Raw genomic sequence first — 128,200 nt, 5'->3', positions numbered from 1 at the left:
CAACATCAACTTCGTCAGCGGCCCAACTAATTATCGCTGTGCCAGCTGTAAATAATTCAGCAGCACTGACCGTTTGCAACAACAATAATGCACGTAAAGAAGAATCAAAACAAAAGCAGAAGTCGATTTCGACTGTGCAGACTGGCATGGATCGCTACATCCAAATCAAGAGAAAGCTCAGCCCTCAAAACAATAAGGCAGGTAATCAACCCAAAATCAATCGAACCAACAACGGCAATGAAAACTCTGCAGTAAATAATTCAAACCGATATGCTATCTTGGCTGATTCTGCGACCGAACAACCCAACGAAAAAACGGTAGGGGAGCCAAAAAAGACCAGGCCTCCACCAATTTTCATACGAGAACAAAGTACAAATGCACTTGTAAATAAACTCGTTGCTTTGATTGGTGACAGCAAGTTCCACATTATCCCACTTAAAAAAGGAAATATTCATGAAATAAAACTACAGATCCAAACAGAAGCAGACCACCGTATAGTGACTAAATACCTAAATGATGCTGGTAAAAACTACTACACATACCAATTAAAAAGTTGCAAAGGGCTACAGGTAGTACTTAAGGGCATTGAAGCAACAGTGACACCAGCTGAGATAATTGAGGCTCTGAAGGCCAAAAACTTTTCTGCAAAGACAGCTATTAATATTTTAAACAAAGACAAAGTTCCGCAGCCACTATTCAAAATAGAACTCGAACCAGAGCTCCAGGCACTAAAGAAAAACGAAGTGCACCCAATATACAATTTACAGTACTTGCTACATCGGAGGATCACCGTGGAGGAGCCGCACAAACGTATCAATCCAGTTCAATGTACTAATTGCCAAGAATACGGCCACACCAAGGCATACTGCACCCTTAAGTCCGTATGTGTTGTCTGTAGCGAACCTCATACTACCGCAAACTGCCCCAAAAACAAGGACGATAAGTCTGTGAAGAAATGCAGTAACTGCGGGGAAAAACATACTGCAAACTACAGAGGCTGTGTGGTGTACAAAGAATTGAAGAGCCGCCTAAACAAACGTATTGCCACAGCACATACATACAACAAAGTCAATTTCTACTCTCCGCAACCGATTTTTCAACCACCCCTAACTGTCCCAAGCACTACTCCAACAATTTCTTTCGCTAGCGCCCTAAAATCCGGACTAGAAGTGCCCGCCCCACCGACAAGAACTGCTCATTCCGAACATACACCGACAAACATCCAACAAACACAACAAAGTGGCATCGAAGCTATGATGCTATCCCTACAGCAAAGCATGAAAGACTTCATGACGTTCATGCAAAATACTTTGCAAGAGCTCATGAAAAACCAAAATATCCTGATTCAACTTCTTGTATCTTCAAAATCCCCATAATGGCTTCCCTACGGATATCTCTGTGGAACGCAAATGGCGTTTCACGGCATACACAAGAGCTCACACAGTTCATTTACGAAAAAAACATCGACGTAATGCTACTATCAGAAACGCACCTCACAAATAAAAACAATTTTCATATACCAGGATACTTGTTCTATGGTACAAATCATCCAGATGGTAAAGCTCATGGAGGCACTGGAATACTCATCAGAAATCGCATAAAACACCACCACTTAAACAATTTTGACAAAAACTACTTACAATCTACGTCCATAGCCTTACAACTCAACAATGGTTCAACGACTCTAGCCGCAGTCTACTGCCCACCGCGCTTTCCAATCTCTGAGGATCAATTCATGGAATTCTTTAACACACTAGGTGACAGGTTCATCGCAGCGGGTGACTATAACGCCAAGCACACCCATTGGGGATCTCGACTTGTGTCGCCAAAGGGTAAGCAATTGTACAATGCGCTTACGAAGCCAGAAAACAAGCTAGACTATGTATCCCCGGGTAAGCCTACATACTGGCCAGCAGACCCAAGAAAAATCCCAGACCTGATCGATTTTGCAATTACTAAACATGTCCCCCGCAACATGGTCACCGCCGAAGCACTAGCAGATTTATCATCAGATCACTCACCTGTTTTTCTAAATATGCTAACTCGCCCCCACATCGTCGACCCACCGTATAGACTCACAAATTTTAGAACAAACTGGCCAAGGTATCAAAAGTATGTCTGTTCACACATAGAACTAACGACGGCATTATCTACAAAGGAGGATATAGACAAGTCAACGGAAACTCTTGAAAACATTTTAGTTTCGGCTGCAAAGGCTTCAACCCCGCCAGTGACGTATGCAAAACCAAACTACATCAAAACTAATCGCGAAATCGAGCGGCTGGTATTAGATAAACGACGCCTACGAAGGGATTGGCAGTCTAATAGATCACCAATTACTAAGCACATGCTTAAGATAGCCACACGCAGGCTTACCAATGCTCTCAAACAAGAGGAAAAAAACAGCCAACGTTCATATATCGAGCAACTCTCTCCCACCAGCACTAAGTACCCTCTTTGGAGAGCTCACAGAAACCTAAAGACTCCAATAGCGCCAATTATGCCACTCCGAAGTCCCTCTGGCACCTGGTTTCGAAGTGATGAAGAAAGAGCCAGTGCTTTCGCTGACCATTTACAAAATGTATTCCGACCAAATCCCTCTACCAACACATTTATTCTCCCTCCATTAATAGCAGCCAATCTAGATCCTCAAGAACCCTTTGAATTCCGACCATGTGAACTAGCAAAGGTTATCAAAGAGCAACTGAACCCAAGAAAATCGCCTGGCTACGACCTAATAACTCCAAGAATGCTCATTGAACTCCCAAAGTGTGCTATTCTTCACATCTGCCTGTTGTTCAACGCAATCGCCAAGCTTGGATACTTCCCTCAAAAATGGAAAAAGTCGACCATAGTAATGATTCCAAAGCCAGGAAAAGATAAAACGCAGCCATCATCATATAGACCGATAAGCTTACTAACATGTCTTTCAAAGCTGTTTGAAAAAATGCTACTCCTTCGGATTAGCCCTCATCTTAGAATAAACAACACACTTCCAACACATCAATTTGGCTTTAGAGAAAAACATGGAACCATCGAACAGGTCAACCGAATCACGTCAGAAATTCGTACTGCTTTTGAACATCGAGAATACTGCACAGCCATTTTTCTAGACGTCGCGCAGGCATTTGACAGAGTGTGGCTCGATGGACTTTTGTTTAAAATAATCAAGCTGTTGCCCCAAAACACACATAAGATACTGAAGTCATACCTATATAACAGAGTGTTTGCAATAAGATGCGATACAAGCACTTCACGCGATTGCGCAATCGAAGCTGGAGTGCCGCAAGGCAGTGTACTGGGTCCAATCTTATACACCCTGTATACGGCGGATTTCCCCATAGACTACAATCTAACAACCTCCACGTTCGCTGATGATACCGCGATACTCAGTCGCTCGAAATGCCCAATAAAAGCCACGGCACTCCTATCCCGACACTTAACATCTGTAGAACGATGGCTTGCCGACTGGAGAATTTCAATAAATGTTCAAAAATGCAAGCAGGTTACCTTTACCTTAAACAAACAAACATGCCCACCACTGGTCTTGAATAACATATGCATTCCACAAGCCGACGAGGTAACATATCTGGGAGTTCATCTGGACAGGCGGCTCACTTGGCGCAAACATATAGAAGCCAAATCGAAACATCTTAAACTTAAAGCAAGGAACCTCCACTGGCTCATAAATGCTCGCTCTCCACTTAGTCTGGAGTTCAAAGCTCTTCTATACAACTCCGTCTTAAAACCTATCTGGACTTATGGCTCCGAGCTGTGGGGCAACGCATCCAGAAGTAACATAGACATTATTCAGCGAGCACAGTCAAGAATTCTGAGAATTATCACTGGAGCGCCGTGGTACCTTCGAAACGAAAACATACACAGAGACCTAAAAATCAAATTAGTAATCGAAGTAATAGCTGAGAAAAAAACGAAGTATAACGAAAAGCTGACCACCCATACAAATCCCCTCGCAAGAAAACTAATCCGAGTATGCAGTCAAAGCCGGCTGCACCGCAACGACCTCCCAGCCCAGCAATAAACTTATTAGGGCATTAATGAAAAAAAAAAAAAAACTATCACTAAGCGAAAGTTAATTAAGTTAGATTAAGATTTGAACACTTATTGTTAGTCTCTTAACACAAAGGGAAGATTCAATAAATAATAAAAAAAAAAAAAAAAAAAAAAAAAAATAGGCGGTTTTCCAGAGTTGCGAACTCATCGTTAAATGACACTCAAACGCAAAAGGCACAAAAACTAATCGCTGAACGGGGCCCAAATCCTTAGTTATTGCCTTAAATACAAGCGAAAAAATCGTGTTGCGAAACCAAGTGCAATGACTGTCCTCAATATGCACGCCAAAATGATAATATTGATTTTGTTTTTCTACAACGGTTCCTACAACTGGAGTAAAAAGCTGTAAGAGGCTCCTGGCATCCACGCATTTCCTGCGGCAGGCGGCGTTTGATTTCATGTGTGTGCCGTCCTGCGAATGATAATACTCCCAATTATAATAAGGTAATGAGCTCCTCGCTCCTGGCTCCTCCGACTCCCCCTATTGATTTTGCCAAACGTGGCCAAACGCCTGCGGTAACCAGGCAACTCGGACCGAAAAGCAACACCAACGGGGGGCAGACAACAAAGAAATTGTCAATAAAAGTGCGCAAGAGCAGGGCATCCCCAACGCGACAGTGGCGTCCCGGAATATTGGGCCCACTAGTAATAATTTCAAATTTAAAATAATAATGCCAATCGAATGATTTCTTTTGTAAAGAAAGAAGGTTAAAAGAAACTTGCCTGTTAAAAGATATATAATTCTATATATTTGTAAAAAAAAAAGTACAAAAGCCTAGTGCTCTTTTCTAGAATTAATGTTTATGCATTTAATATAAATATTTATTGCAGTAGTAGAAGTAGTAGTTTCTTTCGACTAGCTTTATATTAACATTAATCAACTTGTACGCATAAGTAATATTTGAGTCAGGACATTCGGGTATACACATTTGAACGCCCTGGAGTGTCGGCCCGCATTGCACTGTGTTCTTGTTCCTCCTTCCAGGACTTCCAGCCTCTGTTCCGTGTGGAATGTGCACAGCCTTCCAGCGCCTGCGCCCTGTCATCCTGTTGTTTTGATAGTAAAAAGGACATGGCACTGCAGTTGTTTACAAACACGGACGAAAGACACGCGACACGTGGCGCAGGGAAGTTTCTGGAAGGCATATCGGGTCATGGATGTTGCTGCTTGATGGTGGGAGTGAGAAACAACGAATCTCGAGCGGATCCCATGTTACCCCCTTTCCAAAGGCCGGCCGGCTGGGCCGACTGGGCCGACGTGGCGGATGAGCAATGTCTACCAACGGTGACGTCATAGTGGGCCAGCGACATTGAACTAGTTTCATCAGCACACACCGCTCACATTTCTCCAGTGACGTCAATGGAGAAAGCGACACGGACTAAGCCAATAAGGCTTAAGTCAGCTCGACCTCCGAACTTTGTCTTCCGATTCAATAAAACAACTCAACTCTTCCAATAACATTTTGCGACCAATTGTTATTGGCCTGCCTCGTAAATCGTCTGCCGCAACAGCCATGAGCTTCATTTGCGTGTCGAATTCATTAGCTAATTAATAATTATGAATTCGTTTAATAGTTTATTTGAAGCTTGCCCTCTGAATCGATGTCGCACTACATATTTGCAACCATGTTTCCTTCTTTGGCTTTCAAAATAAGATTACTGGTCCAAATGAATTGGTATGGAACATAGATAAGTGTGGGGGTCTGTGGTAATAATTTTAATTTTATGATTACTCTCCCTGATAAGGAATCATATTTCGAGTGGCATTAAAGCACTCAAAATAGCTGAATAATCAGCAAATTCCCTTTCAAAGTGCGCAGTCTTTACAACTCTCAAGAATTGAGTTTTCTTTTTAGTCAAAAACAAAAAAAAACCTTCTCGCATTGCAATTGCAGTTTTTCTAGTTTCATTATCTTTAGATATTTGAATAACCTTGGGCTGGTGCAATACACTAAATTCAAATTGCACCATCAAAAAATGTTTGTCTACAACTCGGCAAACACGGAGAGAATTTCATTACGACGCAGTTATACAGATCTCGACTATATGGCCGCTATATAAAACGCGACCCACCCAAGGGGGCGGTACGGTGGGTGCGGGGGGCGTGGCAGTCGGCCTGGTTGGCACAAGCCGTAAACAAAAACAAATGAATAGCGCCCCACAGCTTTGGCATTGTTCCGTATGGCGGTGGGGCCTCGAGAAAAATGGGATCACAAGAGCAGCTGCCAAAGGCGCCCTAGGCCTACGATTTTGATTACAGTGTAGGGTCGAATTAATGAGCTTCTGTTCGGACAAAGAAGCAATGAAGTTGCATATAAGACTTAGGATGTATAACTATAACAAATCACCATCTAAGTAATTATGAAAACATTTCAGCAGTATTCTTTTCACCTGTCATTATCTAGTCTTATGTTTATGTTATGTTGAAAGTCCACTGTAATTAAATCTTTTGTTATCGCAAATAAGCTGTTTACATCGTGCAGCCAGGCAAATCCCATTGGTTGCCAATTAGTCTGTGACAGTCGGAAAAGCCTGAGCCCGCGCGTCAGCATTTATAATATTAAGTATACGTAAAGCGGGGCCCTTTTTCCGCCCACTTTGGCGCGCGGCGACCTTGGCTGCTTGCAACCAGTTGGCATTTCGAGTGGCGCCTAAGCTCTTGCCCATCCGATTTAGGGGAAGTTTGTAGCTTAGCAGAATGCCAGAGTATCTGAAAAGTGCATCCAGTCGTGTGATAACAAACACAAACTCCGGGGACAAATTTTCCACTCTGTGGGTCATAAAATTCAAGGTTCACCCACTCTGCTCGCACTAGGCACAAAAATAGTTCATAAACAACAGTTGACTCAGTGCGATAAGCTTAGTAACTAAAATCAAAGTAAGCAAATCAACTGATTGCATGACTGACTGGCTATCATCATGGGTGTTTATTATTATCATGAGCTCACAAGACCGAATTTATTTGCTAATTATACACCGCAAAGTACAATATATACATATGTTTATATTATATTCTGACAACTTTCTCTCTTTTTGTTGCAGTGTTCCCGTCCCAAACAATAACATCCGATTTGTTTACCTACGAAGCGTTGGAGCAAAACAAAAATCGCGTTCAAGTTTGGCTCCCCTTATCGTTTTAATTTTTTTTGTGTGGAATTTTTCAAGCTTTTTTGCGTCATAAATTGAAATATTTTCGAGTTCACGCTTCGCGCAGTCGACGTCGGCAGAGCGGCGAGAAAGGCAGAGATCGTTTATATAGCGGCATACTCGCAGCCGATTTTCATCAGTCGCAACGCGTCTCTCGTTCTCAGCGGAGCTCAGGCGGAAAAAACAAGGGGAAATCGTTAAACGGCAAATTCGAAAATTCGAAAATAGCGCAGTGCAAGTGCAAGTGCATCTAGTAACTAGTAGAGGCCAGTGACGAACGAAATCCACTTCGATGTCGATTAATTCGCCAATATCGTTGAAAAACTCGGACCTGCATTGAACAGGCAAAAGCGACACCAGTACTAAACAAAACCAAACTAAACGCACAAATTGTTTAAATAACCATAAAAAACAAAGACAAAGCCACGGCAAAATTCGCAGACAACAACGAGTTGTTTGCTTTTAGTTCGCATTCTCCTTATTTTATTTTCCTTCCGTTCGATTTGATTTTCCACGCACGCGCGTCGCGGGAAACGCCAAATTGAAAACATCAACAGTTGAAAGCCAACTGTTGCATTCTACCAACCGAATCGAATCCAATTCAAGCCAGACTTTCCAGTGGTAACACACAGGCCGTCGAGCATTGAGAGTTTCGTGTGGAAAAAAAGCGAACTAAAGCCGAGATCTTACCTGGAAAACAACGATTTCGTTAATAGGGCTTAGGCCATTGTATGGGTAAGTAATCAAATGCATCCCTATTATATTATTACGACTATTATATATTACAAATATATCATTGGGCAAATACAACAAAAAGTGGGAAATCGAATATCGCTAATCATAGACAGGTATTTTAGTGGGAAAACATTTGAGCAGACGAAAAACGATATCGCCAGACTGGGAACAAAGAAGATTACTCAGTACTAAGAATTTATAAGAAGAAAATCACCTCATCTTACACTCGAAAAAATCGTTTAATACATGACGAAAATGTCGTAAAAAGCAATAATAATAATAATAGCTGGACTTAAGACTCGTACGCTTTTCTTCGAGCGTAGACAGTAGCATAAATTCCTAAGAAGAAAATCAACTCATCTTGCATCACGTTGCACAAAATAGTCTAGAAAACAAAAATCCATTATGACTTGAATTAAGTTCGCTTTTCTTCGAGTGTAGACAACGAAATAAACAGCAACACATTGTTGTGCTGGGGGAAAATAAACTTCATAGCCCACTCTCACATCCGGTGATTCACGTGCAATTAGCAACAATTGCGCGTGCCTGCGCTTGAATACGCAAATGCGGCTATTTTGAATGTGCCACATATGCGGATCCAGAGCTGCCTGCTCCACATTGAGTCACATTACAAACAAAGCGAATTCGCAACGCAGAATGTCTAATCAAAAACAAGCACACAAACGCGCAGATAGCGCATGGCTCTGGATTTTTCAGCATGTCACATGCTGGGTGGTGACCTGACCTCCACTCCATGCTGCTCCATGTCCATGCCATACTAAGGCATCTGGCGGCACGTGGACACTTGGAGGGGGAAAAACAATTGTGCCTTTGTACTTGTACTTGTGCTGTGTTTTATTGCCTGCAACTAACGAAAGTTAGCAATCAGCACTTGGAACCCATTTAGAAGTGCCCGCCCACTTCCTGCCTCCCGTTGATAACAAGTACTTACGTAGTACGTGTATATGGACATTGTATTGTCGTATGGCAATTGTTTATTGCCCGATGGCCGGAGCGACTGTACGTAGATCACGGACTTCATGACAACACACTGCTCGAAAAACTGGGTACTAGACAGTAACAGATGGTTACGAGATGTTTTTTTATTTTGCGTACCTAGGGGTAATTACAAATGACTTGACTTTGATAAGGGCACAACTACCTGCTGCGATGTAAGCTAATTGCTGGAGGGATTTCCTAATCAGTGAAAAGGGATCACCACGGGTGCAGGTCAAGGGTCCGTAATCTAGCGCTCAAGATTGAAAAGCAGATGGAGTAGAGGGAATTTATATAATTTATAATTACCTACCTTATCTTGGTGTAAAAAGAAGAAACGCTAAAAAACAAACACCTGTCGTCCTTTTTTCTTCTTAAACCACACTTGTTTATAGTTTAATCAATGTGCCTAGATGTCTTTTAGTAGGTTAGTTCTTACAAATTCATCTTCTAATCAACTTTCTTGACCTTCTTTCTCCCACAAATGGTATACAGATCAGTCTAAACCAACGACGAAATTTGGAGACGAGCCGGACCTCCTGTTCAAGCGAGCGCAGGGCCGGATTAGTCTGATCAGTGCTGGAGCTGGAGCCGCCCAGGCTGGCCAAGCTGCCCAACAACCATCACTGCATTCAAGCCAACAACAGTTCGCCAACATTCAACTAGACGCCACGCTCAATGACTGCGAAAGTGGCTATGTGCCCACCGTGGGCCGCTGGGGCTCCGAATGGCCGAGTTGACTCGCCGTTGCCGCCAGTCACCGACGGGGGGATGGGGGAGTGGCCTCTCCGGATGAGGATGAGGAGGCCACTGCCGCCGCCGCTGCCCACGATCCGTTGCTCCCGGCGGATCAGCAGCTGGCGGATGCGGTGGTGCGCGGAATGGGATTGGGATTGACTACGACGCGATCTGATTTATCCGAAAGTGAGCACCCAACTGCACATGGCACTGGCGCCATCCGTCGCACACCCTCCACCTCCAGCGAGGAGGAGGAGGAGGACCTCGAGGACCACGAGCTGGTGCCTTCGCCCGATCTGACATCGGTGGATAGATCGGAGCGTTACTCCGACATCAGGCAGCTGCTGGCCAGACAGCAGCCCGTCGCAGCCGCGCTGGAGGGCATCTCCGGCGCCCAATGGATAGTGGGCGACGGCTACGACCTGGAGGCCTTCAACCAGGTGAACGGAGTGTGGCCCCTGGGTCATCCGCTGCCGCTGCCCGACTGGTCGAGCTCGGAGTCCGCTGGCAAGGGCACCCTGATCTTCGACAACGTCTGGCAGTATGAGGAGCTGAACGGAATAGTGGAGACCACGCTGCAGCGAATGCTGGAGGAGACGCACTACAATACGGTCAACCTCTTCGTCGACTTCTATCGCAGCTTCAAGCGCACCCGTCGCTCCGATCTGCGCAGCTTCTTCCAGTTCTACGATGTACCCATCAACAGACGCCATCACATGTGCGTCTCGCTGGCGTTCGAGATCATGGCCAGGATGGTGCAGATGTTCCCGGTGCTGGCCAACTACCTGTACGTTGTGTCCTGCGAGGAGCAAGTGATGGACTGCAACGACTACGTTCAGCTGGACGAGGAGTGCGGCCTGAATTCGGTGGACGCGGGTGTGGAGAAGGAGCACGTCATGGTGGCCATGCGCATTGCCATCGGCGAGCGACGGGGTGTGATGATCCTTGACCCAGGTTACCATGTCAGCCGGGCGGTGACTGTTATGCAGGATCAGAGCTATCCGCACACTGGTAAGTTGTAATCTTCACTTAGCCCATTGTAATATAAACTGATGGTTGCAACTTGTTTCTAGGCTGGTTCACCCAATCCAAGGAGCCGCATCTGCAGCGTGATTATTGCTATGCCTACAGTCAGCAGAAAGGCAAATTCGTGGAGTGGAAGGAGCGCGAGATCCGTGGCGAGGATACCAGCTACAAGACATCGCTGATCTACGTGGCCCAGGAGTACATCACGGCCATCGACGTGACCGTGCGCCGCAATCTGGTGTACAACTTCCGATCGCTGCTCTCCCGCGACGCCAAGGGTCAGGTCTATGCGGGCATCTACTTCCCGCTGGTGGCCAACGGCCAGGAGGCCTACCTCACCATCTTCTACGACGGACCCAATGAGCAGCGAGTGCGGACGAAGCTGATGTTCAGCGCGTTTAAAGTGGGCAAGGGAAAGGTAAGGATCACTGATAGCTAAGCTAATGGAGAATCTTGCTAACCCAGTAATTATCACCCTTCAGCTGCCGGACTATGTGGGTCAACATCTTAGCAGGCTGGCTCCGCAATTGAAGATGCCTCTGCCGGAACTGACCGAACTGTGCAAATCCCTGGCCGAGGTGGTCACCGACCAGAGCTTCATCAGCCAGGTGCTGGCCATAAACGATGACATCGGCAACATGTCCGTGGAGAATTGACAGTTAAAGGAGCCTAAGGATGTCGCTGCTACGGAAACGGAAACGAAGATGGAGGAACAGGCGATAAAAGACACTGACAACGCAGCTGCAACTTAGAGTTCCGAACCGTTGACCCTACTTTGAATACTTTGTCCTTTCCACAGTAATATTCTTTTTAGTAGCATATAGGCACCTCTTACACCAGCACACACGATTCAAGTATATATTCAATTTAGTCTAGTATATATTTCAAAATATGTATTCACCTATAAACACGACAACACGCTCTATATGGTAATCCCAACTGAATTATTTAATCGAAAGCGAAACGATATTTTATTCAAAATATTTAAAAGAAATGCGCAAAGTCTAGACTTCAATGTTTCGCTTAGGTTCTCTTAATTTCAAACTAAGTATATACTTATGCGCAACTATATAATGGCAAAATTAGTTATAACTGGTATCAAGGCAAAACATAAATTGTAATTGTTGTACGAACATATTTCCGTTTAAACACTTAAATGCACTGTACTATTTCGGTTCAATAAATAAATCAGCTAGCAAAAGTAAGAAGGTATTTTGTTGGGAGGTTGTTTTTCACAATGTACATTTTATTTGACATAACAAGATAAAAGGTGTATTACCGCCTTAAATTTAAATTTCGATTTCTTATGGCAGTGATATCGATTAGTTTGGTAACAGTACCTTAACATAGAATAGCCATGTTACTGTTAATAAGCTTAGCTCAACATTTAGGTATTTTTTGCACACGCAAACTCTGTTTCTTTGTAAGACGTAATAAAAACATTTGTTTAAAGACCTCTAGTTTCTTATGATTAACAAATCAATGAAATCAAATTGAAGTGAAATGCATACTGACGGCAAACATCGATGACTACAGCAACAATCGATATTTGAAAACAGAGGAAGTGCAGCCCTGGTGCCATCGAAGTATATCCACCTTGGATTTTCGCTCGTCTGCAGTTATTTCAATTAAATTGTTTCAAATCAGCGTTTTTGTGAGTGCACACAAAGGTAACAACACGCCGCCCACCCCGCTCAACCATTGCATAACCAAGTAATTGTACAAAATCAGCTGTTTTTCTGCGCGATCAGCCGGCAAGTGGGTAAAATTCACCTGTTGACCAGCGGCAATAAGCCAAAACAAAACAACAACAATGGTGGATCAAGTTCTTGGCGGAAAGGCGCGCAATTAAAACCTAACGTTCAGTTCGCTTTTGAATTTCTCGCCGAGCGGTTGTGGCGAAAATAAGGGCCCGCTGGAAAAACCGGTTTTCAAACACCAGCGATTGATCTTCTTCGAAAACGTGATAGAAAACAAAAAGACGAGGAAGCGCAGCCGCAGCCTTTAATTGAAAAAGGGTGTCAATATTAGCATAGAAATCGAGGCACAGGTGCATTTTCGCCTGCGACAGCCAAATTGAAGGTAAAATTGAAAAGCCCTCTGCAAGGGCAACAACAATAGAAAAAGAAAGTTAACCATATGCAGCCAAATTAAAAACGACCGCGGCTACAGCGGCAGCAACAGTAAAACTGCTAAGCTTTTGCGTTTTGTTGACGGAAGTCGAAACTCTTGACAGCACGTTCGTGGTGTCATGCGTACACACAAAAAAAATCGAATTACTTTCGGTGAAAAATTAAAAATTCATGTAAATCCTATTACAAACCTGTAGTGAAGTTCTTATCTTAAAAGTTCTTATTATAAACGGTATATAGAATTTCAAACTTTCTATATACAACATACACATTTGAAGACTATAATCATAAGCAAATAAGTTGCTTAACTTTCTTAAAATGAAGAACCACTCTATGCAATACAATTCGTAAATAATATTAATATTTTACGCCAATGCCAAAGAGTTTTTCTCAGTGTACTATGCTAGGTCGTCCGTACAGATATTCCCCCGCTGCCCCCGCAAGAAGAGCCCGAAGAAACCGACCCTAGTTGTTGCTGTTTAGCGCCTCAGTCATTTTCAGATCTGGCCCCAAATTCACTATTTTGGCCCCGTTCATTGGCTTTGGCTCGAAGCTCGGTTCTTCAACTTTCATTCCGCCGCTGTTTGGGTTTTTAATTTGCATTTTACGAGCACACCTTAGCCAGTTCTCTCGCTGTCTCCCAATAAACGCGCCCAACTATCTTCTGTCTAATTAATTTAATTGTTCCCCGCTCGGTTAAAATTAAAGTTTCGAGTGCAACGCTCAAAGTGCAGGTGGCAAATATGCACTGCAAATAACGGTGGTCAAACAATCGCATTAGCTTTATAAACCCGGCTAACCAACGCTCGAAATTGCTGGGCAAACAAGAAAAAACTGAGGGAAAAGAGGCAACAACTCAAGCTATTCGACGGCCAATGGGGTCAAGTCGATTTCGGAACACGCTCACTGATAAAAATCATTAAAAAGTTTTTTAATTATTTGTCTTCTATCCCCAAAAATGGGGTTTCCTGGTGAAAATTCGGAGATTTTGAACATAATTCTAGTTACTCTGTCGAATTAGAATTAGTGCGTTAAAACAGAATATTTTTAAAGGCCTTTTTAATTGATAGCAAAGATCATTTTACAAAAAGATTTCGAGCATTTTAATTAAACCACATTTAAGTGATTAGTTGATCCTATAATTGTGTTGTTACTCTCTATTGTTAGACCAACTTGATAATATAAAGGCATGATAATTGTGGAAGCGTGACTATTCACAGCTGAATCGTGACACGAATCAATCTCTGGCAGGTATATATGGCCAGCACACCTAGAATTCCCAACGAATATGGCCAACAGATGTACCCGCTGGCACTCGGGTCGTGAAATCTTGCTGACTCAGTTGAAGAGTTTCGCAAAGTGCACTCGAGGCGAATTTACCCGCCAATATTGATAATGTTGCCGGCTAATGGCTAATTTCTGTGACGAACCAGAATCGGTTTTCGTTATCAGCCGGCGTACTTTGCCCGATTTCTTATCAATACCCGTATTCCCTTTGCAGAGTTCCGGAGAGACGGCGATCCGATCCGATAAGAGCGTATAATGTTGGGAACTTTGCTGTGGATTTTCTTCGTCGGCCTGCTGCTGTGCGCGTTCCTCTTTTCGAAGACCACCAAGGAGTTCCCGAAGTCCTGGTTCGAGTGGAAGACTGAGTTTCGGTATCAGTACCTGGGAATCGTCGGGCTCGTCCACGATGCCCAGTATAAAGCACGGGATCGAGTGGGTAAGTCAATTTGCCAGCCGATGCTTATCCCACGATCGCTAATTGTTGCCATTATCCATTAAGCACTTTATAAACAACCGGACCGCATTGCTGTCATCACCGGAGGCAATCGCGGCATCGGACTGCGGATCGTGGAGAAGCTGCTGGCCTGCGACATGACTGTCGTCATGGGTGAGTTGACCAATCCCCGCCCAACAACTTGTTTCAGCCCTATTCCTATCCAAAAGTCGCCGATCTGCTTATGAATTCCACAAACATTTAACCGTGCTGCAAGTGCACGTGCTCGGCAAGCTAAAATCGATCGTCAAATCACCGATCGTCGAAATGCAGATCCATTCCCACCCTTGTCAATGCGATCCAGAAATCATGACCCATTCGCCTGATTTCATTATCTAACCAAGTCGCGTAGAAGTCTCGATTTTCGGGAAAGAGAAGCGATAAGAGTTCATTGACTGGTCAGAGAAAATAATTCTAAATGTTAATGCAAAGTTTATTAGTTATCAACAAATATTTTGTATTTTCACGTTTACATTTTTGAAAGCAAGATTTTTAGTGAATTTAAAAGCCGCTTTTCCAAATTCTTACTTACCAATTCACTACATATTTTAGGCTTCTAAAATAATTCATTTATTGAGAAATCATTTTTTTAAATGTATTTAATTTAATTGTTAGTGCTACTTAAAATATACATTTTAATCTGTTAAATGATTATGTTCAACTGTTATTTTATACATTGAACATATGTAAAATGTAGAATGTAAAAACAGAACTAGAAGTACGCTATACAGACGCTAGGTGTCGCCTATATGGCATCTATTTGTGTAAAATAATTGTGTAAAATAGTGTAGATCAGAGAAAACATTCATTTAAAAAGGTATTTTATTTAATAATTAAGTTCTGCATTCTCATCAATGTTTGTCAGTGGCTCACTTTTATTTATGTATTTATTACAGGCGTTCGTGATCCCAAAAGTGCCGAAACCGCAGTTGCATCGATAGTGGACCTAAAAGCTACCAAGGGTAAGCTCATCTGCGAGCAACTGGATGTTGGGGATCTGAAATCCGTAAAGGCCTTTGCCCAGCTCATCAAGGAGCGGTATTCAAAAGTGGATTTGTTGCTGAACAATGCTGGCATCATGTTTGCGCCCTTCAAACTAACCGCCGATGGCTACGAGTCTCACTTTGCCATCAACTTCCTGGGTCACTTTCTGCTCACCCACCTGCTCCTGCCTCAATTGAGGGCGGCAGGCAAGGAGGGAAGGAACTCCAGGATCGTGAACGTCAGCTCCTGCGTAAATCTCATTGGACGCATCAACTATAAGGACATCAACGGAACGTACGTTTGAATAATTTTATCATAGTTCCTTATTAACTATGTTTTACTCTTTTCAGGAAACACTATTACCCGGGAACCGCCTACAGTCAGTCCAAGCTTGCTCAAATCTTGTTCACCCGTCATCTGCAGACACTGCTCGATGCGGAAAAGTCGCACGTGCAGGTCAACGTAGTGCATCCGGGCATTGTGGACACGGATCTGTTCGAGCACTCGGCCACCACATCGGTGCCCATCTTTAAGAAGCTATTCTTCAAGACTCCGGAACGGGGATCCCGCACGGTGGTCTTCGCGGCCATTGATCCCTCCATCGAGGGCCAGGGTGGCACTTACCTCTCCAACGGCGGAAAGGGGCCTTTCCATCCGGATGCCAAGAAGCCGGCCAAGTGCGAGCAGCTTTTCCAGTTCTCCTGCGACCTGCTGAAGATTCAGCAGTACGGAAATGGCGAATACTAAATGAACCCCACACGCAGCCTATCTCACATTCCTCCCACTGGTGCAACGTACTTTTCTAGATACCGTCAGCTTTTTTTGTAAATCGATTGCTTTTGTATAAAAACACTTTTATATAGAACTGCAGCTGGTGTTCTCTGTTCAGGATCTGCTGATGCTAATCTGGTCAAATTGCTGTGCTAGGTTTTAATTAACTTGTCTGCGCTTGATTGCCATCGCGGGGCTAGGGAATGCAATTAAAAGAGCTGCAAGAAACATTTTTGAAAATGCACTCAGCTGTTGGCGGCGGCAGCTTGAAAGGTGACAACAACAACCGCAACAACAGCAGCAGCAACAACCACGTCAAATCTGCTGTATGTCAAATTTTCGAAAAAGCAAACAATTTAATTTTGTGCGCCTCCTCAAACAATGAGCGATTAACATTCAACATTTTGGAGGAATTTTAATCGACTTCAGTTAAGGGGACAGGAGTATGGGGGATCCAGGAGAGCGGGACGGAGACGGAGGAACTCAGGTAGGTGGGCAGGTAGGTAGGTGTATCATCTTGAAAAACAACTGCGAAGTAACTACAACTCGGCTGTCACTTAAGCGAACTGAACGCTTAAAAGCGAACGACATGATGGCTGCAAAAACAAAAAAAAAACAATCTCATATTTAATGCATATCCAAAAAGAGACTCCATCGCTATATGAAGAGATAGACCCGGCGATAACTCAATGTGTGAAGCTGCCGATGCGGTGGGCGCTGTCATCAATCAAAGCCCCAGTGGACGAAGACGGCCCAGATTCCCAGGCTGTCTTCGATGCGGATTGGATTGGATGAACTCACCTTCTGCGGCTTCTTTCATCGGTTGCATGCCTCGCGAGTATTAGCCGCTTGATTGGATTTTGGGAGTAAGGATAAGCAAATCGCAGATATATGAAAGTTCCTTAATTCAAGACCAACGATCTCTTTTGGAACATTAGATGTTATCTAATTAAAATTATAATTAAATTTTGAATTATTTTCACAGATTATTTTATTTTAATCAGACTTTTTTTTAATTTATTTGCCATACTCTTTGACTTTATTCCACTTACTCGAGCACCCATTGACCATTTCTGGTTGGCTGGTCAATGGTGGCGAGTATGGCCAGCCATTCTGGCATTCCCCTTTCAACAAGATTCTTGGCTGGGTCCGGCTTCAGATTTAGTTTTCAATTCAATTTCGGTGGCATCTCCGGCTACGGCTGCCACAATCCAATTAACCTTTTGACATTTCTCGACAGGCAGACTGCGCCAAGACCAAGACTTCTTAGCCACTTGGCAATGGCTAATGACCACGCGTAAATCAAATAAACCTGGCCACAGTTGCCGGTTTATGCGGATGCAACCGATCTCGCTGTCCGCAGTGCACCGGCGGTAATTAAAACACTCAACGTGCCTCACCTGACAAGCTCAAACGATCCGCCGGCAGCTGCTGCACCGAAAGAATTTATTTGGTTGATCATAAATCCAATGCCTAGCTTGTGGGGATAATTTGGCTAATTGATTTTTGTAAAAGATTAATATAAATCAGTATAGTTATGTTTATTATTATTCCTAAGTATTGAACATTATTCTGATCATGGGTCAATTAAAAAGTGAATTCATGTATTAACAATTAATTTTTTTTGTAAAGTGCCAGCTTAATAAACTCATCGGATCGCCTGGCACCAATGGGCATTTGGACTGCGGATTGTGGATGTTGTATTCCTCATCTTGGTTATGGCTGGCTTTTGACACCTGGTCGAGGAAGTTTTCGGAAGGGGATGCTACTGATGCTGCTGTTACTGATGTTGCAGCTCCTACGCCCACGGCAGCAATTTGGTCGACTCTTGCCACATCGTTTAGTTGCCACACGCTTCTAAAACGGCTAACGGAGCATAACAATGCATGCCCCCACCGCAGGTGTTTTCCGGGGGAATCGGAGGAGTGGGAGTGGGTGGGTGGCGGTGGGCTGCCCACACGCGCTGATGTTGCTGCTGGCGGCGAGAAAAACGTGAGCACATGCGTCGATGGCGTGGGCGCCATAAATCACCTCATGATTAATGTACTGACACTTGGCCGCAGCCAGAAGAAGCCTCCGAGTTCGTAGTTGGGAATTTAATTGGAGCAGCAAATTGTTGCTAAGAATTCGCCGCCAGTTGAGTGCAACCAAATTGCTGTTGCTGCTGCTGCTGCTGCTGCTTCTTTTGTTCAGCAAGCACATTTAAATAAAAACCACATTAAGTGGGAGAGCGACTTAGGGTTGGTCAAGCAGATGACCAGTGCGATATTAGGAAACTCTTCGCACAATTAATGGCTAGAGATCCATGGCATCCATCTGAAGATCCGCTGGGGAATGTTACCGCGTCCGAGAACTCCAGCTGTGCATACGAATGTGGCTTACTAGGATGATGGATATGACTGAGATAATTATATGAGCGCACTCAACGTGGCCCAAAGTGATTGAAAAGTGAATAATAAAGATCTGGCCAAAGCACTGTTTAACTTTACGATCTTTAATTGCTTTCAAGATACTCGGTGTTTTTATGGTCTTTGCATCTGATAATGGCAAAGAGATCCTAAACGAAAGGGCTATATAAGGTATTTTGCAAGTTTCGTTTTATAGTAAAAATCTATAAATGTGGCATTAATAAACCGTTTTTAGAATGTATCTTCCTTAAACATATGTAAAATAAATAGGAACATCATCGGAAAGCTTGTTAAGACACAAAGATAAAACATAGGATTATGTTATGGATTATTATAAATATAATAGCCTATAATATAATATGGTAGCCGTCCACGGGTCGTATACGTAATGGGAAAACAAAGCATGGTGTAACTATAGTAGAAGTAAATTCCTTCATTTAAATTATTATTATGCTGTAAATAGATACAGCATAACAATAATAGACAATAGTTACAGCAAATAGTTACAGCCCAATAATTCATATATATAGTAATGGACGTTTATAGATATCAGCCTTCTTGTATTGTCAAGCACTTACCACTGCTTTGTTTTCCCGTCACGTATACGCCCCGTGGCCGGCTACCATATTATTTTCGCTTATTTCGCTAGATTATTATGCATAATTACTTTGAGAGGCGATCAATCAATTCGACCCTTGCCAATTTGCATATTGACACCTTCTCCCGCCCCTCGTCGCATTTAAAATGGTACAAACTTTTCGAATTATTTTTGGAAGCACTTGAATAATTTGGCCTGCCAAAAAAGGCGGCTTGTGAGAAAGAAACTTTAAGTACATACGGATATTCGCATTATTTTCGATGCCCTTTGGCGCCACTTTGATGTGGTTTATGCCCGATAATGATGGTGGCGTTGCTAACCCATTTAACGCTCCATTATTATGGCATTGTATGGGCCATAAAGGCCAAAGACTCTCAGCAGCAAAGAAATTTGCCATCGAACCCATTGAGTTACTGGGCTCAAGTGCAATTAATCCTAAGTACTTACACCGTTTGTGGTATATCCGACTTTAGGATGTGGAGGCAGGCATCCGTTTCCTTGGCGGAAAATGTGAGTTTGTGGAGCGATGACACATTGACAGGAATTAAGGAGCCACTGCTAACTCACTGACTGACTTACCAGCCTGGCATCAATTACCCTTACCCATTGTTGTGATGTTTGCCTATTGCATAAACAAAAGAGCCGGAAAAAAAATGTGTGTGTTAGCATTGAATGACAGGCGGCTCTCCAACGACCTTGTCCACGTTAAAAAACTGTATCAAGTAGCAGCAGGAAATTGGGTGACGACGACGCTCCATTCGTCGCTGCATTTCGTAGATAAAAGTGAATGTTTATGATACTTCACATGTCGAACTCTTGTGGCAACACAGCCACAGAAATTTCCAACAGCCAACAACAAAGAAGACACATCAGCGCGAGTGGATTTCGGATTGGAATTGAATTGGATTGGTTTTCGGTTTCGTCTCTTTTTTTTGGGATTTTGGTTTGGGTTTTTGGGGTGGGATGGGGTCTGGTTGCTGTTTGGGGCCGCGATTACGCAGCTTCGAAAATACCCGTACTCGAGTATTGAGAGCAAAATGCGAGTTAGAAAGTGAGCAAAGACCCTTTTCAGCGGCTCCCACCAGCCGCAATCGTTCGAACTTATTTGAATACTTTAATTAAGTAAGCTGGCACTTATGCAACGCTCACCTAATTGAATCCACTGTTGTAATTGTTATCTTGTTATTGTTTCTGCGAAGAAAAGCAATTCGATCAAGCTGGCTTGCAGAATAATTAAGCAAGTGTAAAAAATACTCTTTCAATATAATATCATATAAGCTATGATTAGAATTTTCTAAAAACTCTTAAAGGGTTTAAAAATGTGCTAAAAGCAGATGCTTTGACGATTTCCCAATTCGTTCCTCTTGTTCAGGTGGTTTGATTTTGCAGCATCATGGCCACAATTATGCGATGTGCCAATGGTGGGCCAGCCTGCTCCGCCGGATGACTCCTGGTGCAGCAACAGGCGGCAATTGGACCGCCTAATCCGAGCCATTGTTGCCGCCGTGGGTGCCAATTAAACTGCTATTTAGTGCCCAGTATTAGGAGGCCGCTCGGTTCCGCTCTAAACTTATTTATGCTCATTGATTTCTTGTCAGCCTTTTATTGCCAAGCAAGGAGATCTGCTGCGGCAGGTGGGGGGATTGGCATGGGTATTGGATATGAGGCTGGAGAGCTCAGCCAAGTCGAATGGGTTGTGAAAGAACCGACTGACTAACCGGCAAATAAAAGATTTTTCGCAATAGCCCCAAAAACCATTACGAAAATTCTGCCAACTGCAAGTCGAAGACTCGAAAGATTTTTCATTTAGCAAAAATCATATGTCAAACACTCAACAAAAATAGACGCTGCCATGTGCCTGGTGGCATTCAGCACATTCACCTGCCTCAAAACTGAGCCAAGATTGCTTCCTAAGCTTCCTTCTGGCTGTCGGCCCAGCTCAGACTCAAAACTCTGGCTGAGACTCGGGGCTTCATAATTAATCTGCTTTGGCGTCTCATTTTTGTGATTTTTTCTCGATTTTTTTACTATTTTTGTTTTGCGTGTTGCAGCAATGTGAAGTGGAGAGTCCCCGACTTTTGATTACTAGTCGAAGATGAAGCCCGAAATTGCATTGGCGCTAGCTTTAATAGATAGATAGATAGATAGATAGGTAGATACATAGATAGATGGGTGCTTTCAAGTCAGTCTATGATTTTGGGTTTTTGTCTTTAATCTTCAGTATTTCTGGTGGCATGCCACTTGAGCAGAAGCGGCGACCCAGACAACAGCCGTCAGCAATTCGGTTTACATTTGGCATTCTTACAATATACTCGTACTCATTGTCTGTTTGTCTGGGTCGCTCGAAGGTGGAGGGGGAGGGGGGAGCGGCTCCTAGCTCAGAGGCCTTAGATCCATAGAACAATTTCAGTCGAGAACCCATTGTAATCTATCTCATTTGCGGGCACAAACTGACTGATTGACTGACTCAACGCCAAACACTGATCGCTATTTGTTCAACTGCCATTTTCACACAGAAGCCAACAAGTTTAGGGTTTCAACGTCAAGGCGACAAGGTCGAAAGAATGATTGAATGTCTCTTAGCGCTCTTCGAGTGCCTGCTAAAGACCAAAAAAAAGGGGAGCATTTTGCAGTCTGACCTTCACATTTTGTATCTCGAACTTGCCTTGGAAGTTCCCAACTGCCAATAGCCAGAGGTGCCACATAACACTTATCTAACCCATTAAATTTGTAGCTATTACATTTCAAACCGACAATATCTCGTTGAAATTTTATAAGAATTGCCATCATTGAAATTGGCGTTGACAGCATTGGCATTATTGAAAGCAGTTTAATTACCCAGAAGTCATTTTGAGTCTTAAACGAACTTAAAATATAAAATACAAGCGCTATAAAAATCATTTACTAATCACTTCGATACAAATATTTATAATGCCACAACTATAAATGTCCACTTTATATTATTGTTATATTTCCGAGATAATTTCGTGTTTTCACTCTTGGCTTGGTAGGTTTCCCAGTCGCCAGGCGTACTGAGATCCACTGAAAAAACATGCAATGTGCAATAAATAATGTGCCAGCCAATACGTGCATATCTAATTAGCCCAGCGAACTTCACATTCTAAAAATTCGAAATCTGTAGCAGCGACAGCGGCGGTCTCAGCAATAAAGAAGCGATTTGGAGGCCCATAAAAAAGCGACCCATGTTGCGATGGTGGGGCCCACAACAACCCACAAGGTGGAAGGGGGCTGGACTGGCAACTTGCAACTTGCAACTGCAGCAGCTTGCTGCGGTGCCGCATCACGTTGTTGCGACTGGCAGAGCCATCAAATTGTAACAATTTTTCACCTGTCGTCTGGGGCTGTGCATGATTATTATTACATCAGTAGAAAATCATAAATTCCGAAATTCGTGAGCCGAGCTGCAGCAGATGCCTTGCAAAACATCTAGTTCGTCCGTCCGTGGATCATCCTCGTCACCCACACTCAAAGGCACAGATATATCATATGTACATTTACGTAGGTATGGCACGGAATCAAGGAAGCGAATTTGCGGCTGCTGCAACAATGCGTTTGATTTATGCCACAAAATGTGGCATCATTTTGTCAGAGTTTATTGAATTCGATGGCGAATCAATTGCACAGATAAGCACTCAAGAGGAAACCTATGCTTGCCCATTGCAAGTGGAATTGAAAACCCAAGTGCCTCGTATCTAGTATCTTTTTGGCTGCCAGCGCTTCGTTTTCATTTAAGCCTGAATCCCTCAAGGTTGACGGCTCTTATCGCTGATTTTCTGCCACCTTTTGCAATTTGCCAACGCAATAATGTCCGAAAATTAGGACCACAACTAATCGCGGCCTAGAGAGTCCGTCGGATGCCTTTCGTCTTTTGGGGCCAAGCAATTAATTTTCGGCAAGACAATTGCTCCAATGATGAGGGTTGAACTCCAAAGGCGCTCAATTCGACTTCAAATTGATTCGAAATTGCTTTTTGCTCTACAAGAAGCAAGTGCAAAGCGAGTTGCAGTGTTTATGGGATCGGAAATATCATGATCATGAAATATCATATTTTTAAGCAAACTGAATGTAATATAAGTACCAATTGGGCTTTTGATTTTTCCAAAAAAAAGTATATTTGGTCATTGAAATGACATTCCTACCACCTGTGTAAACCGCTCTTCATATTACGAATAACAAACCTCGCGGCATTCGCTCGGTTTTTCTGAGGCAAAGCACTTATTACGGGGCAACTTATTATTATTAATTGTTAGGGGTTAGATTGTTCAGCATTCTGCGAGGCGACATGCAAAAGAAGAAAGGATGTGCCTTGACATTTGGCTGCGAGCAGATGAAGATCGACAACCGAGAAGCGTTCGGATAATGGTGATAATGATCGATCGACTCCCCCACTCAGAGACGGATCTCCGCTTTCGGCGAATTGCATTCGTGATAATGACAGCCTCGTCATTCATTCATTCACATGCCAATTGAGAGTCGTCTGTGGCTGTGGCCAGCAGTTCCAGTTCCAATCCAAATGACAGGAATTATGAGCCGAGTTGGAGGCTCCCACAATTTCCCAGCACCCAGTTGCTCGTATAATGGCCATAACGAGACGTGTTCTGCGCTGGTAAAAGTCTGAATTCAGGTGGGCCAGCTGCTACTTGGTGGGGAGCTGACCCGACCTGGACTACCGACCCACTGAGCCATCACCATCTTGCACAATCATCTGCTGAAATCGAAAGTGTTTTTCGAAACTACATAACATTACTATGGTATTCGGCCCTAAGACTTTGTCGGCTTCGCCTGCTTGTAGCTTTGAAAAATTCCACAACTTAAGATGCTCTTTATTAAAGTTTTCGGTGTCTTGTAGTTGGGCTTGTTATTGTTTTCGCTGTTGGTTTTTAATTGTTTAATAGCCAACAGCCACAGTGGGGCAAAAGCAATAATTAATTTTCTATACTGCATATACTAGCCAATCCTATTGCTTTCGATGGCTTACACCACTGTGCTACCCAAACATAGGGTTCAATTGAGATGAATTACACCCGAGATCAAATTTGCCGGCTCGTTTCAGCGTGTCAGAGTTTCAATGTCAATGCTGCGAGCTAAGGATGAGGCCGCCGAGGTTCAGTGTCATGGATAGATGTAGATACTCCGATGTAGATGGTGTAGAGATACACCTAGTTGGCCCAACCTTATCTTCGCGGATCTCACAGAGTTCGCTGGGAAGGCGGAAGTTGGATCAAAGTGCTTATCGATATGGCAACGTGCGAGAGTAGTAAGCATGTTTGCCCATTGTCTATTAAAAGGTGTGCTGATTCAGTTTCGGAATACGAATCCGTGAGCACATGCTCATCATCGAGGTGCTGATGTGCTGATGTGGATGTGGGTAGGCCCGCAGAAAGTGCCAATCAAATGGCCCGCGCCCCCACCCCCGACGAACAGCAAACAGAAACAGGTTGACCCCCACGCAAGAGGATGTAGTCGGAGCTCAAGTTCTTACAAGTGGCGTCGAGTTGATCCACACGTAGCTCCACACTTGGCCAGCGGATTAGCCGCGAACTCCGGCACATTATCGCTGTGCAATCTGCGGCATTCCATGGCCAGAGACAATGGACCATTCATCCGATGACCTGTGGGGCAAACCACAAACGTGGCACGCATTAATCGAGGGTTCTTCAATTGATTTCGGCCATCTAATATGGCTCAGACCAAATCCGGAATTGTGTAACAATGACTAAAGTGCACTGCACACCAGTCCCAAACAAAAGGCAAATTTTTCGGTAGCTGCAACACCATCATCATTGTTGCCTTGACTGGCAGTGGGAACCATCTTTATGACCGCTGGGGCCGTAAATAAATCACAGGACCCATGCTCCCATCGCCCACAAAATGCAATGTTTAGTCACAAGCTTTTATTTGCTTTGGTTACGTGTGCACATGAAAATATATAAAAAACCGACATAAGTCCATGATTTTCATTTGCAAAATGTATTGAGTATAATTATTAATGAATTCAGTGTTCCATTCTTAGGAAGACACTAATTTCATTGGCTCATAATGTTTAAAAGTTATCCAGGTAAATATGTTCTTTGTCTAAATTTAACGTATTTAACTTTTTGAGAACATCGATGTTTTTCTGAGTGTATTGGCCGACATCAATCATTATGCCCCTGCCTGCGCCCGAATTTTGCCGCATATGAATGCCCGTGCCACAGCTCGCAGGCCAGCTCCTTCTGCCCCACCGTTCTGTTTCAAGTTTAATTGCTTCGCATACGTTTTAATTATGCCGTGTAGTAGTGAGATCCACATGCCCAGAGCTGCGAGAGTTGGGCTCCACTGAATGGTGCTGCACTAGCAGCAACTAATTTGGCAATTTGGCCAACTGCACAAGGCGGCCTGTGTGTGAGTGCAATTACTTTATGGAGTATGGAGTGCACTGTGAATGCGTCTTTTATGACAGCCATTGAGTTGCAGAGCGATCGAGATCGCGGGTCCATCGCTCAAATGCCATAGGTGAGTGGAGCCACGGAGGATGAGCGCCAACGATTCCCAGGTGCGACCTTCGCGTGCCTTCGTCTCTTGACGGAATGTTATCAATATCTGCCGGCATGATTTTGGAAGTTGTTAATTAAGACGTTAAACGAAAATAGGTGTTTAAACGACAATATTATAGATTTATTTCATGGCCTTTTTAAGACATTTGCTCCCTCAATTTGTTAAATAAAAAAGGTTACTTTTAGCTCAACATTATAAGCTTTCTTTATAAATAGATTCTCGGAAGAATCAGTTGTTGAAACCCCTAATTTCCTTATAGTCATCCCTATCATAATTCATCCACACCCAGCTTACTCACATCCACTTCAGTTCACTTTAGAGCGGTTCCAAAATGTCAAAGTTTGGCAATTTTGTGTGTGAGTCAATCGACTTTTACTCCGGATTCTGGCAAAAGGCAGCGACCTTCGCGTCGGGCGAAAAATGCAGTCGGTGTGCGAAGAACTCGGTGCCACGGAGATCTCGAATCCAAAATCGCTCTCGAAATATCATCATCTAGAGTGGCACGGCGTATTCAAAGTGAGGCGCAATTTACATCAAAAGACGCCTTAATTGATTCTGTGCGTCTTGGGGGGCATTGCATCAGAAATTATCGTAGTTTAATTTAAATTACACGTTGGCGGCGCTCCACTCGTCAGCATTCTAGGTTACAAAGCAAACATGGATCGGATCTGCAGATACAGATACGGATACATATGTATTTCAAGGTCCGCCCCTCTCGAAGCTCTAGAGCAGCAGGCATCAGAAATTACAAATCGTCATTGTCTTCGACTTGGCGCATCATCACCTGGCTGGGTGCCATTAGCTTCCCTCTCCATCTCCATATCCACATACAACTCCAAGTCTAGATGGCCTCTCTGTCTGGCACGTTCAATGTAAATTAGCCGATGCAGGAAATTAAATGATTTTTTAATGTGCTGGAAAAATGATTACAAACGTAAAAAAACAAGCAGAAGACTGAAGCTGAAAACTGAAAACCGAAAACAGATTTCAAGTCGTTCATGGAGTGCTATTGAATATGAATTTCAGTTTTGGTTTCCGAGACTAGGAATGCGGCATACGAAGGTTTATTTAATTGTTTTGCTTACATTTCAAGATTCATATTAGCCATTATGAAGTCAAGTATTACCTGCTCTGCTATAATTTCTGTTTGTTTATTTGAATTTTTCGCATTCGCATATTTGCACACATAACTCCAAATGATCTTGGTAATTACAAAAGCTTGGCAGTATATTCTCTAATTTATTTTTATTGTGGTCTGTGGCAAGGTCGAGTATTACTTGCAGAAAATCAAAAAAAAAAAAAAAAAAAAATACGCAGCGAGGAAGCAATTCCATCCCACCCCATCCCTGCAATCCCTCAATACCTCATTAATTTCCAGCTCATTTGGGGCGTGGCTTCGCACGGCCTTTAATTTACAACTCATAAACTTGGCATTATCGAATGTGAAAGTCAGCTCGTGCCAAATCGCAAAATAAGCAGGGTCCGTTATAACAAAATGTTAAAAATTTAAATTTGCTACGCATTCGACCAATGAGCCAAAAGACAATTGACCAAAGAAATATTTGCAGATCGTGATGGATGCTACGCCCACTGTTTAAATCAACATGGAATATGGCAATAAAAATATTGAGTTACTTTTCCCTGTTGTCAAGTATTGTGTTCGAGTATTTTTTAAGAGTTCAAGTTTCCTTTGTGTTATGCAATCGACTTTTTAATGGGATAAATAAGTATCCAAGACTATTGAGCAAACACATTTCAATACAACTAGCAGGAAATGGATAAATGGGAAAAACAAAACATGTTATTTCTTTAATATATATGTTTATTTTAAAACTTTTTTTTTTCTAAAAATAATTTCTTTAAAAAGTAAATATATCAAATACTTTATAGCTCATTTAAATTGATGCATGTTTTACCCATAAATGAATGTTCCCATTGTGGAGATCTTTAGGTAATTTTGTTTAGCATAACAACTACAATTAGTTACTAATGCTCAGATTAATAACAATCAACATTTTCGACACCACAGCGTATCTTTCCCAACAGGAAGATAACGTATCTAAAAACGCTTTTTCCCTCGCTGTGCTCACATCTCAATTGCAGCTTATCCGACTTGAATCCATGTCAACGCCAATCCAAACGGACACATTTGTGAAGTCGGGGGCATAATCCAGCTCATTAGTTGTGCCGAAAAACAAAACCGAGCCAAACCCAGCGAAAACTCCCACGCACTAAGGGGAAACAATTTGCAGCAGCATTGCCTGCAGCAAGTTCGTTGCCTGAGTCTTTTGTTTCTGCTTCGCCTTTCGAGGCGGCCGCCGCTGAAGCTGCCGCGCGACTGAAGCCGAAGCCTCCGATGCGAGATGAAGATGCGTGGAGCAGCTGCCTCCGCTCACTTGGCTTTTGGACGCTACCGTCGACGTCGCTGCCCGCTGCCTGCTGCATGACTAATTCCATTACAAATAAGTGTTTCTGCTATTACACGAGCGGCAACAAATGTTTATGGCCTGCAGCCGCAGGAGCGCGGTACTCCCTCGTCTCATTTGTTTGGATGTTTGGCACTCATCTTCGCTCATTTGCCGAGCCCGACCGCAGATACGAAGTCAGCGTCGTCAAAATGTTTGGCGCTTTAATTTCCAAAGTAACTAGTTTACTATAACAAATCCACCTCAAGCGTTTCCCCTCTTTTCTCGGCAGCACCACCGAGAGCGATTTGCTCTTCCTCCGCTCCGTGTGCTTTGCATTATTTTGTAATGTTTTTCAAGTGCTCGTTCGTTCGGCACTGTGGCACTCATTTTTTTCTCGACTAACCGAAAATTGAAATAACGAACTAAGCTGAACAAAAAACACACACATTTTGGCGCGCAATTTTTTGAAGCCGACGTCGACGCCGCCGCGTTAGCTGCTGCTCATTTCAAATATAAATACTGGCCTACGAAATTGTTTCAGTATCACAATCAAGTCAACCATCTTCACAAGAAGAACACAGCCAACAGAGCAAAGTTAACAAAAACCGTTTCGTGTGTGCCAAAATCCCAAACAAGTGACAACACAATATGAAGGTATATAGCCGAATAGAACTTTCGAGTCAAGTGCCAAGTGGTGTGCTGTGTGAAAATGAAGTCCTCACAAAAGGATACGGGCAGCCAAAACGAAGGATGTCAAAGTCAAAATATATAGGTTTAAAATACAATGCCTCTTATGGCATTCGGGAAACGATAGGACTAAAGGATATAAAACTTGAATAGATATAAAGATCATCTTTTATTAGATACAGTTTCATCTTTTTATTAAATATTCGAAGGATATTGGAGTTTGCTCTAGCTAAAATACCAACCACTTTGGGTTACAAAATCTTAGAAGATCAATAAACATCACTATATTTGCAAAGGTGTTAAAACATGTTCGAATTTTGTATTCATATTTCTGTATCCAATCAATAGCCCTCATTTAAAATCGTTTTTGGCACTAGATCGATCAATCAATTAAACAGCTCATCAAACTAATGAAGCTTTCATTGTCTCACATGGCACTTAATCAGCTAATCGGAAGGAGAAGACATGAAATATTAATATTCGAGCCATATTAAAAGTCAAGTTCAGCTGGGTGATTAATCAAGCGGAGATCCGCATAATAAATTTCATAAGCTGCCATCATCATCACGGTTAAGATTACCATCAATTTGTTTAGGATAGCTACTGTTTTTTATGGTAGGTTGCGGAATTAGAACACCGATATCATCCGCCTGGGAAACAATTGCAACCAGCGATCCCAGTTCATTTCTAGGGTGTGGGTAACAAACAGAAGCAACAACAGCTGCCGCTGCTTGGGGTCATTTTGCAATGAATAAATTAGAGAAACTTTAAGTGGCGGAAGAAGAACTACTGGACATGCCCAAGTAAGGCAGTCTGGAGATGGCCAGGCGGCGATAAAAAAAATACAGACAAAAGCGCAGCCAAAAAGCATAGCATTTTAACGCCAATGAAGCATGAAAGTCATTGACGGCCCTGTGCCTAAACATTCGGCCAGAAGATCTTTTGCACAAGATTCGGAAATAAGTTGTGCAAGAGTGAGCCGAAGAGGTTCTCCCACAGGTTGTCCGCGCCACACGGCGAATACTTAAGATTCAGACGCATTGCGCAAGATCACGAGATCAGCCCTTCACTTGCAGCCCAGCTGAATCCAATCCAATCCGATGGGAGCTTCATCTGGGACCCAATTACCGCAGATTTGCATATGCCCCAGCTAAATGCTGTAAAGATGGGAGAGACAAAGCCGATTCTGGGCCTGCTCGCAGGCAATCAAATCCAAACAAAAGATTGTCAAGCGGGTTACAGCCTGAGCAGTTATTGTTATGAGAGTTTAATGAGCTGGAAGCCAGCCGGGGGAACAGTGCCCATTTATTCGTGAAGTACGCGACAGTTGCTTATGATCAGATGTGGGATGGGCTATCGATTTCTCCCACTGGCGACACTGTCGCATCTTTTTGGTTCTCAGCGGCAGTTCGGTAGGCCGTGTGGTGGATCTTAAAGCCAAAAAGCCTGGGAAAACATAGTTACATTAGTTATACAATTTTAGTAAGTAATAGAAGACACAGAAGACAGAATATCTAACCTGGGCACAAACTTCTGCTTTCCCCGCTTGGGCCTAGCATCCGGTTTCTCCATGAACAGCATATGAGGGAATCCAGTGCCAAAGAAGGCTCCATCCAGATTCGAGTGTCTCGATGCCTTGGGAATGTACACATCATTGCACTTCGGGCAATAGATGGCGACCATATCCTCGCCGGGATTATCGCTCAAGCCAATGGGCAGCACCGGCTGCTGATGGCAAAATACTCGTGGACACGTCCCGAATTCGCCCTTATTGTACTTCTCCAACATCAGTTCGATGCCCCGGTTGGTTAGGATAAAGCGAGCGTGGATCAAGCCATACAGTTTCTCTGCACTAGCCTCCAGTTCTGGTTCAGCGGGGTCTTCCGAGCCTGAACCCGGATTGAGATCCAGGATCACCTCCAAGGCACATTTGTAGTTCTTCACGTTCGAGTCAAGAAAGTTTAGGTTGAACTTGTCCTGGATGTATTCCTCATCCACTTCGCAAAAGAACTCGTTGCCACGCTGCTTGCAAAACCAATGAATCCAGGAAGACTCGTCCGAATCAGTCATAGTTGCTTCACTTTCGTTTTAATTTATTCAGTGAAAACCTCGCGAGCTTAACAATGGGACTTATTTAATTTCGAATGGCAGCTGTCAGGGACGGAGTGTTCGATAAAAGGTTGCCAACTCAAAACGAAAACTGTAATCTAAATGCAGCCCTGAATTTTCATTCCCAGGCTTTTACATCCATTGCCCTGCTCGTGTGCCTGGCTGCCTGGACCCATGCGGAACCACCAGTTCCCCAGAACCAATACCTGCCACCGAACCAGTCGCCCCAGGCGCCGTCCAACAACTACCTGCCGCCCACGCAGGGCTACCAGTCGCCGTCGAACAACTACTTGCCACCCCAGCGGACTGGCGGCAATGGAGGAGCGCCCAGCAACAGCTATGGCGCCCCCATCGCTCCTCCTCAGGGTCAATACGGTGCTCCAGCGCTAACTGGTGCCATCTTCAAGGGCGGAAACGGAAACGGCGGCTATGGCGGCGGCAATGGCAACGGCAACGGCTACGGACAACGGGATGAGGAGCAGTACGGACCGGCCAAGTACGAGTTCAAGTACGACGTACAGGACTACGAGTCGGGCAATGACTTCGGACACATGGAGTCCCGCGATGGCGATCTTGCCGTGGGCCGCTACTACGTCCTGCTGCCCGATGGTCGCAAACAGATTGTTGAGTACGAGGCCGACCAGAATGGATACCGCCCAACCATTCGGTACGAGCAGGTCGGCAATGGCAACGGAAACGGCAATGGCAATGGTCGCAACGGTGGCGGTTATGATAGCAACGCGCAGCAGGGCAAGTTCAACGGCTACTAAGATGGGGTAGTGAGGATACCCGATTTAGGTCGACCCCGCAACTATACTCGTCTACTTCATGGGATCGCTGGCCGAGTATTAAACGCACATCCAGCCAGTGGGCCAGCGATCGCAGTCAGTCTATCCATATATCCCTATCCCCATCTCTGTGTATCCCCTTAGTGGGACGCCCGCCATTTTGCCATAGACAGGCGCGTTCCTTTCCGTTTCCGTTTCACTGCTGTTCGTTATCCTGTTTTCCGTCTCTACGCCTGGAACTCCTTGCCGTTTTGTTTTGTTTAAGCGCCTTCATTTTGTGTTAGTCTACGCACACACACCAACACACCACTCACCCACAACATGACCATTACGCATTCATACATACATGCATAAGGATTGTATTTAGTTTTTAAACGAAAATGGAAATTCGAAAGTGAAACGAACTTATGAGATTTTTGTGTATATTTAATAATTATTAAATGAATAAAGAAGCATTTTTGTATAAAACAAAGTCAAAAAGAAAAACCAAACCGTCTTTATAATTTACAACTCAAATTATTCTGAGAATAGAATACATTTTTAAATACCAATATCCAAAATGCCTACTTCAGGACCCTCTCCAGTTGTCCCTGGCTGTTGTATCGATACACTGGATCCTTGAGTTGCCCCACAGTGGAGTAAGTCAACTGAGCCGTAAAATCCTCTGCATTCTCGTTTTGCTGGGAGCTGAAAGTAACTCTCTGCAGCCTATTGTCCTGCGAAATGACGAAGTAACGTCCCTCTCTGATTTTGGGCTGCTGATTGTCTACGACATCTTTTGCAGTAACTGGCTCCTCATCGTCGGGATAAATGATTTTAAATTTCGGATCTGGAGGACCGTACTGATTAGACGGTCGGGAGGGTGGAAAAATATCTTCCTCGGGTATATCCAGTTGTTTTGGAGGCAAATAATTTGGCTTGGGCTTTTCCACTGGATCGAACTGGTCGACTCGTGCCTTTGTGATTTCTACTTCTTGACCTGGTCGGATAGGAGGCACATACTCGTTGGGTAAGTTGAATGGAATCTGCGGATGCCACCCAGCTGGTGCATAAGGTGCTATACGTCCATCAGTAAAATCCACTTCAGTTCGTACAATGGCCACAAATGGCAGCAGTAGAAGCAACTTTAGGAATGCCAAAAAGATTTACGTATAAATGTTTATTTAATAACTCCACATCATACCTTTGTCACCATTTTGATGAACGTTTCGATTGAAACTGCGGTGCAATATTTGGGATTTGCTCATTTTTATATTGAACAATTGGAACCATTGAAATATTTATCATGCCGGACACGCACCTTGTTCGTCTGACACCAATTGGACTGCATCTGTTCCATCTTCGGACTACATAGTCACGTATCCAGCCGACAAAAATAAAAAAGAATCAAATGCACACAACCTTGACAACGGATGAGCGAATAATTGGCAAAGGCTCAACTTGGGTTTCGATCACAGACGTTGGTTAATAGTCGCTAGCTTGTAGATGCACATAAAAAGTGAAAGGGAAAGTGTAATAAGTAGCATTGATTTGCAAAAGAATCTAGAGAAAACCCAACTAAGAAAATATTTCAATGCAATTATTATTTATTAAAGCGCGTATGCATTTCAAGAATATTGAGTAAATGCAACTTATAAAATGCTCAGTTAATTTGAAATTTTCGAAAATACGTTATTTCTAGGGTAACCACATTCTAACTTTAAAGTTATATGCAGCCACACTGCTGAGTCGCATTTTTGTATCTTCCGCATGCTGCCCTATAATTTACGACATACGGTCACACTGCGCATGTGGAATTTTAAGAAAATCTGCAAAACATTGACAAAATTATTCAATTTAATAGCTTAATCGGAGGAATACGAGTGTATTTATGCTAATTAGTTGTTGTCCCCGAGCCAGAGGGCAATGTTCACTTGCTTACTATGCCTAACACCGAGGAATCAGCGAGATTTATGTGACGAAATTCCGTAAACAAATCAGCGTGCAGCTCGAGAAGAACCTGGTAATATAGAATTCCTGAAGAGGAAACCACTGATGCTAACATATCATTGTCTTGCAGATATGCGGTAAATTCAAAAGTATGCTCCAGTGGCCACGCAGCCCGCCGGAACCACCAAAACCATGTGGCCCAACAGCCACCTAAACGCTGTGCTGCTCATTCTGGCAGTGCTGGCGTGCCCAACTAGCAGCCAACATGTTCCTCTGGCCATGGCCAACTCAACTAGCAACCAAGTGCCTACGGATCCTGGCTTCATGCCGCTGCAGCAATCGCCGGGAAGCGTCTTTTTCGTGCACCACAACCAGCAGAATGCCATGCAGCTGCGACACAGCATGGAGGGCAAGCTGCGGAACATTCGCAATACGGAGCTGAGGGTGGCCAAGATACAGGTGGGCTATCTATACTGAACAAACTTTTAAACTCGGTTTTAATACCCTTAATGGTTTCAGGAAATCTTTGACTCCATGCACTTCAGCAGCGCCAAAGGAGCGTCAAACACTCGTCAAGCTCCGAACAACGATAGCAGTCTGGTCAATCCCCAGTTGCAGCGGGATTTGCAGTTGTTCAGCGAGCGTCTGAGCAAAAAAATCCAGAAAGCCACTTACGTGGTGTTGGAACTGCGCGAACTGCTTCGCTACAACCTCACCAAGGTCTGGCAGTACAGCTACGACGACGAGGATGAGGAGTCGGAGAGCGAAATGGATCTAGAGATGGAGCTGGAAGATCTGCATGCCAGGAACACGGCCTCACCAACCGATGAGCATGTCCAACTCTACTTAAACACCCAAATAGAGAGCTGCCAGCCTGACTACGAAACGGACTTGGAGTACGGCTCCTCGTCGACCCAATCGATTCACTACAACAGGCAGCAGATCCAAATCCTAAACTATCTCAAGTCGGATGATGCACGCGCTACCTTCCTGAACGAGAATAATGCCCGTTCCTTGGCTGTCAATGGCTACATATCGAATCAACTAGTACTACTCAAGCGCAGGCTCAGTCGAAGCGATGCGGAAAACTCGAATAGCAAGCCAATTAGCGGCAATCACTTTAAACACATATATTTCCTGTCCAATTCGGATGGAGCTTCTGCTAGCCTTCACTTTCGTCAGCTCTACGTGTCAGCTATTAAGCAGAAATTTGTGCTCTTCCTCATCGACGTGGGATCAGCTCTAAGCGCGGAGTTATTCGACCTCTCAAAAAGCTTTGGTAAATTATTGATTCTTATTGAAAGGCAAACAAAATAATTTGGGTTTATTTTCAGTACACGAAATGCTTCAGCTGCTGGAAGACACGGATAAAGTTTCACTGGTGACAGTTGCGAGTGAAGCGAACTTCATGTCCCTAGAAGCCTTTCCCGCCGAGGCTGGCCACGGCATCTACAGTGCGACTCGTGCGCACAAGGAGGAAATTATTAGCTTCATTAACAACTTGAGCCGGGCACAAGCTTTTACAAACCACTCCTTGGGATTTGAGTACTCCTTTGAGCTACTCCATCGACTGCAACAGTCGGGTATGATAAATACGGCAGAGCAACCAGTGGAATTCGTTTACATTACTCGCGGTCTGCTGACCAACTTGTCTGATGCAATGGCAGTACTGCGAGTAGTGGCCGATGGTCAAAGACGACTCAGGGCTCCAGTGATCATTAACACATGCGCGGTCGTGCTCGACGAGAAGCGGATAATGTACGAAAAGCAATTCCTTAACGATGTGGCCAGTCAGAACTACACCAAGTACGAGATTGATGTTGCAAGTTGGTGGCCCAGTGGACAGGAAGCGACTGAGTTGGTTGGACGGTTCTATGTGCTAAGCAAAATGCACGCGGAGACATCGTTACCCCAAACGAGTTCACGGATATTTGGACCGCTCTTTCAAGAGCGATATTTGAGTGATACGCTGGAAGTTCACCCGCCAGTTGTGGACGCAGACAGCGGAGGTGAGTTAAATAACGATTAATCTTGATTTCCCAATCATTATTTTGCCTTCTTGCAGATGTTCTTGTCTCCATCACGCATGCCGTTCCTCCCTACGGTCTTGTAGGAGTAAACTTGTACCTGTCGGATCTGCTTGAGGATCTACTTAACTACCCCAGTACTACAACCAGTGCCAAGCAGGGCTTAGGTTATGCCTTTCTGCTCGATCGCTCGACGGGAAACACGCTAGCTCATCCGGCTTTTCCGCGACCGCTCATTCAGCGCGAGACCTCGTATCCCGTAAACATCGCTTACCTGGAAAATGCCACGGATTTTTCCAGCCATATACGGGATCGCCTTCTGCGCGAGGAGAGCGGTAATGTCACCACGGATGTCTATGTGGGCAGACAGCGGCTCCAGCGTACCTACTACTGGCAATCCGTGTTGGGATTTTATGTACTATGCCTGGTAAGCAATGGAGGCGACCCACTGCGCAATGTTTCCTCCACGCAACGATATAACCTGAAGGACACCGTGTCCAACTACGAGCCCGGCTACTATGGTGAGAGCATGGACCTGCTCTACCATCGCCTGGATTTAAACCAAGGCGGCAGTGCGCCGCCCAAAACCTGTCGCTACTTCAGACAAGTAGCTACAATGGGTGAGTTTTAGAGATGCGCCAATAGGTCTAAATGTTACAACATCATTTTATTTAAAATTCTTCCAGATGCTCCAACCCTGTTCCTGAGTGCTGCAGCATTCGAGTCTCCGTTCGGATTCCTTCACAACAATAGGCCTCGCACCCAGCTGAGGCATGTGGAGTCTATAATGGCCTATCTTCGCGACTCAAGTGGCCTGCTGGCCAATATGGGGCTGCGTCCCAGTATTCGTCACGAAGTGGGTGTCCTGTACCAGGCAATGCAGCAGTTGAGACGACGGCACCAGGACGCAAGGGGATCACTGCGCAGCCATGTCATTCGACGGTACATCGCCAGTGTGAGCGGAGTGCTGCAATTATACCCAGGCTGCTTGCTCAGCAGCAGCTATGATCCAACGCGGAGACCATGGTTCCGACAGGCAATAGCGCAGCCTGGAAAGATTGTTAGCACAACTCCGTATCTGGATGCCGGAGGAGCTGGATACATAATCACCATTGCGCACACTATCTTCGAAGGCAAGGCACATGCGCTGCACTCTGCCCAGCAGGACAGACCAGTAGCAGTGGTAGCCCTGGACGTTCCTTATGCCTTCTACTATCGCCTGATCCTGGAGGGCACACCGATCTGCCAGCTGCCGCACATAAAGTGTCTGCTGTTCGAGCACGAGGGATATTTGTTGGCCCACCCCAGCATGTTGCAGCCCGCCACACTCACGAAAAACCAGCGACGTCCACATGAGCACCTCACACACAAGGAATCGTATTTGGCCAACGATATGCTGAACCACGGCCAGTTGGTACGGAAACTCGGCTGTGCCAGCTACCAAAACCGCACGTTGCAGCGCTACTACGCCTTCAACACATCTCTGTCCAGCATCCTGGGCAACGTAGTGCACGGCGAGAGGACCAAGTACGCGATTGCCCTGATCCGCGGCAGCAATCTATTCGCAGCCGTACTAAACTCCAGCTGCGATGGCGGCGCCTTTTGCCCGTGCAGCACAATCGACAGAGAGTGTCTCAACTGCAAGCGGATGGACCAAACGGACTGTGAGTGTCCCTGCGAGTGTCCAATGGTGGGAGACAGCAGTTCGCCATCGTCCCTCATGTACTTTGCCAACTACACGCGACAATTTCCGTACTGTCCACCGCCAAGTGAACATTTCATTGCACTTCCGCCGACCACGCAGCTACTGAGTGCTCTACCCAATTGTCCCGGCTCTGCTGGCATATGCGAAACGTACTCCACCCAACGGGAATGCCTCGGAGTGATGGGCTGCGAATGGTGCCAGTTGGATGTGGACGGCAATAGTTTTTCGACCGCCTTCTGCTCGTCCCAGGCGAGCTGCTTCAACGGAGTGCTTGCCTCGCTGACACCCTACGGTGAGCTGGACGAGATGGAACTGCTGGCCGCACACAATCCGCAGAGAGAGCAGCACGCTTACTCTGCATTTGGTCCGCTGGGAGGAGCCATTGTGGTGCTTGTCATGGTGATTGGCTTTGCCATCTACTGCTACAGGCACAATCTGGATGCGCAGACGCAGGAGCACTTCTATGTGGATTCCGTGCAGGAAGAGAATTACGGCTTGCCGCTGTCCAGGTTCAACTTTGACGATTGCAAAGCGCATGACGAGCCGCCTCTTGGTGGCGGCTATGACCACGCATCTGCACAGCGGCAGCTGATGCACGCGGCGGATATTTCGCCCTACCACGTTTCCAGCGGCAGTAGCTATCGCCGGCCGCCCAACGGTGAGTCGGATCACGGATACAGCACAATGACGCCGCACGAGGACAGTTCCGACCAGCAGTGCTTCACGCTGGCGGAACCTTTGCTGCTGCACGACAAGCGGCACAGCAAATCGGACACCATGTCCATATCCACATCCATATCGAGTCCCACGAATCGCCAGCAGTCCTCCTCGCAGCCCAACACGCATCCCTACTTGAGCAATCAGCCGACCTCAAAGACGGAGCGCTACAAGCAGGTGCAGGCCACGCCCTCGCCATGTCGCGGTCCGCCAGCAGGTGGTGTCTACGGGCAGACGACGTTGCCCCTCGAGGGGGATGAGACCCGGCCGCACTACATCCTGGCACCAGTGACGGTGCACCGGCACATGGAAACTGCCGAATCGTAGTCCACAATAGCGTTGTTAAGTTTTAGAGCGTAAGATGTCCGCTTGTTTGCCAATTTAGTTATGTAAGTTTCCGAAATGGGCAGTTCAACTGCCGCCAGTCCAGAATGCTGGGCCCGCATTCCAAACCCGCAATTTGTGAGCTCGCGGTGGCCTCCATTGTTGGCCCATCTGTATCTATTAGAGCCCCCGAAGACGAGACGAACACCAACTATTAAGTGATGACATTGTTTCTGCCATTTTTGATCGATGTATTGTATTTGTATTGTATTGTATTTTACTGTAATTTATTGCGAAAAGTATTACTATATTATGTGCAGCTATATACTTCCGATATTTTTAGCATTTATTTGATAAGCACCAACAACAGAAATGTACTTACTTGCCTGATTGTAAGATACCATGTCGTATACCGTTTTTTGTAATAGCCCCTAAGACCACAGAGTTACTAACTACTGATTTTAGTAATACACATCTATAATAGCATTGTACGTTTCAAATAAAATGTTTAAATTTTGCAAAAAACCCATAAGATCTTAACCTTGATCCAGAGCGATCGGATGAATCGATTGGTCTGCCAATTGCTCGTCCTCCGATCAGCTGGCCGTACGTTAATGAAATTATTTTTACACCTATACGTTTTATAAGCAAACCAGACGCTGCTCAATGGGCTTTTTTTGCTGTGGTGGCCAAGAATTGCCAATTTATAAATAACAATCTCTGTTCGGGGGTTGTCAGGTGGCTTATAGGGCACAACTATTCAGAGCTAAGCTATGAATCTTTCCTGTAAGTTTTTACCCGATACCCAACCGTTTCATAACCCTTATTAACCGATGTCATAACGCTGAGTGAGCAAACATATTCAATATCTTGCAAAAGAAAGTCTCTTTATACCGTTTGGCTATGAATTTGTGGTGTAAGTTCTTACCCGATACGCAACCGTTTCGAAACCGTTATCAACCGGTTGGCTTTGCACTTGGCTGACAACCCTGAACAGAAGCTGCTAGCTCTCACTATTCCATTGCAGCCACTGCATTTGGTTTTCTGGTCTGGCGCACGACGAACGTTGTTTTGGGTCCCCACATTTCAGCCCAACAACGACTCTATACTTCAACTATATCTCAACCCTATCTGCACTTCACCTCCTTCGATACCCCGCACTTTGAAGTGAGTGTTTAAGTTTGCTCGGTGTTTTGAAAACCGTTCTGTTTTCGAACATTTTCGAAATATATGCAAAGTGATACAATACGTACTCAGGGGAGAACATTACGCAATGCATAAAAAGTGTTTGGCGAATGAGAAAAAACAATAGTTATGTAAAAAAGAATGCAACTATACATTCTCTATTTGAAAATAACATAATGAAAAAGAAAGTTTATGAAAATTATGGTGTTTTGCCGAAGTGGTTTGGATTGAATATATTATTGCCAATACTCATAATTTACTATTGCTAATTAATACTTAAATGATTATGATACTAGAAAAACAGTTTTTAAATAATTGTATAATCTTTCAGGATTAAAGAACAACTTCTATGAACTAAAAAATTTTTGGCAAAAGAAAGTACAAAATATTAATTTATAGATTTAAAAACAATTAAAATAGATCAAGTATTTTGTGTAGGCGGTACTACTTGGAATTTAATTTGTTACATCATGACCTTAACCTTAAACCTTTCGAAACCCTTGATCTCCATTTTCAAAGGCACTTTTCTAAGGCATCATGTTTAAGTCCCTGTTCGATGCCGCGCAGAACTCAACGTTCAAGTCGCCATTCACCAGCGTCAACTGCCAGTCAGCCACGCCCACTTCCGCCCCCACATCCTCCGCGGTGGTGACCCCCACCCTGAGGGATGTTGCTCCACGCCAGCTGACTCCAAACCACAACATCGCTGCCGCTGCCGTTGCCGAGGGTGGTAAGTGGGATGACACCTCCTGGAATCTCCAATGAGTTGGATATAATTATTGTTAATCCTCTGCAGACTCCTGCGAATTCGGCTCGAACCACTACTTCCTGCTGTGCGGCCTGGGCGGCATCATCTCGTGCGGCTCCACACACACCATGGTGGTGCCCCTGGATTTGGTCAAGTGCCGCCTGCAGGTGGACCCGGCCAAGTACAAGAGCGTGTTCACCGGCTTCCGCATCAGCTTGGCTGAGGAGGGCGTCCGCGGATTGGCCAAGGGATGGGCACCCACCTTCATCGGCTACTCGATGCAGGGTCTGTGCAAGTTCGGCCTGTACGAGGTCTTCAAGAAGGTGTACGGCGATGCTATCGGCGAGGAGAACGCATTCCTCTACAGAACCGGACTCTATTTGGCTGCATCGGCCTCCGCCGAGTTCTTCGCCGACATCGCCCTGGCGCCCATGGAGGCGGCCAAGGTCAAGATCCAGACCACGCCCGGATTCGCGAAGACATTGCGCGAAGCTCTGCCCAAGATGACGGCCCAGGAGGGCGTGACCGCCTTCTACAAGGGCCTGGTACCATTGTGGATGCGCCAGATCCCGTACACCATGATGAAGTTCGCCTGCTTCGAGCGGACGCTGGAGCTGCTGTACAAGTATGTGGTGCCCAAGCCACGTGCCGATTGCACCAAGGGTGAGCAGTTGGTGGTGACCTTCGCCGCCGGCTACATTGCCGGCGTGTTCTGCGCCATCGTCTCGCATCCGGCGGACACAGTGGTGTCCAAGCTGAACCAGGCCAAGGGTGCCTCCGCCCTGGACGTGGCCAAGCAGCTGGGTTGGTCTGGTAAGTGCTGACACTTGGAGGGATTTCCTGTGCCTCATCTAAACGGTCGCTTTTTTTTGATTTCAGGATTGTGGGGCGGTTTGGTGCCCAGGATCGTGATGATCGGCACATTGACCGCCGCCCAGTGGTTCATCTACGATGCCGTCAAGGTGTTCCTGCGCATGCCACGCCCACCACCACCAGAAATGCCCGAGTCCCTGAAGAAGAAGCTGGGCGTGACTGGCGAGCAGTAAACCAAATATAAGCTAACTGTTTTTAAATTTAGAGCGAGCAGAATGTTAATCGAATTAAACTTGATTTGTATAGATAAACCACACAGTAAATAAAAACCACACAAAAATTAAACGCTCTTTGTATCAAGTGGTAAAACAAAATTTCAATTCAAAATAACCGCCAAGCTCGAGTGCACATCTCGCCATTTTCCAACACCATTTTAGCACTTTTAGTTCTATACCAAACAGCTGAGCATAACAGCCCTGTCCAATGTCAACAAACAGCGGCAAGAAGAAGCAGCATTCAACACGCGGTTTTTTGAACTGCATGTTTATTAAACTTTTATTAATTTAAAACATACAATTATGGTTCAGAATAAGCAGAAAACAGCGAAGCCACCAAAGCTGCTAAAAGGCGCAGCCAAGGAGCATGCACTTTCGAAGGCGGAAAACTGGCAGAAGGTGAAAATCAAGGGCCACGTGATATCCGACGATTGTGGCGGCTACGAGGGATTAATTGGCCTGGAGGTCCTCAAGGACTACGATGCATCGCTGGTGAAGTCCTCGCAGAAGAGGACCACATCTCGGAATCCAGACAGAGAGTGCAAGCTGAAGAAGAAAAAGAGGAAGGTATCGAAGGGCGACGAGGAGGAATCCAGCGAGAGTTCCACCGAATCCGAAAGCGAGGATGAAGTGGCGGTCGCTGCCAGGACCAGTAAGAAAGCCCGCCTGGCCGAGCGACATGCGCAAAAAATGCAAAAACTACGGGAGAAGCGTGAAAAGCGAAAGGAGCTGCGGAAACAGAAGAAATCGAAGGGCAAGGAAAACGACAACAGCGAGGAATCCAGTGATGAACACCCGGCAGATCGTTTCGCATTGCTCAGACCACCACCATCAGACGACGAAGAAGTGGCCAAGGCGGAAGATTCGGCAGACCAGCAGGAGTCGAGCGACGAAGAAGCTCCCGAATTAGTGCCCATCCCTACGGACGAAGCCGAAGATGTGTCCGCCTGGAACGGCCTGGGTGTTCCCGCTTCCATTCTGCGTGCCCTCGGCGAGCAAGGCTTCAAGACGCCCACACAAATCCAGGCACTGACTCTGCCGGCTGCCATCCACGGCAAAAAGGACATCCTTGGAGCAGCTGAGACGGGCAGCGGAAAAACCCTGGCCTTTGGCATACCCATGCTTGCCGGAATCATGGAGCTGAAGCAAAGGAATATTCGCTCTGGCATACGCAAGGCGCCCAAGGTGAAGGGACAGCAGCCTGAGCCAGCGGCAGATGAGCACGAGCTGACGCCCCCGCCGGAGGAACTGGATCATGTTTCCGGTGCCAGTGATGAGGAGAGCGATGCGGAGGAGCATACCCAGCGTGTGCAGACCCCCCTGTACGGTCTGGTTCTCACACCCACCAGGGAGTTGGCCGTGCAGGTCAAGAATCACCTGGTGGCCGCTGCAAAGTATACAGGCTTTCGAGTGGCAGCCATCTTCGGAGGTCTAGCAGTTGCGAAACAAGAGCGAGTACTTCGCCAGTGCCCGGACATCGTGGTGGCCACGCCTGGTCGCCTCTGGGAACTCTACGCCCAGGGTAACCGACATTTGGGCAAGATCGAGGATGTCAGTTTCCTGGTCATCGACGAAACGGATCGCATGGTGGAGAAGGGACACTTCGAAGAGCTGCGCAGTCTACTCAAGGTTCTCAATTCGGACGAGCAGAAGAAGCATCAGCGCCAAAATTTTGTTTACTCGGCCACTCTGACGTTGGTCCATGATCTTCCCGATCACATGCAGAGTAAGTTACTCGGATCTTTCGAGATTCCATGAAGTAACCAGAACTCTTTCACTTTCAGAGCGAAATGTGGGTAAGCGACCCAAGTTCGTGAAACAGACGGTGGATCAGAAGATTGAAAGTCTTATTGAGGAGTTGGGCATCTCCCAGCCGAAGATTGTGGATATAACCAGCTCGCAGCGTAAGTATTCATAGTTAATCATGCACTAAACAGCAGATTTATAAGGATCAATTGCAGAGACCGCACAAACATTGACCGAGAGCCGTCTGCTGTGCCCCATTGATCACAAGGACTACCACCTTTACTACTTCATTCAGCGCCATCCCGGACGCACCATTGTTTTTTGCAATTCCATCGACTGCGTGAAACGACTGGCCACGCTCTTCGGGCTGCTGGACTGCAATCCTCTGCCCCTGCATGCCAACATGATCCAGAAGCAGCGTCTGAAGAACCTGGAGCGATTCCGTGACAGTCCGACAGGTTTGCTAATAGCCACTGACGTGGCTGCTCGTGGCCTGGACATACCGAATGTGGAGCATGTGATCCACTACCAAGTGCCGCGCACCAGTGAGAACTACGTACACCGATCGGGACGCACAGCACGAGCGAATAAGCATGGCATAACAGTCATGTTCATGGAGCCGGGAGAGGTCAAGAGCTATGTGAAGCTGTACAAAACATTGGAGAGAAGTGAGTGAAAGACTTTCTAACTGGAAGAGGTTCTTCATATCCGTATACTTTTCAGCTGAGGATCTGCCGCTTTTCCCCATTTCGGAGCGTTTTCTGGGAGCTGTCCGCGAGCGTGTGAATCTGGCGCGAGATCTGGACAAGGAGGAGCTGAAGCTGAAGCGCGTGCAGAGTGAGCGCGGCTGGATGAAGAAGCACGCTGAGGAAATGGACATGATTATTGATGGCTACAATGACGAATCGTAAGTTCTCTATACGATTCTTCCTTCAAATGGAGTCTATAACTAACTTACTTTTGCAGTGGCAGTGACCAGGATGAGGACCCCTTTGTGATTGAGCGACGTCGCAATCGGCTGCGCGTGGAGACGGTCAGAGCCCAGCTTAATGCCCTGCTGGCGCAGCCCATCTTCCCCAGAGGCTTCAGCTTCAAGTATCCCAACAGCGAGGCGACCCAATTAGCCACGAGTCATACTCAAAGCGCCGTGGAGACCATGAAGGCAGCTATAGAAGACCAGAAGCAGGCCAAAAAAGATCGCAACAAGCGAAAACGAAATGCCTAATCTAACATAAAGCTGTTATATTGAATAAGAGATACAGAGTTAATGCCTTGGATGTTTCCATCAATGCTTTGAAACAAAGTATCGCACACCTCCATCGGTCAATGAGCGAGCGTGCTTGGCCAGCAGTGTGGAAACGGACAAGTTTGGGGTGGTAAAGCACCTAGTTATAAAACCGAAAATCAAAAACAATCTAGATGTGTGTTCATCATTACTTACTCTATGTACGGTTCCATTTCCTCCATCGTCCATCTCTGTTTAGTCTTAAATAGCGCCCGCATGCGATCGCTTATATTGGTGGGCAGTAACTCCTCTGCCAGGGAGCGTATGCAAGGCTGCGCTCCCTCCTTGTCGCAAATGCCCAGGCCACGTAGGTACTTTAAGTCGCAGGACATGCCTTCGGGCAGAGCCTCCTGCCAGGTGCGCATGAACTCCTCGTTGCGGAATCGCAAACCCGGCTGAAGAATGTTCTGTGCCACAATGCGGGAGACCATCGACTCCTGGTACTCAAACTTGCCCGGGCAACGTTCGCTGGGAGTGGTGTAGATATCAAACAGCCCAGCCACAACATCCTCTGGAGCTATGCCCTTCAGTGCGTTGATGGTCTCCTCCCGTTCCACTTCGTCCAAGGCCCAGGAGTTTTCGCTTATCAAACCCAGCATCATGTTAATAATGCGATACTCGTATTCGTACTCCATCACGCGCATTCGCCCGTCCAGTTCTATGGCTCGATATTGGTTCAATCCCTCCATGAACTGACCCCGGCTGCACTGCACCGTGTCCAGGAGCTGCGAAAAGGTGAAGAGTAGCTTCTGCTCCACGCAGAACTCGTTTTCCGGCCCCGAATAACGAGTCAGCTGCAGTAGTTCGCCCAGCTTGCGAAAGCGTGGCCTGATCTCGCGGCACTCGAAGTACTCGTGGAACACCTTGAGCACCGGCCGCTGCTCCAGAGTTCGCGGCACCTCCAGTTCATCCTCCGTGCTGTCATTGAGGCTGCGCTCCAGGGAGGCGTTGGCGTTGCCAGTGCGCGGACTCTTCAGCGGCGAGGTGCTGGTGGCGGCGGCAAACTTGAGGTCCGGTACCAGCAACAGGCTGTTGGAGATTTCCGCACCCTTCACGTCGTACGTTCGCTCATCGGTGCACAGCACCAGTTTCTCGTTCTGGCCACCCTTGAAATACAGCGTCTGTCCGTCGCGGATTTGTCCCAGCATGTGCCCATCGAGCTCCAGCAGGCGCAGATTGTCCGAATCCACGTCCGCCGAGGGAAAGTACAGAGCCTGGGTGAGTTGGGTCAACTGGCGCTCGTCCAGTTTCGCATGCTTCACAATGGCCTTCACATCCTCCGGCGTGCGAACGTAGCTATGGCGGGTGGTTGGGTATCATTATAACTCCTAAGCAGGCATACCAAAGGCACTCACAGCTGGGCAGCAGACTCATCAACCTCCATGGACTCCATGTTCGCTGCATGTAAACAAAACAAAATAATTAACCAAAACAATGAGCGGGAAAAAGTAGTGGGACCAAAGCATAGCAATGTTGCTTTTGTTGAGGGTATTCAACGGCCTGTTGATATGTAAGCTTAATGTGCTTGGAAAACACTACAGCATTAAACCGCACACCGTGCAAGGCCACACTAACCGCTCAGCTGATCAGTTATTTAACGGTCGTAGCCTCGGCGAGAACGTTTTTTTTTTTGCGCGGAGATTTCGCGAGCACGCGTCTTGTTTTACGCCGTTCGCCGTGCACTTGGACGTACTTTAGAAAACGTTGACTGCGCCAAAGGTCACTGCTGGGCAAGAGGAGCGTCCAATCGCCGCTGGTGGTGACGCTTGTGGAAAAATCAATTAGGGCCAGTGACGGACGTCGAACTTCCAGTTCTGTGACAAGCGGAATCCAGTCAACAACAACATGCCCGTGGGAACGTTCGACGCCTGGGATGCGGCCGTGCTGATCACCATCCTGGTCATATCGGCTCTGATTGGCATCTACTATCGGTATACGGGCGGCAAGCAAAGGACCACACAGGAGTACCTGATGGCGGACCAGAGCATGACCACTTTTCCGGTCTCCTTCAGCCTGATGGCCAGCTTCATGTCCGCCATCTCACTGATGGGCGTCTCCAACGAGTCCTACGAATTCGGGACCATCTTCTGTGTGATCAACATTGCCTACGTGCTGAGTACGCCCATTGCCGCGTACTTCTTCCTTCCTGTTTTCTATAGGATGCGGACGACCAGTGTGTACGAGTATCTGGAGCGGCGCTTCGGCCAGGCCACCCGTCTGTCCGCCTCCCTGGCCTTCACCGTGCAAATGGTGCTTTACATGGGCATTGCACTGTATGCACCAGCGCTCGCTTTGGAAGCTGTAACCGGCATTCATCGATCAATGGCCATCGTGGTCATTGGACTGGTGTGCACCTTTTATTCTACACTTGGCGGCCTGAAGGCGGTGCTCATCACGGATGTGTTTCAGTCCTTCCTCATGTTTGCCGCCATCTACGCCGTGATTGCAGTGTCGGCCATTAAGGCCGGCGGATTCGCGGCCATTTGGGAGGTGGCTGTGGAGCGAGGACGCGTCAACTTCATTGAGTTTTCATTGGATCCCACCGTGAGGCATACGTGGTGGTCTCTGATCATTGGCGGCATGGTCACTTACCTCTCCTTGTATGGAGTTAATCAAACGCAAGTGCAGCGACTCCTGAGTGTCCGCAATTTGAAGAGCGCTCAGTCGGCGCTTTGGTGGAACCTGCCCATCCTAGGAATGCTTAGTTTTAGCACCATTTTCAGTGGACTGTCCATATTCTACTATTATCGAGATTGTGACCCAGTGCTAAAGGGACGCATTGACAAGCGGGATCAGATCATGCCCCTCTTCGCACTGGAGACTATGGGTAAGTAGGAAAGACATCCAATAAGGAATTCCATTATTTGATTTCTTTTTTCGGCAGGTCAATATCCTGGACTGTGCGGGCTGTTCGTGTCCGGAATATTCTCCGCCAGTCTTTCCACGATTTCGTCGGCAGTTACCTCGCTGTCGGCTGTAACACTGGAGGATTACCTGAAGCCCTTGTACAAGGCGATATTTAAACGGACGCTAATTGACTCCAAGTCCACGATGCCCACCAAGATTGTGGCATGCATCTTTGGCCTACTGTGCATCGGGCTGGCTTTTGTGGCTGGCTCCATGGGCGGAGTTCTCCAGGCCTCGCTTACCATTTTCGGCGTGGTGGGCGGCCCTTTGCTGGCCATTTTCACACTAGGAGTCTGCACTACGCGCAGCAACCAAAGAGGCGTGCTGCTTGGCTTCCTCGTTTCCCTAATAGTTTCCTTCTGGATGGGATTCGGCGGACCCAAACCAAAGCCAGTTACCTTGGAGTTTAGCACAGCGGGTTGTGAGAATGCCACCGCTGTAATGGCGCGTGCCATCGAGCTCAGCTCAAAGAGCAGTGGAGTGGTCATCGAACCGGACTACTTCTGGTTATATCGAATTTCCTACTTGTGGCTGAGCGTGATCGGCTTTCTTATCGCCGTGGTCGTCGGCTATGGCAGCAGCATTGTGCTGGCTCACTTTGGAAAGGCAGAAAACGCGGAAATCTATTTGGACAAGTCTCGGAAGCAGCTGGACTACGATCTCTTCGCACCCATGCTGTCTCGCCGCTGGCGACGCCATGAAGAAGAACAGGACCAAACTGCCCAGGACGAAACGCTCACTAAACTAACTGAGCAGTAGTTCCGCCCGGCTTAGATTTAGTGTAGAATATATATACATATAAAAGAATTTCCAGAAGGCGTCGGCTATTTGCTTAGTCTTGTTACGGATGTCGTACCTAAAAGTGCATAACTATGTGACCTTTTTGTATACCTGTGTGAACGAAACTGGCATACAGAGCGACCAAAACAGAGTCTTCCATATACATGTAAACAACGATAATTAGTAGTTAGTAGTCGTGTTGCAAATGTTCACAAGCGCGTCATTAAGAATAGTCAAATGTTTTTTACAATAACGTATAAAAAGTAGGATTCTACCTCAATGAACTTTTACAGAGCGACAATAATCAATTTGAAGCCTGAAAGCGTGTTGGCCGACTACTTTCCCATGTTGAGCATTGGCAGCCACAATGCGCCACATAAATGATTGATTTAGTAGTACATCTAATTTTAATGGGTTATTTATATTCATACCTTATAGTTACTCGATATTGTCATACATAGTTACTATAATAATCATTCAGCTCGAAGTCGGGATTTTAGATATACACTACAGTGAGCACCGCCTATAAATAGTTACTACATGGCTCTTAAATCATTACATTGCGCCACAGTGTGAGTTCTGTTTACTTATATACCTCTACTATATGTACACAAATATACTATAGACTAATTATATACTCGTGTCGTGTCGCAATCAACCATTGAACAATAACTCGCAGCAGTGAAAGTTATGTGTATTTGTAAAGCCAAACTGCTGATCATTAAAGAAATCTGTTCTACAAAAAGTGTGATTGCCTTTTTTTGCTGCTGCTGGGGAAACATGATACTTGCAATCCCCAGCTGCAGCTTGGATGGAAATAATTACCTCGGTTGGCTTACGGCTCATGTGTGTTTTCAGAAATCACGATTTGTGGAATACTTCCTGCGATAAGCAAATTCGTACGCTATCAGCTACCAAGGTTATGCGAGGCTCTCCCAACATTGCTCACTCGATGAGGAATCTATTTCGGAACGAATGCCATAACTTTCAAGCGCTTACCTTTGCCAATTGACTATTGCGCCATGCGGGAACAAAGTCTAATTGAGGGTCGGAGACAGCAAATTGCTTAAAATTGGAGAAGCCATCGGGGTCAGCCATGTGAATGGTTTCGCCTGTAAACAAACGCCAATTGATAGATTTGTCGAAACATCATTAATAAGCGTCTTCGACTAGCTCTTGTCGAACGCGGTTGTAAAAATTGAACGCTGCGATCGTTATCTTCTGTTCTCTCTGAGAACATTTTGGTGTACATTAGATATTTTCTGTTTTCTTCTTTAATTGTGATATTCGCAAAGGACTACAATCAAACGTTCAAGTGATGCAATTGGTGATGCTGAAGCATCTGCCGTTGAAAAAATGCGTACTAAAAGGAATAAACCACTAGTGGAGCGCCAGAACGAACGGGGCTCCAAGCAATTTACAAATTATTTTCGTCCACTACAAACTTTAGACGATGATAATGATGATAAACCTATTGAAACGGACACACTTGATGAAATAATAATCAAACCACCTCCTATAACATTAATTAAACAAAATACAAAATTTGTACACGAGCTAATGGCTAAAATTAAAACTGATGATTACTTTATTAAAACCATCTCAATTGGAATTAAAATATTTTTACCAAATATGGACTGTTTCAATGCAGCTTGTAACCAACTCAAGGAACATAACTGTGAGTTCTACACGTACGATACTAGATCAAACAAGCCATACAAAGCCATTTTATCCGGGCTGGATAAACTACCAATTGAAACTGTCAAATCCATGCTACAAAACCTAGGATTACAATGCACCGAAGTCAAAATTGTGGAAAAGAAAACTAAGTCTGATCATGAATTATTACTGTACATTGTTTATTTCGTTAACAAAAGTATCACAGTAAAGGAACTGCGCAAAAACTTTATGTATGTCAACCACACTAAAGTACGCTGGGAGTATAAAGTGAAATTGCAGAATAAAATTACTCAATGCTACAATTGCCAACTATTTGGACATGGATCAAATAATTGTTCAGTTAAAACATCATGTGCCCATTGTGCTGGATCACACCAGACTGCCGTATGTATGGACGTAAACAACAAAAAATGCGCTAACTGTAAAGGCGACCATCCATCGACAGAACTGACATGCCCATGCCGAATTTCTTATCTCAATTTACTTTCCAAACGCTCATCACAACGCATTGGAAGAAATAACTTGGAAGCTCATGGAATGAGGAATTCTAAGCAACACATCGCTCCATCTGCTCTCTTTGGAAATCAACCCCAGATCTCATTGCCTACTCAAACTAAGAGAGTGCAACAACTCAACTTTGGTAGCTATAGTAATGCACTCACCAATATTCATACTTTGCCTAATCCCAAAGCAAATATCACAAATGAAACTAATCTCTTTTCATGTGAAGAGATAAATTCTCTTTTGTCTGAATTAATAACAAGACTTAATGAATGCTCCAATAAGGGAGAGCAATTTCAAGTAATTTCTCAGTTAGCGATTAAGTATGTTTACACAAACAAATAATTTTATTGATAATTTGAATATTATGGCATGGAATGCTCGTGCCGTTAGAAACAAACGTATAGAACTGATCAAGTTCTTAGAAAATAATCACATTCACATAGCACTTATAAATGAAACGTGGCTGACTCATAGTGACCGTTTTAATATACCCGAATACACTATATACAGAAATGACAGGAAGGAAAGTAGGGGAGGCGGCGTTGCCATTGCAGTTAGTAACACATTGATACATGAACAAATACCCTGCATTAAAAGTCATGTTATTGAAAATGTAGGTATACAAATCAACACTGACTCTAATTCCAGTCTAAAAATTTACTCTATTTACTTTGCTGGAAATACTTCAAAATGTATTCCTAGTTCATGTGATTTATCTTGGGACCATAATCATTTAAAAAGTTTGTATAGATCTGATCTCCTTAAGATCTCACAAATAAATGGAAATTTTCTAATTTGCGGGGACTTCAACTCGCGCCACAGAGCATGGAAGTGTACCCGAGCCAATGGTTGGGGCAAAATTCTCAATGAACTTTCAGACCTGGGAAAATTCAGTATTTTGTACCCTACGCAACCCACATATATTCCGCATAACCATAAAGCAAAAGCATCAACATTGGACCTATGCCTCACTAATATCCCTAACCAGCTGGCTAATCCAGCAGTAATGCAAGAGCTTTCCTCTGATCACCTACCAGTGGTTATTAAATACTCTACAAATTTTATGCGCAATGTAAAAACATATCCGATTTTGGGAAGGGCAAATTGGGCGCTTTTTAAGAGAATTATAAATGAAAGGCTGATGGTTGAAGAGGTGGTTGTCAACTGCTCACAGATATCGACTTTGGATATTGATAATTTAATCGGCTCTTTCACTAGAGTAATCAATTATGCCTTTCTTAAAGCAGTCCCTCATAAACCTATACATCACTCCAAGCTTACACTCCCTGTACATATAACTGAATTATTTAAAACAAGAAATATTATCCAAAGACAATGGTTTAGGTCACGTCATCCATTATTAAAATCAAGATGTGATCATTTAAATTACATCATACGAAAAGAGCTTTTCATTTATAATAATGCAAAATGGAACAATAAACTTCAAAAGCTGGATAAATGCAGCAAACCCTTTTGGAATATAACCAAAGCAATTAAAAAAAGAAAACAAATTGTTCCGTGTCTAAGTAAAGCTGATGAAATATACGCTTCTGGAAAAGAAAAAGCGAATATTCTTGCTGATGTCTTTCAACTGAAGCATAATCTGACACATTCATATTCAAACCAAAATACAATTGACCAAGTCAAAATATCTTTACAATCTATAGCTGAAACCCCAAACAACATCGCAGAAATTTGTAGAGTCACTTATCCAGAGGTTTTTTCAATTGTAAAAGCTCTCCATACTAGAAAATCTCCTGGAATTGATGGAATACCTAATATATCCTTGAAAAACCTTCCTACAAGCGCCATTAATCATATTGTTAACATTGCCAATCACTGTCTTCAGGCAGGCTATTTCCCACGGGATTGGAAGATAGCAAAAATAGTTCCAATTCTCAAACCAGGAAAACCTCCTGATAACCCTGAAAGCTACCGACCAATAAGCCTATTAAGCGGATTGTCCAAGATTCTGGAAAAATTAATTAAATTGAGATTGGTGAAATTTTTGGACATACACAACACACTACCAACGGTACAGTATGGTTTTAGAAATGGTCTAAATACCATACTGCCGACCTTAAAACTAAGAAATTATATTAAAGAAAGTATCCAATCCAAACAATCTGTAGGGCTGGTTACACTTGATATTGAGGCTGCATTTGATACTGTATGGCATGACGGACTGTTGCACAAACTAAAGATGATTGGAACTCCCATATACCTCATTAAAATAGTTCAAAATTTTTTGACACATCGATACTTTAGCGTTAATTTGGACAGTAGTCAATCTGCTAGACGAATCTTAAATGCAGGTGTGCCACAGGGTTCTGTCTTAGGACCTACATTGTTTAATATTTTTACACACGATATTCCACAAGCTACAAACTGTGTACTTTCACTGTTTGCTGACGACGCCGCTGTCTACAGTGCTGGTTTCTCGTACAGCGAGATAAATCAATCCATGCAGAGTTACTTAAATGAATTAGACATATATTACAAAAAATGGAAAATTAAAATTAACCCTAATAAAACGAATGCTATATTTTTTACAAAAAGAAGGAAACCTCGTTATCTTCCTGATAGACAGTTGCGAATACTAGACTCTCCAATACAATGGGTTGACAACATTCGATATTTGGGTATAATTTTTGATAAAAAACTAACATTTAAATACCACATCAACAACACAATTATGAAAGTTAATAAAATTATTTGCACACTGTACCCTCTAATAAATCGTAAATCTAAATTATCAATATCCAATAAGATCATAATTTTTAAAACAATTTTTAATCCAATATTAATGTATGGGTCACCTGTTTGGGGTAGATGTGCTCAAACTCATATCAAAAAACTTCAAATATGCCAAAACAAGCTGTTAAAATTAATAATGAACTTACCTTATTACACAAACACTAAGTACCTACATATAAAAGTAGGTGTACAAAAAGTTCAACAAAAAATACAATATTAACAATCTTTTGTTTCAAGTCTTAGTTTTTTAAGTTAGTTGTAAGTCAATTAAGGTTTTTCTTCTCCCTTGTTTTCCTTAATAAATAATAAATATTGTTATACAAAAAACTAAAAACAGGTCAACTAGACATAATTAATAAATATTTCAGATGAAAGCCTTAGCTAAACACTGTAAATACCAAATTATACCATTAGCTTTAATGAAATGTACATATATATATAAGGGATAAAGCACAAATAAATAAAATAAAAAAATCATTAATAAGCCCAGACCACGCTCGTCTTGCGCGTGGAAAGTTTTCAGAACGGATTGGGAGTTCAAAGTACCAACAGACACACATTTTTGGCTAATGTTCTGGCGAAAGAGGAGACCAAAAGCGTTGGATGGACAATAGTTACGCCATAACCGATTCTTGTTTACTCTAACTTAGGGTGCGATTTCCTATTTTTAACCATATTTACGTTGACCAACGAGAATCTCAAGGCATTTGTTTGCATTCATTAGCAACGTCATAAAATATAACCATACAGATTTACATATAAGAGTATCAATTGGCCGACTGTTGATTGTTTAGCCGCTTTTTGCAATGCCAACTGATGATTTGGGCCATTTGTTAGCATTTGGAAGCAAAGCTTTCACAGATAGTTTCGCTGATACGATAAGGTGTTCGTTTGGATAGCATTCATTTGTGTGATTCATTGGGGGATTTATGGTTCTATTGATTGTGCTTCCTCACAAACTCCATGAACACATCCTGGAAAGTTGTATGACTGACCGAGTAGTAGAGTATCTGCAGCTCATCCTTCAAGTTCTCCATGTAGTCGAAGATGGCGGACCACTTGATCTGCCCCCTGGGAATGCAGAAGGTGATCATGCCGCGGTAGGAGTACTTCTCGCTGGTGGGAACAATTAATTATAATTAATTAAATATATATAACTCTTAGATCTTTAAATAAATTACCAGATATAACTATGATTTGTACCTACTTTAATATGTGAGTTCACAATAACTTTCCTTTAATCAAGCATGACTTCTTTAAACACAACATAAACAAGATTATTTTCAATTCTGCGCCAGTATGCGCGATTTACCCAGACTATAAATAAATATATTAATTGTAAATAAACCGCAGTTCATATCCAAAGTGAGCAGCAAATGTTTATGTAGATATCTTTGTGTGTGCACCAGTGTATTGAAAATTTCAATCTGCTGTTGCAAGTGCTGAATATCGATAATTAGCAATGATCGTGACCCAAATAAAACGAAAATAGAAAAACCTACTTTTTCAATTCATATGGATACTGTTTTAGTTTGTTGCATTTTTTCAGAAAACTTTGAGGCGATAAGTAATTTCAAAATATGCATAGAAAATTACTCATACGAAACGTATGCCAAATATAATCTGAGCAAAAAGCTTGTGAGCCCATATGCATTTTCTGATACAATATATATATTATATATACTTTATATACCTGACCGTACTGTATGGATGGTCCCTTTTGAAGACCTCCTCCAATTCCCGCAGCAACGCCTCGTAGTCCTTGCGCATGTTCAATTCCGAATTTGTGGTGTCCGGCTGGGCTCGACTGGTCCCCGACTTCTTGACTGGTTCCACTGGAGGATTGTGATGTCTAAGCAAGTGCGCCAACATCATGCGGCGAGCGCCCACTATGCTTCCCATTTCATTATCGTTTGGGGCCATCATAGTGAGCCGCATCCAATTGTCCCGGTCATCGTCCAATTCTGCTCTGGTGCCCATCTTCACCTTGACGAAAATGCCCATGTTGAAGCGGTGCTTCAGACGCGACAAGGATCCGTAGCAGAGCAGCGAGCCGTGGTCCATGATGCCCACATTGGTGCACAGAAACTCGCACTCCTCCAAGTTGTGCGTGGTCAGCAGAATGCTGCGACCACCCTGGCGGATGCCGTCCAAAATCCTCCATATCTCGTACTTGGCATGCATGTCCACGCCGGCGGTGGGCTCGTCCAGGCACATGAGCGAGGGCGCCAGGGTGCCCATGGCAATCATTAGCTTCCGCTTCGTTCCATTGCTGTATGTGCTGATGCGCTTGTTCATGTGCGGCACGAGTTCAAAGCACTCGGCCAATGACGCCACCAAGCTCTTGATATATTCCTTGCGAATGCCGTTGATCATGCAACAGAAGCGCAGCGCATCCTTGCCAGTCATGAACGACGAGAGCATCGGTTCCCGCGGACAGAAGCCCACGTGTCGCGAGGCGTCATTGGGACGCGTCTTCAGGCTGTAGCCCTTGATGTGAATGCTGCCCGCCGTGATCGACTCCATGCCCACGATCATGCGGAAGGTGCTGGACTTGCCAGACCCATTCCTGCCCAGCAAGCCAACGCACTCGAACCTGGAAAAAGATGTTGTGACTTAGCTTCACCTTCATACTTAAGTGATACTCACGGATTGAGATCCAATGTTAGGGACCGTACTGCCACAAAGCTGCCATAGCGCTTCGATAGGTTCTTCAGGATCAGAGGAAAGAAGGCGTAATGCGCGGTGGTCAGGTAGGCTAATCTCCGCCGGATTTTGTCAACTTCTTTATCCTCATCCTCGTAGCGCGGGTATATCTTTTCGTTGCGAATGGACCTAAACAACAATTGGTAATCGGTTAGTATTACGTTTAGAGCACAATTGATCTCAACATAACTTGAAGACATAGTTTAGTCGGCGCGGAACCCATGCGAACACCACAATGATGAGATACACCGCTCCGCCGAATATCAGGTGAAGTAGCGCCTTCAAGCTGTAGGTACTCGTACGTATCGCCTCATACATTCCGCAACACAATGAATAATGTGGATGGACCAAAAGCACGGACTCAATAACAGCGTACCGAGCTTGCGGACTCTTTGGGTGGATGAAGAGGGCCAAGACACCTGGAAACAAAGTTACCTTACAGTATCCAAAAGGCATACAATGAAGCCATAATTACCTATCATATTGATGTACAATATAATGCTGAACATCTTGCCGAAATCATGGGACATCAGGCACAACATATAGGTGAATGAAATGGCGGAGAACCCGAAGGCAAGCAACTGAACTATCACGGGCAACACGGAACCTATTGTGATTCCGGCGACCACGATCAGAGGCAAGATCATTGCGATGTAAAAGCAATAGTCCCAGGACAGGTGCGACAGCCAGTAGGTGCTCCTGCTCACCCCGCTGCTGAATTGCTGATGCTGCACTTTGGACCGGCGCTCAAGGATCGGCAAAACTGCAAAGATGGTGGTGCTCAGGACAAGGTAATGGAACACAAGCACGGCGAACTCAATGGTGCTGGCGTAGATCAGTCCCCGCACTGCCTGCTGCACCGTATCCTGGTACGGTTTGTTCACAATCCGTATATCCAGTTGGGCCAGCTCCTGCCCAATGGCCGCGTACACCAGGCCCAATGAGAGTGGAGAGCCGTGCTTGAGCTTGTTGTTCGACCAGGCGACGATCGAGTTGGCTTCGCTGTCGAAGGTGGCGCCGGCCAAAAACGTATGCTGCACCTTCACCTGATCCGACTTCATCTCCGCCAGGAGATAGTCATCGATAGGAGTACCAGCCGTACTCCGAACTGTGCCTCCCTGCCCGATGACATTCGCCATGTAGCGTCGTTCAAACCTATTCCCCTCCGCTGGTGAATCGATCACAAAGACCGCCTTGGGGTAGATGCTCAAATCCGTGACCAGCAGCTCGCACAGATGATGATCGACCAGGAAGATGAAGATGGCAAACGAGATGATGAGCAGGCAGATGATGATTGGCGTCGCAATGATCGTGCAGTAGAACTTGCGGTGGCGCCAAGTGAACAGACTCTTCTTCCCCACGATCGCCCGCCACTGGTTGCAACACTTCACGCTACCATCGTCCTCGCGCACTTCGAAGGTGGGCAGGAGATCTGGATATTGGATTTTAGTGCTTATAAAGATGCTCAAACATATGTATGCACATATTCCACTTACTGAGCAGGGACGACATGGGCGATGGACTGGACAGCAAGTCAAAGGAGCTAATTCGGTTCCAGGACTGCCTCATATCCTCCCCCATCCGCAGAAAGACACTTCCCAGCGTGGGGGCACACACGCTGATCTCTGCCAGATTCAGTTCGCCTAATGCCTCCTCCAGCTCCAGAAACAAGCCCGCATATTGCGCCACATGCTTGGTGGGCAGCTCGTAAGTCACGTAAATGCTGAACTCGTTGTGCAGCTTGATGTCCGGAAAACGGATCTGCAGAAAGTTCGTCACCTCCGCCACAAAGCACGTGTCCATCTTGGTGCAGATCAGCAGGTAAGATGAGCCCGTGCCCGCGATCTGGGTGAGAAAGCCCATGGTGCCGTATCCGATCACCTGGGCGTCGCACAGAACCACAATCTGATCCGCAACCACCTCGGCCTCATGCATGTTGTGCGTGGCCATGATGATGCAGCGACCCTTGCGTTCCCGCCGCAGCAGGTCCCACATGCTGCTGCGCATTGCAGGATCCATGCTGGTGCCGGGCTCGTCCAACAGGAGTATCTGGAATGCAGGAAACCTACACTAAAGGCCACAAGGATAGGCGTAGTACCTTGGAGTTTCCGCACAGATTGCAGCACAGCATGAGCATACGCTTAATACCGCTCGGCAGATTCTTCACCTTGGTGTTGGCAAAGTCCTGCAAGCGGCCGATCTCCAGATACTTGTCCGTCTCGGCAGAAGCCTCCCGCCGGCTCAGTCCCTTGAGGCGGCAGTAGAACTGGAGGTGCCATCGTGCGTCAACCTTCTCGAACAGCACATTGTGCTGCGGGCAAATGCACATGGATTGTCGTGCTTTCCTCTGATTGGTGGCCAGGTCGTAGCCGTTGATGGTGATTTCGCCGGCGCTGGGACTTAAGAAGCCGGCCAGCAGCATAAAGATTGTCGACTTGCCCGAATCGTTGTGGCCCAGAAACACGGTGATCTCGTCTTGGTAAAAGTTCAGATTGAGCTCTTTAACTGCAACCGATTCGTTGAAGACCTTTTCAATGTTCCGGGCCTGTACGATCAGGGGATGGCCTCTGATGCCCGTCTCCTGCCCTTCGACATCGAAGTCATCGGATCGAGGTCGCCTATTCCATCGACACCAAAATGAACGCTGGACCGGAAAATACCACTTTCTATTTCGATAACTCCTCAGCTGTTCCATGTAAGCCAGCACCAGTATGCGCAACACGCAGCCAAACAGCATGAAGAGGAGGATGGGGCCCAGGTGCACAAATTCATCCCAATCGGTGCGCTTAAAGAGACAACTCCAGTGCATGCCCAAGCGGAGGTTCTCGCTCTTAATGAACTGCTGCAGCCCCATGGACAACGAGCTGTTCAGGAACAAGCAGACGAATATGGTGCGCGGTAAAGTGGGATTATAGCCCATGAGCAATAGGCGCCATGGCAGGCAGCCAACCAGGTGCACGATCACTATGGCCACTTGCACGCCGACCGTGTCCGAGAAAAAGGACGAAATCATGAAGGCCGACGTGAGGACCTCCAAGTTGTAGACCAGCAGAAAGAACAGCACCAGCGACGAATCACTCAGCGAAAAGTAGCGCCACCTCAGCAAGAGAACCATGAATACGGTGGGAATGGACAGGAGCAGGAAGGCCACCAGAAACCAGGACAACCAGTATATCCATGCCCTCACGCCCATGAGTTCCAGCATGTCCCTCAAATGATCGCGCCTTTCCATCACAATCATCTAAAAATACCATCAAGCTAGCATAAATGGAAGTAAATAACTTAGTGCATACTTGGGCAAGATATGCGGCGGATATGGTGACGGGCAGGAAAAGAACTCCGCACAAAGCTACCCTATTATCCAAGTTGTCCACTTCCGCGACATCGGGATAGTGTTGCAGGATTACTTCCGGCAGGTCGACGGCTTCGTTTTTGGCCCTGATCAACGCCTCGCTGAGCTTGGCTTGCACAACCAAAAATCCCTCCACCTGATAGTAATCAATGTCCATTTTGGAGTGCTTCAAGATCGAAGTGTTGTCCCAAACCATCTTGGGATTCTTGCGCAGGTGAAGCGGAAAACGCAGGCCCACCGTGACATTAACAGGAAGCTCATTTATGTCGCTGAAGCTGTCGTCAAACTCAATGCCCACGTAGCCATATGTATCCTTTCCTATCAGCGCATTATTCAGTTCAGAGGCGCTGGCAAAGGCCTGACTGCCCACGGCCTTCAGATCGTGAACGACATCCTCGATGACAGCAGCCAAGACTAGGTTCTCAGGTGAGTAGAATATGTACCTGGTTCATGTGGTGTTGTCAGGGTGGCCTGGACTATTGTGGCAATCGGCTTATACATACGGCACTTTGGTTGTGATGTTGACGGGCGGGTACTTCACCGACGTCTCCTCTTGCGGCTCTCGGAACAAAGCTGTCGCCGCATAAACGAGGAAGACGACGATGGGCCCCACAATGATCACGCTGGTTAGCGTATTGGAGAACTGGAAGCGGGCCGTCTTGCATATGACCAGCCACAGCAGGCATATGCTGCTCTGCGGATTCACCGGCGATTCGCCACTGGACATATTCGTACAATTTAGATGACGCCAATACGTAAACAGATTAGAAATATAACAAACTTCACGTATACTCCGCACTAAAACGTTCCGGCTTCCGTGTTTTCTTTTATTTTGTGGTTGATGTGAAAATTAAAGTCGAATCGGAAATCCGTTCCGGCAGGGAACGCTGCTAAGCTTACTTCTTCTTGGACACACCCACGGTGCGACCACGGCGACCGGTGGTCTTGGTGTGCTGGCCACGCACACGGAGGCCCCAGTAGTGACGCAGACCACGGTGGGAGCGGATCTTCTTCAGACGCTCCAAATCATCACGCAGCTTCGAGTCCAAGTTGGAGGAGGTCAGCTGCCAGTACTTGCCATCGATGATGTCCTTCTGCCTGTTGAGGAACCAGTTGGGCACCTTGTACTGCAGAGGGTTCGAGATGATGGTCACCACCTTGTCGACCTGCAAACATGGAATTTGGGTTGGTGTGTGTCTCGAACGGATTGGGCGTGCTCAACTTACCTCCTCCTCGGTGCACTCACCGGCGCGCTTGGTAAGATCGACATCGGCCTTCTTCAGCACAATGTTGGAGTAGCGGCGACCCACTCCCTTGATGGCGGTCATGGCGATGCCCACCTTGCGCTTGCCGTCGATGTTCGTATTCATGATACGCAGGATGTGCTGGAACTTCTCTGGGATGACGAGCGACTGCAAGAATGCAACAAAAAAACATTAGTATAATGCATATAAACCACGCCATTTTTGCCAACAGCTAACGGCATTTGCAATTTACATCCTATTTGTCGCTTGGCGCTAAGAATCGCTAATATTTTAGGGTAACTCACCATTTTGCCGTTTATATTCTCGTATTTACTCCTCACTGTAAAGAATTAAGAGATATTTTGGTTTAAAATTTTGGCAAAATCAAATGGGCAGCACACTACTCACCGGAAACGGGAAAAGAAAAGAAGGCCGAATTAATGTGGCTGCCTGAGGCGGAGTAAAAGACCTAAAATTGCCTGCCACGTTCCGTTCGCGTGCTGTTAATAGTACGCCGTGTGCTGTTAGGCGCACTCTGGTCCATCACTAATGCAAATTTAAAAATTCAAAAGGCGCCGAACTTTTGTTCAATGAAAATGCTTAAAGTGCCACTTAGATATGCTCTCTGTGCACCTTTGAAACATCAAACAACATATCTTATGTTACTTGATATCTTTAATTTTATTCCCCGCATTTCGTAATAAGTTATAGCGTACTGCATCCCTAGAGCACCGTTAAATGAAAGCTTTGCAAAATGGGTGAAATAAATGGTAAATAAAATTAGCAATGCGAATTCCTAATAATGATACAAATTTGCATTTAAGCGCTCAGCTGCGTCGGACAGGATGATGTCGTTTCCCTGCGCATCGTGTGCACCATGGCTCGCGACGGCAGGCAACACAACCTCGAGGATGTGGACATGTATGGGAACACCGCCCTATTGAAGGCCTGCTATTTGGGGCGATTTGAGTGCGCCCGTACGCTGCTGGAATTCGGGGCAAACATCTTTGCTATGAACTACTTTGGCCAAAATGCCCTGACACTTGCCACTTATGCTGGGCATTTGACTTTAGTAAAGGAGCTGTTGCGACGCAGATCCTACAAGGATTTCAATCTGTCTTCGATGATACCGGCTCTTTGTGTGGCTACACTGCAAAAACACTCCGCCTTAGTTGCCTATTTTACCCAATTGGATCCGAGGGGCGTGCAAGAAACTCAAACAGTGCATGGTTGGTAAAAATCAAGTGTATTTATAAAGTAACAAAGTAAAAGAAATTTATTTCAGGTCTGGGAGTTGCTGAGCTGCGTGGAATGATTAAAGCTGCAGGCCGCTTAGATAAGCGCAATGCGCGCTCCCCTCCCACTTTTATTACCAATCGTCTGCGTTAATGTATTGTCATATTGTAATAATTTATTCATTTTTTTAAATATATATATATTCTTTTAACAGAACATATGTCTGTTTTGTTAATCAAACCAGTTGGCAGGTTGGCAGGCCCGCTGGCTGCTATCGATAGATTCAGGCGATATCGCCCGTGGCTTTTCACATCCCTATCCCGCTCATTTAGCCCGCCTGAAAGTATAAAAAAAACAGCCCACGTTCATCATTCATACGAAAGTCACAGCCGCGGCAACATTACTGCTGTTGAATTCTTAAGCCCGTCACCAGTATTTAAATAATAAAACACATTCAATATGTTTGAGGCACGCCTGGGTCAAGCCACCATCCTGAAGAAGATCTTGGATGCCATCAAAGATCTGCTCAATGAGGCAACCTTCGATTGCAGCGACTCCGGCATTCAGGTACAAACTGCACCAAAAAGATCTTAAATGCATATCCTAACACCTTGTTCAACCCACAGCTACAGGCCATGGACAACTCCCATGTGTCGCTTGTCTCGCTGACCCTGCGTTCCGATGGATTCGACAAGTTCCGCTGCGACCGCAATCTCTCCATGGGCATGAATCTGGGCAGCATGGCGAAGATTCTGAAGTGCGCCAACAACGAGGACAATGTGACGATGAAGGCGCAGGATAACGCCGACACCGTCACGATCATGTTCGAATCGGCTAACCAGGAGAAGGTATCCGACTACGAGATGAAGCTGATGAACCTCGACCAGGAGCACCTGGGCATACCGGAGACGGACTTCTCGTGCGTGGTCCGCATGCCGGCCATGGAGTTCGCTCGCATCTGCCGCGATCTGGCGCAATTCAGCGAATCCGTTGTAATCTGCTGCACCAAGGAGGGCGTCAAGTTCTCGGCCAGCGGCGATGTGGGCACCGCCAACATTAAGCTCGCCCAAACTGGCTCTGTCGACAAGGAGGAGGAGGCCGTGATCATCGAGATGCAGGAGCCGGTGACGCTGACCTTTGCCTGTCGCTACCTGAACGCCTTCACAAAGGCGACGCCATTGTCCACCCAAGTGCAGCTGTCGATGTGTGCAAATGTTCCGCTGGTAGTAGAATATGCGATTAAGGATCTGGGTCACATTCGCTACTACCTGGCACCCAAGATCGAGGACAACGAGACATAAGTCAGCTGTGCTCCTCATATTTATGTTCCCCCATCGTCACCACGTTCACTTCATTCCTAACTTTTAAGTAAATCCGCATTTTTTGATCAATAAAAGCTATACTGTGTAATGTTAACTGGTTGAGTTGTACAATTGATTTTAGGCGTAATAACCATTTATTCGCATTCCATATATAACACTGGGTATCGTTTAAGGAGAGAGATTGCAAACGTATATTAAGATTATTGGTTCATCAAACACCTTGGCGTGGGATATACAAAAAACATTGGCATATATCCAACATTGACGTTTGTTAGCCTCCGCAGCTGCAAAAAATCTGGACAGACTATTGGGGGAGTTTGAAATCAAGGGTAATAATGGGCGATTATTCTATTCACTGTGTATATAAGTACTCGTTCCGTATGAGGCACATAGTCGGGAGTTTTGCAACAAAGAGCTCTAAGCGAGTGTGTGCCTGCATTCAAGAGCATTAATCGTATGTAAATACATGTAATAAATAATGCGTGTTTACACGCTTCCAATACTTGCATACTTGGCTTGCTTATGCTAGAAGCTACATACATACGTATCCTATACTTAGTTTGTGAGTATATAAAACATAGAAAGCTGTGTCATATAAAATTGTATAAAAAAACCTTTGAGATTACACATACGTAATAAAAAGCAAGAAAGTGCGTATAACAATGAACAATTTAAATTGTTCCTGCGCATAACAAAATTCGATATACACGCCTATGTGGGTGGAGAAATCCAATGGGTATAAATGCAGGTGACAATATTTTACAGTGATGGTGAAATCCCATTGCCACTTACAATCTGCCATCGGTTAATATTGTTCATTGTCGGGGGCTTAGTTCTCCAGTCCAATAGGCATATACACCGATGGAAATTCATCCTATGAAGCGCCTAGACTTGCACTGGGACTGGAGGACTCCTCGTCATCCATCGAGTTGCCTTTGTCAATGTTCTTCAGCTTCGAATCGGTTTGAAGCAACGTCTGTAGAGATTTGATGCACTTCTTTGAACCCTCCATGGCTTCGTTGGATAACTGAACGTTTAAACAATGTTATTAGTTTTCAATATTATTAAGCTTCTGTAGCCAGCGCATTTCATACCATTGTGAAATTTAGGAATCCGTGCGGCAGCCCCTCAAGTATTTCCAAGTCAACTTGTCGCCCCAGCCGCTTCAGTTTCTTGGCAAACATAACACAGTCATCCAGACAGGGGTCCATGTTAAGTGTCTGTATGGAAAATAAATAAAAATATTTACCAATTATTTACCAATACTTCTTTTAACTATGTGAACTCACAAGTATTTTGGTCTCTGGCAGTTGGGAAAGCCACTCATCACTGGCCCAGTATGGCGACAAGAATGGATCCTTAGGCACATCGAAGGCGAACTCCTCGCTGGGACTCCGAGCTATCAGAGCGTCCATGTTGCGCACGTCCTGTTGACCCATCACGTTGCTCCCATGAATCTCATAGGACTGCGTGCAGCGCGTCAAGGTGTTGGTTATGTTGTTGACGGCTTCCTGCAGACGACCCTGCAGCGTATCTATTGCAACGAGATCCCGACCCGTCTCCACCAGAATATCATCATCGGAGCTGATCTTCGCATGACCATTTGCCTGCGCTTGCGCCGCTTCGGGAGCGGTCTCTTCGGTTACCTCCATTGTGGCCGTGTCAATGAGATACTTGTCCAGAAAGTTGTCAATATAGGCTGCAGAGGCGGTATCCTTAGGTGGGTCGGCTGATATTTCGATTGGGTAGTGCACTATGGGCTGTGAGTCGTCCTCGAACGAGACGCACGAGCTGTTGTCGCCTTCGGTGTGGGGCAGATCGGTACGCTCCACCGTCTGGCTGTGGTAAGAGGCTGAGGCACTGGCAAAGGTGTCGCTGCTTTCGTCATCTGGTTCCATGCTGGCTTCCAGCGGCGAAAGCGGACTTCTGGCCATCGAGGTGCGGCGACTGGAGTTCAAGCTTCCCACATTCGACTTGGGGGCATTGCGTATCTGGGCCGCATCCTCGACTTGCTTGGCATTCTGCTGCAGTGTCTCCTGGGCGGGAGCGGCATAGGCACGAAGGCAGCGCATCATGAAACCGAAGGGCAGCAGGGGATCCATCAGGCAGAGAAGGCGGGCGGGACTGGGCACGAAGCTGACGAGTGTTGGGCAGTAGGCCAGAAACAGACCATCTGGCACTCGGACTCCCTGCTCAATGCACTTGAGTGCCACTCCAATAGACAGATTTGCTCCAGCCGAGTCACCTGCGCACACAATGCGCTCAGCCGTTGTGCCCAGGAGTTCGGTATTGTTCAGAAGCCAGCAGTAGGCGTAGTAAACTTCCTGAAGGGCGCGTGGAAATGGTGCCTCAGGAGCTAGGCTGTAATCCACCGACAGAATAGGACAGTCCAGTGCCACGGCCCAGTCGCGCAAATACAGTTCGTGGGACTTGGACGATTGGGCCACAAAGCCACCGCCATGGCAGTGAAACAGAATCGAAGGACTCGGCGGAATGGGCTTGTGCCAGCCACGATAGCGACCCTCACCCAGCATTCCCGCACGTCGCCTCGCGCTCAGCAAGCGGACAGAGACCGGTAGACCAGGTCCCAAATGTGCCGAGGGCACGGGAATCTCCACAAAATCACCATCGCCTTGGTTTTGGTTAACGTCACTGCTGAGATTCTCCGATGCCTTGAAATCCTTACGGCGAGGCAGCTTTAGCGGCTCGGCTGGCAATTCGATAAGTCGGTTTACCTTAATGGAGCTGCCCACAATGCTGGGCAGCTTGTGCATCATCTCGGACTCGGCCAGAAACCAGAAGGATTTGCAAAAGTCTATCTTAGCATTCTGCGAGATGTTAACGATGCGACGGGCGCGCAGCTCAGGATTCATAAGATACTTGCCGCTGGTCCACAGGCTGCGTGTGGTCTTGACGATGGGACCGTCGTCCTCCTGCGAATAGTACGACTCCGAGTAGCTGGCCATGCTGATGCCGAGGAATCGGAGAACTCCGCGTATCGAGTCGCCATACTGAAAGCCCAGGCAGCGTCCGTAAAAGCAATACTGGTTGATGGTGTCGCCCAGCTCGAAGAGCTGCTCGGCAGTGTGGTTTCCGCATGCGAACAGATCACCCGTGCTAGCCGACCACTGGCGTAGTATCAGCAGGTATTGCAGACATGTGCACAGCGACGACAACAGCTGGGAACAGGCCTCCACCTCCTTCATGTAAAACTTCTTGCGGAAGAAAATTGTGGAACGGGTGGCCGTCAGCTGCTGGCAGATGCTAATGCCATGCGCGATGCAGGCGTTGGTCACGTAGATGAAGCTCCTGTATCCATTGCCCGGCGTCTGCTCGTCGAAATCGTACTCGTGGGCGAAGGCGGCGATCTGCTGGACCAGTCGGTTGGCCAGGACGATGAAGTCCTGCCAGGCAATGTGGGCGGCATGCAGGCGCTGGCCGAATTCGGTGTGGTCCCTGGCAAAGAAGGCGGCGTGATCCTGGCAGACGGCGTACAAGGTTCCATAGGCCGCCTCCAGGTCGGCGGGTACGTGCTGGTGGGTGTCCTTCCCATTGACTGCCTGTGGGCCGTCGTGGCCCAGTTTCAGATTGTCATTGAAGAGGGCAATAAACTGGGGGCTTCCCCGCTCGGCGGAAGCCGCGTCAATCATTGTGTACTGCAGAGAAAACCAATTTAGTTATGCACTTATTGCAAGCCAACAAAGACAATCGTACTAGCACAGCTGCAACGACAGGTGATAACCATGTTCGATGCACTGCTTTTCCGGATTAGAGTGACTAACTTTGTGGGTATGAAGGTCGCTTTGAGACTGAAACCAGTTTATTGGTGCTCTCAAAACAGGGAACTTTATACTTGGATGAGTATATTGTTTGCTTTCTACCTATATGCCAATAAATGCCACTCTGAATTTTGCTGAAACTTAGTGAATTTGGATTTTCTTGCAGTGTAGTTGCATTGCAATTACAATGTAAGCCACTAAAAACTTTCACTTAACAACTACGCACTAAACGGATTTGTCTGAAGTTTCCAACTGTCAATGCGACGTGTTTATGCACTGTAGCTTTTATTGACAAATTTACTTACAGATTCTTAACTCGTTGCTTTTAGCTTAATGCATTTTTAATTGGTGCACCTATTGCGGCTCCAAACATTACTATTATTATAAGACTTCGCACCGATTTAACCGATTTGGCCAGTGTGGCCGTGTTGAGACACAATAGGGGCATTCCCATAATATTGTAAGTTTAAATTTAGTCATACAATGATTCAATATAAAATTTAATATATATAACTTTATAAGTCCAAATATACTTTATCTCTCAGATAAGATAAGTTAGTAATTTCTAATTGCAGTGTACATGGCCTATTACCATTTATTGCGCAGGTGTTTTTTAATCGTAGAGCACTGGTCACACTGCTTGCATATAAAATTTCGCAACAGAGCGGCTTGCAGCTTAAATATTTTAGTCGTAATTAAATGCACTATGCTTGTAATCTAATCGGTGTTGGAAGAGCTTTATAATGAGCGGCAGCATTGTGCAGTACTATGGCAGCCAGCAGAGCAAGTGCGGCTACTGCGCGGGAGCGAACTGCAGCCTGTCGCACGGTGAGAACACGCAAAACCAGTCCAAAAACCAGGTGCAATGTACCATTAATTGCGGATTCGTCATGAATGACAGGTATGCACGCGTATCGGCTGGACTGCAAGGACTACCAGGACCTCATCGATCGCGGCTGGCGGCGGTGCGGCAACTACTGCTACAAGCTGCGCAACCAGGAGACCTGCTGCCCCTGCTACACAATCAAGTGTAATGGCCTGGAGTTCAAGCTCTCCAAGTCGAACAAGCGCATTCTTCGACGAATAAATCGCTTTTTGCGCGACGGCAAGCGAGATTCCAAACCGGAAGCCGGCGACGGTGACGGGGAAGCCGATGCCGATGACGCCATAGGGGCTCCCGAGGTCACGGCCAGCGAACCGCAACCCCAGCTGCCCGATAAGAGTCCCACTGTTATCAACGTCGATCATGTTGCATCACTGGCAACGGCTCAGAAGAAGCCGCCGAAGCAGGCAGCTGCTCCCGCGGTCGAAGCTCCTACGCTGGGGTCCAACAAATGTGCGTATGCTCCTTTAATTGTGCTTGGTAGCGAACCCGTGCAAAAGGGGTTTGATTCGATTATAATGCTTTGTCAAGTCTTTAGCATCGTAATAAGTAAAAAAATAATCTATAAGCAAACTGAGCAATAGTATCAACTCGTGTAATTAATGATTATCTTATCTAAGATTCTTTAAACAAAAGTTTATGTACAATTTGGAACAAAATGTTCAACTTAGCGTAGTCATCGAATCATTATCTTTTTGTAAATCTTTATTCTTTTCGTTATTATATATATCATTCCCTCTTTTGTTTATTAGCCGCAGCACCGATCTCAAACAAGCCGTGCAAGAAGGCCAAGCAGATGCGATTGGATCGACGGCGTGCCAAGCTGGGTGACTCGGCCTCCATCTCAACGAAATCCGTTTCCCAGGAGAAGACTCTTCGCGACTTCTTGAACACGGACAGCGAGACAAACAAACATCGGCTAAAGGTGCGTTGCGGATAAATGTCGATAGAATAATTAGTTAGACCGTTTGCAAAGCTGAGCTGGATTGCGTGAACCTATGTACATATGTTTATGAGGGTTTATACTGTATGTTGCGCCTATGTGTTTCCTGTGTCCGTCCCCCGAGTATGAGTCTCCCGCTACATGTAGACACATCTGTCTTTGTGCTGTTTGTGTTCTTGCAGATCGTTCTGGTCGCTTCCTCAGACACAGAGCGCACTTGTGCCGATGCAGTGATCACGTTGTATCGCAAATACCAAATAACCGTTCATAATGATAACCCAGCATGCCTCACCCTAGCTAGTATGCAGCGGTTCTTGGTCAAATCGCCTCTTAAGGTAATTATAAACGAGTATTCATCTTGCCTCAAAAATATATTCGCAGCTGCGCTTAATTCACGTCTACGACGACGAGTTCCGGCGGACCCTGCCCCAGAGTTTTGCGCTCTATAAGAAGTACCAGATATCGATACATAATGATCCGCCAAAGAATCAGGACGCGTACAAGGACCATCTGCAGGCGACTCCCCTGAAGGTTTTCCTCTATAATAGTGCAAACACTTAAAAGTCTTACTTCTAACCTCATATCTCCGGGACGCTTTTGCTTGCAGAATGAGAAACCCAGGGATGGTCCCGAAATGGGCTATGGTTCGTTTCATCAACAGTACTGGCTGGACGACAAGCTGATTGCCGTGGGCGTGATTGACATTCTGCCGGGTTGTGTAAGCTCGGTGTACTTTTTCTACGATCCGGACTATAGCTTTTTATCGCTTGGCACATATGGTTCACTCAGGTATAGCAAGATTCCGTTCAAAGAAAGATAAAACTGCATAGAGGAAATTCTTACAGGGAAATTGAATTGGTGCAGTCGCTCGCCGAGAATGTGCCTTCTCTTAAGTATTACTATATGGGTTTCTACATACACTCCTGCCCCAAAATGCGCTACAAGGGCAAGTTGTCCCCCTCTTACTTGCTGTGCCCGGAGACCTATGAATGGCTACCGCTCACCGATGGTAAGTTTGCAATTTTATTGCCAATATGCTGTACTAATAACAATCACGTGTATATTCAGTCATTCGTGCTAAGCTAGACGAACATAAATACCAGCGCTTAAACGAAGATCCTGCAGCTAGGGATGTGAATGAGTTCTTGAAGGAGCACTTAGACGAAGTTATGATGCTCTTGGATGCGAAAACCTGCACGAACTACAGGCACTACAGACAGGCATGTTTATTAACCATAAAATCAATGGTTCATAATTAATATAAGTTTTTTTTACAGCTGCGCGGGGCTGTCTGCGATGTCGATACCATTATTGAGTACAGCAAACTCGTGGGAAAAGCGTGTGCTTGTCGCATGCTATACGTGAAGTAATGTTGCCATTAATTGAATTTTGAATTATTTGCCGTTCGCAAGAGTAATATGTTGAAAATATAAAATGATTTAATAATTTCGCCATTAAATGGTCTAGCACCCAATATAGTTGTAACCATTAAGAGGCCATTGATTACCCCTTGTTGGTTGCCTACACCAGGTAGGCGCCTCCACTGGAATGTAAAGAATAATATGCTCGTCACTCGTACATATTTTACTGAAAAGCTGACATTTTCCACTCATAATCGCCTCTTATCAGAAACAAGCAGCTAAATGCATCAATTAAGCTTTATGGGCTGGCAACATGTATGTACATTCTGTGTTGGTACAAGTCGGATAACCGCTGGAGATAAAGCACTTTATAAGCCACTCCAGGGTGAGATAGTTGGCCAGGAAGCCAATTGTTGCCGTGAAATCAAGTCGTTTACAGCGGTGGAACAAGTCGGATGTGTCCAAACGGTTCGGATTACCAACTGTCTATGCTGGAAATAGCGTTCTTACCCAAGGTGAGGATTGTGAGAAGTTATTTGCGTCTGAAGACGAGCGCTTAATTATAAATAAACTTGTGTCAATAGTATCTGTTCTGCTCTGGCTTTTCACCGGCATTTGCCAAGTGCGCTAATTAAACAAAAATTTAAGTTATAAAACACCGGTCAAGTGAGTTTTTACAGCACGTGTATTTTATGGTGATATTTTTTCCAAATTTATGAATACTACTATCATTCGCCAGTTTGGACTGGGATGTGCCCAAAAAATTAGTAATATTTTTGAATTATTAGTCACCGTGTTTATTGGCTTACATTTTAGCACAATTTTGTGAGATTTGTTGTTAACAAATTTCGCGGCACAATCGCATGCGATTTTTGGCACGCTATCAGAAAGCGTTAAAAAAGCAGTCGCCGACGATGAGCTTCAACCGACGGCAGCAATTTAAACAATTTTTAACCGTTTTAACCGGTGCTGCTGCCGCCGCTGAAAACGAGACTGCGACTGCGGCAGGTGGAAGTTTTGCTTAAATCGTCGCCCCAAGTATATGTATATATGCCATTGGCAACCGCCGATTTAGCTTCATTCGCCGCGCGACGTTCTCAGCAGTCCGTTTCGCCCGCTGAGCAGCTCCTCCTAGACAACAAGTGGCAGCCACACAAAGTGAGTTCGGTGCAGCCAAGCCATTTCCACGCATTTCGACGAGAAAGTCCAGTTTTCTTCGAGCAGTTAAAAAAAACAAAAAACAGAAAAAAGTGCTGCAGCTGCGTGCAGATGAGATGTTTCCCAAATTAATCCGATATTATTTCTGTGGGCTCCGTGGTAAAATTCCATGCAAAATTGGTGCCACGAAGAAGTGCGAGCGCGCAGATAAGCGAAGATGACTTGGAGTGTTTTGTGATCGCGAGTGGATGGATTGTTGTGTGTGGGGTCTAGGGTCTACATCCATGGTCTATTGCAAATTTTCCATAACAAATCGATGCGAAGAAATCGGCCGAGACAGGCCCCCTTTTCATGTTATATTCGGATGTTTGCCTGTACGTATTCAAATCAAATAGGAACATTCAGAGTTTCGGAAGAGAGAAATCGAATCGAATCGTATCGTATCGTATTGGAATGCCAGCTTAATTAGGCTTTGACCGTTATATTTTCAGTTACCCGAAAATTTGCATCCCAAATAATAACAGGTTTCGTTATTTTGATTCATTGAACCGCGACCACCGACCCCACCGTCCACCATTCCCAGCAATTTCAATTTTATAGCGCTAGTTCCACCACGCCTTGCCAACAAGTTGGTCCACTGTCATCCCGAGTGGTGGTTGCAGCTCAGGATTAGAGACTTTGGACCCAGGCTGGGCAGGTTGGTCAAAAGAAGACTCCAGCTTGTGCAGGTACAGGTTTGGATTCATGGGGCATTCGAAGCGTTCGCTTGGCGAACTTTCTTAGTTTTGTGAATAACAAATATTCACTTCACACTTGTGATTTTCTATTAGCATGTGCGTGCAATAGTATTCACAATTGTCGCATTGATTTGGACAGGCATTTACTACAATCATATTGCTAGAGTTTCATGCGCCACGTAATTTTCCGAAATTTAATTATAACGTGCAAAAATGCAAAACTAAAAACAAAAAAAACAGCACAAATTATATGATTTCAATGGGAATTGGTGCAAAATGGCAGTTCATTTCGCCCCAGTGAGGCTATGAGAAACCAATTTGAGCAAATACAATGTTCCACAACAATAACTGACAAGCGAAGTGGGTTCATTACCGGTCTTGATTTGTTTTAGCCAGTTACGCCTGATTGCGCTGAAATAACCAGCAGAGTTCTATGCCAGAATCGAACTCCACTTTGATGTGGGCCTCCACTGCCACCAGGAGGATCCCGAGAAAAGGGCGAAGAGAGATGGGACCAACCTTATAATAAATCGTGCCAACTGGATAGCCAGCCAGCCAGCAGCGAGTCTTATGTAAATGGAACGCGTGTTATGAATACCCGTGAATACTCGGTTGCTTCATCTTGGGAGTCGTGGCTGACCTGCATATATAGTGATACGAATATACTATATGGCTCAAATGCGATCCTTCGAATCGAGCGCTCTGCGATCGTAAATCAAATCATTTAACGTGGTAAACACACAGTTCGCTGTTAACGGGGTCCACTGCGATTGCGGCTAATTGCCGATTAACCTGACTCTAATGATGGTCGTTCGCCAGTTGATATAGCCAACTAAAACTTATCACGACCATGCCCATGCGCTATAAAACACCTCTTTATGGCCCATAAATTGCCTAGCTGATTTTATAAACTCAATGGCGAGGATGTTGATAAGGGCGTAACACCTTAGATTAGAACGAGAAGCTGGCGCTAACTTAATGGCCCATCTATATATAGTGAAAATATAGGAGAAACAAAACCTAATGATTTGTTTGGGCTTTCAGCAGTTTATCGGGAACCCAGATCGCTGTAACATTATTCCCTGCAATTAGTCAGAAGTGCGGCCAAAATGAATGCCAAGGTCATTAGTCGCGTTCTTTGATCTCTGCGCAGGGGTATAATTAAAAGATTTCAATACACGTAGTGCACATCAATAGTTCCCAAAACTAGTTCCCACTATTCTGCCAAATTAGTGAGCTCAAAAGCATCTACGGGTGAGTGTTCGCAGTCAACTCACGTAATTAAAACCATATGCAACCATAAAACTATAAAACCATATGCCCCAAAGGGTTAGATGGCCTTTGGTTTTGCCTCCTTATTTTGCCATAATCCAGTTTGTGGTCTAGTCCACAGGATGTGGTACGAAAAACCCGTCTAGAAATGGATAGAAAGGGAGCTATTTTTACTGCTGTTGGACATTCCCTGGCTCCATTCAGGTAACGCACTGTGCCTGCGTTGAGATTGCTTATCACAGCGTGCATAAAGTAGGTATATGTATTTATGGCCACCTTCTCAGCCAGACCTTTAATCGGATTTCATGATTTAAGGGGACAATCGTCTGGATTGTGGTGTGTGTTTAGTACGGGAAGTCGATCCAATTTGGGCACTTGCATTTTCGATTTTGGCCGGCTATCTAGGGCGATCATTAAGCTAGCCAAGCAACAAGTGTTCGATCTCAATATAATTCTTAATTAAACGCCAGTATGTATTAAGTGCCTTTATGTCGCAAACTTGAATAGCATATCTTTTTTTTTGTTTGTTTGTGCGAAATGCAGCGAGGGCAGCTGTTTAAATGATCCAACTACCAGAACATTACTTCCCATCTGTCATCTAAGCCATATTATCGCCAGATCACATCCCATAGATAGAGTTAGAATGGCTAGATTGGAAAATGGACATAGCATGCCACGGGTCAATTATCATGCTGCTTCCTCTGACGTCGCCAATGCCATTCGACACTTTGGTGGCACGAAATTAAATCGGCGACGAAATTGTTTAAATTCGATTTAGTTATGCATTTTGTCATTTCGAGCGCAACTCGATTTGACTAAACGGGGCACTCACGTGCCGGTTTTCGAGTACGTGCTTATAAAATTTGACAAGTGCACTGCACGCAGATAATGCCAAAAAGCACTTTCGGCCGATATGAAAAAAAACGTAAAAAATTCACGGCTAATACCAAATAGACCGTTACACGTGCAAGTTAATAAGTTGAGTTTGTTAGTTACTATATAACAATATTAACAGATTGTTGAAGTTATCTGGGTGTTGCATTTAATGAACGGAAATGGGCATTTGAACTAATATTAAATTGTATTTTTATTGTCATTTAGATGACAGTACTAACTAAGCAGCCGATTAAGTTATCTGCTTTTTGTCAGCCAAAAAAGCAACTTTTCAAGTTTTCAGTTCAGTTTACTCGGTGCATTAGTAATAATTTTAGAGCTGTAATTATAGTACTTATTTAATAATAATAATAGATGAATAGATGAATTGCTTTTTAAAAGACCATTATTCATTTCCTTAAACTACTAGAGCAAAAACAAATTAAAAGCAAATAAATAATGAGTTGGACAACGGGTATGTAAATTTATTGAAATTTATCTAGTGTTTCCGAAAATAGCCCTGAATGATTTGGCATTTTTAGCCTCCATAATTTAATTCAATAAATTCGCAAATATTTTGTTTTTTTGGTGATTGCCTGGGGAAGTACCCACACTCGTATGTACGTAAAGTGATCTGCATCCGAAGATCTGGCTAACAGTTTCCTGTTTTTTTCTTCGTTTTTCAGCTGACAAGCGACGTGAGGCAACGGAGTCATAACAAAAGCCGCCGAAATGGCCTTCATGCCGTGCTGTAAGTACCCAAAATATATTATGGCCACACGCTCGGAATTGTCGTTAATAAGGCCTCACGTGATGATCTTCGATCGGAGCACCGACATCCCCGAAATACCCGAAATCCCCGACATGTTATCCACCACAAATATTGAGATTTGCGCATGCGCAGCCCATTAGAGATCTGTGACCCGTTCCCCAAAAAACGGGAATGGGGAGATCTTTCCAATCCGCTAATTGATCTAATGTGCTGCGAGAGGCCTGCCTGTACCTCTATTCATGAATTGAATAACGATCCGTTGGTCAATAATCAATATTTGCTGTCGTTTGCAGTCTATGTGCCCAAGCGGATTAACGTGGCGATCATGCTTTTCATGGCCTGCCTCCTCAGCTACATGATGCGGGTGAATCTCTCGATCAACATCATCGCCATGGTGGAGGACACGAGCAGCCACGAGAATGGAACGGAGGTGGAGGTACTGCCCGATGTGAGTTCGATCAATGGGAATCAGGATACTAAGGACTATCCTCTGTCAATCCTATCTAATCCATTGTATATTTGCCATTTCCCACTTAGTATGGACCGCGTTACAACTGGACGCAATCGGATCAGGCTCTGCTGCTGGGTGCCTATTTCTATGGCTATATGATCACCTCACTCCCTGCCGGCACTCTAGCCGAGATGCTGGGAGCCAGAAATGTGGCAGGTTACAGTTGCCTGGTGGCTGGAATCCTCACAGCTCTGACTCCGGCGGCAGCTGCCTGGGACAAATATGCTGTGTTTGCCGTCCGTTTCCTGATCGGCTTCCTCAACGGTGTCGTGTATCCGTGTTGCCACAGCCTGGTGTCCAAGTGGTCGCCCCCGGATGAGAAGGGCAAGTTTGTGGCCTCGTTGATGGGTGGCACCTTTGGCACCGTCATCACATGGCCCATTAGCGGTGTGATCATCGAGAATCTGGGCTGGGACTGGGCCTTCTACATTGTGGGCATATTCGTGCTGGTGGTGGTCGCCATATGGTTCTACCTGGTGGCGGACACTCCTGCCCAGCACAATACGATCAGTCTGAAGGAGCGGGAATATATCGAGAGCAGCTTGGGTGACACTCTAAGCAACAAGAAGGTATGTTGGTCCATAAAAGGCAAGAAGTACTCACTTACACATTTGTTGCAACCTTTGTAGAAGTGGCCACCATACAAGGAGCTCATCCTGTCGCTGCCCTTCTGGTCACTCATGATGCTCCACTACGGCAGCATGTGGGGTCTGTTCTTCCTGATCACCGCCACGCCCAAGTTCTTGAGCGAGGTCCTGGGCTTCAATCTCTCGTCCGCCGGCTTCTTGTCCAGCTTGCCGCATGTGGCACGTCTGCTCTGCGCCTTCGGCTTCGGCGCCGTGGCGGATTGGATTCGTCGACGTGGCTGGTTGTCGGTGACTCGCATGCGCAAGGCCTTCTGCCTGCCCTGTAAGTTTGGCTATATTATTCACCTTATTATTATACTATAGCTTTTTGATTTTACTTTGATTAGCTCACATCTTGCCCGGCATCATGCTGATCATCCTGGCCTACTTTGGTCGCGATCCCTATGTGTGCGTTGCCATCATGACCATTTCGCTGGGCTTCAATGGAGCTGCCACCGCCTCCAATTTGGCCAACTCACAGGATCTGGCGCCCAACTATGCGGGCACGCTGTACGGCATCATCAACTGTGTTGGCACCACGCCCGGAATCTTCTCGCCTCTGATTGTGGCCGCTTTTACAAAGAACGAGGTTTGTGTTGATGCTCTAGAAATTCCGAGTATCCGTATTCATTAATTTTCCATACTCCATAGAACACAATCGATCAGTGGCACTGGGTGTTCATCATTGGAGCCGCTGCATACATATTGCCCGCGCTGTTCTTCTGGGTCTTCGGATCGGGCAAGATCCAGAAGTGGAACGAGGTTAAGACCACCGAGTCGCGAGAGGATATTGTCAACACAAAGTTGTAGTTTGTGCCCTGGCAATCACCTGTGATTATGTACTTTAAGTATTAATGCCATAACGACTTCTTGTGTACTTCTTTATGGAGAGTCCTATTAAAACCTTAGCCGTGTATTTATTATTAATCTTAATGGTTTCATTCCGCGCACGTGAATTCTGACTCACGAGTCAGCTGAGATCGAAACCAGTTCCTCTTAGATTGGCACAACGACCTTAACCTGGTCGGGGAATATACTCTCTCGAACTGGTTGGGACTCTTTGCTGAGTTTGTTTGCTGATTAGGAACTCATGGTTGAAGAAACGGAATTGACACCCGTAATTAGTCAAATGCTAATCAATTTTGAGGACACTTTTAGCCAACAAATTGACGCTTTTAATTGCGTATTAACTTCGAGCTCAACAAGTTGTTAGTAGGTTAGCGGCTAAGTCAAAAACGCAATTTATAAGGTGTGAAAATTCAGTTTAAATTCAAAATTAAAAGATTTAGTCATAGAAATTGGGGGAAATACAAGTTACTCAAAATATTTATTATATCCACACATCTTAGTGTATTATAATTAATGCTTATACTGTACAAGTTAATTAATTCGACCAATAAACTTTTAGAATAGTAAACTTACGGCTAATGGTCACAAGTTAGTCACTCAATCAACCTATAATTAGCAGCCATTATTCCAGGCATTAAGGACACTAGCGTGGCCTATAAAAGCCAGGAAGTTGGGCACCAGCTGCAGACAGTACAAAATGATAAAATCGGGAAAGTGGCCAACGCCTGGCAAAAGGACCTCCAAAGGCGATGGGAGCAGAAAGCGTGGAAAGGATCCAAGTTCGATTAGGACAGCCATACTGGCCACTTTCTGGGAGTACACGGAGCGGACCAAGGTGAGCGGCATGTGGCTTATGCGGCGGAATCGCACCTACGGTCTGTCCCGGTTCATTTGGTCCTCGGTACTGCTGCAGTTGCTCCTGCTGAGCATCTACCTCACCCTGCTGCTGTGGCTCAAGTTTTACTCCTATCCCATCCTGAACACCATCTCCAACGATCTCTCTATTACGGATGTGGCCTTTCCGGGCGTTACCATCTGCAGTCCGAAGGTGGTCAACTCGGAGCGGGTCGATCGCTATGTGAAAACGCTGTAAGGAGCAGAGAAGTAAGTTTAGGATATCTACTTACAGCTTTGCTTCCCTTGTAGTAAAATTCCCAAGGAGTACGACATGGCAGAAGTGATCGCTGGGTTCGATTTCCTTAACGCCTTCACGGATCAGAGCTTTGAGCCGCCGGGACACGATAGCTATCGGGCCACGGATGCCGTTCTGCGGCTGAACAACGTGTCCATCTGGGAGGCGGCCATGGCCGTCAGTCCGGGTTGCTTCGATTACGTAAAACGCTGCTTCTGGGGCCACACGGAGTTTCAGTGCAACCAGAGCCACGAGTACCTATCGTTCATTCCCACCACTGCGTACCTGGGACCCTGTTGTTCCTTCAACTATAATCCCAGGAACGCCAGCTTTGTGCCCTTCTCGGCTAACATTTTTGGCATGGACGGAGGACTGACCTTCGTGGGTGCGGAGGGCAGCGAGCGGAACTTAAACACCGGCCTGATAGTACTGGTCCACCATCCCATGGACTATGTGACTGAGGCGGCTGCTTCGGTAACCATTACTGCCCAATCCGAGAGCTTTGTGGAGGTATCGCCGACGGTGCAGAGCTCCTCGGTGGAAGTGCTGGAACTTTCGGAACGTAAGAGGGACTGCCTCATCTCGGGCGACCTGCAGCTGAGCAACTATCGCCAGGCCGCCTGTCTTCTCGCCTGCCAGACGGAGGCCATCGTCCAGAAGTGCGGCTGCCATCCGTATCTGCTGCCCATCGTGGGCAACAAGTTCAAGGAGTGCAATCTAAACGACACCTTCTGCTATTCTGCCAACTATGGTGGGTTTTAAAGGGATTTAAAAAGGGGTTCCTTTAACAAAAAGGGTTTTCCTTTCCATCTGGGTAGATAACTTCAAAAGTGTGCGATGTGATCAGTGCCTGCCCAATTGCTATGATGTCACCTACTCCACGCTGTCTTACAAAACCGATCTCAACCAGCATCAGTACTCAGTCAGCCGCTTCTAGTGAGTAATAATACGGATTACTTAATGGGTTCTAGACTAGTTTTTAATTCGCAGCTCTCCGGAACTGCTTAACAACGACAGTTTTGTTCTCAGGGTCTATTTGGCCAAACAAGTGGTTCCAGTTATCCGGAAAGTGACTGTTATGTCTTGGATAGGACTACTATGTGAGTGTATATACCGTCGCAAAGATCAGATATTTTAAATTGCATAAATTGCAGCGGATTTGGGTGGTATCTTCAATCTCTGCCTGGGACTAAGTATGATTTCAGTGGTTGAGTTCTTTTACTATTGCACATATCGCTTGTACATAAACTACCAACTGCAGAAGGCTCAGCAACCCAGGAAGGCATGGCAATAAAACAAATACAAAAAAAAAAAAAAAAAAAAATTTGGTATCTTAGAAAAAAGTTCGAATATAGGCGGGAAATTAGAACAAATCGATAAAAGGGCTGTCTCATCGATAGCTAGCTGGTATGTAACTGTTGGTATTTTTACACAACTGATTTTGACACAGGTTTGGTATTTTTTACGATATGTGGTTACTAGAGCTGAGAGTGTTTCAAATATTAACAATTTTAAAAAAAATCACTTACATTTTATCTTTCTGATGACATGATTTAAGTTATGCAGTTACCTTACTGAACTTACTCGCATAATTAAAAATGTATGTTTTCTTTCAACGACGATCGCATAAGTACACACTGACTGTGGGCATCGATAGCCACAACAATCGATGTGCTGGGGGTAGGAAATCATCGATACCGATGCATCGATAGCGGTCACCGCTTCTGTTGGACTCTACATTTTAATTTGTTTAACAAATTCTGGGGCCAGTACGCAAGTAAACGCGGCGGCGTATAATACATTTTTAGTCAATTCTCACTGAAAACCGCGCAAAATGGCCGAGGTTGAAGCCGTGCAGATAATTGCCGAGTCATTGAAGCAACAGGTAAGAGGATCACCTGGTCGTCCAGCCATTTGTCCGACATTTTGGCACTGCACTTTCCTGCACTTGGGATATTGCCCAACTACTATATATGCCATTTGTGAACGGGGGTCGCGGAATCTGTGGCGCTGGCAAGAACAATGGAGTGGTCTCTTATCTTGAGGCACCTGTTTGTTGTGCAAAGTTCAAAAACACTTGGTAAAGTGTGGTTATTGTTGCTGTTGTTGTTTTGCTGGTGAGAATGGCCCCCGATTACTCCGGTTAATAAAAGACGGAGCGGATTTGATAAAGACCATGTTCCAAAGGTTTGGGACCACGACCCAAACACCTTGGTGCTTGCAGCGGCGATTATCGCCGGGGGGCAGATTAAAATCAATAAAACTTTAACCGGATTCCGGGCAAATCACTTAAGAACGTGTTTGCACATTGGATAGTGATGTGCTCTATAAATTTCCATAGTTATTGACTTGATTTATTGATTGATGGCTGAATAAATAATCTAAATATGTACACTGTATTCCTAAGGGCGTGGAATATGTCTTTGGTATCATCGGCATCCCGGTCATCGAGCTGTCCATGGCCTTCCAGGCCGCCGGACTTAAGTACATCGGAATGCGCAACGAGCAGGCCGCCTGCTATGCTGCCCAGGCCATTGGCTACCTGACTGGAAAGCCAGGAGTCTGCCTGGTTGTGTCCGGACCGGGGTTGCTCCATGTTACTGGTAAGAATACGAATAAGTTATCCCAGATGGGCTAATCCTTACTAATCCCTTTCAATTTATCAACCAGGTGGCATGGCCAACGCCCAGGTGAACTGCTGGCCACTGATCGTCATTGGCGGTGCCACCAACCAGGATCACGAGGGTATCGGAGGCTTCCAGGAGTGCCCGCAGGTCGAATTGTCCCGTCCGTACTGCAAGTACGCTGCCCGTCCGGCCACTGCTGCTCTAATTCCATTGCACGTGGAAAAAGCGGTTCGCTATGCCACCTATGGACGCCCTGGAGTTGCCTACCTGGACTTCCCTGGCAACATCTTGCAGTCGAAGGCCCAGGAGGCCCGCATCTACAAGGCTTTGGCCCATCCGGCTCCCCCACTAGCCTATCCGCCACACGATGATGTGATCAAGGCCGCCAAGTTGCTGCGACAGGCCAAGCGACCCTTGGTGATCGTGGGCAAGGGTTCCGCCTACGCCCATGCCGAGAACACACTGCGCCACTTCATCGAGAACACCAACCTGCCCTTCCTCCCCACCCCAATGGGCAAGGGCGTTGTATCCGACACGGCTCCGCAGTGCGTTTCCTCGGCTCGCACCCTGGCCTTGCAAAAGGCCGATGTGGTGCTGCTCCTGGGCGCTCGCCTCAACTGGATTCTCCATTTCGGAAAGGCTCCACGCTACGACAAGGACGTGAAGTTTATCCAGGTGGACATCAATCCTGAGGAGCTGCATAACTCGGTTGTGGCTTCGGTGGCCATCCAGGCGGACATCCGCCCGTTCGCCGAGCAATTGTTCGAGCAAATGAACGCTGTTAACTTCCGCTTCGGCTACGAGCAGGATTGGTGGAAGCAGTTGGCCGTCAAGTGCAAGCAGAACCGCGACACCGTGCAAAAGATGTCCTTGAACACGGAGACGCCGCTCAACTACTACGCGGTGTTCCACCATCTCCGGGAGCTGCTGCCCAAGGACACGATCATTGTTAGTGAGGGGGCCAACACCATGGACATTGGTCGCTCCATGCTGCTGAACGAGCAGCCCCGTCATCGCCTGGATGCCGGTACCTTTGGCACCATGGGCGTGGGACCTGGATTCGCCGTAGCCGCCGCGCTTTTCTGCCGCGACTTTGCGCCCGGAAAGCGAGTCCTGTGCGTGGAGGGAGACAGCGCCTTCGGATTCTCGGGCATGGAAATTGAGACCATGGTGCGCTATAAGCTGCCCGTCACCATTGTGATTGTGAACAACAATGGCATCTATGGCGGCTTCGACAAGGACACTTTTGAGGCCATTCGCAGTGAGGGCGATCTTACCCAAATGTGAGTGCTAGCAGCTTATCGGTTTATCTGGTACAAGTACTTACGGCTAATCTTATCTTGCAGCACGCCACCATCGGCATTGGGAGTTCAGGTGCGCTACGAGGAGATGATGAAAATGTTCGGCATGAAGGGCTACTTCTGCACAGAGATCGAACAGCTGCAGGCGGCTGTCAAGGCGGCCAATCAGCTCACCGACAGGCCGACCATCATTAACGTGGCAATCAGCCCGTCATCCGATCGCAAGCCGCAGTCCTTCAACTGGCTCACAGAGTCAAAACTGTAGAATACCATTAGGGTTTAGGTCTTAAGCACGATGTTCACCATTCCGAAAGTTATATTGCCACGAATTTTTCTGTATATACATGCAATTTTTGATACGCCCTCGCTACTCATTAATTGTTGGCTCGCTTTAGTTCTTCCTCTATTCCAAGGTAGTCTAGGAACCAGGTGAAGTCCACCAGGCGCCCTTTGTGCAGGAAGGGCAACTTGGGGCAGAGCTCAAAGGCAATGTTGAGAGGAGCAATGTCGGGCACTTGGTCGTTGCGCATGTTGAAGAAGGCGAGAAAGTCGCGCACCTCGATTTCGTTTTGTCCGTTGCGCTGCAGCACCATCAGTATGTCCTCCACCAGCTCCAAGCTGAAGGGCAGCCGGCAGCCTCGCAAAGTGGACCTCACCTGACCCTCGCTGATGTACGGCTTGCACGCCGGATTGATGTGGCTCAGATGATCGTTTAGCTGATCCACGCCGTTCCACAAAGCTCGCTTCAGCTCCAGTTGGGCGGCAGCGCGCACTCGATTCCTGTCGCAGCTGGAAGGCATTGCCTGTTCAGCCGAGAAGAAGCGACACACGGTCACGATCTCATGGTTGAGCAGACAATCCTTGGACAGATAGGACAGGAGGGTCGAGCGCAGCGTTTCGAAGCTAACGGTGGTGTAGTCCCCGAGGTCGCCATCCGGTTTGCAGCGCAGCACGAACTGCTTGTAATCCGGACGCACTGCCTCGCGTATCTTCTGCATGATTTGTCGAATGTCCGCTACGGGGAACTGAAAATATAATATATATGTAAAGCGGTATTACAGAATTGTAACTATAACGATATACGGATGATACTTGATTAAATAGACATGGTAAAGTAATTTAATTTGTTCAGAACACTGTCCATAAAATATACTTACCTCGCTGGGATGTTGCTCCATGTACATCAGCGTAAACTCATCAGCGGAAACGATGTGGAAAATGTGATCCTTAAGAGTCATTGTGCGTCCTATATAGAAGTCATTGGCCCTGTAGTATTCAGGTCTTGAGGAACTGAACATATCCTGGCCAGGCAGTGGTACACGTGCCCTTTTAAGGAACTCGCCGCCCAGAAAGCCCGAGTTTCGACGTGACGTCTCATAGATTTGCAACGTGTCATCGGCCAGGAAATAGCTGATGACAAAGTCACGATCTCCATTGTCCCGTATGGCCGAGATCAGCTTGGCTCCGAAGCGCAGAATGCATCCGTCGTATTTGAAGAGCTTCTTGAAGTCGGCCTGCGGCGGCTTGGGTTCCACTGTAATGCAGTTGCCTTCGGAATCCTCGTGGCTACCCCAGCCATTGTAGGGTGGCAACCGACGGGATGACATGCCACCTTGAGTGTACGGTCGAATATCACTCCGTTCTGGAATCGGCTGAGGGCAAAACTCTTGGATGCCGTACTTAAAAACAAAGTAACAGGTCAACTTAATTTATGATATATGAACTTTAAGATTAGTTTTACTTTACTTTTTCTCTGTAGTAGCTCTGTGTAAACTGATCGCAGCCTGTAAGTATGACACTCCTCCCAAAAACATTTAGCACTGCACCTATCTGCAGATCCTGATCGGTGTAATGTTGCACCTCTTTTTGACCAGTGTTCAATGGGTCGGCTACGTAACGCACATCGCGCATACTGTTTCCCAGGACATTGAGCAACGTCATGGCCGTTTGTTGCCCAGGCAAGGGAAGACCAGAGAACTCCTTTGGCAACTTGCCTCGTTTTAGAAATGTTGTGGGTCCTTCGCGCCCAGAATTTCGTGGAAATTTCTCCTTGATGTCAATGGTGTCATCGGCCAGATAATAGCAGACTTCCAGCTTTCGCACATCACCAAACTCACTACGATCGTTCCAATACCCCTGAAACTTAAGGACTCGCCTGTCGAACTCCAGGAACTGGGCAAACGCATGTTTTTTGGGCAGAGCCGAGGTGCAGGTATTACCCGTTTGCTTCAAGCCTGAACGCTTTCGAATTTCTGTTGTGGGATCACTAAGTAAGAAATCAAAGTTGGCTTTGATTTATTCAATTCATCATTACTATAGCAATATTCATTTAAAGTGTTTTTTTGAAATTAAAATACTTAAATGTGGAAAGAGGAATCCCTGACTTACCATGGCTCCTGCTTGGCCTCAGGCACGAAGATGCCAGCTCGATTGAGGAACTGCCGCGTGAAGATGTCACATCCGCTGATGTGATACACTCGATCGAAGATCTGCACATCCGTGTCCACGTTCAGGTCGAAGATGGAGATGAACTCGCGGTCGGTGGGTGGAGCTTTTGGGATGCGCTGGCGGTGAACTAGACAGCCCTGCGGTATGCCGGAGTTCTCCACCTTCGGCTCCGTGACCTGCATGGTGCCATCCTCGAGGTAGAAGAAGATCTTCACCTTGCGCACCTGGTAGGGAGCGTGGTAGATCTCCGTCAGGTTCTCCTTGAAGTAGGCGTTGAAGCACAGCACCTGCTTGTCGTAGGCCAACCAGGGTGGCAACTTGGTGGTGGCCTTCGGAGCCCACAGGCTGTTGAGCTGGGCAGGCACGGGCGGACACTTGGGATCGGCCACAATGCCATTGGGCTCCACCAGTTCCGGCTCCCGGCGGTCCGAAAGCATCTGAATGCCCTGGTAGTGCATCAGCGTTTGCTGCCGCGGATGGCGACGCTTTCCACGCTGTCGGGAAGTCGATGTTTAATAATTGGAGGACACCCCATAGCCAAGTACTTACATCGTAGAACTGCGCACCTGGCAGCATGGGCATTCCCGGTAGTCGCATCATTTTCACAGATAATTTCGTACTCTTTTGTCTAAACCAAAATCAAATTTTGCTGCACTTCCTTGGCCAAATCGTTGTTGTTACATTTGCCTCGAAGCCAAAACAGTTATATGGCAGTTAACGCCACGCAATTTATTTCTGGACTGGACTGCTTGAGTGTTCCGACATTTACGCTGCTGTTCGATAAATGGAACAAACGGAACTATGGTAATGCCACCTCACCATGGCAGCCCCAAAAAGTGAACTGGACAACAAGCCAACTGCAACTGGTAGCGGTTTCCAAGGAAAGTATGGGTCAGCTCCTTCCACTTATGATTCAAATATATAACTATGTAAATGTTTTCACCTTAACACGCTCTAGTTTGCAGTTAAGAGGCAAATATAACCGTCGAGTGCCAGACCAACCTGTAGTTGACTCACGTCGCAGCGACGTTTCCATTGAACCCGAAAGCATTCACTGCAATCGGTCCAATGACTTTCCGAAGTCATGGCCACCGTTTACAGTGGTCTGGTGGCTCAGACGCAGTGTTTGCTAATTAGTCGGGCAGGCAAAAGTAGGGAACCCATAGGATCACGTGCTTTTTCTCACCTCTCTTTAACACCATACACACACCCATCTCGCCGGCTTACAAACTGTCGTAGAACGATGCCATGACTGCGGAGCTGTAAGAATCGAGGCGGTAAACGTTAGCAAGAGCTCGAGCGGACAACATGAACTTGTTGTGAGTTAATAAGCCATGAGGTGTTATTTTTAGTTTCCACTGACACATGATCCTCTAATATAGGGCGAAAAGCATACTGTTCCTTTTCACTCTGGAGGCTGTGAGTGCTTTAGAGGCCAATCTCACTTCGTGGCGACATCACAGAAGGCAAAAACGGTTCCTGATTTATCAGAATGGCGGTGTGGTCAAGGTTGGACATCAAATATTTATTTAGTATTAATCGATATACAATAATACATGTGTGTCACTACAGTTTGTTTCGGGATGTGCATTTCCGGTTCCGTTTATGGAGAAAAAGGCGTGGCGCCAGTTGGTTTGGCTGATGAACTTTCACTATCAGTTCAACGAGCCACAAACTCCAATCTACTGGTGGAAACTGTGGGATGGCTCCCGAAATCTCAAGGGACCCTTGACCCAACCAGCTCCTCCATCGGCTCCAGCTCGTCTTTTGGTGGATGAGCCTCAGCTGCTGCTTTTCAAGTTCGCCGAGGCGTATATGAACCAGTTGGGTCAAAATGGTAGTGCCTGTCTGGAACGTCTGATCTGCGAAAATGGTCAGGTGGATGAGCATAGTGGACTCTACGCCCAACTGCTCCACAGGCTGTTAAGGTAAGTTGACTTTCGCGTAAGCTCAAGTCGCAGATAACTCGATGTATCCTTTAGACCTCATCGAACGCTGGACGTGAGGTATTTGGATGCCTACAGGATGGGTCGCCATGGCGTTGACTGCCGAAATGCCTTTCCAGAGGCCCATCATTGCGTTTTGGATGACTACATACACCTCCATGAGCGAGGACCGAAACAGAGTTTTCTTTAGCCGTAGAATTCGATTTCTCTTTGGACACATGGCGCTGGCTGTCAGTAGTTCGATAACATTTACATGACATGTACAAAACTAATTAATGATAATTAAATGTAATAACTAAATAATTATATACAGCGAGTTCATCTCAATTACTGCAGCTCTATTTGCTGCTGGCCATGTGTTCTTCCTCATCATCGTCGTCATCATCTGACACTCGCCAAGCCAATTGGTAGTACTTCTTATCATTGCTGGTCAACCAAAGGAGACCACATCGGTTGGTGCAGAAGTTGCAGGTGAAGAGCTGCTTGGACGTACTGCCACGCCTATAAAGGGTTATTGGTTATTAATCATTCAAGACAAACTAAGCCCGCAATTTGAAGAAAGGATTACGATTGAAGCATAATCTTGAGAAAGCATTTCCTTTGCAAGCAGTCTTCACTGTACTTCTTGCGATTGTGATAGGTCCATTTCTCCCAATTAGAAAGCGGACCGGTTTGGGCGGTATCAAAACAATGACCACATGACTAACGCCGAGCAAACATTAGCGTAACCCCAACCCACCTTTTCACAACCATGAAGTAGTACGAGGTATACAGACATCTGGAGCAGGTGGAGTTCGTGCAGCGCGCGATGGGTCCATTGTTGATGTGGGAACTGATGTACGGTTCTGGGAGCAGACGGTGCATGGCTACATTCTCATAAACGGGCGTGAAGCGGTTCAGCGTCTGCAGAGCGTGCAGACAGTCGTCGTAGAGCGAGACCCGGTTCTCCGCCGACGGAACCGGAAATACTGTGCGGGTGCCCACCGGAAGCAGCAACCTGGTGCTGGTCTCCAGCTCGCGGACCCAAAACAAACCCTTGCGATGAACGGCGCTAGAAAGAGGATATGTTTGCAAATTACTTAATTTCTAATTTTTCCCCCTTTGCTTGCTACAATTTAGCTGAAATCCCTTAGTCATGATTAAAGGCAATCTGCCAGGAAATGCACATCACCGACAAACAGTTCGAATTTATTAAGACCCAATTTTGTTTACGAAACTAAAAGACATTGGGCTGCCAAATAAATCAATCAAATCAATCAATCATCTAATATCAAATAGCAGCGCCAATTTCTTCGCTAGTTAGTAACTTACACGGGAGTATTCCTCTGGCGGTTGTCGTAAAAGTTTTGATAGAACCTTTCATAGACCATGGGTATGTAGTTGATAGCGGTGTTGTGGAAGATGCGCACATGGTTCATGAACTTGGAGAGAGCTGCCGGCAAGTAGACGAGCGCGCAACCTGCCAACGAGAGCAGCCATTAGTGTGCTCTACTATCCCCGATCTCACGATCCGGATACCGATACGCGGGTGTACTTACGATCGGCGGCAAGGGACTGCAGCATGGGCAGGTTGGAGATGCGCTCGGGGATGTGGACCAGCGCCTCGTTGTCGCTCACATTCAGCTCGTTGAGGCGGACGCACTCGCTCAGCTGCACCGGCAGGCGGCGAAATTGGTTCTTGCCGATGTTCAGGTGCTCCAGATTGCGCAAACCACTGAGCTCTGCAAGCGGTACAAGTGAATGGATTCCACGGTGGGGACTGTAAAGCATCCTACTCACCCACTGGAAGTTCGGTGAGCTGATTGCCCGATACATTCAGCTGCTGGAGATTCAACAGGAGACCCAGTGTGGGGGGCAGCTCCTTGAGCTCATTGTTGGACACGTCCAGGAACTCTAGATTCTCCAGCATATAGATGTCCACCGGCAGCTCACTCAGATTGTTGCCAGCCAAATGAATAAACTTCAGTGTGGTGATGTTCAGCAGCCATTTGGGTATCACCGAGATGAAGTTCTCCTTGAGGTAGACCTCCTCGAGATCCTCGTAGAGGAACAGATCCATCGGCACATCCTTGAAATTCAGATAGCTCCAGTGCAGAATCGTTTTGTTCATGTTGACGATGCCGTTGCAGTTACACAATTGCCGTATTTGCTTATAGTTTGATCGTGTTTCAATTATATTTATTTGCGTCTCTACGCGGTCATGATCATCATTTGGCACCGCCGCCCGCCAAACAAAAACTGCCACCGCCACCAGCGCCACCACAGCCACCCAGTGGCTCAGGCCCAGTGGCAGCACCACTAGAATCAGCAGCAACAGTTTGCTCTCCACCAAGAATCTCTATCTATCTCGGCTAAATTTGTCTCACTGTCCGCCTGTCGCAATTTCTCGCGAGCACCGCCTTCGAATTTTATTTTCTTCTTACTTATTTATTGTTGCAATAACGAATCGCCGCCCATCATAGCACCTTTCACTGACCAGCGCGGCGTATACGTAATGCGATGAATGCCCGAAAGTATACTGTTCAGTTTTGTAGGCGGTTAAATGCCTTCCGAGCTTTGACACTGACATTGAATTTTCCTGGTGCATTGATTCGCCCTCCCCTTTTCGGGTTGTGGCTGTGCATTCAAGGTCGTTGCTGCAAGCCAAATGCAAAGGGCAAGCTTTCGAAGCTCACATGTTGCAAGAGCTTTGTGGCAAAGGAAAGGGGTTATGGCAAGTTACCATAAAATTTCTTAGGGAAAGTTTATTGGTTGCAAAAATCAAGCTGAGCTTTTGTACATTTTTTCGAAAAGCCATTGTTCTATAATATATAATCATAGTGAAATGTTTCCACATCTAAAGCAAACGTGCTGTTTAGCTTATTTACTTTTTCTTTATTTATATAAATAATTTAATAAATAAAATTCCATAAAACTCTAAATTCCAGTCAGTGGGGTTCCTCAATATCCATAGTTTCCATAACCGTAGTCATAGCCGTATCCATGATTATGATGATGGTGGTGGTGATGTGGGTATGAATAGTATCCGTACGACGGAGGTGGAGGCGGTGGTATTCCAAATCCCACGCCAATTGGCAGCGGAAGAGGCAGTCCAACAACAACAGGTGTACCCATCACTCCAGCAATGGCGAGCAGCACAATTCCGATAAGAGCGATTATAGCTTTCATGTTTCTTGGCAAGATTTCGCAAACGACTGACAAGTCTGCGGAGAGGCTATCGGCTTTTAAGCATTATGATGGTGGCGATACGATTTTGGGAATTTCAATCGCAGCGTGGACAAACAAAATAAATTGAATTTCACCTGCCGAAAGGTGCGAATTGCTCCATGAGTTGTATTTCCCCCCCAGAGTTATTCACCGAATTGTTGGCTTTATTTTGCACATGAGTTTCGGATAGTCTAGTACATAACAGAACTAGAACATTAAAAGTTGGTTTTTGTTTTGATAGTTTTTATTGTATTTTTACATTGTTGAATATATGTGCAAATTTTGTTGTGCACTTTGAAATGTTTTACTTTTTAATAATGATGATGGTCGTGGTGGTGCGGATCGTAGTGAGGATCAGCATGAGGATCGTGGTGCCGATAGTAATGACGATTTTGGTGGGGATCGTGATGGGAATCGTAGTTGAGATCGACTTCTAAATGTGGTGTTGCAAAAGTGGCAGCAATCATGAGCAATAGCACGATGAGAGCAAATGCTGCATTCATGATTCTAGTACGGCGATTCAACGAACTGATGCATTCACCACGGATGCACTAGATCTTATATCATTCGAGCAACTGCTTTTTGGAAATCTCCCACCATGATGGATAAACAGAGTCAAAAGTAAAGTAAATATCATTAACCCCTTTGCAAGCTGTTAATTGGTCTCAATATTTGGGTTATTTATTAAAGCTCTACACCGTTTATCACAAGTCTTAATGGGCATACAAAAATTTGTCGCATCCTTGGCATCTAGGCTCCTGATTTGACATTCACAGTCAGCTGCTTGAAGTCCCGATCGCTAAGCAGGCGCCACTTGTAGCCCAAGATTTGTGAGATCTCCCGCTCGACGGCTTCATAGGATCGGGAATTTCGCTTCAGCCAGGCATAGAACTCATTGCTCCACTCCGGATGCCTTGGCCAATCGCATCGCAGAATCACAGCAAATCGTCGCACGTGGAGATGCTGCAGATTCTTGGCCGTTTGTGCAATGAGTAAAAGCGTCGAGGTGGAAACTTTCTCGCGTATGATCTGTGGGATAGGATGACAAGGTGTTAAGTGAGTGCCAATATAATTAAGTAATATCCCCGATTGTCATCGAATTAGAAGATTTTTTATCTCAACTGGATATTATATAGGTACACCAATACATTGCCTCTATTATGCCACTTAAGGGATTTCCAAAATGTGCAATAGCTGTCCACTCAGATTTGGTATGACTATGACAGAACTCACCAGAGTGTCAACATTGAAGCACTGCCGGCACATCAGCAACATCAAACTGTCGATGCGGCTGTGAAAAGGCTTGGGGCTGGTAAAGCGCGGCAGTAGCTCGTGGCCATAGACGGCCAGGGTGCTCCTATAGTGGTCCACTATGCGGACAAGCAGCTCGGCCCGTATCCGGGTCTGGGGTGCACAGTACGTGATGCTGTGGACAGGCGCCTCCGGCTGCAACACCACCTCGCCGTCCGTCAGATTCTCTAATCGCAGGTGAACGCGCAGGCGCGGATTGGTCTTCTTCACATTTCGCCAGGCCTTCGCGCCGCAAGCACTTATTGTCAGGTGGCTGGGTGTGTAGCAGTTTTGTAGCAGGTGCAGGTGGCGCAACTTGGTGTCCGCCAGCAGGGACAAAACGTCATCGTCTATGTTCTGGGGGGATATGGTGAGCACCTGGATCAAGATATTTGGATTAGTGCTGTAGCAAGTGAAAATGAAATTGAATAGCTGTCACCTGCAGATTGAGAAACAGACCCACATGCATGATGGGGCAATGCATTGTGGTTACATTCACCAGATTAAGCACCCTCATTTTGGTGCAGCAGCTGCAGACGACCTCGTCCAGCAAGTGATTCGCCTCGTATCGTTCCAATACAAAGTCCACCAGCTTGAGAGTGTGAAGATCTGTCAATCGCAGGAGCAGCTCCTTCAGAACCCTCAGCAGTTGTCCTCCAGTGCCGAAGAGCTTTATTCCTTCAGGATCATTCGGCTGCGACATATTGCACGGAAAGTGGTAGACCAGTGTTCGTATACGACTACCGATGCCAATGAACTGTGTATCTGGATTCACCTCTCTGCCCTAAAAAAGTTTCAAATTATAAGTTTAGCTCTTTAATATGGAGAATATTCCTATACCTTGTCAATGTTCCACGTTAACATGGTCATGAACTGAAAGATATTATTGAAACTGTGCCACGGTCGAAACTCGATTCCCCGCACATATCTTCCGATCCTCGAAAGGCAGAACTGGGTGCGCATGTGATCCAGACAAAACTGCCAGCCGGAATAGTAGTTGAACTTCGGTTTGGTCAAAGTGCGATCATCCACCAAGAAGTTATTCCAAACAGTTGGTAAATAGAAGGCCCTATACCACTGCCGACAAACCTGGAAAATTTCACAAAGTGAAGTTTGATACTTTAGTTTTGGAACTTGTAGGATGGATGTAGATTTTTTAGAGTTTATATACATATGGAACATTACCCCATTATAAACCAAGCAAGCCAAAATACCGAACAGCTGCTGCTAATATTTTGTTTTGCTTTCAAAGGTCACGTCGGGCCAATGTAATGTAAACATACCAAACATGTTGTTTAATATTTGGTTGAAAAATATATCTGTCTAGCTTGAGATATAAAATTGATTTTTTAAATTATAAAAAATCGATGTTTCAAATAATTTAGTTTTATAAATCTAGATAGTTTGACAAAAAACTTGGCATGCATCGGCCGGGAATCGAACCCGGGCCGCCCGCGTGGCAGGCGAGCATTCTACCACTGAACCACCGATGCTTGGTGAAGGGATTGCTTTGCAAAATAACTCTAATTATGAGGAATCAGGCTTTAAAGTTAATTTAACCTTTATTAATAGGACTTTGTTCTATATTTGCGTTCACTTATTAGGGAATTTATTAAAAGAACGATCTCTAATTATGACCTCGATTTTGTGCGATACTAGAGATATGTTCTATACATTATAGTGCTTAATATGTGATTAATATATTGATATTTAAGCATACGCACCAGTCCGGCATAATAGCGCTCCTTGGGGGTGAGGTAGGTAAAGATCTGCTCGAGTACCAGATCAGGCAGGTACCGCCAGTTGGACTCTATCATGTTTTCGGTGTCCTGGTCCTCATCCTCGTCCACATCTATGTAACAGGCTGGTTGATTGTGTGGGGAAAACTCAGATTATTCCGGTGACTGACATGGGAGTCTGTGGCCTACCCTTCTCGTCTCCATCGATCTTCCAGCCAGCCTTTTGCATAACCTCCAGCTGGGCGCTGCTCTTCCGCCTCAGGCCCAATTCACTCATGTTTGTGGTGGGGCTATTGTTATTATTATTTTACGAATTTACGAAATATTTACAACGCTTGCGACGGCACAGAACTATATGTACTCTAATTTTGAAAATTTTTTTGGCACAGCCTGCGCTGACAGCTTCTTCTTGCTGTCGGTTTATTTTTATATAGTTGGACCGACCGACTGTCCGCTGCACTCGCAGTTGCGTCGCGTTTGGCCAGCGACTGTCTCCCGAATAGATTGGGATTCTTTCAGATGTTCAAATCGCACTGTTGGCTATTTTCGATAAACTGAAAAACTGAAAAACTGTTTTCAGTTCTCGCGCTCGAAATTGTTGGGTACTCGTCTTCTCTTCGCAGCGCTTCCGATTTATTTTGGTTATTATTTCTTTGTTGATTTCTGTTGATGCTTGGAACTGCGCTCGAGATGATATGGCCACTGTTGTGATTCCGATTCCACGATGTTTTCGTTTACCGATTTTAAAATTAGACACCGGCACTTTGGGCAAGGTCTTAGGGCCTCCGTTGTGTGGCACGAAACTGGAGCAACTTGTTGATGCCACCGCCGGCTGTTGAGGTGTAAATTATAAATAAACACTTGAGTTGTTTGGAACTGTGGTGATCTGATTGATCCGTATTTCGTTGCATGTGCACCTAAGTGTGCGTTTACGCACGTGCTGTAATAACATTAGTGCACAGTAGTATTTCAGCACTATAAATTAAACAAAATAACCTTGCTTCTTTACATATGAAATATGATTTTTCAAAGCAGTGGCTCAAAAGTACAATCCTCGCCACTTAGTAGCATAGAAAAAAAACTACTGTAAGCTACTTACCAATTCGGACGTTATCTTATTCTTCGCCTTTGACCCTTGACCCCACTTTGCCGTTTCAGTGGATGGCGGAAGAAAATTCCATCGGCCACCAAACGATGCCATCGTCGTTTCCTTGACGATGCCACCAACTGAGCCAGCTGTTATCCCGTTTTCCGATTTTCCGCTGTCCACTTGTGCATTGTCATTTTCTCGCACACACATTCACCTGCTTACGTATACGTAATATGGCCAAGTTGGTCGAGTGTCCAGGTACACTTAGCGGATACAGCTGTTTATGTTGATGGGCCACCGCCAAGGAAACTGCAGCAAGGCATTTGGCCATTTTCCTGGCTCCTGTTTGGACCTACCATTCTACTTTTTCATTCAGCGAAAACGACAGCGGCAACTTTTCCGTATTGCAATTTCCTCTTTGCGTTGCATACTTTTAGGATAACGGAATTTTTCCGCGCCCAAGCACTTAAAAATATGTTGAATATTGAATGAACCCAGCTGAGTGGCGGAATGGGTATGGGATTTTGGAGTCGCCTGGCTGCAGGGGGAGGGGGAGTGCTGCAACAATGCGCAGCAATACAGGCTTAATTAAAACAATTTTAAAACCAGTTAAAACACACTCGCCGCTCGCCAAAATATGCACACACACATATGCAACACGCTTGACAGTTGGAAAAGCGCCCTTCCGCCTTTGGTTTGCGAACACATCAAATATGACGGGCCGGGTCGTGCCGGACTGGCCCTGCGACCAAAATGTTGCCATGCAAATTTAAATGTCAACAAAAACTTGCAGTTTAACCCAAAAACCTTATTTGTGTCTGCCGGGCAACCGGCCATCATCTCGTAGCGTTTTCCAGGGCTGCGAAATTGTTTGTAAACTCGATTAAATGGAATGGGTGTGCGGCTATTAGAGATGAGTATGTGGAGCTAGGTATTTTAAAAACGATTAAAAAAAGCAAAAAATATATTATTTATTATATTAATAAAGAGTATGTTAATCTTCCATTTAACTTGAAATTAAAAGCATCCATCCAAACACTTTTAACTCATTAAATATCATCAGATATCAGCTTTAACATTTTCATTCGGTTTTATAACATTATGCAGGGAAATATTTCAATTTGTATTTGCATCAGAAAGTATGAGTATATTTTGAAGATTGATCTCTTGATTTTTTGATGCTATCCATTTTACAAAAAAGGGTATTTTCTAATTTCCCCAATTGTTTTCGCACCACTAGCACGCGTTTGTGAAAATCATGGGTCAGACTGACTAGCCGGTGGAAATATGCATATGGATATTCCTCTCTGCGTGCCGGTGGGTCGGCGGCGGCTTAAACTGGGAAACAGGAAGTGGCTGGTTGGCTTGGCTAACCAAGCTGGCAGGAGCCGGCCGGCCAACAAGTCCTGTTATTGTTGGTTCTGGCGTTTTGTTGTGCTGGCCTTGCTCAGGTGCATCGCACTGGCAGCTGTTTGGGGCCATTGTTTGTCCATCGGATGTTGCCAAGTTTCGGAATTTAATGTATAATTTTGTAGCATTTTAACCACTGCCCCGACCCGATGTGACCCAATATGCCGCAATGCCACTCTGCCATGTGGTTATGTAAATTGTTGACTTCTGCTTGGGGGACATCACCAAGACGCTTGATGTATGGCCTGACTGTGCATTTGTGAATTGCATTTTAATGGCTACTTGGAGGGCACTTCCTTTGGCTGTAAATGCATTACTGATCTTTCTTGAGTACTTTGTTGTAAAAGAAAATGGGAAGAGCTCTGCTTTTTCCTTTTTGCTTAAAAAAAATATATATAAATTATTGTTACCGAACAATATAAATAAGAAGCTTAAGAACATATATGTATCAATTCATTTAAATGGAAAAAAGTGGTTTGCATCGGCCGGGAATCGAACCCGGGCCGCCCGCGTGGCAGGCGAGCATTCTACCACTGAACCACCGATGCTTACTGTAAGTCAAAGTGCCAAAACATTTGGAGTTTATTTTGGTGCTTACCTAAACTATATAGTATAAATATTTCCAATCAGTATTCCATATAATCTAGAGATATACAAAAATAGAAAAATTTATGAAATTTTTGGAGAGGAACTTTAATCCATTCATACAATCAGTTTAGAATATACTATTTGTTGAATCAAACTCAATTACAAATTTCCAAAGGATTTCGTAAAAAGTTTGCTTACCTTCTACTGTGTCGAGGTTACATTTGTTTGATCCGATTGCACACTGGTTATTTGGGAAGTTCGTTTTGTCCATTTTCCGGCAAACTTTGTGACAGCACAAACTGCCTAAAATAACAATGAAATCCGAAAGCGCAGCTGCTGCTTATGCAAAGTTTTTGTGGTGAGTGGATAACTTAAAGCCCAAAAAGTTTGCATAAACATATAGGGCTCAATCACATCAGTAATTTCCATGGCCCTTTCGACTTCCGTCCCAGTCCCATTTTCATCCCGACTCAATTGTTCTGCCATTGTCACAGCAAGCAATTTGCCCTGACAATAGTCATGCATTTTAATTGTGCAGCAGCTGCGGTTCATCGGAAGGAATTGGCCACCCTCGAAATGGCGACTGCTAAACGCAGCAAATTGTGTGGCCATTAAAAAAGTGGCGTATAAAATAGAAACTTTTCGAAATATTCTTTTATTTTTAGACGGCAGGGGGTGTGGCGAAGCAATTATTTGTAAAATATTTATTTTGCAATTGAATTGAAAAAGTTTCTGCCTGTGGCAGTTGTCCCCCAAAAATGTATAGAAGGAGCAACTTTGGCCCACTAATCAAATGAATAGGAATTAAGGCAGTGCCACCCGGAAAGAATATTTTCGCTGGCGTGTGGAAAACAATTAAGCTAAAATGGTTATTGCAATTTGAAAACAATTGTCAAATTATGCAAATTCCGTCTGATTGCCTCGAGTATTTTTCAACAGAACCCCACCCCAACCAGATCCTTCCATGCTAACAAGGTAAACAAGCTTCAGACTTTTTCACCCAAAACCCTCCAGTGGAAACTCGGTTGGGTGGTGGCGAAAACTGCTCAAAGATTTATGGCGATGCCTCAAGTGTTTCTGGCGGGGATGGGAAAAAGTTTTGGGAGTGCGTCGCCAGCTTCGTTGGCGTTGTCAACTGCAAGAAGACTGCAATTTGCATAAAAATTCATTGGTTTGGCGGCAAGTTGACAAAAAAGGTAGAAACGCAGAGCGCTAAAAGAATTATCCTTGCGTTAACAAAATGTTAATACTCTTCGAAGAATATTTTAGTGAATTAGGCACTTGGAATTAATTGGAAAAGTTCTAATATTTATGGGTTGGCCGCTCTTGTCGTCTTAATAACTTGAATATTTATTAACTGACTTGTATTTTCAGTGTCTGTGGCTTTCGCGATACAAATTTTATCTAGTACCATGGCAAAGAAAAGAATTGTTATATAAGGTGTTCATTTGAAATATCTGAAAAATTATTAAGGAGGGAAGAAATATTGAAACCTATATTTAAATTTAAGCTTAACATCAAAAAAAGGTTCGTTATATAAGTGAGCAGGTTTCTGGTGCGAAAATGCACTACACAGCCTCGTCGAAACCTGTGAAACGCATAATGACCAGGATCAAAACATGTGCCACCAACTTCCCCGCAACATTTCCGTTACATTAACAAAGCGCCATTGTGTGGCACGAACGGCAGCAACAATAATGGCCAAGTCAGGGGACAGCTGCGAAAATGGCGCACATTCGGCGCTTTACAAGCGAAACTAGGATATATATTTTTTTTGTTTTGCAAGGAGTGGACGAAACATACACATCCTGCCTCACACACACACACACAGTCTTTCCCTTTAACAGAGTAACATGTACAGAGTGCGTGTGTATTTTTCGGTCAGTTTTTGTAATTGAATCACGTTTTGTATTAAATAAACTTTTCAAATTATCGAAAAATTGACTTGCACTACAAACGGCGTCCTGCCTAGTTTAATTTACTTGTGTGTGCGTGCCCCACTCACACACAGCCAGCAGTGCGTGTGTGTTAACCATTAACATAAAAAAGAGCGACCCAACTGAAACTCCTCTCCCCCCTACCCCGCCGACTCATTTTGGTCGGTTTTTTATGCAAAACACTTGACAGCCTCATTAGTATTGAAACGGTCAAAGTTGTTCGAGCGCTCTCCCCTTCTCACTCTCGAATGTTGCCATCCTGTTCGCGCACTGACGCGTACCCACATAAGTATGCTATGAAAATTTCGTTAGTGATGGGAAAAAGATAATGCGTTTGAAAGCTTATGAAATATATAGGATTGTGAAAGAGCTCGCCTTCTGATAATTTGTAATTTAATTAGCTTGATTTTTTGATATTGTTGTGATTCCTAATTTTTAAGTTATATATTTTTTACACAGCTAATATATTAAAATACATATTTTTTTAAGTCTTTAATCAAAGTAAGCAGCTTATGCGATATTGCGACAGCTTTGGTAAACGTAATTGGTAATGTTTTCGACTTTACAAGCTTTCCATTATTGCACATGCATTTATTTCTGTTCCTGTTCTATCCTTTAATCCCATTGTTTGCGCATAATTGAGATAAAATGAGTTAACAAACAAATGGATTCATTTCTGTGATCACGTGCACTCCGAGGCGTCCATGTCCGTGCACTTGCTCACTTATTGGGCGCTCGGGCTGATGTACGTGTCCAACTGGCCACCAGACCATTGAGGCCAACAAAAACCACGTTGGCAATACACAATACAACGTCCGAATTCCTTTCATAACATATTTTGCATGCAACGCTGCGTGTCCGGCAGAGCTTGGCGCCATCATTTTCACCCATGCAATGCTCCAGGTCGTCCGGGTCCAGCCTCCCCCTCTAGGGGCCACGCCCACTCACCCTTCCCTCTTACCCGCTTTCAATTTGGCCCACACACTCGCGGGCCAACTTGTTTTCGCGCCATTTGCACGCGTCATGAATTTTTCATAAACATTTAAAGGGATTTCATTACATCGCCCACACACATGCAAGCATCAGGAACTCCCTTGACATGTTGAAATTCTTCGACTTAAAATGTGTGTGTGTGTACAGTTAAACTTCGAGAAGTTTGATCTTTTCAAAATTAATAATACATTTCAGCACTATAAAATAGTTCTTTGTGCATTAAATGACAATATTTTTTATGAGTTTATTGTTAGAAACATGGACAAAAAGCATGGTTAGTGATAGAAGCTTTCCTGTATGTTTACATATAATTATTCACCCAAAGAGCAAGTAAATTATAAATGCATTTTTTATCGTTGCTTATTCCTTGATGATTGATGTCCTTCGCCTTTTAACCAGGAAGCCGATCGTAGCTATGAGTGCGCCTTGGGAAAATCAATTGAATCTGAAATATTATAAATTAAATTGGGATCGACGTGAATTTATTTCTTTAATAAATTTGCTGTAAATTTATTAAGAAAATTGCTGTTTGTTTGCCACTGACCTGTTAACCCAAAATATTAAGTTAATTAAGAAATATTAAGCTTGCAAAAATTCGGGGTGTCGGCCTATAAATATAATTAAAATGCTGTTTTCAGCTTAATATGCAATTTGCATAATATATTGTGTATACACCATCCACTGCAATAACGAAAGTATCGCCCTTGACAATTTTCGCATCAGCGTTGACATGTGGTTCCCAATGGTGCAGCAGGTCACGACTGACATTTCGTGACAGGATGTTGGTCCTTGGACATCCTGTGGGCGGCCCCAATAGGACATGCGACATTTAATTGCATACTCGGATAAGCAAATATTCAATTCTTTGGCTCCTTTTTTATTTCCCACTAGAGGAAATATCCAATTTTAGCTTCTGATGGATAAATGATCCTTGTGGCGTTCTTGGTTACTTCCTTATTGTGATATTTTCTTCTTTTTAAGTTAAATTACTTAAGCAAGTTAATGGTGCTCAGTTGTAATTGTTGCTAATAGACTTAGCAATGATTATTCTAGACACTGGAAATCTTTTTATCTACCCAAAGCAGGTTGCCACGCTCACCACCTAAGCCATCCTTACTTGGCCACTCATTTTAATTACCGCCACGTGGCTTAACAAATATTATACTGCGAGGGCTAAAATGCAAATACCTCATCGTTTTCATCATCCGCGGCTCGTGTCACCGGAGATGTTGGCTGTAAAGTACGGCCAATTTGCAGTTACGAGCCCGTGAAAGTGACTCCGGCCCCATTTCATTAGGAATAATAACGAAACCTTCTCCAAGTCAAACTATCATCCCCATCCGAAGAGCGCAGCGCCCGCTGGCAGCGAATTAAGCGAAATTAGGAAAGGGGGCTCATTAAATGGGTTTAGCAAATATTACGCACATCACACTGCCGAGCACATGCAGCAGGAACTCCATCCATCCATCCACCTCCTCCACATTTGGCCAACTGTGAACCGGTCCTGGGACTGACATTATTCATATTTCATGGCCCCAACGGCGGCTGCTGACTACGACACAAAAAGCGAGGAGAGAACTCAAGTTGCCAAGTACAACAATTATGGTTTCGCTCTATTTGCCCCGCACAAGCAGGCGGTTTTAGTTGGTTAGATGGGGGTATTATGTAGCCAGGGCATGGGCATGGGCATGGGGCAGATCCCTGCCATGGGAAGAGGTGTGCTTGTGCTAGCGATTAGCCTGACGTGTGCATAAAAGCCAGCCGCCTGACATTATAATGCCTTTAGTTTTTATACCCAGTGCGGGGCAATGGCAATGGGTTCGTTTTGGTTTGCATTATGGCAAGACCTTTGCCAACATGCACAATTCTTGCATATTTATGCACTTTTAATTGTGTGTTTGTTTGCACGCGTTTGTGTGCTAATTATTGTCAGTTAGCTGGCGCATATGGATTTTAATTAGTGGGTGATTGTAGGTTACCTACCTCCGTGGAGGCGGGACTCAATGTTGTGCTAATGCTAGCACTGATTTTGATATATCAATTTAAAACTATGACTATGACTATACAGTTAATAAAGCTAGTTTGGCCAAAGGTGGTAATAACACGGTAGGTTAACTAAGGTTCAAATAAATGTATATATATATAGAGTTTAGTCAATTAAAGAAAATGGTGAAATAACTTATTCATGTGCACAATTGTCAATAAATGAAACTACAAGTTAAAGTGACGCTAGTTAAGTAAGAATAACCATAATAAAATCAAATAACTGTGCAAAACAACTAAAATTGAATTGAAAGTCAAAGAAATATTTGCAAATTCCTCTCTAATCACAACAGTCTGTAATTCGCTTTAGCTTTAAATACTAACTTCTGATTGGCTCCCTAAAGCCGAATATTCGTTTGCCTTTGCTTTCCAATTTGCAGACACATATCAGAAACGCATATTGAAATGCAATATACAAAATGTAACTAAAATGTTTTGAAAGACAGCCAAAAACACAAAAGGGAAGTGAGTGGAAGGCAAAGGAAGTGGGGGCAACGGCTATTTCATCGTCTAAATGGAGTGCAACTGGGCGAATCTGAATCGAGCTGGGCTCCATGCCATTTGTTAAGTGCAAGTTCAATAGCATTAAGGGTGCAACACAAATAACCATAAATTCGGGAAAGCTGCAAATTTTGCATATTTCTGCCAGATACCCACGCCCTTGCCCTGATTGGTAAGCAAAAGGAAACAAAAAATGTGTATAAAAATTGAGTTCTTTACCCCCCGCACACACAGGGCAGCTGGAGTGGCATTTTTGTTTGCCAATGCCATTTTCAAATAGATTACGTATGCGCCCGGTGGTACGTACTACGTACTGCGTTCAATGCTCTTTTTCGTGTGATTTATTGGGGCGCCTCGATGTCCACACGACCAGTCGGCCAGTCAAGGAATTCCTAGCCGACTTCCTTAAGTTATTTCAATATTTACACTCGTGTAACATATGGCCAAATGGATGGGATGGTGGAAGGGGGCGGGGGCGGGGGCGGTGCGATAAATTGCCAGCCCAACCGCAATGATTTACTGCCCCAGTTCGTCCAAATGTGCATGTGTATACATATATACTCGTATAAGTATACTAAGTATACAATGTATACGCACCTTTGTGTGCGCCAAATGATCCTATGTTTCTATTTTCTACTCAAAACCGCATTTATATTTATTACTTTGGCATAAATCTTGTCGCATTTTCACATTTGTGTCGAATTTGTCGAGTTCGCAGGTGTTTATGTATTCACATAAGACCGAACATGGAATATCCAACGATATCCCCTTGTAGCTATTGGCACGTCCACAGCTTTCGCCATTCTAGCTGCTGTTTGAAGTGGGTGAACAATAAACTGACCCCCAAGTTCAGGTCAACGTTCAACTAACGTCTGCACCTGATGTGTGTTTCCCGAGTTTCCCTGGGCTTTCCCCGAGTTTTCTTCTTCACGGCGAAAGTGCGAAATATATGGCGTGTGCTTGCTTCGTTATTGTACACGAAATGAAGTGTACATAATGCGGCACCACACATTGAGTTGCATAAATTTAGTACGGTGTCCCAATAAAACCATTGTGGATGTCAAACACAAAGTGGGAGTTCGGAATTTTTCGATGCGGGTGAAGCCAGAAGCCAGAAGAGTGTGGGCAAATGGACAAGGAGCTCCAAATATGTTTTGGTAATTGTTTTCTTTATGGCCGCAATAGCTGAACAGTATTAAATTCCATGTCCGTAATAAATATCATAGTAAAATATCTATCGTCAAGTTGGGCTTGCTATTTCATGACTAAATTAAAGGCATCAATAAATTATCATACATTTCTCACACCTTTAATCCAAATTCATTTGCCGTTCTCTATTATTTATTTACTATTATTATTATTATGTAGCGAGGCACAAAGTAATCAAACTATAATTTGGTCAGCTCACCTGTAAAATCACAAACACTCCACTAAATACTTTGCCATCGTCATGGCTCTTTAATAAACTATTTCTATTATCTAATAAAGCGAATGAAAGACAATTTGCATTTAATTGCTCGACATGTGCAGTGTGAAATTTTTGACCATAATTTTAAATGCCGACCAAATCAACTGCCAGTCAAATTGTCAAAATATTTGTACAAAAAGTGTTGGCCAAAGTGTCACAGGCAGGAAAAAATGAAAACTATTCCAATTCTGGCCATGACACGGCAGTCAAATATGTAAATTTAGCCAGCATTCTGAAACTGGTTAGCATTTTGGGATCCTGGTTTTTGTGGCGTCGAGTGTGGAAAAATGGAAAATTGATGGACAAATTGATTATGTCGTGCTTTGGCAGTTTCTGCAACCAATAATGCATGTTGGGCAAACAATTGCAGATATTAGCCCCATTAACTGCTCGCCTGGAAGTTTGTCTCAAAATGGAAAATAGAAATCAATTAGGTCTGCGTCAGAGGAACTCATAAAGGCATTGGCATAGCATCGGGCCAAGTGAAAATTGTGTCAACCGAAGTCTGGGAAAATTGCCTAACCTCCAAGGGTGCTGCGGTGCGGCATTATCGCAAAAGGGCAGAGGAACTCGTTCGGTTCGTTGGCTCTGCTCAAAAATAACAAACTTATTGTTTAGATTTTGCCAATGACAGTTTTCCCTGGCCTTTTGTGTGCATCGAAGTAAAAGTAAAGCATAACACACAGGCGGGCACCAGCCAGAAAATACGAGCTCCAAGCTCCATGCACATGGCAACTGGCAGCTCTGGGTGTCTCCCAGATCCAAATCCAAGTGCTTCTCGGCTCCTCCCGTTCGGAATCCCTGCATAAATGTGGCTAAAATGTAATGCAAACAATTGAAAACTGTCAATGCGGGTGGCGGCACCAGAAGCAAAAGTATTCCATATAACTCTTATAGTCACTTTCCTAGCCAAAATGTAACTACGAAAATTATATATAAATCAACTTTAATAATTTATTTTCAGTTGCCAACGCTTTCGGCGTTAGAATAGCGAGTTTTTATATACTGCTTTAGGATTCCCAAATGTGAAACATTTCCATTTTATTTAGCTATTCCACCGAAACGGTAGGTAGTAACGTTGGAACTCACTTAACTTGTTGGACACCCACAGGCACGCCCCTTCTGTCCGCCCACCGCCCACAGTGGCAGCCACGCCCACATCCCGAGTGGAGGAGCGTCAGTCAAACACACCCTCACAGACTCTAATTTGATCAGACTCAATCCAGGAGTGCCTGGGGTAGTGACTCCTTGGCAGTGACATGGCATACCTTTTGGCATTTGAAAGCTGTTTGCCAGTGCGACAGCTGCTGTCGCTTATTCCGTCACTTTGTTATTAACTGCGATGCCCTTTTATTTCTTTCATTCCTTGCATTTCACCCCCCGCACTCAAGAAAAAAAAATGGAAAATAACTGAGGGAGATGCGGGAAAAACCTGTCACTGCGACTCCGCGACAGATGACAGGATGGATTCCGCGTGTCTTGGTGGCTGCCACAAATAAACTAATCTAATGGCAATTTGCATTTTATTGCGAATTAGATTTGATTTGGTCCGTTCCGCGTGCGAAGTTTCAGTTCAGCGGGAATTAAAAAACCATTGGCACTCCAACTTGTTGTGGCTGTTCCACTAGCCATGCGGCATCTACATGGAGTTTTTTGGTCCAGTTGCTGTCACCGCAACCGAAAGACTTCCACTTGATATAGCGCACTCTGCGAACTTTTGGCCACAAACGGTCGGTTTGGTTCAGTTTAGTTCTGGCCCTGTTAGATAACTAAATCGAGCTGTCGCATAATGGCACACATTCCGTTTCCGCATTGTGCGATGCCAACAACTTTGTGCCGAGCCTTCATCATCAATGCCTCAAATGGAATAATTTTAATTGTTCTTGCCATTGCCAACAAGAGCTAACGAATTGCCAGCGCTGCCCACAACATCCGCTTTGGCATTGGCTTTTCGACGGGGCCAGTTGGCTCTTCTGGTCAGCACTTCGCTGCGCTTCAACAATTTTAATTGTAACTTTTGCTGCCAACTGCAGCAAACGGGTAGTAAACAGCCTCAGATGGTGTTTTCTGTGAAAGAGCTCTCAGCAAATATTTTTCTTAGTTTTAACGCTAAAATGTGATAAATGAGGTGAGTTTTCATTTGCTATGTAACCAGTTAGCCAATAAAACCCAGTAAATATTTAATATAACTTAAGAATGTTACAATAGCTTACCATTTCTCTTAAGTTTGTAGAACATATGTTCAAGTTCAAGTACTGAACCCCTTTACCCATAACTATATCCTTCTATCTGGACATATTTAAGACAATTTCTCTACTTGCTATTCCCATGGTTATGTGCCGTTCCCCTTTCCGCAATTGTGGCCTTTAGCTTAGACCATTTTATGAGGCTGACCATCAACACGGACATTTATCGAATGACACATTTTTTTGCTGCCGCTCCTGCCTTTTCCCCTGCTGCCGCAGCAGATCGGCAAATTTGCGGCTTTGCTTTCTTGTGTCAATTATTTAGCTGCTTTTTCCGCTGGCCCCAACTGATTTTAATTGAACCTCATATACAAAGCAGGGCCAACTGCAGATCCCAAGTGCGGCCTTAACTTGGCCCGTTGGCGATGCTACTGAACCCGGAGGAGCAGCGCGGTCCATTGGCGATGTCGATGTCGATGCCGTTGCTATCAGGCACTTTTATCGCCAGCCACATCTGCACCAAATAAAATAATTGAACGTTTTGCGATAAGCATCACCCAGCAGCAACTTCAGCTAAAGAAGCGGTTTAAACGAGGCAGCAGCATCTTGGCCAAGTTGTTGCTGCAACTCCTGGCTGGGATTCGTGTACAGCAAATGTCATGTTTACAGACCGCACTCAGCCGATTTGTGTCAAAGTTGAGTTTAGTATCTATAAAATTATATAATACACTTCCTGATTTCATCGTTTGTTGTTCTTTTTGTTTTTCAATCTCATTCTTGGCTTAATTCCTACTTCTTTACTGTGTGCCATGAAAATCTAGTTCAGTGTCCGCAGCTTTGGCCACTGTGTGTGTTTTTACAAGCCAAGAGTGGCATTGTTTGGTTTTGGCCCTATGCTGCGACTGGATTTGACTGCACCCCAGGCCTTGGCCATTGTGCTGCGCGATGCCTTTTGTTGAACTTGTTAGGCGAGTTGAAGTTGGCCCACGGTCTGCATAAGGTGGCAGCCACACAGCAGAGTTCATGGTCCAGGAATTCGATGTAGCGTTTTGTGCCCGCTGGTTCCCAGATCAGGTTCCGATCAATTAAGCCAACTTATTAATTAAATGCCAATGCAGATTTGCGATTAAAAGAGTATAACTTTATAGCAATTTTCCTAAATTTAATATAATAAATACAAATAACTTTAAATGACATAATGAGCCGCTCAATTGCTCTGATATGACGATTCCCTTGAACATGGGCGGTTTCTCAACGATGTGCCGATAAATGCTACGCTGTTAATAAATAACTGCCCGAGGTGGAGAAGACAATCCGGCAGGCAGTCTGCTTGAGTTGTCTTGGCCCTGTTTCCGCGGATTTTGATTAACTGTTGTCAGGGCAGAGAAGGAACCATGGCACGAGCTTCTCGTGGCTGATGGCTCTTTTCGATTGCCGCTGCTTGGGCTGCTGCAAATTACTTATGCATTATTATAGCTTTGATTTTCGGCTCACGGTGGCTGGGCAGATATATCTGAATATACATACATATGTACTATTATGCCAACCAACCAATCCTGAGGAGCTGAGGACCCGGGCGCACGCTCGTTTATCTTGATGCGGACGCATCCACTCCATCCATCTGCTGATGCTGCTGCTTCTGGTCAGGCTCGAGCACCGATTTTTCAACAGCGGCGCGTTATGCTGTCTTCATTGTGGCATTATCTCGACTCCTCCTCTGGCTTTGTTTCCTCCTTAATCCCCCGTTTCTGTTGTATTTTTCGATTTTTTATATGCTTGCATTTTTTTTTGGGTGCATCCGTCAGCGGAGTTGCAACTGATAAGGAAACGCTGCGAAGCTGCTACCATTTTTGCATTGTACGCTAAAATATTTCTCATGTAAGGGCCTCGCCGACCAGGAGACTCTGATTTGGCCATCCGATGGGATGGCCCCTTTCTTCTCCAGCGAGCATTAAGGCAGCAACCAAAGGGTAGATCTGCACAACTGATAACATTACGTATACGCCGAGCTGTCTTCCTGTATTTGTATTTACCTTTCAGTCGCTGCCGCTGCCTGTGAATTATTTTTGACAACTCTCTGGTCATCGATTAAGCAGCTTAAGGCTTATCAGCCAGTCGGCTGTCGGCCGCTAACCAAAAAAGGGGAGCAATCGAAGAGACTTGGGTGACTTACCTCGTGCATAAACTTAAGCTGTTTGTAAATAAGGACTGGAATGTTCACAAACCAAAAAACAGCATCGATTTATGGGCGGGTTGTAAAATATATAAATAAAATCACCTTACAAATTTCACATTAATTCACCGTGGACTTTCAGCTGAGCAAACCAAGCTGTGAAGTAAAATTTGCAAATATTAATACTTGTACTAATTCTGATGTTGGCTTAACTAACTCATTAAAAAGGGGACACAAATTACAAGAAACTTAACCTTTTAGGTAAGCTCCATTCTTCGGTTGGCAGCTGCATGGGCCGAACTTCAAAGATCAGAATCAATTAATACAAGATTCTTTGTACTGCTTTTTACTCCACTCCGACCACAAATGCCAAGTTCAAATGGATTGGCCCGGAGATATACGGAATGGAGCTCCCAGCTAAACGATTTATTAATGCAAACTGTCTATCGCCGTTGATGCGGTTGTGGTTTGATTCGCTTTTTTGTTTGTTTAATTGAAATGAATTCATTAGGCCTTTGATTTGCCTTGCAAATTGCACAGATGGATCATTGAGCCGCATGGAGCTTGGAGCTCGAAGCTTGAGCGGCACAGACTGCTCCTTTTTGCCGGCCTTACCTTTGGCGTTTCGTCTTTTTGGCCAGGCTAATGGTTAATGGTAAATGGTAAATGGCTAACGGGTGATGGGGCGATGGGTTGATGGGTGACGGGGCGCACATCAAAGAGCGGCCAGCTACCAACGTCATGGTCGCTCTGCAATAATTTAAAGCGAATTAAATATACGAAAATTAACTACAGCAACAGTTGCTCCAATTTCAATTTCAATTCCGATTCCCCAGCCAAGTCAAGCATTTGCAACAGTCGCAACTGTTGCACGTTTTGCATGTCAGGAAAATTGCTTCATTTGCGTCCGCGCGAATGTCAACAAGGAACATGATAAAGCGAGCGGACATAATGAGAGTGACTGACTTGGAGGGCTTCACCCTTTCAGAGTTGGCTGGTCAAAGGGCTGACTGTGCAGCTAACAAGGCTAACGAAAATGCAAAAAAAGGAAAAAAAATAAAACCCAAAAGCCAGTGGGGAGTTTTCTGAAAATTTTAATTATTTCCCGAGGCAGTTGAACAAGTCTGCAATGCTAGGTTAATGAATTGTTAGACACCCTAGAATGAAACATCCAGTTGGCATGTGAGGGTAAATGTTTAATTAATTAATTACAAATTTTAAAAATATGTATATACTTTTTGAATTATATAAAAGCACCACTTTAGACTTATACACTTTGTGGCTTAAAAGTGATTAAAAATTGAGGTATTTGAAAGTTCTAAGCGGCGTAGTCACTTCTGCCCCATATGCCAGGTTTGATGGTCTCAATTTGAGGCCACGAAAACTTTTCAATTTTCCGGCAACAACAATGGACTTAGCAATGCGTTATGTCTACGTGACTGCCCCAAAACTTTTACCAAGAATTCAGGTCGTTTGGAGTATTAATACTTTGGCACCCATCGGCATTCCAACCAACTAAGATGGAATGGGGCTTATGGGACGTGCTTATCGAGCAGATCGGCTGGCATTATGTCACCCATCGAGAGTGATTGCCAGGAAGATATAATAAGTGTGCTATAAAAATTGAATTTGCACTTGAGTTTCAGACTATGTACATACTTATTTGGGTCGGAAGTGTCCCCCAGCTAAATGCTTGGCCAAGAGACTGCAATGGATGGAGGGCAATTATGCAATTGTTTGTGGGCAAATAAAATCATGCCCAAGTATTTGGGGGAAACTCTCAGCGAAGCCAGTGGGTTCTGGCGGACTAAAAACTCCAAATCGATATGCAAATAAACGAATGAGGCGTACACACAAATCGCAGAAACGAGCTGACTTGCCACGCCCCCCCTCCGTCCAGCCGCCGCCCCTTCCTTGGCCAGGAGATAAAAAAGGAAACAAATAAGAAAAAAGCAAAAGAAGTTCTGACCAAATTCGTCCGCCAGATATTCCGACTGCGATTCGTTTGGATGGAAACCATTCTCTGGTGGTCCTCCGTGGGTATTTTGTTGTTCCAACTTGTGCCACTGCCACTGCCACCGCTGCTACTGCTTTTGCTGCAATTGCTATTGCTACCAATTGTGCATGCAATTTATTTTTAAAGAAATAATTGCTTTGCCGCATGTTGGCCAGCACGGCTCAGCTTCGTTTGAGCTGCCTGCGATTATGCAAATATTAGTAGACCGTCGTTGTTTTTGCTCCTTTCGGTCGGCATTCCTATATAATAATAAAGAACGGCAAGTGAAAGAGTTGGCCGGTGTTTGCATATAATCTAATTTGAATTTGAATAAGCCACACACAGTGCACTCCGGAGTCTGGGATTGAGTTTAACCAATAACCTTACTCCATTCCATCCCACCCGATACTTTTCGCATAAATCAATTTTGGCTGAAAATGATTCGCATTTCCACACACATTGCAATGTGTTGGCTTTAAGTTTGCCACTATTTATGACACTGCCTGAAAGTATGCCACAACCACCAATAAAGATTAGTTGCATGCATCATAATTCATTGTGTACCGATATTTTCCATCCTTTCAGGATTCAGTAACTCAAGTATGAGAAATTAAAATGGATCGTTTTTCTGGATATATAAAGATTACAATAAGGCTACTTTATAGCAACTGATTTTTTGAGATAGCTGTTTGTATACAAAAAACTATCTCGAGTATTAAAGGTGTTGAACAAATGCAATTTTTTCGAATTTTCCACTGCCTCAGCCGTTTTGACCACACTCTGCTGCTTTCCCCCATATACAACTGATTGATAGCAATCACCGAATCTGGAATACGAGCCCATTTCATTTGAGTTCAGTTCGCGGAAATCCCCTTCCATGGCAGAAAGGCCAAATATTTGCGGCCAACCCGCAACTTTCAGCAAGAACTTTAAAACACGCCAATTCGTTTATTTTATTCGACTTTGATGCCGTTTGCTTTTTTTGCTCTTTGGGTATGGGCTGTTCGCGTTGGTTAATGAAAGTGCCAGTAAATGAAATTGGCAACGCGTTATCCGCCGACTCCTCCAAAAGTGGCCGCATGTGGGCCCCGAAAGAGTTTATCTTATAAAACAACAACAGGCACTTAAGTGTTATATGCCACCGTATTACAAATGCCGGACCTCAAAATCGGGCTGGATTGGTTGGATGGCTGGATGGCTGGGTTTCCTGGGTAGCCGGTGTTTTTCGATCCCGAAAGGCAACGCAGCATAAAATGAAGAAAGCTGATAAGAAGGACAGCCAACAAGGCGGAGAAATTGCTGCCCGCATATGAGAGCTTGAGCTGGGATGAAATCCCAAATTGAATGCTGGACTCGTGGCCGGTCGAATGGTCCAGGTGACAGGCAGTGGTATCCCAATCCCAGTCCACATCCCCCACAGGTGCAATCCACGGAATCGGGGCACATATTAGCAATTGCCTGGGGCCAAAGCATATGACATGGGTTTCTTCTACACCTGGAGAAATTAAGTTTGTTTGTATTATTAAATATCTTTTATCAAGTATTTTACCACTTTATTCTACGATAAGATAAAGGGCACAGCAGCTTTTAAAGATAAATCGGTACTACAACTTCTAGAGTTTTATATAAACCATTTATATTAACCATTTATAAACATTAATCTTGTTTTTCTCTGTGTGCCTCCTTGTGGCATTGTAGGTGAAAATGACTTGGCCTCGTATCCCTTTCCACGCCTGGGTGTTGCACCCATGTCAGTGCAGCCAGACAACTGGCGTTAACCACCAGGTCGGTTCGAGTCCCATTCGGGTCGAAAGAAATAAAGAAAGTCTCGCCTTTGCGGAGTCCGCAAATCATAACGTATCATATCGCCGCATATCGCGGTATAATTTTTAATGAGTTCCAGCACCGCAGCAGCAACTTTGATTTCCGTTCATTACTTTTGGCAATTCCCTTATCTTTTGCACGTTTATTCATTCGTTTCATTCCCTTTTTCTGGGCTGAAACTTATCAAGGAAGTGTTATTGTCTGTCTGTCGCTGTCAGTGGAGTGTTTTGGATATGTTTGCCAAAATAAATAAATTTTTTAAGAAAATCGTAAATAAAGTTTTTGGTTCGCAAAGCCGAAGCTGGCAATACGCTTTCGGATATTATCTGTGGTAGGTACTCTTTTGCTATACGTTTGTATGAATGAAAATCATGCTTTAAGCAAAATCGAAATACTGCATTAAAAAGCAGAAACACCCACTGCTAGGGTAACTCATCCCCCCCAAAAAGTGTCAAAAATATCAAAAGCAACCTCTCCCTTTTCCAGAGAACCATTTCTCGTGGAGGAAAGGTGAACGTGGCCAATTAGCAGCTGCGCCCATCGGCATCGTCATCAACATGCAAACATCTCCGCCTGTTTGACCAGTTGCGAGTTGGCTTAGTCGTGCCACAGCCACTTCCGTCACATAATAAATTCATAACAAATCACACGGACGCAGAGCCAAGCACCACCAGTCCGTAGTCCACAGTCCGCAGTCCACATGGCCGGTGCATGCGACATTATAATGCCACATTATGTTGCCAGTGCGTGAAAGAACCGTACATCAGAGCATCATGGCGACAATAAATCAAATATCCGCACACTCACACATGCGATGTGGTCTAAGCCCCGTCTCCTGGACCTACAGGCTCCCAGTTCTCCAAATCCCCAACTCCCCAAGGCTGCGGGCTTGGTTTTTGCGTGTATCTGGTATTCGCAAAATTATTACACTTGACATGATTGAATACGCCGCTGAGTACCAGTTCCAGATCCCCAGTTCCAGTCCCATCTGCAGGTGACTCCCGCCACCTCCTCGCAAATCGTGGTTTATACCATAGTATGTAGTTGTTTTTTTAAGGTTTCTGCGGGAAATTACCGTTTTCGAGCCGAATGATGTTATGCAGTAAGTTGACATGCCGCATAAATGTAAGTACACACATAATTCGATTGAAAATACACTGAACGCAGCAATAAAACATTAAAAATTGTTACAAGATTTCTAATTCAGATATTGCTTTTGTAAAAGTTTGTGCAGTTTACTAGGAATTTTCTATCAAAAATTTTTATTTTCATTCACCCAAACCTGCCGCAGGATTCCACGAGCTCTTCCAAGTTTTAGGTGGTCACAGCTTAAATATTTGGTGGAGCCATAGACACCATCTCGTGCGATAGCCAAACAGTGCCATCACCATGTGGTATACTACGGTTAGGAACCCAAGTATTGCCCTCATCAAACAGGGCTACCATATCCTCGCCGAGTACAATCTGGTGAAGGAGGAGCTAAAGAACATCTATGCCATTCCCACTTACGCATGTGGATTGCACTGGTTTGGCGTGATCTTTGTGCACAGTGGAATCTATGCGGGCAGCGTGTTTCGCTTCTCCATTCTGCTGCCGGATAATTTTCCGGTGGACATCAGCCTGCCCACGGTGGTCTTCTCCACGGCAGTCCTACATCCGCACATCTGTCCGCAGAACAAGACCCTTGATCTGGCGCATTTCCTGAACGAGTGGCGCAAGGAAGAACACCACATCTGGCACGTGCTTCGCTATATCCAGGCCATTTTCGCGGATCCAGAGGGCAGTATTTGCACCGGACAATCCTCGTCGGGGGATCTCGTGGTCATGGATGAGGTTAGAAACATGGATGCCTTGAATATGTTGGCCAAAAGCCGGCCTGAATACATCAAACGAGTCCAGGAGCAAGCAATCTTGTCGAGAAATCTTATTTACGACCGACCACCAACGGAAGATCCTCACTATATCATCGTGGAGCCCTATTGTGCGGAACGGCATCTGAAGTTCATGGACCAACTCAAGAGTCCCTGTTGGAAGGAGGCCACTTCCATGGACTGCACCCAGCCGTCGCAGTACCTGGGACACATCGATTCCTCGAGACAGCTGGACGAGGAAGAGGTGGAGAAGCTACATCGCAGGCTGATTCCGGAACCCCAGCGTGAAGAGGCAGAAGTTTCCATGTAGCTAAATGGAGAGGCTTACATACACGAACCATAACACATTTGTTTACCCTGTATATATAAAATAAAAATATTTAATTTTGTATTGTAATATATATCAATCTTAATTTTATCGGATTTTTGAATTAAATTTTTACTTTGTTTGTAAAAGTGTTTGTTTTGTAGTAATTATTTCAAACAACCAACACTTTCAGTACCAGTTTATGCTATTGTTAGATATTAATAACATATTTAAACAATTATAGTATTACAAACACATTATCCGAAGTGAGCTGTGAATGGTCATTCACACTTTTCTAAAGAGTTGCAACTAAACAATAGATATTTGCATGAATGGTCGTTAAAAAGTACGTGCTCTAAACAGTAATGTTCTCTATTTAATTAAAAGTTTTATTTTATAAAGTGGTCACTTGTTTCTCCCAGTGAGTCACAGCCTTCGGTGTGTGGGTAACATGTATAAGTATATGGCATCCATGTTTCGCCACATTAGCGATGTTAATAATGTCATCTTTCAGGTGCAATAATCAAAATAATAATAATTATGACTCGTTGCGTTGCCTGTTGGCAAAGTGAAATGCATTCCTGTTCTCCTGCTTTTAGCTCCCTTCCCTTTTTGCAAGTGCATTTTTAGGCCTGCATGCGATACAGTGGTGTTCAAGATAATAAGACCGCATTTTAAATTAGAATTCTTAAGTGCTGTTTAGCTTTTGTGTAGCACACATATCTGAAATATACTCTATGCCAATTGTTCTGTTTCTTGCACAATATTTAAGGGATGTTCTATTTGAATGCCCGCTGCTGTGCATAAACGCATCAAAAGCCTGCTTTCGCATGCGTGCAACTGAGTTTCAAGGGAGACGGCGTCGTCAGTTGGCGCAAATATACAAAAGTGACAATCTGATTTATCACTGCACTTTGCCAGCAACATCGTACGTGGCCATGCGAGCTGTCTTCCTGCCTCCCGTATCCACCATCCCATCCGAAAGGCCAGCTCTCTCTCCTTCGGCTGGCTCCCAAAATTGCTCATGAAATTATGGCCGTTAGTTGGTAGCCATATTTTAGGCCATTTCGCTAGCGGGCCTACTAAGTGGGCGACTATATCACCGTCACACACTGCATTTGAACTAATTGCCTGGGAAGCAAATCCACTGAAAAACCCAATTGGCCATCTAGGGAGAGTGAGAAATGCGAACTCGTGGGCGTTGCAATAGGAGAATTCGAAGTAACAGATTGCATACACATAACTACTAACAAAAATAGAAAATAGTAATTGTAATGCCGCATTAAAACAATCTAATAACTAAAATACCATACAACTATGCCAACTAGATGGGCTTAGTTTATAGTGCACTAATGCTATTTATAGCACAACAGCTGCTCATTATTGGTCACTAATTTGTTTTAACAAATCTACACCGATTTTATCACCATCCTAACATACTGTCGAGTACCTAGAACCTCTTCAGCAATTTAGTTGTGTATAGAAATTAAGTCACGTCCGACTTGAGGAAACGCCCGAAACCCATTCGATGGCTTTATTGAGTGGGCGTTATGCCAAAAATGAAGACATATTCGTAAGCTAAACGGCAGATACAACGCCAAACAGCAACGCAAACATTAACAATTAAGTTGTAATAAATTTAAGCTCCATCGCGTGGGCTGGAACCGCTTGGGCCAATGTTAATGGTCTCGGCTTCAATTAAAAGGCCATAAAGAACTGTTTCCAGACTGGTGACAAAATATATATAAGGTTCCATTGTATTGAACTCCGTTTTGTCGGGGTTTTGTTGTTTTTGGGACCTCAGTCCGCTGTGGAGTCGAATCCAATCGACTTGCCCCCGCCGCTGCAGTTATCAGCGGCCATCAAAACAATTGCCACCATCGTGGCGGATGCGACAATGATCACCGGGTCGCAGTGGATGGAATGGGATGGGATCGGATCGGCATGGTCTGGTCTGGTCTGCTCTTGTGGATTGGTATGCCAAGGCAGCCAGGGATGTGATGTGGATTGTGGGGTGGTTGTGGGTTCGTTAGCTCCGCATTCGTTTGTCTGACAAGTTGGCGGGCTAACTAAACTGAAACGCCGCTGCGGCAGCGTATTCAAGTTCAATTGCGCCAACACTTAAGACGGGCGGACAAGGTAGCCAGACTACACTGTACAGTGGTGTCGAGCAAAACAATTATGCAAAAACCATTTTAAACTTTTTTAACATTTTCAAAAAAAAAATTAAAATGAGTGACTTTTAATAATAGAATTGAATTTTCTGTAACTTCAACAATTTCCGTTTGGATATGTGTATCTATGAATAAATGTATCTATATTTCCAACTACTTCCCACTGTGCAGCGCCAGTTGCCTCTTCCCTGCGGCCAGACAAGATTGAACTTCTGCTCGAATCTGCGGCAGCGTTTCGATTTCCTTGGAAAACCGCTAGAGACCGCCGACCCCCGATCCGCACTGCTTAGCATCCCCGGCACCACCATCCACCTACCCGCTGGCCAACTCACCATTGCCCCAACTGCCCCAACTTTGCGTCTGAGGCTGGCAAAGACACAGATTGGTATTTATATGCAAGTTCATGGCTCGGCCGAAGCGCGCACACACATCATCATCGATTATAATCGAAATGGGATTGTAAATCAAATCGCATTGAATGGTAGTGACTTTAAAATGGGCTTCATTATCGCCACTTCCAGTCCCGCCGCATCCTGGCCGCGGATTCGGACTCGGATTCGGATTCGGAATCGGAATCGGGCTTGAGTTTGTTGCCATTGTCGGCGTTCGCGGTGGCTGAAGTGACATTCAATGCCATAATTTATGAGTTTATCTTTTTCGCGCCGCCAAATCGTACGCTAAATGCTGTCTGCCTCGGCGCGGTTTTGGTCTCAGTCTCAGTTTTCGATTCGCGCGGACCATATCGCCGGGCTCGTTGGGTTGGGTATAGATGGGTCCGGGCATGGGGACATATGCAAACCATCGGCAAACAAACGAAACGTGCATATTTTATGGCACTGCTGCGGTCTGCAGTGCTCGACTATGGGGCTATAGTATCGGCTATATCCAAAGCCCAAGTTGCTGCTGCTGCTCTTGTCGTCGATCGTTTAATGTCGAGCAATTAAAATTGGAGTTTTTCGTGTGGCGGCGGCAGACAGTAGACCCTTGGTATTTGGTATGTGCTGTAAGTTTATGAGTTATGGCCCTCGTTGTCGGCATGGCCCTGCATAGCTTTTTGTGCTGTCAATTTCGCCGGTGCCATTAGATACGAGTCCGCAGACTACAAAACGTATTGCACTCCCAGCTGTTGGAGTGTTGGCATTGAAAACTGTTGCGGAAAATGCTTTGGGCACCTTAAAACATTTTTTAAACTCATTCTAGCAAATAAGCTAACTCAGCATAGATTAACAATGTGTCTTCTTTTTATGTTCAAAATTTATTCTGATATTTAATTAAATTCCTTTTTATTAGTCAATAAAACAGCACCACATTTACGGAAACATTCGTTGAGCTGTTAAAGCACCACTCCAATCTGGTTCCCCACCAGCAACATGAGGCACTGCAGCCATGGCAACAGCCACATACCAACATGAAGCCCACTTCTTTTCAATTTCAACGCACTCGGGTCCGTGGCATGGGGCACCAGAAGTATGTAATCACGGCTCCTAATTCTAAACCGTTTTTCATGGCCGAAATGCGAACCGGTTGGCCAAGTTTAACTAATACATCATTACGCTGGTATGTTCCTGATGTTGCTAGTGTTGCTGCTGTTGTGATGTTGCTGGTGGTGTTGCTGTTGCACTCTCGTAATAATCAATTACGCGTCAGGCACGATCTTGGCTAAGAAGAGCGCGCGATCTTCGCATGCCTGGCCGCTCAATCATCATCACCATCATCATCATTATCATCAGCCGCTGATGATCACTCGGCTGATGACGATCGTGGAGCTATAAGCAATAAGCTCCCAACTCGGGCTATTTTCTCTGCTTTTCGGCCAGCATCTTGCAACTCTCTCATGCGCCAATAATAAATTACGAAACAAAACTTAAAGAACAGGTTCAATTACATTTAACAAGAGCGACGGCCGAACAGCTGATTTGTGGTCGGATTGCATGGGGGCCCAATGGCAAATTAAATAGATTTACGCTGGTAAAGTGTTGTTGATTGGGATAATCAACGCGCTCGCAGAAATGCACTTCTGCCGCTTGATGCCGCTGCTGCTGCTGTCGAGGCATTATTATGCCGTCGTGTTGCAGCTCTTGTTATTGCTGTTGCAACTAGTTCAGAACAACTTGGGTCGGGTCTCGATTGTTGCTGGTGCTTGCAGCCGCCTCGGTAATCCCAATTTTGTATTAAAATTTGCATGCTCGCTGACGTCCACGAACAGCAACAGTAACAGCAGCAGCCGCAACAACAACAGCATTGGCAACATGCAACACCATTATCAACACACATTGACACACTTTCCGCCGCGGTTGTTGTTGCATTTCCGGTGGTGTTGAAGTAAGCGTCCGGTTTTAATAAAATTGCTGACTCCGCTCAAGTGTTGCTGCTGGCTGATGCAGCAGCAGCAGCAGCGGCAGCAACACCACCAACGACATCAACATGTTGCCGCCGTAGCTGTTGCTACGTTGCCATGCTGATATCACCCGCAGCGTAAATCTTCTGGATTAATCCAATTTAACACTTTATGCTGCACTGCGCTTTGGCCATGTTGCTGCTGCAGCAGTGGCAGACGGCAAAGTTGCGGTAAGTAACATCAGCAGCGATATGCTTGTGGCCCTTTGCACAGCGAGAAAAAAGGGGTATCATTTTTAAAATAATTTAAATATCTTCCCTTTTTAGTTTTATGCCCAGAAAAAGCTGTACATATTTAAAGCAACTATGTCGCTTTGTGTGTTTAAAATAAATTTTTTTCTATGTAATGCATTGTTTTTTTTTTGCCAGTATTATCACCTTTTTTCTTTCAGTGCTCCGCACTGACCTTTCCCACTGGCAGTCACTTTGTGACTATGTTAGTTGGCTACCTTTGGCCCCCTTTTGCCGCCACCCATGTGCTTTTATTTTAAGCCATACCGTCCAAGTTCTGGCCATGTCTGTTATTTGTGCTTTTATTTTGGATTTCGCTTTGCTTTTTGGGGGGAGCGCACAAAATTTAATACGCTTGTGGTCACATGTGTTGCACTCGGGCTTTTTTCAACACATTTTTTTTTTTAATAGCAAAGACTGTGGGCAGGGAAACTCCCCCCTTTATGTGTTCACTTTGGCGACCGTGTTGCGCTTTTCTCTGGCGGAGGTTCTTTTTAATTTCGTTTTTTTTTTATTCCGGAGAGCAAAGCGCGAATTTAATTAAAATATGCAAATCGCTTTGTGGCATTTTGATCAAGTGTTGAGCTCGCTGCGAGTCCGCTTAAGCTGCGAAGTTCCACTGACACTTTTTTCCCTATTCTGTTCTTCATTTTTTTTTTATTCGGCAACTCCAAGTTTGTCGATAAAACCTGGCGATAACAGCGGACAAAGTCGGGGGAAGTCGGTCCCTGTTCCACTTATTCGAAAAGATATAGGGGGGATATGGGGGGATATAGGGAAGGCAGGAAGGAAGTCACTCCTTCATGGGGGAGTGTGATTTTTATTCCGCGAAGCAAGCAGTGCCAGTGCAAATTAAATTTATTGCACATTTTATTTTCTTTGATGTTCGTTTGTTAACAAAATTGTTTCGAAGGGGATTAAGGTAACGGACGGGGATTAGCCGTGGCATTAACCAAACACAGACAACATCGTGATATGGCGTAACTCTTGCACTTCATCACTTCTTCGCCGCTCTTTCCTGCCACTCCTTCCCCCTTGAATTTCCCCCTTTTCCAGCGGAGTTTTTCATTTGCATTTTTATGGCAAACGTCTGGGAGAAAGGGAGCAGGGGAGCAGGGGAACTGGGGAGCTGAAAGCAGAGCAAGGGAGCAGATCGACAACAAAGTCGCTTCAACGCGATTAAGTCATTTGGTTGGCTTGCACTGCAGGTTACCACCATATCCACAACTTTACCCATTTTCCCGGATTCCCTTCATATAGTCTCCATAGCATTGTGCGCTTTTAATTCGGTCTAATTAAACTGGGAATGTGTAAGGAAGTGAAAATTACAAAAACCAGTGATTAAGCGACAAAACAGTCAAATTTACATTCTCAACAAACTGAAAATGGTTTGAGTGAAGTATCTGAACATTAAGGCTAATGATTTTTTTGTTTTTATGAAAAAGATACTTGCTTTTTACTGCTTTTTACTTTTTACTTTAAAATAACTTTATTAGCATCTTTGTTTCAGTTTAGACACCTCACAAATTGCACTGCTGATTCAGTACTCATCTTAAAATTCCTGCCACTTCGTAATAAGGTAATAAAGTCCACACTCCGAATTCAATTTGCCATCATGAAAGGCAGCCAGGGAAGCAAACAAACACATTGTCTTTCAATATCCCGCCAAATGTTTACGTTATATCCGTTCCATATACACTTCATCATACTCAAAAGCCGCCAGCACCTGTGCAAAAGACCATTCGGAGACCATTACCTGTGAAGGGGGCCAAAAGCCCCACTTTGTATGTGTGTGTGTGTGTGTGTGAGTGTGTTGTGACAATGTGAGCCAAATTCTAGTCAAGGAAATTTCCTTTCTGCCAAAAGAACACTGCAGCGTGGCCAACCAACCAGCAGCTGTCTGCCAAGAAGGAAGTCGAAACGAAACGAAGCGATTTGGCCCAGGTAACAGGTAACTGCGAAGTAAACGGGGGCAATGTTTGAATTTTCATTTTCTTGGTTCTTTACTTAGTTTTTTTTTCTTTTTTTGTGCATTTTTGGTAATATTTGCACTGGGTAAACGGAGCCAGGATACTTTGCATTCGTAATTTGGCGTCATTTTCAGATAGTTGCCACTACGTGTCCTGGCTGTGTTCGCAGCTCGGTCTAAGAGAATTGACCCAGTTTCGTTCCCCGAGGACCCTGGCTCCCTCCTCGTTATTCAGCAACAAAGCAGTCGCAGTGACAAACAGAGAAAACCTGCCCATCGACAAAACAGCACTGGAATATCCTTGCAACTTGAGCCAGGCTGTCCGCAACATGCAACATGACGAGTTTTGTTGTCCTGACGGGATCCACCCTAGATCCCTACCCCATCTCCCCTTGATTCCCGCATATCCTTGAGGGGATGTCTTGGCCATCCGGTCGGTTACCGTTCCCCGATTTCCTCCGCTCTCCATCGCTTTTCACATGAGCTGCAGCTCAGCAGAATGTTGCTAAGGCTTCTAATCAATTTTTGAAATGGCTGAAATTCCGATTCAAGATTTCTATTTTCCTGACCCCATTTGTTGTCTTGTTTTTGCTTTTTTCACAACCATTCGGTGTCTTATTCCATGTTTGATTTTTCTGTGTGTTGCTGTGGTTTTTCTCTGCTGTTTTAAAATTCGAGCACTTATATTCCGGGCCCGAAAAGCGGAGGCCTCTATGCGAGGCGACTGTCTTTGTAACTTTGGTAGTTGTCATGTCCAGGATGTTTAACATGTCCACTCTTATTTACCTTTGCCTCGACCATCTTTCCTCACTTTCCCACCACTAAACGCCCCCCCAATCCTGCCCAGAGCCATTGGTTGTCCGGACATCGCCTGCATTTGACTGACAAAACGCACTTTGTATAATCGAAAATTCTTTTAATTGAATGCAACTCGGTTTCCATTCCATGCCAACTTTACTTTCCTTTCGTTTCGTTTCGAATCCAGCGTACGGGGCTTTTCCTCCGGCAGTCCAAATATTTGTGCTTCAATTTAAATTCCGTGTACTCGTAACTGATTTTTATTTCGCCAAGAATTGAGATTGGCATGTGATTGTGTGCGGACAGTTTTGGAAATTAAGTGGAACAGCTCCGTGCGTGTGTATAAATGTGGGTATATATATGTGAGATTTGTCGGAAAACTTTTGTGGGTTTGCTCTGGGTTTTAGGACTTTGTTCTTTGTTCGCTTGACCAGCACAGAAGAGTCCAATTAATTCAGAAAAAAGTGCAACACTTTCAATTTTTAAGTAGAGTTATCTTTTAAATGTGTTATGTGTTCCTCTACTGAATTTAAGATACATTTTTCAGATACATTTTGACCTATACAATCAAGTATCTTATGCACTACAATGAAACAGTTCCTAATTGTTTAGCAAACATTTTATTTTCTTTTGTCGAATCCTTTCTAATAGCCGAATAAAAATTTATTGATTGCATTTTCATGAAGTCATATTGTTAAATTCATCTCCAACCATTGTATTGTTTTTAAATCAACCCGAGAACGTAAAACTCTGGCACAAGAATTTTATAAATAACTTAAATAAACTATTTATAATGAATAAATCAGAATGAGTCTTGTTGCTAGGGCTGCCTGGTTGATTGCGATTGCCAGCAGCCGCAAAATCATTCATTCTATTCATGCAGCCTGGCTAATTCAAATCCAACCCACACACACACACATACGAGGTTGCCTTTAAAATCAATTTAAGTTTCAGATCCATTCCAAAAACCGCAACGCAATAAAACACAATGGCATTGCATTTGTTGAAAGTTACGACAAAAATGTGATTTAATGCTGACGATAACCACTGACCCCGATTCAATCAAGAACACGGTCTCAGCGGGCGGGCGAAAATCAATTAACCGGAAGAACAGAGGTGAGTTTTGAATCGAAGATAAGCCACAACAAAGTAATTAATTAAAGCTACAAGTATCTAATCTAAATTCGAAATAATAGTATGATATTTATGAACAGCAGCAACACATTGCAATTGTGAAATTTATATCGCCCCTTTTTCGGTTAATTGTGGATGAAAGCTGTCGACTGGAAGACTTGAAGCTGGGAGTTGGGAGACTAGAAGCTGGATAATCAATTTGCGGTTACATAAACATGCATCAATGTCGCTGTCCGTTTGTCTGTCCGTCCGTATGCCCGTCTGTCTCTCCGTTTGTTCTGGCAATCTGGCAGCCTGACAGCCGTGGAATGCTCCGACTGCTCATTTCTGGTAAGATAAGAACGCTGTAGATTTTAGATTCCTGCCTGCGATCGCTTGAACAAGCCTGGCTACAAGCGCCAATTAGAAAGAGCTGGAAAAATATTTCACTCATTTTCGTTTGTCAACAAACGGGCAACGAGGAGACTGGTTCCCGATACTCCATCCAAACTACCCCTTCCTATATACCATACCCATACCCATACCCATACCATCCCATCCGTGCTCGAAGTCCATGTTCCAATGTTCTCTGATTACAGGCCGGGGCCAACTGCGGAATGAGACTGAGACTAAGAATGAGAATGAGGAGATGTCTGTGTGTTGCACCACCAGATCATAGATAATAATATTAAATTGGTTAAATGCCGTCTTGGATTACCCGAACCAGACATGGGCATACCATTTCGGTTCCGACTTGGACTCCAATTCCTGGACAGGCGACGACCACCCCGGGAGAAGAGGTGATGTGCCGAAGAAACTAAACTGCATTTTGGGCGGCGAAGAATGCTTATCTATAGCATATTGATATTATATTTTAATGGGGAGAGAGAAATCAAGATGCTTTTGCGTTCGGTAATTAATAGCCAAAGTTCAAAATGTTTTGGCTGCCCCAAGAAATCGGTGATAAGTAATCGATTTCGTTGGCCTGCTCTGACATTATTGAATTACCAGGCGACTTTTGATTAATTTGCATACGACAACAAATTCGTGATCTAAATTATTTGCAGATCTGTGAGAAGCTGGTATATAAATCGAGAGAGCAGTAGATCCGTTCTTGGCTCTGCCTTTTATGGCCAATTGTAAATGTTTTCCCGGATTTCGGGATCTGTGTGGCGGTGGCGTGATTGAAGGAAAAGGGCATGTTTCCCCCGCCGTTGACAAGGCGCCCGCCTAATGAGCTACCATAATTCAATGCCTCAAACGACCCAAATTTGAATGCCTCTGCCGATTCTTCTGGCTGCCGATTCTTCTGGTTGGGAAATTTGTGCACTTCAGATCTGCATTTACCCCACCCCCTACCTTCGATTTATAATTTCACCAGGAAGTCGGTAAACAATGGCAGCGCGATTTTATTGTTTTATTTGATTGTCCGAGATCATGAACTTGCTCTCTGTTCCCAAAAGCCTTTGTCTACAGATCACTTTGGTAGCACAAATCAATACGGGAAATGTGATTTTAAACGGTCATAACGTGCTGCAACAAACAAATGCAATATTTGTGACACAAAATCGAGTTTATTTGTTTTTTTTTTTGGTAGCGAACTTTGGGCCTAAGGCTCCTAATATAACGGTTTATAGCCTAGTGGGTGGTGCAGTTGGAAAAATAATTAGCCAATAAATAGAACGACATAATCAATAAGCTGTAGCCATTAGTCAGATATAAAATCCTAAATTAAAACAAAAGTATAAGCACATCGATTTATTTAAAGAGCTAATTAGCATATTAGCTGTGAAAGCATGTTGATTCCATTCAAAATGTATTAATTTGTGGCATGCAGGGCTAAAAAAATCAATTAGCATAAATATTTATATTTGCTTTGAACAGTAGTTACTCGAAACTTAAATAAATTTATTTCTGGTAACTTTAATAGATTTAGATTAATTTATACAGAACCTTAACTACATTTTAGAATATTCATATAATCATTTTTCATTATATCTTAGTAATCCTTTTAGTTGGAGTGTATTCTCTAGCATTCAGCTTTAAATTCAAAGGTAACTATGGCAAGCAAATACAGCGACGACAAAGCGGTTAATTTTGCCGCTTTTGTTGCCCGATTTTCCCGGCTTTGTTTTCCAACTGGCAGTCAGAAAAAGCGGCGCACAGTCAGCAAAGTCAGCCGGAGTCACAGCCAAAGTAGGATTTTCATTCGGGTCTTGGAGTAGAGGAGTAGGAGTTGAAGTCGGAGTTGGAGTCGAGCAATACCTAATTTCATGTCATTAGTTTGTGTGATAACTGTTACCATTGAAAACGAGCCAAAACGGAGAAGCTAACTTGGCCAACAGTCGTCCTCGTTGTCGTCTGTGTTTCTCTTTTCTTTTCGATTTTTCTGCCTTTTTTTTTGGCCAAGAAACTCCTCCTCCAGCGCCGGCAATCCGAGTCGGAGGCAGAGCTATTGAAATCATTTAAACCATTTAGACCATTTAAGCTATTTACAATTTGCCATCATCACGACATTTTCGGCTGCCGCTGTAGCCGCCAGCGTTAGCGTTAACGGCTTGAACGAGTGGGCCAAAACGGGGGGAATTGGCCAAAATCAGAGCAATTCAATTGGAAACATTTGTAAAATGTCTCGCTGTTGTGTGCTGGCCAGACCTCAGAGTTTAGAGCTCAGAGTTGTCCCTATATGAGTGGCTAAGGCACGACAACGTCAGCAGCAGCGACATCAACTGTTGCAAGTTGCAACTGTAGCAACTTTGGCCACCAAGTCCCGACCAAGTTAAGAAGTCACACAGAGCCAAAGCCAAAGCCAGAGCCAGAGCCAGAGCAAGAGCCATATGTCAAGAGGTCATCGCTGATTTTTGGGATTTCCTGCAGTGGCTGCCGTAAAATTTGTTAGCAAAACGTTTGGAATTGCTTAAATGTCAGCTACGTTGAGCGGCCTAATGGTGACATTTCTTTCAGCTGGCTTTTCCGATCGACTTCAGCCCAAATTAGCAATGCAGCCAGCTCCTGCTCCTAATGGAGTCAAAGTTGCTGCATTTTCGTATTTGCATTTGCATTTTCGCCAGCATGATCCGACGACTGTCATATTAATTAAAATGGAATGAAGGGACCCACACACGAAACGGCAGGACCCCCGTGATTCATGGCAGGCTTTTGCTTAATTTTGATTGCATTTTGATGCATTTGGCTAGGTCTGCGGCTGCAGAAGATTTGCATGCCTCTGAGTCAGCATCTGCACGCTCCGTGGCTCCGGCGGTCATTGATTGAAAGATCGATCGGTTAGACAAAGGCAGCCAAATGAATTTCCTCCATCCCATCGCATCGCATCCCATCCCATGCGATCCCATTCCATCCAGTTGCTGCATCATTGTCTTGCCAGTCGGCTCCAAATGGAGCAAAAGCCTTGTCAAGATTCTCAAAATGCAAATGCAAAATGCAGCCAAGTGACTTGACTGGATGTTTTGCAGTTGCTTCCCGGCCTCCCAGCCTTCTTTTTGCCCCAAACGCCCCTCTTTAGATGGAGTTCGCCTTTCTTTCATTGCGCTCATTGGGTCGTCTGTCATTGGCTTTGATTAAATTGGCTTAAAAATTGTTAGTCGGTTTCTTCTGCTAGGGATGGGAAAGCTAATGACTTTAAGATATAGTATATTGCAGTTCCAGTTTCTCAAATTAAGATTTTACTATGCAAAATTGTAATTGTACTGCAAATATCTGGAGATGCTTTTAAAGTCCTAAATAATTTAAGAGCACAAGGATCTTTGGTGTGATAAAACCTACAAAATCATATGTTTAGGTATATTTCTTATATTTTTTACAAAAAACTTAATATTGTTATCCATTACAGTCACTTAAAGTGTTTTGCCATCCCTGAACTTGTTGTTATCGTTCCTCTTACCGTTTGGCCAAATCAAAATGCAAATTATGATGATCTCTGCTAAATTGCTGAAATTGAACTCCCACTGTGTTTGTTTGGAATAATTAGTTTGGATACATGTTGGCTGGCCACAAAAAAAAAAAATAACAGCTGGGAGCAGAGAAAAGCCTGGAGTTAACAAAATTTGTAACCAACTATTTAGCAAACAAAACTTTCGCAGGACTTTTATTGCACCCGGCAGGATTCTGCATCCGGATACTGGAAACACTGGATACACTTTTGGCCTCCAGCTTGCCAAGTCAGCGAGCATGGCGTGTTTTTTGTGCGGCAAAAGGGACATGCGGGCTGCCAAAAAATTATATGCAAATCTAATTAGTAAATTATTTGAAGCGTGAAATTGAAAAATGATTTTGTTTTGTCCTTTTCGACTGCGTGTGCCCTGCGAAAAGATTCCAAAAAGCCCAGCACCGTGCTTCCGAATCGGAATCCTCCAGTCTCGCTTAATGCAGATTTTTTAAATGCACTCAGCTGTAATCGGTCAGATACGCAAAATGCAAGCCGTAAAAAAAGTTCCGTGGCTCGCAAGTTAAAAATGCCACTGGCCATTTCTCGGACTAACGGTTTTCGTTAATTTGAGCGCAACTAACGCATTAAATTTGATTTTAAATCAATGTGACAACTGTTGTTTTAACGCTTCAACTGCGGATTCGCCGGCAGCCTTAAAAAAATAAATATGCTCGGGAATTCGACCCTTTTTTTATGGAAAATGAAACTCACATGATTTATCATTTCAAATAAGTAGGTAATAGGGATATTACTTTCAGCTCATAAAATAAGAAGAAATTTTCATAAAAATGCACAGAACTTTCCCAATTATTTAGAAAAAATAATATTTTTAGTGCCTTCTATGATTAATATCATATTTCAACCCCATTCTGTATTATTATGTTGATGTAATTAAGATAAATTAAATAGTACCTTTTAAATATTTTTAATACATTTTGTATAAATTTAATTATTATAAATTTTACTCAACTGTTTTCGGCAAAGTCAAAAAGTGAGAGCAATAAACTGATTTTCCTTTCGACTTTTTGCCAGACATTTTGTGGGGAGTGAGAAACTTATACGAAATTCTAATTTGCCGGGTATAGATGGAGATGGGATGCAGCTTTGTCTGTTCTGCAATTCAGAGGTGACGACAGCCTAGTAAAATTAAAGCAATTTTCAAATTGAATTCGCATTTATGAATAACAATTGCCGGCAACTGCAATTGCAACGGCAAACGCAACGGATGATCAACGGGAAGGCAGCGGCAGCAATTGCAATTGCAACTCGCAGCTGGCAACTTGCAACTGGCAACTTGCGCCCACGTGATGCGGAGTACTCCGCTTTTCCGTTTCGTAGGACCGACAGACGGTAGCGATGCACAGTAGGCAGCAAATTGGTCTATTTTCCAAATGTATTCGCTTCCTTGTGCCTTTATGTGGGCCGAGTAACAGCGGCAGCCTAAATGGCGTTGTTGTACGCGCATTTGATGTCGCCAGAGCATCATCATCGCCATTAACATCATGCCCAGAAACACCAGAATCCCCTTTAAGAATCATCATCATCGTGATTATCCGCAGTCGCAACTCCATACCCATCCCCATGCCCATCCCCATCTCCATCCGCACAACCATTCGCATAACCAGCTCCATTTCGGCGTCATCATTGCTGTTGTCGCCATCGTATATCATGCACAATTGTTGGTCGCATGTTCGCCGTGCCGGGCAGCAACAATTGCGGAGGAGATGACAACATAAACAATCCTAAATGTAATCCAACAGTATCATCAAGTCGAGCGCGACGCAGTGGAGCGGATCGACCCCCAGACAAGTTTTGCACGGTTCCCGAAAATATGATTGCATACAAATCAGACGACATTGCACAGTGGCTTACAGGATATAAGCTTGATTTTTTTTTAATTTATCAAAAAGACTTTCTTACAAAAGTGTCTAAAAGTGTGCAGCAAACAAGTATTATCTGGAATACAGTTCATACTACTACAGACAACATATTTAGGCACTTAGGCAGCTATAAGGTAATCTCCCTGTGCATATATATTTTATATAGTATCATTTGTACACTTAATCATCATCATTTGTTCCACTGTGAGGCGGCCACTTGGCAGGCAGGCTTGCATTATGCGAAATTCAAATGCCTGACGGCATATTTCACAGCTGTCGCTTGGCTAGCAAAACTTTTCGCAGCCGCCGGTGGCGTCGTCATCATCATCGTCACCATCGTAGGGTCGTCCATCGTTCTCGGCGCTCCATTCTGAGTGCTATGCTCCAGCTCCATGCGGCGGGAAGGCTTCCATCCCGATGACACTGCCCCTGGCACTTCGATATCCCCGTTGCAATGAGGCATGTGCTGCAGCGGAATTGTCGCTGTAAAAAGCCCACGATTATATGGGCGCTGGTATTGGTGTTGCTGCTGCTCTTTCCGCTCGGGAATCGCTTGGGATTGGATTAGATGCTGGCCATGGGTGCAGGCAATAGATGGTGCTTACCTCTGAAATGGCATCTTTTCGAGGCAGATGCTTAATTGGGACAGCTCCTTAGACCTCAATTAGTT

The 128,200-nt window shown here is 44.8% G+C and overlaps 26 protein-coding genes, 1 long non-coding RNA gene and 2 other non-coding genes across 34 annotated transcripts; 16 read left to right on the top strand and 13 right to left on the bottom strand.

The window, feature by feature from the left end:
* Nucleotides 1-9,695: 9,695 nt before the first annotated feature.
* LOC117135868 lies at nt 9,696-11,929 on the top strand (the record flags this gene model as incomplete). Its single annotated transcript, XM_033296402.1, has 3 exons — nt 9,696-10,701; nt 10,764-11,134; nt 11,199-11,929. Coding segments are annotated over 3 exons (1,551 nt in total), but the record flags the coding sequence as incomplete, so codon positions are not given.
* A 351-nt stretch (nt 11,930-12,280) lies between these two features.
* LOC117137410 (dehydrogenase/reductase SDR family member on chromosome X) lies at nt 12,281-16,477 on the top strand. Of its 2 annotated transcripts, none has more exons than XM_033298836.1 (5): nt 12,281-12,386; nt 14,350-14,571; nt 14,635-14,742; nt 15,525-15,906; nt 15,963-16,477. In XM_033298836.1, exons 2-5 carry the CDS (start codon nt 14,391-14,393, stop codon nt 16,357-16,359), a joined length of 1,068 nt encoding a protein of 355 aa, XP_033154727.1. In that variant the 5' UTR covers nt 12,281-12,386; nt 14,350-14,390; the 3' UTR covers nt 16,360-16,477. The 2 variants fall into 2 exon arrangements, with proteins under 2 accessions (XP_033154727.1, XP_033154728.1); XM_033298837.1 differs by lacking the exon at nt 12,281-12,386 and adding an exon at nt 12,556-12,798.
* A 12,415-nt stretch (nt 16,478-28,892) lies between these two features.
* LOC117137593 (pro-resilin) lies at nt 28,893-32,377 on the top strand. The gene is made up of 2 exons (XM_033299104.1): nt 28,893-29,009; nt 31,280-32,377. The coding sequence occupies exons 1-2, from the start codon at nt 29,004-29,006 to the stop codon at nt 31,919-31,921; spliced, it is 648 nt and encodes a 215-aa protein (XP_033154995.1). The 5' UTR covers nt 28,893-29,003; the 3' UTR covers nt 31,922-32,377.
* On the bottom strand, nt 30,294-31,216 carry LOC117137592 (casein kinase II subunit beta'). Its single transcript, XM_033299103.1, has 2 exons — nt 30,562-31,216; nt 30,294-30,488 (listed from the first exon to the last, which is right to left on the bottom strand). The coding sequence occupies exons 1-2, from the start codon at nt 31,110-31,112 to the stop codon at nt 30,380-30,382; spliced, it is 660 nt and encodes a 219-aa protein (XP_033154994.1). The 5' UTR covers nt 31,113-31,216; the 3' UTR covers nt 30,294-30,379.
* An 89-nt stretch (nt 32,378-32,466) lies between the features above and the next one.
* LOC117137594 lies at nt 32,467-33,256 on the bottom strand. The gene is made up of 2 exons (XM_033299105.1): nt 33,123-33,256; nt 32,467-33,063 (listed from the first exon to the last, which is right to left on the bottom strand). The coding sequence occupies exons 1-2, from the start codon at nt 33,132-33,134 to the stop codon at nt 32,503-32,505; spliced, it is 573 nt and encodes a 190-aa protein (XP_033154996.1). The 5' UTR covers nt 33,135-33,256; the 3' UTR covers nt 32,467-32,502.
* Nucleotides 33,257-33,707: 451 nt separating this feature from the next.
* LOC117138387 (VWFA and cache domain-containing protein CG16868) lies at nt 33,708-39,166 on the top strand. The gene is made up of 6 exons (XM_033300459.1): nt 33,708-33,941; nt 33,999-34,327; nt 34,388-35,147; nt 35,203-35,877; nt 35,934-36,515; nt 36,582-39,166. The coding sequence occupies exons 2-6, from the start codon at nt 34,061-34,063 to the stop codon at nt 38,642-38,644; spliced, it is 4,347 nt and encodes a 1,448-aa protein (XP_033156350.1). The 5' UTR covers nt 33,708-33,941; nt 33,999-34,060; the 3' UTR covers nt 38,645-39,166.
* Nucleotides 39,167-39,669: 503 nt separating this feature from the next.
* Nucleotides 39,670-41,727, top strand: LOC117138390 (phosphate carrier protein, mitochondrial). Its single transcript, XM_033300462.1, has 4 exons — nt 39,670-39,808; nt 40,346-40,556; nt 40,623-41,387; nt 41,454-41,727. Exons 2-4 carry the CDS (start codon nt 40,364-40,366, stop codon nt 41,618-41,620), a joined length of 1,125 nt encoding a protein of 374 aa, XP_033156353.1. The 5' UTR covers nt 39,670-39,808; nt 40,346-40,363; the 3' UTR covers nt 41,621-41,727.
* A 143-nt stretch (nt 41,728-41,870) lies between these two features.
* LOC117138388 (ATP-dependent RNA helicase DDX24) lies at nt 41,871-44,826 on the top strand. Its single transcript, XM_033300460.1, has 5 exons — nt 41,871-43,388; nt 43,447-43,566; nt 43,624-44,076; nt 44,132-44,315; nt 44,375-44,826. The coding sequence occupies exons 1-5, from the start codon at nt 41,966-41,968 to the stop codon at nt 44,631-44,633; spliced, it is 2,439 nt and encodes an 812-aa protein (XP_033156351.1). The 5' UTR covers nt 41,871-41,965; the 3' UTR covers nt 44,634-44,826.
* Nucleotides 44,631-46,156, bottom strand: LOC117138389 (sister chromatid cohesion protein DCC1). Its single transcript, XM_033300461.1, has 3 exons — nt 46,049-46,156; nt 44,850-45,989; nt 44,631-44,793 (listed from the first exon to the last, which is right to left on the bottom strand). Exons 1-3 carry the CDS (start codon nt 46,084-46,086, stop codon nt 44,694-44,696), a joined length of 1,278 nt encoding a protein of 425 aa, XP_033156352.1. The 5' UTR covers nt 46,087-46,156; the 3' UTR covers nt 44,631-44,693.
* A 135-nt stretch (nt 46,157-46,291) lies between these two features.
* Nucleotides 46,292-49,126, top strand: LOC117135416 (putative sodium-dependent multivitamin transporter). Its single transcript, XM_033295568.1, has 2 exons — nt 46,292-47,520; nt 47,578-49,126. Exons 1-2 carry the CDS (start codon nt 46,539-46,541, stop codon nt 48,357-48,359), a joined length of 1,764 nt encoding a protein of 587 aa, XP_033151459.1. The 5' UTR covers nt 46,292-46,538; the 3' UTR covers nt 48,360-49,126.
* A 4,212-nt stretch (nt 49,127-53,338) lies between these two features.
* LOC117135414 (phospholipid-transporting ATPase ABCA1) lies at nt 53,339-60,125 on the bottom strand. Its single transcript, XM_033295567.1, has 9 exons — nt 59,883-60,125; nt 59,321-59,822; nt 58,126-59,268; nt 57,524-58,076; nt 56,503-57,459; nt 56,218-56,446; nt 55,971-56,156; nt 55,015-55,917; nt 53,339-54,437 (listed from the first exon to the last, which is right to left on the bottom strand). The coding sequence occupies exons 1-9, from the start codon at nt 60,104-60,106 to the stop codon at nt 54,257-54,259; spliced, it is 4,878 nt and encodes a 1,625-aa protein (XP_033151458.1). The 5' UTR covers nt 60,107-60,125; the 3' UTR covers nt 53,339-54,256.
* Nucleotides 60,126-60,168: 43 nt separating this feature from the next.
* On the bottom strand, nt 60,169-61,037 carry LOC117135417 (40S ribosomal protein S18). The gene is made up of 3 exons (XM_033295569.1): nt 60,929-61,037; nt 60,606-60,791; nt 60,169-60,545 (listed from the first exon to the last, which is right to left on the bottom strand). Exons 1-3 carry the CDS (start codon nt 60,929-60,931, stop codon nt 60,276-60,278), a joined length of 459 nt encoding a protein of 152 aa, XP_033151460.1. The 5' UTR covers nt 60,932-61,037; the 3' UTR covers nt 60,169-60,275.
* A 250-nt stretch (nt 61,038-61,287) lies between these two features.
* LOC117135413 (DNA replication inhibitor plutonium) lies at nt 61,288-62,027 on the top strand. Its single transcript, XM_033295566.1, has 3 exons — nt 61,288-61,393; nt 61,448-61,852; nt 61,909-62,027. The coding sequence occupies exons 1-3, from the start codon at nt 61,378-61,380 to the stop codon at nt 62,010-62,012; spliced, it is 525 nt and encodes a 174-aa protein (XP_033151457.1). The 5' UTR covers nt 61,288-61,377; the 3' UTR covers nt 62,013-62,027.
* Nucleotides 62,028-62,181: 154 nt separating this feature from the next.
* LOC117138399 (proliferating cell nuclear antigen) lies at nt 62,182-63,275 on the top strand. The gene is made up of 2 exons (XM_033300475.1): nt 62,182-62,426; nt 62,486-63,275. The coding sequence occupies exons 1-2, from the start codon at nt 62,319-62,321 to the stop codon at nt 63,158-63,160; spliced, it is 783 nt and encodes a 260-aa protein (XP_033156366.1). The 5' UTR covers nt 62,182-62,318; the 3' UTR covers nt 63,161-63,275.
* A 17-nt stretch (nt 63,276-63,292) lies between these two features.
* On the bottom strand, nt 63,293-67,374 carry LOC117138394 (hormone-sensitive lipase). The gene is made up of 4 exons (XM_033300467.1): nt 67,266-67,374; nt 64,471-66,837; nt 64,276-64,401; nt 63,293-64,208 (listed from the first exon to the last, which is right to left on the bottom strand). Exons 2-4 carry the CDS (start codon nt 66,829-66,831, stop codon nt 64,056-64,058), a joined length of 2,640 nt encoding a protein of 879 aa, XP_033156358.1. The 5' UTR covers nt 66,832-66,837; nt 67,266-67,374; the 3' UTR covers nt 63,293-64,055.
* Nucleotides 67,375-67,590: 216 nt separating this feature from the next.
* On the top strand, nt 67,591-70,260 carry LOC117138397 (arginyl-tRNA--protein transferase 1). 2 transcript variants are annotated; one of them, XM_033300473.1, is made up of 8 exons: nt 67,591-67,788; nt 67,862-68,296; nt 68,596-68,768; nt 68,969-69,121; nt 69,394-69,575; nt 69,632-69,795; nt 69,855-70,006; nt 70,064-70,260. In XM_033300473.1, the coding sequence occupies exons 1-8, from the start codon at nt 67,704-67,706 to the stop codon at nt 70,154-70,156; spliced, it is 1,437 nt and encodes a 478-aa protein (XP_033156364.1). In that variant the 5' UTR covers nt 67,591-67,703; the 3' UTR covers nt 70,157-70,260. The 2 variants fall into 2 exon arrangements, with proteins under 2 accessions (XP_033156364.1, XP_033156365.1); XM_033300474.1 differs by lacking the exon at nt 68,969-69,121 and adding an exon at nt 69,168-69,317 and having other exon boundaries at nt 67,593-67,788.
* A 117-nt stretch (nt 70,261-70,377) lies between these two features.
* LOC117138395 (sialin) lies at nt 70,378-77,023 on the top strand. Of its 3 annotated transcripts, none has more exons than XM_033300470.1 (7): nt 70,378-70,662; nt 74,874-74,938; nt 75,253-75,407; nt 75,497-76,039; nt 76,100-76,379; nt 76,444-76,685; nt 76,748-77,023. In XM_033300470.1, the coding sequence occupies exons 2-7, from the start codon at nt 74,920-74,922 to the stop codon at nt 76,904-76,906; spliced, it is 1,398 nt and encodes a 465-aa protein (XP_033156361.1). In that variant the 5' UTR covers nt 70,378-70,662; nt 74,874-74,919; the 3' UTR covers nt 76,907-77,023. The 3 variants fall into 3 exon arrangements, with proteins under 3 accessions (XP_033156361.1, XP_033156360.1, XP_033156359.1); XM_033300469.1 differs by lacking the exon at nt 70,378-70,662 and adding an exon at nt 71,204-71,305; XM_033300468.1 differs by lacking the exon at nt 70,378-70,662 and having other exon boundaries at nt 74,874-75,407.
* Nucleotides 77,024-77,116: 93 nt separating this feature from the next.
* On the top strand, nt 77,117-79,371 carry LOC117138396 (sodium channel protein Nach). Of its 2 annotated transcripts, XM_033300471.1 has the most exons (5): nt 77,117-78,034; nt 78,092-78,828; nt 78,896-79,013; nt 79,068-79,177; nt 79,232-79,371. In XM_033300471.1, the coding sequence occupies exons 1-5, from the start codon at nt 77,643-77,645 to the stop codon at nt 79,369-79,371; spliced, it is 1,497 nt and encodes a 498-aa protein (XP_033156362.1). In that variant the 5' UTR covers nt 77,117-77,642. The 2 variants fall into 2 exon arrangements, with proteins under 2 accessions (XP_033156362.1, XP_033156363.1); XM_033300472.1 differs by lacking the exon at nt 79,232-79,371 and having other exon boundaries at nt 79,107-79,143.
* A 393-nt stretch (nt 79,372-79,764) lies between these two features.
* On the top strand, nt 79,765-82,364 carry LOC117136681 (2-hydroxyacyl-CoA lyase 1). Its single transcript, XM_033297691.1, has 4 exons — nt 79,765-79,962; nt 80,485-80,680; nt 80,748-81,987; nt 82,051-82,364. Exons 1-4 carry the CDS (start codon nt 79,912-79,914, stop codon nt 82,268-82,270), a joined length of 1,707 nt encoding a protein of 568 aa, XP_033153582.1. The 5' UTR covers nt 79,765-79,911; the 3' UTR covers nt 82,271-82,364.
* LOC117136680 (EF-hand domain-containing family member C2) lies at nt 82,278-85,145 on the bottom strand. The gene is made up of 5 exons (XM_033297690.1): nt 85,003-85,145; nt 84,394-84,947; nt 83,752-84,271; nt 83,163-83,684; nt 82,278-83,030 (listed from the first exon to the last, which is right to left on the bottom strand). The coding sequence occupies exons 1-5, from the start codon at nt 85,051-85,053 to the stop codon at nt 82,380-82,382; spliced, it is 2,298 nt and encodes a 765-aa protein (XP_033153581.1). The 5' UTR covers nt 85,054-85,145; the 3' UTR covers nt 82,278-82,379.
* Nucleotides 85,074-86,686, top strand: LOC117136683. Its single transcript, XM_033297694.1, has 3 exons — nt 85,074-85,772; nt 85,836-85,962; nt 86,026-86,686. Exons 1-3 carry the CDS (start codon nt 85,762-85,764, stop codon nt 86,383-86,385), a joined length of 498 nt encoding a protein of 165 aa, XP_033153585.1. The 5' UTR covers nt 85,074-85,761; the 3' UTR covers nt 86,386-86,686.
* Nucleotides 86,646-88,904, bottom strand: LOC117136682 (leucine-rich repeat-containing protein 18). The gene is made up of 5 exons (XM_033297692.1): nt 88,179-88,904; nt 87,938-88,120; nt 87,711-87,858; nt 87,139-87,450; nt 86,646-86,900 (listed from the first exon to the last, which is right to left on the bottom strand). The coding sequence occupies exons 1-5, from the start codon at nt 88,507-88,509 to the stop codon at nt 86,738-86,740; spliced, it is 1,137 nt and encodes a 378-aa protein (XP_033153583.1). The 5' UTR covers nt 88,510-88,904; the 3' UTR covers nt 86,646-86,737.
* A 435-nt stretch (nt 88,905-89,339) lies between these two features.
* LOC117135478 lies at nt 89,340-89,567 on the bottom strand. The gene has a single exon (XM_033295694.1). It carries the CDS (start codon nt 89,565-89,567, stop codon nt 89,340-89,342), a length of 228 nt encoding a protein of 75 aa, XP_033151585.1.
* Nucleotides 89,568-89,917: 350 nt separating this feature from the next.
* LOC117138597 (histidine-rich glycoprotein) lies at nt 89,918-90,109 on the bottom strand. Its single transcript, XM_033300779.1, has one exon. It carries the CDS (start codon nt 90,107-90,109, stop codon nt 89,918-89,920), a length of 192 nt encoding a protein of 63 aa, XP_033156670.1.
* A 162-nt stretch (nt 90,110-90,271) lies between these two features.
* Nucleotides 90,272-92,912, bottom strand: LOC117138100 (F-box only protein 39). Its single transcript, XM_033299957.1, has 6 exons — nt 92,825-92,912; nt 92,621-92,760; nt 91,737-91,985; nt 91,336-91,680; nt 90,840-91,274; nt 90,272-90,635 (listed from the first exon to the last, which is right to left on the bottom strand). Exons 1-6 carry the CDS (start codon nt 92,910-92,912, stop codon nt 90,357-90,359), a joined length of 1,536 nt encoding a protein of 511 aa, XP_033155848.1. The 3' UTR covers nt 90,272-90,356.
* Nucleotides 92,319-92,389, bottom strand: Trnag-gcc. Its single transcript has one exon. It is a non-coding gene; the product is annotated as a tRNA-Gly (tRNA).
* Nucleotides 92,913-95,612: 2,700 nt separating the features above from the next.
* Nucleotides 95,613-95,683, bottom strand: Trnag-gcc. Its single transcript has one exon. It is a non-coding gene; the product is annotated as a tRNA-Gly (tRNA).
* Nucleotides 95,684-102,842: 7,159 nt separating this feature from the next.
* On the top strand, nt 102,843-103,621 carry LOC117137075. The gene is made up of 2 exons (XR_004459132.1): nt 102,843-103,242; nt 103,300-103,621. It is a non-coding gene; the product is annotated as an uncharacterized LOC117137075 (long non-coding RNA).
* Nucleotides 103,622-112,102: 8,481 nt separating this feature from the next.
* On the top strand, nt 112,103-113,112 carry LOC117136695 (protein crossbronx-like). The gene has a single exon (XM_033297713.1). It carries the CDS (start codon nt 112,234-112,236, stop codon nt 113,023-113,025), a length of 792 nt encoding a protein of 263 aa, XP_033153604.1. The 5' UTR covers nt 112,103-112,233; the 3' UTR covers nt 113,026-113,112.
* The last annotated feature ends 15,088 nt before the right edge of the window (nt 113,113-128,200 follow it).

The sequence above is a fragment of the Drosophila mauritiana genome, chromosome 2R (genome assembly GCF_004382145.1).
Source record: "Drosophila mauritiana strain mau12 chromosome 2R, ASM438214v1, whole genome shotgun sequence".
Classification (NCBI taxonomy): domain Eukaryota; kingdom Metazoa; phylum Arthropoda; class Insecta; order Diptera; family Drosophilidae; genus Drosophila; species Drosophila mauritiana.
Note: the sequence above shows the minus strand (reverse complement) of the source record. Positions and strands in the feature narration are given on the sequence as shown.

Excerpts from the sequence above, each read along its gene's own strand:
- LOC117137410 (XM_033298836.1), top strand. The coding sequence starts at position 14,391 with ATGTTGGGAACTTTGCTGTGGATTTTCTTCGTCGGCCTGCTGCTGTGC. Across the intron at positions 14,572-14,634 it reads TAAAGCACGGGATCGAGTGG|CACTTTATAAACAACCGGAC; the intron begins GTAAGTCAATTT and ends TTATCCATTAAG. Across the intron at positions 14,743-15,524 it reads CGACATGACTGTCGTCATGG|GCGTTCGTGATCCCAAAAGT; the intron begins GTGAGTTGACCA and ends TATTTATTACAG.
- LOC117137592 (XM_033299103.1), bottom strand. The coding sequence starts at position 31,112 with ATGACTGATTCGGACGAGTCTTCCTGGATTCATTGGTTTTGCAAGCAG. Across the intron at positions 30,489-30,561 it reads AAGCAGAAGTTTGTGCCCAG|GCTTTTTGGCTTTAAGATCC; the intron begins GTTAGATATTCT and ends ATGTTTTCCCAG.
- LOC117138387 (XM_033300459.1), top strand. The coding sequence starts at position 34,061 with ATGTGGCCCAACAGCCACCTAAACGCTGTGCTGCTCATTCTGGCAGTG. Across the intron at positions 34,328-34,387 it reads TGAGGGTGGCCAAGATACAG|GAAATCTTTGACTCCATGCA; the intron begins GTGGGCTATCTA and ends TAATGGTTTCAG. Across the intron at positions 35,148-35,202 it reads CGACCTCTCAAAAAGCTTTG|TACACGAAATGCTTCAGCTG; the intron begins GTAAATTATTGA and ends GTTTATTTTCAG.
- LOC117138390 (XM_033300462.1), top strand. The coding sequence starts at position 40,364 with ATGTTTAAGTCCCTGTTCGATGCCGCGCAGAACTCAACGTTCAAGTCG. Across the intron at positions 40,557-40,622 it reads CGCTGCCGTTGCCGAGGGTG|ACTCCTGCGAATTCGGCTCG; the intron begins GTAAGTGGGATG and ends AATCCTCTGCAG. Across the intron at positions 41,388-41,453 it reads CAAGCAGCTGGGTTGGTCTG|GATTGTGGGGCGGTTTGGTG; the intron begins GTAAGTGCTGAC and ends TTTTGATTTCAG.
- LOC117138388 (XM_033300460.1), top strand. The coding sequence starts at position 41,966 with ATGGTTCAGAATAAGCAGAAAACAGCGAAGCCACCAAAGCTGCTAAAA. Across the intron at positions 43,389-43,446 it reads TCTTCCCGATCACATGCAGA|AGCGAAATGTGGGTAAGCGA; the intron begins GTAAGTTACTCG and ends TTTCACTTTCAG. Across the intron at positions 44,316-44,374 it reads GATGGCTACAATGACGAATC|TGGCAGTGACCAGGATGAGG; the intron begins GTAAGTTCTCTA and ends TTACTTTTGCAG.
- LOC117138389 (XM_033300461.1), bottom strand. The coding sequence starts at position 46,086 with ATGGAGTCCATGGAGGTTGATGAGTCTGCTGCCCAGCT. Across the intron at positions 45,990-46,048 it reads GATGAGTCTGCTGCCCAGCT|CTACGTTCGCACGCCGGAGG; the intron begins GTGAGTGCCTTT and ends CACCCGCCATAG. Across the intron at positions 44,794-44,849 it reads GAAATGGAACCGTACATAGA|GTGCTTTACCACCCCAAACT; the intron begins GTAAGTAATGAT and ends TTTTATAACTAG.
- LOC117135416 (XM_033295568.1), top strand. The coding sequence starts at position 46,539 with ATGCCCGTGGGAACGTTCGACGCCTGGGATGCGGCCGTGCTGATCACC. Across the intron at positions 47,521-47,577 it reads CTTCGCACTGGAGACTATGG|GTCAATATCCTGGACTGTGC; the intron begins GTAAGTAGGAAA and ends TTTTTTCGGCAG.
- LOC117135414 (XM_033295567.1), bottom strand. The coding sequence starts at position 60,106 with ATGTCCAGTGGCGAATCGCCGGTGAATCCGCAGAGCAGCATATGCCTG. Across the intron at positions 57,460-57,523 it reads GCCCATGTCGTCCCTGCTCA|ATCTCCTGCCCACCTTCGAA; the intron begins GTAAGTGGAATA and ends TCCAATATCCAG. Across the intron at positions 56,157-56,217 it reads CGACTAAACTATGTCTTCAA|GTCCATTCGCAACGAAAAGA; the intron begins GTTATGTTGAGA and ends ATTGTTGTTTAG.
- LOC117135417 (XM_033295569.1), bottom strand. Across the intron at positions 60,546-60,605 it reads GTGAGTGCACCGAGGAGGAG|GTCGACAAGGTGGTGACCAT; the intron begins GTAAGTTGAGCA and ends CCATGTTTGCAG.
- LOC117135413 (XM_033295566.1), top strand. Across the intron at positions 61,853-61,908 it reads AGAAACTCAAACAGTGCATG|GTCTGGGAGTTGCTGAGCTG; the intron begins GTTGGTAAAAAT and ends AATTTATTTCAG.
- LOC117138399 (XM_033300475.1), top strand. The coding sequence starts at position 62,319 with ATGTTTGAGGCACGCCTGGGTCAAGCCACCATCCTGAAGAAGATCTTG. Across the intron at positions 62,427-62,485 it reads GCAGCGACTCCGGCATTCAG|CTACAGGCCATGGACAACTC; the intron begins GTACAAACTGCA and ends TTCAACCCACAG.
- LOC117138394 (XM_033300467.1), bottom strand. The coding sequence starts at position 66,831 with ATGATTGACGCGGCTTCCGCCGAGCGGGGAAGCCCCCAGTTTATTGCC. Across the intron at positions 64,402-64,470 it reads TGCCAGAGACCAAAATACTT|ACACTTAACATGGACCCCTG; the intron begins GTGAGTTCACAT and ends TTTTCCATACAG. Across the intron at positions 64,209-64,275 it reads GATTCCTAAATTTCACAATG|TTATCCAACGAAGCCATGGA; the intron begins GTATGAAATGCG and ends TTAAACGTTCAG.
- LOC117138397 (XM_033300473.1), top strand. The coding sequence starts at position 67,704 with ATGAGCGGCAGCATTGTGCAGTACTATGGCAGCCAGCAGAGCAAGTGC. Across the intron at positions 67,789-67,861 it reads GAACTGCAGCCTGTCGCACG|GTATGCACGCGTATCGGCTG; the intron begins GTGAGAACACGC and ends CATGAATGACAG. Across the intron at positions 68,769-68,968 it reads CAAACAAACATCGGCTAAAG|ATCGTTCTGGTCGCTTCCTC; the intron begins GTGCGTTGCGGA and ends GTGTTCTTGCAG.
- LOC117138395 (XM_033300468.1), top strand. The coding sequence starts at position 75,084 with ATGCGCAGCCCATTAGAGATCTGTGACCCGTTCCCCAAAAAACGGGAA. Across the intron at positions 75,408-75,496 it reads AGGTGGAGGTACTGCCCGAT|TATGGACCGCGTTACAACTG; the intron begins GTGAGTTCGATC and ends TTTCCCACTTAG. Across the intron at positions 76,040-76,099 it reads ACACTCTAAGCAACAAGAAG|AAGTGGCCACCATACAAGGA; the intron begins GTATGTTGGTCC and ends CAACCTTTGTAG.
- LOC117138396 (XM_033300471.1), top strand. The coding sequence starts at position 77,643 with ATGATAAAATCGGGAAAGTGGCCAACGCCTGGCAAAAGGACCTCCAAA. Across the intron at positions 78,035-78,091 it reads GATCGCTATGTGAAAACGCT|TAAAATTCCCAAGGAGTACG; the intron begins GTAAGGAGCAGA and ends CTTCCCTTGTAG. Across the intron at positions 79,178-79,231 it reads GTCTTGGATAGGACTACTAT|CGGATTTGGGTGGTATCTTC; the intron begins GTGAGTGTATAT and ends CATAAATTGCAG.
- LOC117136681 (XM_033297691.1), top strand. The coding sequence starts at position 79,912 with ATGGCCGAGGTTGAAGCCGTGCAGATAATTGCCGAGTCATTGAAGCAA. Across the intron at positions 79,963-80,484 it reads CCGAGTCATTGAAGCAACAG|GGCGTGGAATATGTCTTTGG; the intron begins GTAAGAGGATCA and ends TGTATTCCTAAG. Across the intron at positions 81,988-82,050 it reads GAGGGCGATCTTACCCAAAT|CACGCCACCATCGGCATTGG; the intron begins GTGAGTGCTAGC and ends CTTATCTTGCAG.
- LOC117136680 (XM_033297690.1), bottom strand. The coding sequence starts at position 85,053 with ATGATGCGACTACCGGGAATGCCCATGCTGCCAGGTGCGCAGTTCTAC. Across the intron at positions 83,685-83,751 it reads AGAGCTACTACAGAGAAAAA|TACGGCATCCAAGAGTTTTG; the intron begins GTAAAGTAAAAC and ends TTTGTTTTTAAG. Across the intron at positions 83,031-83,162 it reads TGGAGCAACATCCCAGCGAG|TTCCCCGTAGCGGACATTCG; the intron begins GTAAGTATATTT and ends TTATATTTTCAG.
- LOC117136683 (XM_033297694.1), top strand. Across the intron at positions 85,963-86,025 it reads AGAATGGCGGTGTGGTCAAG|TTTGTTTCGGGATGTGCATT; the intron begins GTTGGACATCAA and ends GTGTCACTACAG.
- LOC117136682 (XM_033297692.1), bottom strand. The coding sequence starts at position 88,509 with ATGAACAAAACGATTCTGCACTGGAGCTATCTGAATTTCAAGGATGTG. Across the intron at positions 87,859-87,937 it reads GCAGTCCCTTGCCGCCGATC|GTTGCGCGCTCGTCTACTTG; the intron begins GTAAGTACACCC and ends TCTCGTTGGCAG. Across the intron at positions 86,901-87,138 it reads TACTTCATGGTTGTGAAAAG|GCGTGGCAGTACGTCCAAGC; the intron begins GTGGGTTGGGGT and ends AACCCTTTATAG.
- LOC117135478 (XM_033295694.1), bottom strand. The coding sequence starts at position 89,567 with ATGAAAGCTATAATCGCTCTTATCGGAATTGTGCTGCTCGCCATTGCT.
- LOC117138597 (XM_033300779.1), bottom strand. The coding sequence starts at position 90,109 with ATGAATGCAGCATTTGCTCTCATCGTGCTATTGCTCATGATTGCTGCC.
- LOC117138100 (XM_033299957.1), bottom strand. The coding sequence starts at position 92,912 with ATGAGTGAATTGGGCCTGAGGCGGAAGAGCAGCGCCCAGCTGGAGGTT. Across the intron at positions 92,761-92,824 it reads GATCGATGGAGACGAGAAGG|CCTGTTACATAGATGTGGAC; the intron begins GTAGGCCACAGA and ends ACAATCAACCAG. Across the intron at positions 91,681-91,736 it reads TAACGTGGAACATTGACAAG|GGCAGAGAGGTGAATCCAGA; the intron begins GTATAGGAATAT and ends AAACTTTTTTAG.
- LOC117136695 (XM_033297713.1), top strand. The coding sequence starts at position 112,234 with ATGTGGTATACTACGGTTAGGAACCCAAGTATTGCCCTCATCAAACAG.